Source organism: Micropterus salmoides, unplaced genomic scaffold, assembly GCF_014851395.1.
Source record: "Micropterus salmoides isolate LMB-PRFRI ecotype aquatic unplaced genomic scaffold, ASM1485139v1 Ms_hic_scaffold_5, whole genome shotgun sequence".
Classification (NCBI taxonomy): Eukaryota; Metazoa; Chordata; class Actinopteri; order Centrarchiformes; family Centrarchidae; genus Micropterus; species Micropterus salmoides.
Window position 1 is genome coordinate 1692142 of NW_024044237.1, and position 144179 is coordinate 1836320.

Here is a 144179-nt window from a genome sequence, read left to right on the forward strand (position 1 = left end):
ATACATCATCTGCATAAAGGCTTATCTTGTGGTGTATATTTTCTGTTTGAATTCCTTTAATATTATTATTTTGTCTGATCGCAGCTGCTAGTGGTTCTATAAAAATAGCAAATAGCGAGGGAGAGAGTGGGCAACCCTGCCTGGTACCCCTCTGGAGACTAAAGCATGGAGAAGTATGATCATTTGTTTTGACAGAAGCTCTTGGGGAACTGTATAAGATTTTAATCCAATCTATGAAAGAGTTTCCAAATCCAAATTTATATAAAGTAGCGAATAGAAATTTCCAATTTACTCTGTCAAATGCTTTCTCTGCATCTAAAGAAACAACTATAGTTTCCAGGTTATGAATAGTGGCATAGTCTATTACGTTAAGTAGCCTGCGTGTATTGTTGGTGGAGTGCCTGCCCTTAATAAATCCTGTTTGGTCAGAGTGTATTATACCAGGAGTGACCTTCTCTAGCCTTCTTGCTAGGGTTTTGCAGATGATTTTAAGATCTGCGTTAATAAGTGATATTGGGCGATAACTGGACGGGAGTGTGGGGTCTTTGTCTGGTTTAAGGAGCAGGCTGATATTAGCAGAATTCATTGTTGGAGGCAACATGCAAGTACCCCTAATTTGCATAACCATCCTATAGAATGTGGGCGCAAGTATTTCCCAGAATTCCTTATAGAGTCAGCGGGAAAACCATCTGGCCCAGGGGCTTTATTATTCGGCATATGTAAGAGAGCTTCCTGGAGTTCAGCCATTGAAACAGGTGAATCCAGAGCCCTGATCTGTTCATCATCTAACCTTGGCAAATCTATATTGTTCAGAAATGCATCGATGTTAGAGCTAGATGGGTCAATTTGTGATGTATATAAGTTTTTATAATAATCTCTGAATGCATTGTTGATTTCTTCTGGGTTATAAGTCAGATTCCCAGCTGAGTCCTTTAAGGAAGAAATAGTTATTTTTTTTTATTCAATTTCAATTGGCTGGCTAAGAATCTGCCGGATTTATTGCCATGTTCAAAGTTCTCCAAGCGTAGTCTTTGCAACTGAAATTGGGTCTTTTTATTAATAATTTCATTTAATTCAAGTTTTGATTTTCAGCATGTGTTCCTGTGGGGAGGCAGCAAGGGTAGTTTCTAATGTTTTTATTTTTTGTTCTAGCTGTAATTCACAAGATCTCTCTTTCTTTTTTTGTATGATGAATAGGAGATTATTTTACCTCTCATGACTGCTTTTGCTGCCTCCCAAAGAAGACATGGCGAGGTTCCTGGCAGGTCATTAGTTTCCATATATATTGCCCACTCCTTTTTGAAGTAATTTATAAAATCTAGGTCTTTAAGCAATGATGCGTTAAATCTGAGTGATAGAAACCGGTGCATGATCACTGATAGTGATAGTATAGTATAGTCATAATTGAGCTGCTAACCAAAAAATAGTCAAGGCGAGAATATGAGTGGTGGACTGGTGAAAAGAAGGTATATTCTGGAGTGGGGTGGTGAGAACGCCAAACATCGCAAAGACCAAAATCGCTCATGTATTGTTTAAGGATGTCTGTTGATTTCCAAATACGGTGACCACCTGCCGTACTGAGCCTGTCAACTGCTGGATTACATACCATGTTGAAGTCCCCTTAATATAAGAGCTGTGTCTGAGTGAGCAGAGAGTGAGTTGAAGAAAGCATGAAAAAAGGAGGGGTCGTCAACATTTGGGCCATAGATGTTAGCAATGCATAAAGGAGAATTTTGAATCGAAATGTTAACAATAATGAATCGACCCTCTGGATCAATAGTAGTGGTATTATGATTGAAGTGTGTTTTTCTATTTATCATAATGGTGACACCCCTTTGTTTTGAGTTATAACAGGCTGAGTACGAGTGAGGAAACTGTGGTGAGGTTAGTTTATCTGCTGTCTTGGGTAAATGAGTCTCCTGTAGTAGGACAATGTCTGCTTGCAGATTATTTAGATGGTTAAACATTTTTAATCTCTTTTCCCTTGAACCAACTCCGCGTACATTCCAAGAGGTGATTATAAGTGAGGTCATCATTCAACTAAGGGATGTGGTGAAGGCTAGTGTGTGCAGTGTGCGTGTTGTATCATTGTGTGTGTCTATGTGTTCATGTTGTATGTGCCTGCGTGTGTGTGCTAGCGGTGTGCCCGACTGTTTGTAAATTAAACAGTATGAAAATTGCGCAGCTGATGGGGAAGAGCAACATTAACAAAAGAAAGAAACAGTGAAACAAAAACAGAGGAAAATACACAAAACATTATCGGACAGTCTAGTCAGATAACCACAGTATAGGCTGTTGAGACGTGCACTGTATTTTATAACTATTAACTTGCCATATGTCACGGAGTAATTAACTGATAGGGGAAAACATGATCGCATAGTGATACAGTTCACCTGTTGCTGGACTTGGTTCTTAGTAGAGCCAAGGAGTGGTGTCTCGGTCGTGGTACAGCTGGCCATCAACGTAAAGTTTATCCACAGCGATGACAGCCCGTGATCCTTCTCCAATAAGCTGCTTTCTTATCGGGAACAGGACTCGGCGTCGATCCAGGATCTCCCGGGGAAACTGGTCGTTAACGCTGAAGTTGGTCCCTCTCAGCTCCCTGCCGCGGCCTTTAACCAGTTCCTTCTGCTTGAAGTGTTCAAACTTCGCGACGATGGGCCTGGGCCTCTGGTTCTCCTGTCGCCGTCCTCCCAGGCGGTGCACCCGGTGGAAGCTGATGTCCTTCACGGTCTCGGCCGGGAGCTTCAGTTTATTTTGGATGAAGCTTTTAACGGTCTCCTCTGGGGCTTCATCCGCCTGCTCCGGGATACCCGAAATGACCAGATTATCCCGCATACTACGAGCCTGTCGATGATCGCTTCTCTAATGTTTTTATTGTCTGCCGAGAGCCGCGTCATTCCCTCCGTGAGGGATTTAACCGAACCTTTGAGGACCTTGTTTTCCGCCGCGAGCTCAACCACCTGTTTCTGGCTGAACTCCAGGGATTCCCGCAGAGCCTGAAACTCTTTGTGAAGTACTTCCACCAGAGATAATCGGGCATCAAAGCTAGACAATTTCTTGTCTATTGAATCCAGGATCTCTGTGAAATCTGTACCTTGCGAGGAGACTGCTCCAGGTGATGCTCCAGGTGAGTCTTCAGTGCGGTTTCTTTTTGATTTCCCCATGACCACTCGATGAAAACACTGGTCAATATAAACTTCAAGGTCCTCCAAACACTCGTCCTCGAGGTCCTCCAGTGCGATTTGACTGCTCTTATTTGTTAATTCGCTTAAAATTGGCGGATTGTTTGTTTAATGAATTGTTTGTTTAGCTGCGCGCTGCCATGTTTGAATTGCACCAAGTCTCACGAGATTACACAAACGCTCACCGTGTCAACGCTCAAAGTTAATCTGTGTCTTATCAGCGTAATCATGACAAGAAACACCATGTTTCTGGATAATGTGTCCAAGGGAAACAGATACAAGGAAAACAAAATGGGTCCTAAAACAGACCCTTGAGGCAATATTTAACTGGACAGAATGAAGAGACATAGTTGTTCACAGACACACAAAACATCCTATTTGACAGGTAGGATGAAAACCATTCTAAGGCAGTACCAGAGATCCCCCACCCAGTGCCTCAGTCTGTCTAACATGATGTTGTGATCAATGGTGTCAATTGCAGCGCTAAGGTCCAGGAGTAAAGAAAGAAGTAGGCCTAGGCCTTCTGAGTAGATCTGCTAGACATCTGTTATTAGACCTATTTATATGCGTAGCGCTCCACTAAATATTGAACTAAATGCAGCCAATATAACATTAACATAACTGTTCTGTCAATCTTTATGAAAGGTAAAGGTTTTAATGTCCTGTGACAGTGTAACATTTTGCAGGGCCAGTGAAAGTCGGACACAATTTCTAACCAACAAGCATTATGTTAACCCCTTAACGCCTGAATTTTTTTACAATCAAAAAAAAAAAAATGTTAAATTAAGTGAAGATTGTTAATTTGTCTATAGAACATAGAAAAGATATAAATTCAGGTATGTGAAGGTATGATGCAAATTAGCAACAACAGGCATAAACGAGAAACCAGGGCTTGCAAAAGGTTCCTAGGTTCGTATCGAATATGCACCAACAGGCATTGGGGGAATCCATGTGCTATCTTGGCTTGGTCTGCAAGGAAGAGGTGTGATGCGAATTCGCGACAATCGGCGTCAAGGGGTTAAGTCCAGCATGCATCATGTTAAGTGTTGTGTAGCGCCACATAAAGTCAAACGCACCTAATGTATCTCTTCTTGTCCAGTCAGGTGATGAAAGCAACGAGCTACCAGCAAGATAAGTGGAAATGCTCCTTTAAGTGAGGCACAATATAAACTTTTTTATGTGTGAGAAGGTGATGCAGAAACTTGGCTGAAAATATGGCAAGAACCAGTAAAGAACACAAACATAAAACTTTGGTCAGTGTGTATATTACATATGTGTATATAGTGTGAATTATAGCAATGATATGTCGATAATGATTTTCATATTCTGTTTACAGAACAGCTCCAGTGACCCGTGTGAAGAACAGGGAGCTGCGTGTCAAGCCAAGCCTCACAACATGGTGCAGCGCATTGCTGCAATTCGAGAAATATTGGACCACTGACCTCACAATTACATTGTCCACTTCAACAAATTGAAACCGCAGGTAATTGCGATAAATGTAGGTCATACGGGGATGTAGTAAACAAATGTGAATACTGTAGATCAGGAGTGGGAAAATAAGTCTGAAATCGGGCCAATTTTTTTTTTCCAAGCAGTTATGTGGTGGGCCAGAACATTATTATCAAATTATTTCAAACCCTTGGATACTTTCGTGCACGTTTAGCTTAGTCGGTAAAGTGCGGGACTCCTGTTGGAGGAGTTGTAAGATCGATCCCAAAATCCTGCAGACTTTTTTTTTTTCCTGCCTTGTTAAACAAATAGATTAGCCTATACGGACACTTTTCACTTGCTCACAATAAAACGTGCTGCAGTGTGTGTGCGTCCCAGTGTAGCAGACCTCGGCTACGTAAAATTTTAATACAGTTATGAAAATTAATATTTCCGGGAATATTAATTTATACCTCGAAATTAGGAGCACCACCTAAAGATTTGCTTGTCCGCCCAAGGCTTTAGGTCCTTGAGTATAGCCTGAGAATTATACGAAGTTCGGTAATTCATTAGTTGTTATTCTGAAATTGTAAGGTCAGTCAGTCAGTCTCAGATCTGAGCGTAAGTTCTATGTATAGGGACTCTAGATTCTGAATAACACACACACATACATCGCTGTGCTCAAGGTGAATTTATTAACTAACAAAAGAGGGTACAATTGTGGGTAAATGTGGTGATATTACAGGGATAACAGTTAATATGACAACAAAGAGGTACTAAACAGGGTAGCCTATGTAAGGTTCGATTGAATTTCAGTTTATTGTAGAGGGAGAGAATTCTACGAGTATGAGGGAACGAATGACCGAAATTGGGTTGCAGATTTAATTTGTCTAATCTAGGGGTTATTAACTGTGGATGGAGCCCATAGACCACCAACGAGTCACAGAGTGTTGTTTGTTTTGGCCTACCGTTGCCGCAGGTCCCGTGGCGAGGCTCGACTGCCGGTTGGCTCGGGAAGTCGGTTCTGGCCCGACCCCAGTGGCGTTTTCGAGTTGGGTTGAAACCGGTGGATTGGGTCCAGAGTCCTCTTGTGGGAAGCGCTTGCAGCAACGGGCTGTCAGCCAAGGCTTTTGCTCTGATCTCAGTTCGTTTGGTGTCGCTATAGCGGGGCCCACTCAGGGTTCTGTCGTCAGAGCCGTGGTTTCATTTATTCAAGGCCATAAATGAAGGCTTCTGAGTTTCTGGTCCAAAGTTGCTCACAACGGTCGGATGAGGTTGCAACAACAAAATCAAATAAACTCACACATTCACCGTAGGTTCGCGAGGCCTCGGGAATATAGGCTATTTAATGTTGCTGAGGTTAAACAGGCAGCTCCAAACAGAATAAAGAAAATCAAATCTCCCGCTGAGAAATTTGGGGATTCAGGGTCGTAGCTTTCTCAGCTCGTCTGAAGGAGATTTAAGTACGAAACGAAAATCGGAATTTCAAAAGTAAAGGAAGTTAAGAGAACGTATACGTTTAGTTTCAAGAAAGTTAAAAAGTTTTCTTTGAAGAGGAAGAAAGCTGGAACAAAAGACAGCAGGGCCTTTTTATTGATCCCGCTAGGTAGTGTGACGTCAATTTTGGGGATGGTCTCCCAAACGTCGCTAAGGTGTTAACTTTTGGGATAAAGAAATATACGTTGCGTGTATTTCTCTTTGATCTCTCTCTCCACAATACCGACATTTGGAAAAATACTTAGTTCTAAACATTCGGATAAAGACAGTTAACACAAGGCTAAACACTATGGAAAAAGGTTATAATGGTTATATAAAACGTAACAAAGCTTGATTACATGTCCTCAGTATACTTGCTGGTTACTGGTTTTAACTCATGAGACAATTTAGATGTAAGCGTGACAGTAAAATTTCGTTTATGCAATTACATGGTGATAGTTAGGCCTACTTAACGATTCTGTCAGTGCAAGCCGAGTTTTAAACACTTGCGTGTTATATCTTTCTTGTCCCCTTGGTGGCGCTCGGGTCACACAGGAAAAGAGTAGACATTCCACTTTAACTGAGAGGCTGGTGATGCCTATGAGCGTTTCCATGGATAATTTAGTAAGAAATTGTATATGAAACATTTAACTAAACCATTAGTTAGCATTGAATAGACAGTGATTACTAGGGAGTAACAGGAATGACTTAAGACAACACAGAAAGAGGTTAGAAAACTAGTTCAAGATTACTTTCTTATGGGTCTGCTAGTCTTCAAACATCACTAAAGGATAACAACAGGGTTATTACTTACTAAACTCAGAGGCAAACGCCGCTGCTCACTTAGCAAGGTTATTATTCAAACAGAATAAACACAGTTATACTGGAACCTTGCTTGGTTCGAGTAACAGGGGTTTTTATGGTCTTTCTTCTCTGCATTCCTGGCTTATCGCACCGGTTATCAGAGAATGAAATGGTGGTTTATGGCTCAGCCGTTCTGTGGAGAGAAAAGAGTCAGGTTGAGGCTGGAGGTGACCTGCTGGAGGGAGAAGGGGTCAGATCGCCCCTTTTCCTGTCCTGTGGACTGTCTTTAGTGACACCTTTACGGCTAGAAAGCTTCACTAAGGCTCTTTGAATACACAATCCTTAAGCGATTCATTGTCTGATTGAGTCTCTTTCGGTCCTTACCAACACCAGGCGATGTCTCTGGGTTTTACATGTGAAAAAGGTCAACTCTCGGGGAGGGAAACTTCCCTCCCTCTTTTGACACCATCTGACCTTCTTTGAAGTGCGTCTGGTTGAGTTCACAACACCAGTGTTTGATACACATTCATAACTCTATCGACAGTAATTTTCATTTCCCTGAGGAAATTCACACGTTTACGGATGGCTTTTTCAGAGGTGTGTCAAGTAAGCCAGAGACTCTTTTGAATGTCCTTCAGAACTTTTCAAAGTAAAATCTTTTAATGAAGTATTGCTTCAAAAAACGTTCACGCGTTGTTATTTTGGAGGCCCAATCACTTAAGAGGAAGTGATTATGTTAGTAACTGTTGCTGTCATGACTGAGATCTATTTCAGAATCAGTCCCTATCAATTTATTCATTTTAAATTTTTCTGCTATCAAAGCAATCTGCCCGCGGGCCGCCTATTGCCGAGCACTTCTGTAGATGGTGGTAATTGATTTAATGGCCCTCCTGCTGCTGCTATCTGACCTAACCCCAGCCAGGCCAACAGCTGTTGAAAATGTTGCTGTAGGGTGAGACTGATATTACTATACTTATTATTCTTAATAAAACCATTGATTATTTCATTGTAGAGTTCTGGTGATGTTTAATGGATTAAGATTCTTTTCTGACACTATTTACTGAAGTTAAGTCACAGATGGCAGAGGTTATTCATGTGCATTATTTGGCAATTGCTGTTAAAATGATGAATTGAAAATCAGATTTGAGTATAAGGGAGATCCTTAAACGTCCAAGAGAGAGTGATAATGTTTCATTTAACTCCATTAACCTCCACACCCCTCCTCTGGTCAGCCTCAGCCCCCAGCTCTGACAGGACTTGAATCAGCCAGACTTTTTTTGACCATGTCTATGTTTACTTTGTAAATTCTTCAACATCATCAACATGTACATACGCCAATCATATTTTCTTCTTAATAAAGGGGTGTGTGTGTGTGTATTTGTGTGTGTGTATTTCAATTATGTCAAGAACAGTTCATCCTGTCGACCTCACACACGGACACAAGGGAGTACAGTGTTTCATCCGGTGCAATTTGGACCTGTGACACATTCAGAATGAATAAAGATTGGATAAACTACAGTACAGCGCACACCGCTCGTGGTACCTTCGTGGGGGGCATGGCTTATATGCTCCGAGATAAGATTCCCCCGATTAGCCTCTTGCCTCTCATTCTTTTCAGGATTCCAATGCAGTAATGTACTGAGAAGGAGTACTGAGACAAATTGAGCCTTATGCTGTAGGTGAAGTAGCAAATTGTTGAAACGCAGTCATCATGCAGGTTTGACACAAGTTGGAAACTAATGTGTTAAAACGGAGTTGTAAGAGTTTAATGAAGTTCTAACTAAGCACTGAATATATAACAGTATCTCCGCCATTGTCGTGTTGTTTCAGTGTTATCAGTGCTGTAAGTTAAACTAATGTGAGACACACCTTTTTGAAGAAGCATAGGGGAGGCATCACGTCGGCCGCTCATAATGGGCACTGCACTTGTTTGATCAAATGTATTGAATAATAATCCCAATAAATGTCTTGAATTCACCTGTTGTCTGCCTTGATAAGTTGTGTGAATAACTTTCAGTGATTCTGTGATTTCTCTTGTGTTGAGTTTTTGGGAAACGTCTGTTAACTTTTAGCTTCCTAATTTAACCAGACAGCTGCAGCAGGAGGCACATCAACAAAACAAATGATGGGCTAGATCATGGCCTCAAGCCACATGGGGGAGGTGTCATTCAACTATTCCACCTAACCCCTAACCCACGCATGGCAACAGGTATTTAAAAAAGCAGAGCATCCATTTTAATCCAGTGGACGAAGAGATATTAATGCACTTTTATGAGGACTGTGCACATTTAAAGTTTTATTCAGTGTTCATTAATGCATCATTTGCCAGAGTTACATTTCCTTAATGGATGATAAAGTGGTGGAACTGACTGTGTATTAGGCTGTAGCCTACATTACAATTTTAATATATATTCGTTTTTGCTTTAATATGATGGTGACACAAAACAGTTCTCTCAGACCTCTTTATCTGGAAACTAAATCTTAGAGTTTATTGATGTTAGAATTAAAATAGAAGTTTCACTAAACCCGCTTTTTGAAACAGGGCCCAGGGGCCTCATTACAGAAACATTTCAGGTAAAAAGCCTGTCTTCCTATTACAGCACAATTCCTAAACTCATGGCTGTGTCCTATCTTAGCTTCAATTTTAGTGATGAGTTGGAGGCATTAATCATGTTGGTGAAAGGAGAGGAAACACCTTTTTGGGTTCTTCCAAATTATTGGCACAGGATAAAGATTTTAATGGATATAGCACGTTCATCAAATTCAAAATGAATTGTCTTGGCATATATATACCCATTAATACCAGGGTTGGGGAGTAATGGATTGCATGTAACGGCGTTACGTAATCAGGATACAAAAAAAGTAACTATTTAATTACAGTACAGAAAATAAGAATGTAATCTGATTACTGGTACATTTTGAAGAAAAAAAAAAGAAAAAAAAATCGGGGATTACTTATAGGGATTACTTTAAGCAGAAAGTTTCCATGAAACCGAAAATGCAGTGCTATTTGCCTCTGTATATGTTTTGACTCTGTGTGGACTGGTTCCAGCTCTGAGTGAACACGGCAGCTGGTCTGGGACCAAGCATAGCCTCCAAGACAGAGAGACAACAGTTTGACCACTGGGGATACAGTACAGAGATGGTTTTCTTGCCAGGTTTGGCTTTTGGCACCCTGGGGCTAAGTAACGTTAAGCTAATAGAACCGCTAGCCGCACGGCTAACCGACCGAGCTAACCAGCCACAGATAGGCTACTGTTGCCGGTTTAGAAAAAAGTAAAGCTATCCATCAAGAAGCTTTGTTTAAATCATCTCAGTACTGGATTCCCTGTTGGTCTCTGAGGCAGTTTTCGTCCTGTTGCTGCTGTGTTCACTGGGAAGCTGCTGAGCGAGGTTTTGTTGCCTGCTTGCCCGGCTCAGGTTCCCAATCAGGCACCGCACCCTGTGCAACTTAAACACCTTAATACAGTCTGTCTATGGTAAACACTAACACTCCCCTGGTGCTCCAAACTTCCAGTATGGGCAGAGTAAGCGAATTTGACCAGTGATTGCCCAGCTAACTTAACTAATCACAGCATCTAGTTAGCTGTTAACTAACTTCAGCAACAAGTAAAGCTATCTGTCCATCAGGAAACTGTGAATCACAGAGTTGAGGCAGAGCAGCCAGGGGACATCAGAGAGAAAACTGGAAAAATATTTTCTCCATATTTCTAATATCACCATGAAATATGATCCAGTTTCACTAAAGTCAGTGAAAAAGTTGTGTTTTTGTACAGTAATCAGTGGGGCCCGTCCCAAGAAACACTGTACTTCAGCAGCATTATATTGAGAATCTCTTCATTGGACACTAAATTAAGTGCAGAATTAGTAATCAAAATTTTAAAATGCTTTTCCAAATGAAAAACTCTTAAATATCATCAAGAATACCCACAAAACGCATTTTTTTTGTCACTGATGGGCCAGATACTGCCATAGTGGTGACATAGTGCAAAGCAGATCATGTAAAAACATTTAAATATGGATTTTGGGAACGGGAGATTCTGTTATTCTGGGTTTCTCTAAAAATACACTGAGCATACAACGCATCGACACTCCTGTGTCTTCATTTGCCTGTTTGGCATTGAAGTAATCCAAAAGTAATCAGGTTACATTACTTTTAGTTTGTGGTACTTGGATTACATTACTGATTACAATTTTAACAAGTAGTTAGTAATTGTACAGGATTACATTTTTAAAGTAATCCTCCCAACCCTGATTAATACATGGTCGAGGGAATGTGAAGTGTCATTTTACGCATCATTTCAGCCACCTGAACCAGAAAGTTACTTCTGTTTAGTAAGCAAGTAGAACTTTCCACATTCAGGAACACACTGGGGAAAAAGACAAGGAAGCAACAAACAAAATTTCTGTCAGAGCGAGCTTTTGTTCTGATGATGTTTGGCATTGAAGTAATCCAAAAGTAACTAAAAGTAATCAGGTTACATTAAACCAAGTTATTGTACTGGATTACATCATCAATATTGTATAGGTCCCCCTTTTGCCACCCAAACAGCCCTTACCCGTCAAGGCATAGACTCCACTTGACCTCTGAAGGTGTGCTGTGCTGTCTGGCTGCAAGATGTTAGCAGCAGATCATAAAAGTCCTGTAAGTTGCCAGGTGGGAGCTCCATGGATCGGACTTATTTTTCCAGTACATCCCACAGAAGCTCAAAGGATCTCATCGTTGTGTTCCTGAAAGCGTTCCTGAACCACTTTTGCTTTATGTCAGGGCGCTTTATCCTGCTGAAAGAGGTCACTGCCATCAGGGAATACTGTTTACATGAAAGGTCGTCTGTGGTCTACAACAGTGCTTAGGCAGGTGGTACGGGTCGAGGTAACATCCACATGAATGGAAAGACCCAAGGTTTCCCAGCAGAACATTGCCCAAAGCATCACACTGCCTCCGCTGACATGCCTTCTTCCCATAGTGCATCCTGGTGCCATGTGTTCCCCATGTGAGTGATGAACACACACCCGGCCATCCATGTGGTGTTAAAGAAAACATGATTAATCAGACAAGGCCACCTTCTTCCATTGCTCCGTGGTCCAGTTCTGACAGTCACGTCAGCATGGGCACCCTGACTGGTCTGTGGATATGCAGCCCCATACATAACAAACTGCGATGTTTTTCTCCACACCCTTAGGGACACCCCCCCCCCCCCCGCCTACACACACACAATCACTCCCAAAAAGCAATTAAAACACATGCTTAATGAGCTCCCTGTTGAAATGAACATTATAATTCTGCTAACTGCAGCCATAAAATGAAGGCACTCTATAAAAGTGAGCAAAGCATCAGTCCCAGCAGAGTATTTTGTTCTCCACTAGTCTTCATGCCCTTGTTTGTAGAATATTTTTCTCCTTACATAACTTGTTAAATAAATAAATTCCATGTCTACAGTAGAAGCGCTGATGTGACAGTCCCTTGTCAAAGTGTCCTTCAGCGCTGGTGGCAGTTTTCTCGCAGTGCTGTCCCATCGCAGTTAAATTCATATTGGGAAAAGATGACTGTGGTCTTCAGTTTGATGAATGCTGCTTCTGACACTCCATCAGTTTAATTGTGTATTTATTGTACCTCAGGCTCTTTCAGAACTTAGACGCACTCCAAACTTCATTACACTAACTGTTTGTGTTTGTGAGATTGTGTGTGCTGTGCTTGTGTCTTGGTTGTAATTTGTGTGTGTGTGTGTGTGTGTGTGTGTGTGTGTGTCTGAATGGTCACCACTATTCCTAATATTAAAGTCTTTGCTGTCCATTGGGCACATCAACATTATAGCTAGCAGGCTAGCTACCCAAGTGCAAACAGCATCATTTAGCCTGTAATCATCAGAACACACACAAGCCAGCAAGTAAACAGATCTGTTACACTGTGCACACACACAGACACACAAACACACAGCCATACAGTCACATAGGATGTGTTGAGTGATTAGAGACCCAACCAAACATGTACTCAAAACACTTTGCCTAAAACCATTAGTGCAGACTCAAACTGCACACAGAAACACGAACAGCAAAACAGTCTCCTCTTTGATCTAAATGAGAGATGTTCTCTTAAATGGATTCATCATATTTTTCTTAAATTATTTTATTAAGTGGTTGGTTTGAGTTATATAAATGGATGTGATCTGAAGCTGGATTTCTGATGAACTCATGGACCCATGTCAGCGGGTAATATTTTCAAAGAATTTGGCATTGCCATTTCATTGGTCTTTTCATTTCAACAAGGCAATGCAAAATGCTTTATATAAAACCTAAAAGCATTATAGGGAAATAAAAAAAAAACCTGAAATACAGTGCAGTTTACGTTACTAATCTACGGCTTAAATTTGATTGAATTAAAGGCAGTGGTAAAAAGAAATGTCTTTTAGTCTTGTAAGAACTGTGAATTTTAGCAGACCTGCAGTTTTCTGTGAGTTTGTTCCTGATATATGGATTATAAAAAGTGAATGCTGCTTCTCCATGTTTAGTTTGGACAGAAATCATACAGATCAACAAGAGAAGACAAGGGATTTGGACCCAAACGCAGGACAATCAGGCAGAGCAGGTACAGTTTATAAGCAAATAGAGAAAAAAAACTTGCACACATGGTGAGACAGGCAGTCTAAAAAGCAAAATAAAGCCAAGACAATAATTTCAACAACACAGGTAAGGGAGACAGGTGAAATCCAAAAAGTCAAATCCGCAATAAATCCAAGACAGGCTCAGGATACATTGTAAGAGAAGACACTGCACAATATAGACACACCAGAGACAAGGATAACGAGAGACAGGTGGAACTCAGGGCGGAGCAGTCAATCAAACCAGAGACAGGAAGTGAAGTGATCATAACGAGAGGAGAGGGAAAACAAGAAGCACAGAATGAATGAAGAAAAGACACCAGGAAAAACCTCCTCAAATACAGAGAACAAGAAAACACAGACATGGAGTGAAGACACAAGGTTTAACAAAATAAAACAGGAAATAACAACACTTACAACACCATATCAGATGCATTATCTGTAAGGTTTCTTTGTATAATTACATTACATACATGATTATTGATTGGGAGGCCTTGCTTAAATGATCACACAGTAGGATATATGTGATAAAATCATGGCATGCATATGCATTTAAGCTAAAACTAAAACAGTTACAATTTTAACAGGCTTGGACCTTGAATAGAGTAAAAATTTAGGTAGGAATAATCTGCAGTGCCCTCAATGCACAGAGCCTGGTCCATAAATAAATAGTTTTTTGAGTTTGGTGTGGAAAAAATGTACTGGCCTGCACAGAGCCCTGACCTCAACCACATCAACACTTTTGGGATGAACTGGGAGCAAATCCCTGCAGCCAAGTTCCAAAATCTCGTGCAAAGCCTTCAGCAATTCAGGTCGCAGCATATTTTATTTGTGTCCACATACTGTTTCCATCCATAATGTTAAGTTAAATGTTTCTCTCCATGACGTTCAGAAAGAGCTTTGTCATGGCACGATATAGTTATGTGTGCAGTATCTTTGAATGCACTTGCCAACTTCTCTAATGATTCAACTGAAGTTTTGGAAAATTCGCCTTGTCTATATGAGCAGAATAAGAAGACATTCATTTCTTAAATCCTGGATCTGAAATAGAACCCCACCAAGTTGGTCTTGATATTGATAAACAGGTAGAAACTACAGAGCACACACTTTTCAAAACTCACAAGACACTATGATGTTGCAAAACAGCTTAGACCCACCATAGAAGTGTTTTCATCTATGCACCCTTCACTGCACCTCTCAGCTGTCAGTCACTTCACAATCTCTTGCTTAAGAAGCCAGCGTTTCTACATTAGGCTTCTTAGGCTGCAGCTCATTAAACAGCAGGTTCAGTAATGTTCAAAGTAATAGTACATCCCTGTATATTTGTGTTTTTTTAAAGACCACCTCTTTGTCTGTTTGCTTCCTATTTGCACTTTTCATCAATTTATTTCACTGCACAGTGAAACAACACCCTGCATCAAACCTGCCCCTGAGTGAGTGTGTGTGTGTGTGTGTGTGTGTGTGTGTTTGTATAGTTAATAGGATTCCCACTTTATGCAGGTTGTGTGTATCCTGTGATATTCTCACTTCACACAGAGCTCCTAGTCCCCAATTTCAGAAACACTCAAGTAGACACATACTAAATAATTTTCCAACATTTTTAAATGTCACTTTAACAGATTCTCAATAATTTAGATTTCTGAATATTGAATGCCTCATGTGGCCTAGTAAACTAAACTCCTCAACAAATGGTCAGCACTTTGAAAGTGATGGATGTTACTTTACTACGGGAAATATTTGCAGGGGGACTTTATTTACCTCAACTGCAGAGGTATGATATATAGTACTACTGCATTTTGTTGTTAATACAAAGTCAACAATTCATGTGTCTGTTTCATATTAAAACCCTTTCAATCAAGAGAATCTGTTTATATCCTAACAAAGCTTTTATTACGAAACATTTGCAGGACGATGTTGTTTTCATTGACGAACGGCTTTTATTTGAGAAAATACAGTTTAAATCGGTTCTTATTTGCACTTGTCATTTCAAGTGACTAGTATCTGGATAAAATTGAGATTTAAGATATTTTCATTCACACTATATGCATGTCTGTTAGCCAGAACACACATTCGATTGTAAATCTGTCTTTGTTTTCCCGGTCTACCTGTAAGTCCGGGTCGGCCCTCCTTCAGTCCAGGAGGAGGCGGTAATGCATATAAAGCTGTTTGATAACTGCCAAAGACACCAGAACAAGAAGGACTTCTGCACTTTAGCAGTTTAGCTAGTGTTAGCTAACATCCATAATTTTACACAGACACATTAATGATTCTGTGATCTACAAGTGAGACAAAAGTTATATGTCTTCCTGTCTCTAACTCACGCTGCTCTCTCACTCATACAGATCATGAATTGGCTGACCAGGATTCAGAGAAACGCTGTAGCAGCTCAATGCGCCTTGTATTTGATCGTATGTGTTTAAATTGTTGGAGTCGTTTTTCTGCGTTTTAGTTCATTATAAGTTTAGTTTAACATTCGCTGCTATTATCACAAGCATAGAGGAGACAGACCATTGATGTATTAAGAAAATTAGATGGTGAGTGGATATTTCCACAGACTGCTTAGTGACACATTGTTACAATATGGCAGGAGTAAAGATTACCTATGTGTCTTGTATAGATGGGTGCATTTACATCTTTTCGGCTGCAGTGCTTCTTGCATGCCTTTACACTGCACTTTTTAAGAGATCCGATCGCACGGCCACATGAAGTGTAAATTGGGTGACAGCTGGAAGGGAAAGGGAATCATTTCAGGAATAAAATATTTACAGTACTTGCCTCCGTCCTTACACTTTAATTTACATTATAATACCAATTTTCCTCGTAAATTATTTTTATCATCGTTATGAAGTGCAGCTGTGGCATGTTTACAACACCAGTCATTTATATACAATGTCCTCTTAGAAGGCAGACAAGCAGCAACATCTCTGTCACAATAAATGACTTGGACAGCCGAAAGAAACAAATCTCTGGAGGGCTCTCAGTGTACTTTGGAAGCATAGAGATAAGTCAATTTAAATTTCTGGCAAGGCAAAGGGCGGAACTTAAGTTGTCAGGGGTTGATGTAAAGTCACAGCGAGCGTCTCAGGAGTGGGAGGAGAACAGTTGCACTCAATGACATCCACTCACAATGATCTATCATTTCATGTAAGTGTCTGTTACAAGACCAACCCTCTGAACTTGCACAATGAGAAGCACATTGTAGGTGTAGGCAGCACAAATAGGCTGCCCACATGCATGCATTACATAGTCAGTCATCATTTTTATAGTGTCACCTTTAAACTTTTCTTTAAAGTATCATCTACACCTCCTCCGACTCCAAACTGATGATCTGATGATGATTTCTCTGTGTGAACAGGTCCTCTCCTCTTCACTGAGACTGCTGGCTAATTAATCAAACTGCTGCCCTGATTGGAAAACTGTACTCACTAATGGGATCCCCCATCCATGCTGAGAGACAGCCACATGGGGGGGGGGGGGGGGGGGGGACTGTATTGTCAGACATGGAAGAGAAGAAGAGATAAAAACAAAGAATACAAGAAAAATTCTACAATAAAAGACAAGTAAAAGAAAAGGATGGCAAAGGAATAGTGGGGAAGACATCCAGGATGTAAACAGGAAGCTAGACTGTCTAAAAGGGGGATAATGAGATGAGATTAGATTTAATCAGAAATCAACATTGCTCATCAACAGTAGGGTTGCATTAATGTTGGTGCTTTGTAAATCAAATATTCATCTGCACTGATTAACTTGATTGTTGTAAATTCCAATTAAAAATACTTCTCATTTCTTAAGATTTGTGGCTATTATTGTGGCCATAATTATTACTCTTCCCTTACTCCCAAAGACAAGATCTACACAGCTGCACAAGATTTATGGGATTTATTTTACAGTCAGTAACAGTGAAAGAAAGTATCAGTTTCAGAAGGCCTTGCTGAAGTTCTGTTTTTTAAAAGCTTGGCACAGTTTGTAGAAATAATGGATTTAAACTTTGGTTTCGCCCCAGGCAAAGACGTTCTCAGGCAAAGACACCAAACACCCGTGCAATCACAAAAATACCTTGGATGCCTTTATTTTCCCCCATGAAGTTGACCTGAGATGCCTGTAACTGACTCACTGAGTGTAACGAGTGCTGAGGAAGTTCTCCACTAAAGACAGCTTCCCAAATGACCAATATGAGCACTTTTTGATCTGATGCCCTTATTGGAAATATACCAGTTTGTAAGTGCTTCTAAAATGCACATGACTGTCACAACTTAGGCTGTGACGCTGTGTTATTTACCTATGCTCTGAGCAAATCTGAAAAGACATAGATCAAATGGTTAACAGTTGACAGGTTTATTACAATGCATTCAACACCTTTTTACAGTTTACCAAATTTGAAAAAAAGTGAAGAAGATCTCAAGCTACAAATCCAGAGTCATGAAGAAACCAGTCAGTCCAGTAAAAACTATCAGATACGTCATAATAAAGTCTACTTTCAGCACCAGGGACAGCTCCTCATTCTGGGTATGAGTACTGTTCGAAGGCTGTTGAACAAAGACGAGTGGCTTACAAGACGATTGGTTTATCTCAGCTTTTATAAAGTTAATACAAACAGACAATACTGATTTCAAAGAAGGAAAGTTGATGTCAAAGGACACAAATTTTAAGTGTTATGATCAATATTCTGTATGCTGTATTGTGTGGCAACCAGCGGTGCTTGTTGAAGCAGCAGCCGGTAGCTCCTTCAAACTTCGCTACACTTTTGTTTTTATCTGTTTTTTTCCAGCTTCATTGCCAACATGTGTTACCGCTGACATAAATACAGTCATTGGAAGATGAAGACCGGGTTTTTGGATTAAAGAGCAGCAGGCCACGATCCACCCGGCCCACACACCGGACCAGGCGCCACGGCGGGTGCAGTGATCGCTCAGAGGAGAGGAAAGAGAGCCAGGAGAGGAGCCATGCTGGCCCAGCTTGGACTTAATTCTTCTCCTAAAGTGCCGGCCTGGACAAAATGGAACTCATGTTGACCAGACAACGGAATTCAGAGACTGTGGTGCCAACATCGGTGCAGAGACCTGCCCCATCAACATCCCGGATCAAGCACTCAGCAGGTGGTCCATGTTCCGAGCTGTCAGCGCAAGACTCCAGCAAGATGAGAGGAAGTGTGTTTTACATCGATAAAGCTTGGTGCTCAAACGCAGTCAAGATGGACTCCCAAATGTCCGACTGTTTATTTTGAGGATGAAAATTTCATATCATCATCTGGTTGCTGCTGTTTACATTCACCCCGGATGCAAATTGAAAAAATGCACTGTGGAATGTTCAGGGTGTGTATGTATATAGATAACTGTATTGTTTTTGATTTTATATGTTACCATGTTTTAATATAGGCCTACACTTAATTATATGTTGTGTGTGTGTAGCACGAAGGAACAACAAAATTTTGTGTCGTTATGCAGCCTTGTGCTGACTATTGACTAATGACTATTATACAACCTTGTACCTTGTGTGCTGGACCTTTCACTTTTTGTTTGACACTGCAGTGTTTTGTTTGTTATAAAACACAGTGAAATGGATCACTCATTTCTCCTTTTCCCTCCCTGCAACTGTCTTCTTTTCCTCAACGCTCACTTCCCCTCCACCTCCCTCTCTTCCTCCCAACTTCTTGTTTCCTCAGTTACAGTGTAATTCAGTCACAGCTCTTGTTTCCCTGCCACTCCCCTCTCTCCATATCTCCCCATTATGGTTCCATTTAATGTGACAAGCCTTTTCCTAGAGTAATGAAAGTTAAAGCACGCCTCGCTCCCTACTTCTACACTTGTTATACACCATGTTATCTCTCCTCTGTGAGTGTGTGTGTGTGCAGAGGCTGACAAGTGATGTGAAGATCTGTATGCCCCCTCAGCTATTTTAAATGATAGCGTGACTCATAATCCTTGTACACGCCCAGAATATGAATTACAGGCACACACGTTATCTCAAATCCTTTATACAGGGAATTAGCAGTACTCACTTTGAATGAAAAGTGTGCTAATGCCTGAGGATTACAGCAGCCTTCTGCTCAAGGGCATTTTTGTGCAGTTTATGATTGTGTGTGGTTAGCTGGACGTTACAGGAACAAGACAAATTCAAATTATTCAAATTATTAGCACTAAGGGAGAAATGTTTCTGAACCAAAATGTACCTGGCTGGTGTGGTTAAGATATAATGTATGTCTAGGGAATATAAAGTTTATATTTATGAGAAATAAACCTGAAGAAAGTATACAATTGTAAGTGTAGATTTACTTCTAATGAATGTGTACACAAAACCAAGATTTTACAAAATATTACTTGAATTAGTGTAATATCCCATTAAAAAACAACACGTTCAACAGTTGTGAACAGTGTGCATATTTTTTATATGAGAGAGAGAGAGAGAGAGAATCTGCAGGAAGTGTAAACAGGTCACTGTTCCCCAGAAAGTTTACCATATCCACTTTATAATGTGATGATGTTTCAGTGTTTACAGCATGTTTCCGCTGCCCCCAAGTGGCCAAAAACTGTTCAGCCAGGTTCAAGTATTAGCAGATGACTCAACAGTTTATTGGACAAATGGTCAAAACTGCATGAAATCAAAACAGCTTAGATTAGATCAGTGTTTCTCAAACTAGGGGCTGCTCTAAGTGTCTTCAGGTTCAACCAGTGGTGTCTAGGTGTCTGTCTAAAAGGCTATGGACAGACCTATCCATACTGACCATCTCCTGCTTTTCAATGTAGTCATTGTCAAACTCTCTTTTTCTTAGTAGCCATCAGTATTAGATTGCAGAGCTAAAAGCAAACAGCTGCAGGATAGATTGATAATGGGACGGGCCTTCAGAAATTAGCCTTGACATACTTAATGGTATTGGTACAGAGAGGGAAGTAAAAAATTCTCATCCTAGCCCACTATGTAATAATTTCAATGACAGTAATGGTGGAGTAAAATGCCGTGGTAAATGGGATAATGGTTGGGGGAAGAAGTAGATGGCTCACACCTTCCATTATGTATTAGAAACAAATGCAAACAGTGAGGTGATGGTAATTGGAAACCATAACAATTCAGAAACAACCAACATAAAATTTACATTTTTACAGCATGTGTCTTTAAGATTAATGCTACACAATTGATATACGGACATCAAAAAACAACACGAGGTAATAATAACAGTAGAAGGAGGGAAATGCAATACTTGTTGTAATAGTTTTCAAACAACAGCATTATATTTCCTTCTGCCCAACGTTTACAATGCATCAGTCTTGTTTTCTTTTCATTACCATTGGTCACTTGGTGCCTAAACACATTCTGCTTACAGGGGATGATGGGACTCATTACACAGGCAACTGCACATGCAGACACACACGCAGACACGCAGACACACACACACACACAAATTTGGCTCACATTCAAAATACTACTATACTATATATAAAATACTACTAAATCTTGGTGTAGTCATGGACTCAGACCTGAATTTGAGGAGCCATATTAACACAATTACAAAGCCTACTACCACCTGAAGAATATATCAAGGATTAAAGGACTTATGTCTCAGCAGGACCTGGAAAAGCTTATCCATGCATTTATCTTCAGTCGACTTGACTACTGTAACAGTGTCCTTACAGGCTCCCTAAGAAATCCATCAGACAGCTGCAGCTGATTCAGAACGCTGCTGCTTGAGTCCTCACTAAGACCAAAAGGTGGATCACATCACTCCAGTTCTGAGGTCTTTACATTGGCTTCTGTGTGTCAAAGAATTGATTTCAAAATCCTGCTGTTAGTTTATAAAGCACTAAATGGTTTAGGGCCAAAATACATTTCTGATCTTCTGCTTCGTTACGAACCATCCAGACCTCTCAGGTCGTCTGGGGCAGGTTTGCTTTCTGTCCCAGAGTCAAATCTAAACATGGAGAAGCAGCGTTCAGTTATTATGCTCCGTATATCTGGAACAAACTCCTAGATAACTGCAGCTCTGCTGAAACTGTAAGTTCTTTTAAATTAAGACCGAAGACTTTTCTTTTTACCATTGCTTTTAATTAAATATTTAAGATTTTTCTTTTATTGATAACTTACACTGCTCTTTAACTTTTACTGTCCTGTTTTCTTTTTCTTTGTTTTTAGCTTTTTATTATTTTCCATTTAACTCTTTTAACCCTGATTTTAACGCTGTAACTTTTATTATATTTTATGTTGCTTTTAAACTTTTACATATTTCTCTGTTGCTTTTATGTAAAGCACTTTGAATTACCTTGTTGTTAAATTGTGCTATACAAATAAACATGCCTTGCTCATATCAAAGTAGAAATACATTAAAAAACTACGTTTTATGGGTAATTTTTTATGTGGACAATGCATACATCTTTATTATCAATCTAGTGGCTTCTCTTGGAGTTTAATAAACTTCAATGGTCAAGTTACATAATGAATTATTTAAATTTTAAACATGGGAGAAGGACTTCCCAGGACAAACGGGGATCGGATATTACCTATGCACATTCATGGCTCATTCACGCTGAGTCTGGCTGTTGATTGGTCAACTGAACGTGCTGCTGCTCTCCTCCCTTCACTGAACACAGTCAGGCCAGAGACCCAAGTGAGAGCACCTTCCCAGTGAAATATTAGCAACTCTTCAAGAAAGAAGACTTAAGGTCTGCCCTGACTGTTAATGGATTTGTTACTAGGTGCTTTAAAAAGAGTCACAAAAGGAGTCAGCCCTTATTGGTATTCATCTTCTTGAGATTAAAAACATTTTCTAAAACATTTCATGACAATTCCTATAGTTTTTGAGATACTTAAGTCTTGACCAAAGAGCAACAGTGCTCATATTAATAGTAACCATGAAAGTCATTGATGTAGGAGAAAACAACTTATTTTGTTACTACGAGGGCACAGCCCCACCCACCGAATAAAATATTTTTTTCTCTTTATCTGGTAGTACCAAATCCAAATGAAATTAAATGAATTTGTCTTACACAGCATACATATTGGTTTTATGAACCACGCGTCCTTTATTATATATAACTTCAATCAATAACCGACTCCCAAATAGCTACTTCCTTTACTGGCCTGGTGTGGGAACACATTTTCATTTATAAAACTGTGTGTGGAAACCTCACTAAAAGTGTATGTGCGCCCAGAAGCCAAAAATGGTGGTCACCAAAAAATATTCACACTTATAAAACCATGCGTACGCACACTTGTAAGCAAGTTCCCTTTATAAATCACAATCGACTTGAAATGTGGCGCATGTGAGGGAGCTCCATGTCCGACCCTTTAAACGCCCATAGTTGCCTATAAATGGTCAGTGAAACGCCCCTCATTAATATTAATATGTCCTGACTGCAGCGCTTGTGCACCGGAGCTCCACCCCTTTATAACCGATCTGCAGGAAGGGGCATCCCTCCCGAGTATTAACGTCGCTGGCCGGAGGGGGACACAGGACGCAAGACGGGATGACCCATGTACTAATTTGGATTCCCCCGTTTGAAAAGAGAGTAAAGCAAATGCATTCCGCTTGTGTTTAAACATTTATTTAGGCTACACAAACACTTCACTCACTTAACGCTGGCGATGAGTTGAAGTATGACTGTTACTTGTTGTAAATGACAATAAAATAGTCATTTTTCAATAACGCGTCTTTACAAGCAGAGCATCACATCCACACGCCGGCGCACAGCGTTTGGCTCAATAAGGAAACGAACATCTGATATACAACAATATATGAAACTATGCTGTCGTATTTGCTCGACTGACCACTGAAAACAGCATCAATTTAAATGTAATTTGTCCTCCTGTTCACCTTATTTATGAGAATAAATTAATAGTCAATATGATTCCTGGTTAAACTGTCCATCATATTTGAGGCGTTCTTTTGCAGAAACAGATGTCTCTGTTTGTGTTTATCATCCTCAATCATGGATCTTTTTGTGCTCCGCAAATGATCTTAAATTATGTTTCTTTACTGCGCACTTCAGGGAAAATCAATCAAACGAGCGTCTGAATATTTAGGCTTTAGGCCTATACTATTCAGAGGTAATAGTTCAATTTATTTTACACAATAGTAGGCCTATTCATTTCACACAGTTTCATCCTTCTGCCATGTGAGTCGCCACTTCTTATTTCTCCTCTTTATGTGCGTACGCATGGTTTACTTGCGTTTACTTACAGGAAGCGCATTTTCCCGTCAAGTTTGTTTTTTATAGATCACAACCTTTGCTTGGGAAGTGGCGTACGCAGGTTTCCAGCCCTGTTTGTACGTACGCACTGTTTATAAATGAGACCCCTGGTCTGGTTTTTATAAAAGTTCTTTGGATGTATAAAACTTCTTAAACCCCGCGGGGTCGCCCGCTTTAGCTGCTTCTACGTTGCTTAGACCATTAATACAGATATTATTGTATGATCAGTGTGTCGGTATGGACATGCTGCATATCGTTAGGTCGGTTAAATTCATTCAATTCATTTAAAGGAAGCAACGAGCCCCAAAGTCTAATTCTTATAGATTTACCGGTGAAACTTGTATGGTAGAAGAGATGAAAGGAAAAAAAGTGCTGACTGCCTTTTCCTTTGCAGCGCTCGTTAAGAAGAATGTGTCCCTTCCTTGATTATTTATATTCCTTTAGTCTGTGAGGGTCCACCCGGTTTAATAATAAAAATACTATTAACAATGAATACCAAAAGTCATGACTAAATGTGATCTCATTTGGACTTGCCTTTATGGGGTTGCCAGTTCAGTGGACATGTTGAACATGAATGAAACTCCTATAGTCAGGGTCTGGTATTGATTCTGGAGCATTTCTGCTGATGGTTATAATGTTACAGTAACCACCCAGCCACCTCACAGCTGTCTGACAGCAGTGCTCTGCAGTATATTAACGTCTCCCAGTGTACTGTACCTGATGAACTGCCCACAGTGGAACATACTGACTTTTAAGACTTGCAGGTTGAGTTCATTCCAGTTCTCCCACAAGACTGCTGAGGAGAAAACAAGTTGCTGATTATGTTGTAAGCATTGAAGTAATTTCAAAGGAATACTGATAACTTGGAAAGATTTACCAGACTTCACAAAGACCAAAAGTGAAGAAAAGAGCACTTCATTGTCTTTATGCGTGTTTGACAGAGAGAGATGTATGTGTGTGTTTACTGCTTTGTGGCGTCCAAATGGATTGTTGTGCATTCCTACCTACTTTTCTGTTCTCAAGACAAAAAAAGGTGCTGTTCAGGAAGATCAAACGTACGTTCAAAGCTACAGAAAGGAAACTTTTATCTTAACACAGGGGTTTTGAAGTTAGTTAGAGCTGTATATTGCAGTATGTGACAGAGAAGAATCTTCTTTTTTTAATCCATTTTACCTCTTTTGTTAGATCTATAGCTGGAAACATTTCTTTTTCCAGTTTCTCACTAAAACAAAGGCCAGTGATTGCACTCTTTTAAACCCTTTCGGGAGGCATTCATAGCTACTTTTTCAAAGGCACATTCACTTGCAGTCTTGTGTCACCCACCAAGCTTCTCTACTGGAGCAATGGGAGATTAAGTAGCTTGCTCAGGGGCAGTGTGAAAGTTTTTTTTTTTCTTTTTTAGGTACTGCCAGGACTCAAACAAGGTGCGTTCACAAGCCCACTTCTTCAAACCTCGAAAACATCTTGTATGGGAGGTTAGCGGTCATCAGTCACTATGATGTGACTGTTCTCTACTCCATCTTGCTGTGTGAATCATTGTCCAATGTGTCACCCTTAGGAGCAGAGCAATAATTTCAGACTGCCAAGCTGTTTGTGCGTATGCACCTTCATCTTCTCCCCATCTGCTTGCGGTTGCAGTGTTAATGTAGCTATTCTTAGACAAGACAGATCCACACACAGCAGCCATACAGTGTGTCAGTACAGTATGTTCTTTTGCCACAACACGTTGTACATATCAGTAGTAATGATAAGATATAATCTGGCAAGGTTATTGCACTTCCCTCAACCTAATGGCTTCCTGTCTTCCTGTGCCATTTCATTCTCTGCATTCTCCTCCTTTCCAGTTGCTGCTGTGGCAGCACTGTTCTTAAGCCCTCTGTTAGCAATCATTAGTGTTAATCGTTAGTGGTAATTGTCTTAACTGGGATCTCATTTGTCTTAATTATTTTCTTTGCAAAGAGTTTAGATTACTCTGATTGAAAAAGACAGGCTAAATCAATTTGCCACTGCACGACACCTGCATGTTTGTCAATAGATTGTGAAGGCATCATTGGACACGAGTACTTTTGTTTTGAGCTTATCGTCAAGAATGTTAGTCATGATTGTAGTACTTCCATGAAGCAGCCAAAAGGAGCAAGTAAACAATATTACGTGATTGTTGGGACTGATTAGTGCTGATTGTTGCAATGCGACAGAGCTATTAAAAGTTTGCGAATGTCACCTCGAGTGACTGGGGTCTGCATCCACTCTAAATGGAAATGCTAATGGTTACATTACATTTCTTGACTTTCTAAATTGTAGTCTGACAGTACCTCTTGCCATTAACTCTCTGCTCACATTTTAACTCCAGAGGTGTCCTGACCACAAAAAATGACAAGGAAAACATAAAGACAAAGAAAGGCAGAGATATACACTATAACACAACACATTTACATTCCAGTTTTACCAGGATGAGCTACCATAAACAATGTAATTCACTCTTTGTGACTTAAGTGCATGCTTCTATTCAGAAATGCAAATGGTAGGTAGGTAGGATTATTGTCACAATACAACAACTTCAGTAATTTAAGTAGAGTGAAATTGAGTTTTAAAACTCCCTTCTGCTATGTAGCAGACAATGTACATAAATAAAGAATGAATTATGAAAAATGGTAAACAGAAGTAAACTATCATAAACATCCCATGCCAGTTAGTGATGTTTCCAGGCAGGATGCTTTCTATTGCTCCTCTGTAAAAGCTGACAAGAACTTGGCAGCTTTTACAGAGGAACTTTCCTCAAGACTTACAGTTGTTTCTGAGCTTTCTTCACCAGCGTGGAGATGTGAGACGACCATGTCAGGTTCTCTGTGATGCTGATTCCCAGGAACTTGTATTTCCCATGGAAATGTATGATGTGTTTAAAAGAGAGGAATGAGTTTTTGCACCCTGAGTGAAACATGGGTACTCAATATTCAGAAAAAAAATATAGTGTATTACAACCTGGACTTTATTTCTGTAGCTCTGGCCACACCCAATTATTTGCTGAGATCTCTGAATCTGGCAGCATCACTAAAAGTAGGTCCAGTGAGACAACAATAACGATCAGAGAGGCAATCAAATAATCAAGGTTGTAAACAAGCCCCCAGGTTAGCCAAATTTTAAGGAAATTAAGGCAGATGATAAATAGTGCGTTGTTAATATCACACACTGACTTTCTGAATCAATTCTAATCGTACCTGCCATAGTTGTGTTGCATTACAATTGCACTCACTTTCAGTTTTTACTCCAAAGAAAGTAGAAGCCAACCTGGCGAAAACTTTGTCTTGTTCACCAGTGTTTTGCAGTCACATTACTTGGTAACATTTTACAGTAATGCGATTACTTTTTCAGAAACATAGAATAAAGAACTACAATTTGAATTTCAGTGATTATGTTAGTTACAAATCCCAATCACTTTAACAATTTAGAGGTTGACCTGTAACTCTCTGTCGGTTCAAGGGACAGACCACTAATGTGTTAGGTGGACACAGGGGCAGGAAGTGTGAGCATGCAATTAGCTTTTAAAAAAGATGAGGGATGTGCCTCCAGGGAACTCCAAAGTTGTTGTCTTTACATGTTGTTTCTTTGTAGATGGCTTGGTAATGTTAGCCACTGGAAAAGCTACATTCAGTAACCAGCTGGTTTTGTTCAGAGCTGAAGGGTCTGTGAACCCCATAACTTCACTGTGAGTTCCGGACTTCTGATGTGTTGCATAGAGCAGTGGTTCTTAACCTGGGGGTCGGGAATGACAAAGAAGAATCAGGCCCAGATCAGACAGAAAACGCTTTGCAGGTTTGAAAATGCGAGGCGCACAGCAATGCCTTTTTTGCTTGATTTTAGAAAAGAGCAAAGCGCTGCGGTTTTATCATGTTGGTAGGCAACCACCAAAGCAGCCAGTCCTGTCAGTCTTATCAAGGATTATAGCACCAGTGATCTGTAATGTTTCATTTGCTGCTCTTTTGTTGCTAAAAACATCTGCTTTAATAAAAGAGACAAACGGAGAGCGCATGCTCTGGCATTCTTTTGGGCGTGAGAGGTGTACAAACACGCAGGAGACAGGGAAAGGGAGATCTGTGTGGGCACATGAGACCCTCAGAAAGGGGAGACACTGCTGGTAGTAGCCTACCAGTTGGTCCAGGGGCTTCATCTTGATGACGGTCAGTTCAAGTCTTATTTTAGGATGAGTCAGGGACAGACTGTTGCAGTCTCCAGACAATTCAAGCAACTGTAAACTTCCATCAGCGTAATAAAATAATAATAATAAATAATAAAAGCAGGAGGAAAGAGGATAGATCAAAGTGGCAGAGTATCATTAAGACTGGCTGACATCATCTAGTTTACTCTGTACCTCCAGACCGCAAACAACGGCAGACCCAATGTTCGTTGATTTGCTGTAACAGGGATCCACTCAGTCCTGTCCAGCCCAAACATCTACACATGTTGAATTAAAGGATTGTCAATATGTAAAGAGATTATCCCAAACCAGGTGGTGCGTGCCAAAAACAAAACGGGACAATATTAGGCAGCTGACATTAGCTAGCAAACGTTAGTTAGCAAACATGTTTATTTTAGCCTTTTGCTACATGGCCTTTCTTTGCCATCAAATGCTTATAAGTGTACTATTGTTATGTCAAGGCTGTGGCTCAGAGGTAGTGGGGGTCATCCACTAATCAAAAGGTTGGTGTTTCAATCCCCATCTCCTCTAGTCTGTATGTCGAAGTGTTTTTGAGCAAGATACTGAACCCCAAATTAATATATGGCTGCTGTTACTCTTGTGGTACTCCACCACAGGCATTCCACTCCAAGTTGTTGGTTACACACTAGTCCACCAGGGAGGAAAATTCACTCATGTGGACCACTTTATCACTGTCAGAAATTAAACCTACAAATGTGGCATCATCTGCAAACTTAATTACTTAACAGAATGGGAGTGGGATATGCTGTCAAGCTGGGTTATGCAGGGCCGATGGATATAGGAGGTCTGGAGGGCGACTAGAAGGCGTAGCCAAAAGGCAGAGCAGATCGAGGCTGACGGCGTAGGCGGTGCCGTTCCGGAGTCTGCGGGAGCAGGAGACTGCTGCAGCTCATGAACGACAGATTGCTACAGCAGAGTAGTTGGGCCTGTGGTGAAAAGGTCAGAAGGCAATACAGATTGATGACAAAGTGTGGCTAAAGAGAGGGACGGAGGAGCAAGCTGTGACAGATGCAGATATTCATATAAGATAGGTACAATACCTGGTATAAAAAAACACATCTGAAAGACCAAAGATGTGGAGAAGTGTTCTTGACTGTGACAGAGAAGTTTTTCATACAGCCAGGATGGTGGGATGCTGGCCCCATTCAGCACTATGGTTTCCAATGAAAAGCTCAGGAATGCAGCTGTGCTCTGTAACTGAGGTGACTCATTTCTTTTGCAAATTTGCAATTTCGGCCATATTGTTATAGTTGTGGGTACAGTAGGTAATATTAACTCTTATTATTAAAATCAAATAGTTGTAATACAATAATCCAAAAACTAAAACAGTAGGATTTGTGTTTTCTTCCAGGAGCCTTTCTCCCAGCTTTGCTTCTAACTGTGGTGCTGTCAAAGTAAGTGAAACATGTGGCTGACGTTGTTACTAAGAAGAAAAGCTGGCGGGGAAAATTATACAATCAAGTCAGCTCCTGGAGGTCAGCCTTTTTATGTTCATTAGAATGTAATGACATATTGTGGCCTCATGGGACGAAGAAAGCCTATAAATACCACTGCTGCATTAATTACATTAAAACAGCTATTATATAAATGTCATATCAAAACTCAAAACTATTCCCTTAGAATATTATAGAAATGCGGAAATATACTATGAATGAATGTGTAGGAGAAACACTACTTTACTAAACACTTGTCGGGGCATCACCATATTAATAATAGGGAAAATTAAACTGAGTTAAATAATCAGTCTCTCCAGAAGGTATTATTCTTTTGATAAATTGATCTTGTCTTCGCTTCAAAGAAAAAACACAACTACTTCTAATTAGGACATTTATTTAAAGCTAAACACCTATCAACTAGACTAATGAAAGATTAATAAAATAAATAAGCAAACACAAGAGATGAATAGCAGAGATTGTGATGAGGTAAACCTGATCTTATCGGCACAATGTAAATTAAAGGATGTGATCTGATGGGGAAATAAGACACTAATATAAGGCTAGGGTGCCTACTGTTTTGAGAGCAGTTGGTCAATGAGCAGATGAGATATCCAAGCCGGTCCTGTGGTCTTGTTTCAAAAGGTTTGTGCCAAGACATTGCGGGCACAGCTCTCAGGAAGGTGCAGGATTCAGCGTTTCTTCTGTTCTAACCTTCGTTGTGTTAGAACTCAGAGCAGGTTTCTTTCAGTAAGTTACTTTCAAAGCTGTCTGGACTCAGTACAGCTGTGGAATCGCTCGGACAACTAGCTGTTGTCCTGGATATACAAGAGTATCGGACTTCTTCAATAAGGCTTAAAGTTCCGCTGACTAGATCAACTAAGAAAATCAGTTTAATACTGAAGTTAAACTGCCCAACAACCCAAAGAAGGAGGAGTTCTGGGGCGTGGTGAAAACTGTATTCTTCTTGAGGTACTCGTGGTGTTTAACTAACATGGTCTTTAAGCCATTTGGGAAAACACGATTTAACCAACAGCTTTTCAGCAAGTAGTTACCTGACTCTAACTACTTTCACTGTCAAAGACATTTCAACACTGCTCATTGTTAAACAGCACAGTTCTGCTCATACAATACAGTATAATGGCTACAGTTTTACACAGATTCACAATGGCGATGGTTACAGAGATTTCTGTCTGTGGTCAGTAGATGGAAGTGTTGTTGCATTGTAAACAAGAGGTTAATTCTGTGAATTAATAACTTTTCTCATATATATCTCATATTATGCATGATGACAAGATGTGCTGAGAACATAGCAAATAATTCTCGTCATTTCATCTTCCATGATGGGCATGTGGCAAACCTTATCTCAGACCACATCAAGGAGTGAGAAGAGAGTGTGTGTGTGTGTGTGTGTGTGTCCAGTCTCTTGCTAAAGCAATCAAAAGAACCATTTTAGGGTTCATGACATCTGGCTGTGACTCTGTTGTCTGGATTGCAAATATCTTCTCAGGGGTGAGAAGTTCTTGTCTTGTCTGGCAAGTCTCCAAATTGACACCTTTACTATCAGAGAAAGGAAAGAAGTTAGTTTAGTAGATTCCACAGAGTCGTAACTCACAGTGCAGTGAGTTTGTGAATGTGGGAGACTTTCTGTGATCACTACACATTGTAAGGTTACTGCCATTTACTAATCTAAAGTACACTTATTTTAATAATCCAGGTGAATCAGAGAAATTGGCATGCTAATACAGAATTTATCTTTGGCTCCACAGTAGAAGAGCTGAAGCCCCCTCCTATCAAACCCTATCAACCCTTTGATGTTAATGTTTTAAAATCATTCTGGTGATTCATTTTGTGTTTTTCCTTTTCTTCCTCACCACTGGGTGGCACTATAAGTTTGAGAACAAGAGACGGCGTAAGAGGAGTGGGAGGAGAACATTGATGCAACACGGCACACGCTATCACTGCAACAATGCAGATTAAACTAGAGGAATGAAAAGAGGAAACAACACAAAAGAAAGTGACAGCTCAAAAGTGGAGGAAACAAGAAAACAAGATGCTTTGTCAGGAGCTATATCTGTATGCTGCCTAGATCCCCTGCAAATTAGAGAAGACAAAAGTGTGAGGGTGAAGGGGGGCGGTGGGATGGGTTGGGGGATTTGGAGAAGACGGAACGGACAGAAACCCATAATTCAGTGCTTCCTTTTTTTAACTTAAGTGCTCAGAGTGAAGAAAATGCCTTCACACACACAGAGGTTGGCAGACTGATTGTTGACAGTGAGAACACTTCTACAGGATACCCCTGATTCCGCTTGAAGTACTGCTGTCGTCTCTCCACTGTCGCTGTGTAATCCCAGCAGTCTACTGAAAGCCTCGTCAACTGAAACCTAAAGGGAGAAATGAAGCTACTCCTGCACACCAGATGAACTTCACACATCCCTCACTTCACTCAGTGCTCCTCTGGGACAGCATACACAGAAAAGCTTTGCCATTAATTTCAATGCATCCTGCTCTGTCCTAAGCAACATGTTACAGTATAGGTTCACATGTTATGTAGCCTCAGAAGAAATGGTTTGATAAAAAAAGTTATGTGAAATTCTGTGTGCCCAGCTGAGGTGTGGTATCTTACCCTATATCTGGAACCCAAACTTAAGTTGGTATTGATGAACAGTGCAGGCTTTGTCAGTTAAGTGAGTTAAATTAAATAAAAAATGAAATGTATTGTGTTTTACATCATCCTTAATATTCTACTCATATTTATATTATCCTTTTCAGATCCTTATCTTGTCATGACCTAAGAAAAAAGTTACTTAAGCCCGATTTGCTGCTTGGCAACCGTTAGGCTGTGATCGGGAGTAAATCAGTGATCAATTGGCGGTTGCCAGTTGTTATGTGTGAACTACTCAACGATGCATCAAAACGGCTCCCCAACACACTTCTGACACATCGCCGGCCAGATATCTAGCATGCCAAATATCTGGAGGAGTCGGCAGACTCGACATCCACATCCAGCCAATGAGAGCAGGCAGCTACTTTTTCACTGCAAAACACTTTTTACTCCCCTCCAGCTGTTAGCTCTCTCTGTAGCTCAGACAATCCCTGCTACCTGCTACCACCCGGAGTCTTTGTCTTTATAATTGCTATCTTTATAATAACAAACAGCTGTTGACAAAACGTGGTTTGGAGACCAGCGTCGGGTGACAGAGCCGCTGTCAGCTCATGTAGTGTGTGACCCCCTGTCACTGATCAGTCACGTAGTGTGAACGCCACAACGACTTCAAGCAAGTTGTGTAGTTTGAACAGCACGGCGAAATGCCAACGCTGAAAGTCATGTTGTCTGCACGAGCCTTTATTAGAACAAATAAAACGGGTCACCTGATTTTCTCTGCTAGGGGGCTTTGTCACTTGAATGTAAACCTATGTCGTTCTTGGGTACTGGCACTCTGGAACTGAAAATGTCTCAACATCATTTCTCAGTATTTGATACAAATTTGAGAGGGGAGAGATCAATGACCAACAATCATTTTCACCTGACAAGGAATCTTAATCTGAGGACAGGGAGCTGACCTCCCAAAGTTTGCGGTCTGTTGCTGTTGCAATAACAAGTGAGAATGGACTGTGTGTGTGTGTGTGTGTGTGTGTAAGACAGAGAGAGAGAGAACCTGGAACACCTAAATGGAATGCAGCTAATATTACTGATGATGATGATTATTAGTGCCTGTGCTTTTCCTGAAATGATAGATCTAAATGTCTGCCATTGAAAAGGTCTTGTTTGCAAATGTAGAGCTGAAACTTATGTTGCGGGTTCAAACTAGGTTAAAACTCTGCATGTTACTACTAACTGCCTCATGCTTAAAATATGTGTAATGTAATGTTTTTAAATGTTACAGAACTTTCCTTTCAGAATTTCCCTTTAGCACTACCCTTGTGGAGATTCAGTACACCCCCTGCTAAGATTCTGATCCGAGCTTTGTAGCGTCACATGCTAGGATATCTGGCTGTGTTGTAATTGAGTGTAAAAAAAATAAAAAAGAACCTCTGAGAGGAACAGCTCAAAGCAAGCAAAAGCAGCCTGGTTCAGAAACTAGCAGTGTTTAAACAAGTTGTTTATGCTGCCAAGTCAACTAACACATAAGCCAAGCTATCAAGTTGATAGCACTGACTTGTTTTGCTTACTCTGACCTAAGTGAGCAGCACAACTGTCCTTTCATTTTTTGGGGTTAGAAAGTGGATTTGGAACAGAGGCCTCGTAAATTTTACGATACCAGTACCAAAACCAGTACCCTTAAAGCAATATTGATATCAATTGAGTCATTCATTCGATACCTTGCATAAAATGTCACCTGTTGAAGCCATAGTAGTTGATTGATAACTTATTATTATTGTTGTTGTTTTGGACAAGCAAGGTTATCTATTTTATTTTTCTAGTTTCAAATAACTGTTACATAAAAAGCATTGGGAAATTGTATCAGATCACTCATCCTAATTAGGCCATCATTAAACAAGTCACTAAACTACACTAAAGACACACAGAGGAAAAGAGAATCTGCACGGTCAGCCGATCAAACCAACTACAACTGAAGCAGCTGCAGCTGTAGGCTCTGTGAGTAAAATCACGAAATCACAAAATGGGTGCTGCGCCACGAAAGCCTTTTAATTGATGTGGTGGAACGCAGCGATCGATCAGTGACAAGTGATGTGAGTAGCAAATAAAAATGTACAGAGAAGTGTTAAATGATACATTACATTATTAGAAACCAATTTCAGTTGAATGCAGTCCCGTACAACACCACCACTAACTACAACCTCAATAATCAGGTACAATTTGATTGTGTGGCATACCTGGGAGAGTGACCAGGGAGTGTAAACATGTAGCAAATACATCTGAAGGGTTAATCAGCAACTTAGTTTCAAAGTTGGAAGTTTCAGAGGCAAACTTCAGCATTTAAGTTCCCAAAGAAACAGTAGCTGAAGGGAACACAATTTGAGAAGCAAGCAAGGTTTGACCAAGAAGTAGAAGAGAAAAGGTGCATTGTGTTGTCAGTGATTTGATCTCTCATACTCCACCTTGAATCAGCGCTAACCACTGAGCCATCGTGCTACTTCAAGTGTTACACCTGAAAACTCATTTACCACTTAGGATTACTTACAACTGTAATTACTTACAATTACTTACAACTTACCTCATCCTCACATTTATTTCAAATGATTTTTCAGTTAGTATACCCACAGCGACAACAAAATCCTAATTATCATTGGCAATCCAATAATTCATTTTCTCACTGTTGTTGTAAAACTGCTCTAAGCATAACAGGGAGACATAAATCAAAGCAACATTATTCCTCATTGTCTATTGTGGATGATTTTGTAAGCTCACTGAGTACCAACACAGTCCCAAAGTGTCAAAATACAACAAACGTCATAGGAGCCAAGTGAGGAACCGTTCAAAACTTGGCCTTTCACTGAGAGAGCTTCATGATGGCAGTAATAGACGAAGGACTGGTTGAGGCTGGATACTAATGGTGGACAAGAGCTGACCTAGCTGGACAATGGCAGATAATCTCAACTAACTGCAATGGATCAGTTAGGTACACATTCAAAGTCTAATGGAATCCATGATCCTACCTCTATGATGGTTGTAAGATGTTTGTTTAAACAGTTTAATGTGTAACTAATGATGTAACACATTGTAATGAATTTCTGTTGCATCAAGGGCATCTTTTCCACTGAGGACAGGGGATATGCAAGTCCTATTATTGTCCCCCACTTTTGACCATTTCAGTTAAATTTACTCAATAAATCTCTCTAAAGAGTTTTCTTTTACTACCCAGATGTCATAATCCAAATAAGTGAAGGTCTGAGTTGGTAAAAATGATGATTTGCTCATCCAGGGGCAAAACTCATCACTGAGGGCACGGTAACAATTGCAGCCTCATAAGCTTTATGAGCAGCAGCAAATGCTTTATTTATATTTATTGCCCTGGGTTTCACTTCTGAGGCCTCATACAGGCTGTACTATCATCTGGTTAGTAAAGCTTCTCTGCACTTTACACCCTTGGATTGCCTTTAGTTCACTGAAAAAAAATTATATATTCATAAAAAGACACTAGAATTGAACATCAATCAATGATAAGGCCCAAATGAAAATGCTTTTTTATCATACAGGTATTGGATCAGGTATGATACAGTGAATTACACAATATTTGTGATTTTGTTGTTTTACTGCTATTATTATGGATAGCACAATAATACATTTAATCATAATATGGTATTGGGGGGGGGGGGGGGGTGTCACATAGCATGTTATGACTAGGTTTCCCCTATCCCTGGGACATACCACTAAAGCTGCCAGATAAATGTAGCAGAGTTAAAAGCTAAATATTTCTCTCTGAAATGCAGAAGTAAAGTACCTCATAGTTGTACAATTCTTCAGTACTTGTACATGTGCATTTTTGTGTTGCATGGAATTGTGTGGACAGCCCTCAGTGCTTTGGAGCAGCACGACAATGATGTGAGCTTTTTGTCTGTATGCTTCTGACAACATACCTATTTGATTTGGAATTCTTTTGTAAATGTTTTCCCTTGTGTACTTCAACAGATAAATGACTGGTGATGTTTAATAATGGCGGCGTTATTACAAAAAACCCCATCTCAAATTCATATTTCATGACATTCTCTATTGAAACCAATATAGCAGAAATGCCATTTAAAAATAATAATCATGGTGGGTCATGGACAAATAATAAACCTCAAATGTTAGGGCTTCAGCTCCGGATCTTCCATCTTTCTTGTCACTCTGCATTGCATATGGTGTTTTTCAGCCTGAAATGTTCAACGAATAAACTATCGAGCGGGAAAAGAGAATATTCATATACAGTGAGTGCAAACTGCTACACTCATACTCTTATTTTGCCATGGCTGCACTCTAATTGGACTGAAGGCTATCCCTGCAGTCATTTTACAAGCTTGCTGTTGGAAAGGAGTCAATATTTGGATTGAAAAGCATCCCTTTAATACATTTTAGATTACATGGGGGTAATCAATATTTAGAAATTGTTCCCTGCATGTATCCTATGAACCACTTGACTGAGTGTGTTCCCCCTAAATCCAACATGACAGCCCGACAACATACCTAGCAACAAGTAATTTGTGTGTGTGTGTGTGTGTGTGTGAGATGTAAAGTATATCACAGTGTGATATGCAGTGTTGGGCAGTAGCATCGCTACAAGTAGCGCCGTTACTAGTTTAACTACATTTCTCAGTAGCGAGTACTCGGGCAATAAAAGAGCTACATTTTCCCAAGCATTTCTGAAGGATCAGTGAGTGACGCCACCACCACACACGGACATGTATATGCAGCCGGCAGAAGCGTGACCGTGTGACGGTGACATCACGTACCGATGGGCTGATGTCTGCGACTCTGCTGCAGGGGAGTAAAGACACGCTCGATTGAGTTTACTTTCTATTGTGATAGTTACTGTAGCACCTCATGTGAGAAGGACCAGGGTCCAGCCTGGACAGCTCTTCCTCTAGTGAGGAGGAAACTTTGATATGTAGTGGCAGAAACTTGTTTCCATGAGATGAGACATCTCTCTCTCTCTTTCTTTCTTTCTTTCTTTCTTTCTTTCAGAGCTATTGCCATGAATGTTTAGGTTGCAATGTTGCCAGAGCACAAATTCACATATAAACAATGAAAAAAATATAAATAATAAATGATGAAATGACATTATAAAAACTAAAGAAAGAGGAATAAAAACAACAAAAAAACAATATAGGCCTTTGTTACATTAAAAATATGTCTTGCTTTTTGACAAGCAGTAGAATTTTTCAAAGGAACTATTGTTAAAATAAGAAACAGTATTACATGGCATACACATATACACGTATACACATGACAATGTGATAATTAAGTTGCTTTAACAACAATGGTTCTCCATTTGTTGCATGAGGAATACATTTAGCTGTAATGATATGGCACTAAGTAGGGGAGTTTCAGTGTGTCTGATTTAGCTCTGTCTCTCGCACGCACACACACACACACACACACACACATGCACTCTGTTTGGAGCAGGTTTTTAGTCTTTCTTCTATTACTACTGTGGAATGAAGTTGGTTCAACATAAATTAGGCCTATACTGTGTGTGTGTGTGTGTGTGTGTGTGTGTGTATGTGTGGGTATCTATATATATATGCTACTTTTGCCACATTGCTGTAGCTTAGCTTGCTAAATTTCACTGGGGGGTAGCTTTTGTGTACTGATCTAAATCTGTGATTATATGATCTATATGGTACCACCATCTGATATATGCATGTAAAAAGGCTATTTTGTATAACATATTTTTCACTCTCCGAGACATGCATTTTGTACCTTCAGGTATGATTGGACATGGTTATTGGTTATTTTAAACCTTTTGCCAGCTGATCGAGAAAAAAAATTTCAATGGTGGCATCTGTGCGTTACCAGGAGCTACTTTGTGTCTGCGTCTGCTGTGGAATCCTTCAAGTTTCTGGGATCCACTATATCCCAGGACCTAAAGTGGGAGCCCAACACGGACACCATCATCAAGAAGGCCCAGCTGAGTATGTACTTCCTGCACCAGTTCAGGAAGCTCAACCTGCCTAAGCAGCCACTTCTACACAGCCATCATCCAGTCTGTCCTCTGCACGTCCATCACTGTCTGGTTTGGATCTGCCACCAAAAAGGACAGGAGCAGACTACAACGGACAGTCAGGACTGCAGAAAAATAATCGGTGCCAACCTGCCCTCCATTCAGGACTTATACATTTCCAGAGTCAGAAAATGGGCAGGAAACATCACTGCAGATCCATCTCACCCCGGACACAACCTGTTCCAGCTTCTCCCCTCTGGTAGGCGCTACAGAGCACTGTACGCCAAAACCAACAGACTCAGGAACAGTTTCTTCCCACAAGCCATCACTCTGATGAACAGCTGACTCTGACTCACAGTGTCAGGAACAATTCCTGTGCAATAATCCAGTAACTCTGTCTCTAATCAGCAACCTCTTTTCTGGTTATCCCTTATTATATTTTCATCATTTTCTCTTTCAGAGCTGTTCATACTGTTCTTATTGTCATTTTTTATATTGTATATACTGTATACCAAATCCACCTACCGCATGTACACAACACTTGCACATAATACTTATTTATTCCAGCATCCTTTGCACTATGCTCCATCGCACAACATGTACATAATAATGATAATAATTTTACTCCTGCATCCTTTTGTTGCACTTTGTCTCAATATGTGTGTTTACTTTACTGTAGCCTGTGTGTGATTTTATTATTGTATTATTATTGTATTGTAAGTAAACAATGTACAATCCTGAGTCAAATTCCTTGTATGTATACACATACCTAGCAAATAAAGCTGATTCTGAAGATAGGCATCACGAGAACAAGACTAGCTGATATATCACAACTATTTAGAAGAAATATTCATTTATGAAATATTCGATTGGTGGGGGCATGTGGGTCCTCCCCCAGAAGATTTTGAGCATTAAACACTTAGTTCCTTGCATTTTGAAGACATTTTCTGCACTTATTTATAGTGGAAATGTCTTTATTTATATTAAGGGAAACAAAGTTCAGGTGGCAGGTGACAAATATAAAAATATACTAGAATAAAATGCAGAAATCAGTTGCTTGTTTTTTGTAGCCTAAGTTACTTTTTTGGAAAAACTTTTTTGGTAAAGCAAAGGGGATATTTTAGTTGGCTATGGAAAACTATAGTGTTGGTAGTTTGAACGCCATTAATATCTCTTAAACAATATCAGTCTCCATAGAATGTTTTTGTCAGTGAAAACTAAATGTTATAGTGTCCCTGTTAATGCTGTTGTACCAGCATATCCTTCCATTCATTGACTAGATGGTTATTGAAGATATTTTAGCAGAGAGAGAGAAGCAGGAGAATGGCAGGGCAGCTGATTCTGAGGTCAGTAGTGGTCTACAGGTCTGTAGTGGTCTACAGGTCTAAGGAAATGTGGGGTGTTTTGTTTTCTCAGATACAGGCAGATAGGCACAGTTAGCCGTTTAGCAAAAAGTAAAGCTATCCATCAAGAAGCTGAGTGTGAATCATCTCAGGATTGCCTGTTGGTCTTTGAGGCTGTGTTCGGTCCTATTCATGCTGTGTTCACTGGGAAGCTGCTGAGCGAGGTTTCGTTGCTCGCTCACCCGGCTCCGGTTCCCAATCAGACGCTGCTCCCATCCATCCTGTCATCAACATTTTAAAATGCTTTTCCAAATGACAAACTCCTAAATATCATCAAGAATACCTACAAAATAATGTTTTTTTTGTCATTGATGGGCCAGATACTGTCATAGTGGTGACATAGTGCAAAGCATAGCAATATAAAAACATTTAAACATGGATTTTGGGAATAGGAGAATTTGTTATTGTATGTTTCTCTAAAAATACCCTGAGGAGACAACGCATCGATAGGCATGTGAAGACAAGGTAAGTAACTAAAAGATTACATCAGATTACATTACTTTTATTTTGTTGTACTTGTACTTATGTTGCTGATTAGATGCACTCAATAACAAAAAACAGGAGATCAGACAAGTAAAAAAAAAAAAAAAAAGAACAGCCAGCACTTACTGATTATATAGAAAAGAAAAAGTATGGTTATAAGTGTCGATACAGTGAAGGAAGTCCACTCTCACAGGTTAAGTCCAGGAGGCCTAAGAAGGAGGGGAATGGAGTCTCAGTATGGATAACTAGCAAAATTATAGAAAAACAGAGTTGTGCATTTAGGTCCCAGTTTGTGATCTATCCTTTCTGATGTATTCTATGAAAGGGCCCCTGGTACGACCCTATGGGTCGTGTGTTTGGGTTGGGTTGTATGGGTCGCATCTAGGCGAGAAAGATTGCTTGACAAAATTCCTAATTTGTAAATAACGAAAAAATTTATTATTAGAGAGTTTGAACTTAGCCTGGAGCTGGGTAAAAGATGCAAAATGATCAATGTAGAGATCCCTGATAGTAGTTAAACCTTTTATCTGACCAGTGCTTCAAGACAGCATCCATCAAACCAGGCTTAAAACAGGGGTTCTGACATATGGGAGCATGTATTGACATCTCTGGAAGGTTCAGAATTCCCTTGATCTGGTTTGAATTTTTAATTGAGTTACAGAGAAAGATGGGCACATTCTGAAATAAGTAAATTTGGGGAGCACGACCATTTTGACAATATTGACACGGCCAATGAAAGGGGGAGAACTGTCTATTTATCTGTCATACACTTGAGCCTGTCAATCAGATCCATATAATTAAGTTTAAAAGAAGCTTTGGGTTTCTGGGGATTTTAATTCCCAGATAAGAAGGTCGTGGGTAATTCTGAAGGGTAAATTAAGAAGAAAACTGGAGTCAAGACTATTAGACAGAGACATAAAAACTCCCAGTTTATAGTAAACCCAGAGAGTCGCCCAAAGCCACCCAGCAGATTAAGAAGATGTGAAAGGGATGTTTTTACTTCTGAAAGAGTCAGAATTACATCATCTGCATACAGACCGATGGTGCACTCAGATGTGCCACACCTTATGCCAGAGATTTGGGGGTTTGCTCTGATGGCTATGGCCAGCTGCTCAAGAGCTAATGCAAAAAGCATTGCAGAGAGGCAGCAGCCCTGCCTGGTGCTGCGGTGCAATGAAAAAGGCGGGGATTTTTCATGGTTGGCCAGCATAAAGTGTTTTTAATATATTCATAAATTTTGACCCAAAGCCAAATTTGTCAAGAGCAGCAAACATGTATCTCCACTCTACCTGGTCAAAAGCCTGTTGGGCATCTAGTGAGATCACAGCAGAGAGGGGCAATTTAGATTAATACATTAAATTTAGCAAACGCCTTGTGTTTGAGAAGGAAAATCGATGGGGGATGAAACCTGATTGATCAGGATGAATTAAAGTTCCAATATATTTGTTTAACCGATTGGTCAGGACCTTTGCAACTTTTTGGTCAGAGTTAAGCAGACTTATGGGACGGTAAGATGAAACATCTGTTTCCTCTTTGTCCTTTTTTAAGAGGACACAGATATAGGCATCGTAGAGGGTATGAGGGAAGGTACCATTTTTCATTGAGCAATTGATCATCCGAAGCAAAAGGGGGGCAATAACATCAAAGTGTGTCTTGTAAAATTCTATTCCAATTCCAGTCTTGTAGGCTCAGAAAGGACTGGAATTTCTAAAGTATGGAGAAAATTGGCAATGTCTGTTTCTGTGGCAGTAGATCTGGAAGTATATAGCTGGCTGTAGAAACTATAAAATCTGTCATTGATCTGCATGTGATCAGTTAATAGCTGACCAGTGGATGAGGAACTTTTGTGTATTGCCGTGTCAGATAAGATGCCCTTCAGTTGCCTAGCGATCAATTTATCTGCCTTCTCACCCAGCTCAAAGTGCTTCTGCTTTAGCAAAGCTAGGGTCTTGGAGCGCTTTTGGTCGATCCGATGGAAAATTGCAACACTGGATATCACAATGTTACTGATGATGAGACAACTCTAGTGAGACAAACTATTACATCATCAGAGGAATTTCATGATGAAGTTGATGTAATTAAAGCCTCCCATGAACGCTCCAGATTCTTCATCAGTGTTTGTGCGAGTAGTATGTAGTTGCAGAGGCTGCAGTTTCAGGACCGCACTCCTAGGACCGGAACTGCATTTCTAGGATCCTTGTTTACTTTGACTTTCTTTTTTCATGTAATTTTTAAAAAGAGAAAATGCAACACAACTTATTTAGCTATTGTAATGTTTAAAATCATTGAGCTGAGCGTTGTTTTGATGCTTGGACTACATGTTTAATGCGGTTTGTCTAGCGTCTGCGTCGGACAACTCTCCTACGTTTGTGGACAGCAGACGACCTGCGAGGTCTCCTGCGTCTGCGAAGAGTGCGAGAGGCATGTCTGCGTCTGCGTGGCATTGTGAACAAACAGCTTGCTGGATGTAACAGCTTCTATTTAAAAGCTCACATTGGCAACGTCTATTATGCCACTGATGATGTCACAATTTCTTTTTTCAACGCTGACACACCCATTCATGACATCACTGTATTCCATGATGTCACTGATGATGTGACAACTCCAGTGAGACAAACTATTACATCATCAAAGGAACTTCATGATGAAGCTGATGTAATTAAGCCTCCCATGAACACTCAAGATTCTTCATTAGTGTTTGTGCGAGTAGTATGTAGTTGCAGTACCGGAGGCTGCAGTTTCAGGACCGCACTCCTAGGACGGGAACTGCATTTCAAGGACCCTTGTTTACTTTGATACTGCCAGCTAGCTGGCTGGCTAGCTAGCTAGCTATGTTACTCTTCACAGCCCCCCAAAGCCTATTACCCTTACTACAACCATCACCGAGTGTGTGCCTAAACTGAAGTTATTGATTATATGCATGTCAACCAGTTTACCCTACAGCTGCACACTTGCTAGCAGACAGGGTTAACCTCCTTTGTGTTGCTGTGCATTACCACCACCACTCCACTAGATGCCGTTGTCAGAAAAGAATTACGGTCCTAGACCTGCGGTCCCAGGATTGCAGGGGTCCTGAAACTGGAGCCTCCGGTACTGCAGCTACATAATATTGGTTTATGCGGCTTCATGTTTATTTATTTTTTCATGTAATGTTTTAAAAAGAGAAAATGCAACACAACTTATTTAGCTATTGTAATGTTTAAAATCATTGAGCTTAGCATTGTTTTGATGCTTGGGCTCCATGATTTATTTATTTATTTAGTAGCACAAAGACACATAAGATATATAAAAGAAGTGACTGAATGAATTATGCAGGAGAGGTAAGAGGGCCAAGGGCTTATAGTGAAACATCCACTCTGGATTTTCAATTGATATTATAAACAATTATTATAAATAATAATAAAATAATAATAATAATAATACTGACAAACAATTAAGCAAAATATACACAACATACATACTGAAATTTTAACCATGACATAAGTATTTTCTCATGCTTGACTTAAATGCTGACAATTCAATTCAATTTTATTATATAGCGCCAAATCACAACAACAGTTATCTCACAGCGCTTTTCATAAAAGAGCAGGTCTAGACCGTACTCTGTGATGTTATTTACAGAAACCCAACAGTTCCCACCAAGAGCAAGCACTAGGCGACAGAGTCAAGGAAAAACTTCCTTTTAAGAGGCAGAAACCTCGAGCAGAACCATGGCTCAGGGTGGACGGCCATCTCCTGCGTCTGCGAACAGGGCGAGAGGCGTGTCTGCGTCTGCGTGACAGTGTGAACAAACAGCTTGCTGGATGTAACAGCTTCTATTTACAAGCTCACAGTGGCAACGTCTATTTATGTCACTGATGATGCAGAACTTCTATTGCAGAACTTGTGACATCATCCGTGACATCATGGTATATAGTGATGTAACTAATAATTAAGCCAACATTTCTCATGGAGACACTGTGACATCATTAGTGACACATTAGAAGTTGCCATGGGGAGCTTATAAATAGACCCCGAGACATCCTGAAACCTGTGTTTTGACCATGCCATGCTCACACAGACACGCCGCTCGCCCTGTTCGCAGACGTCGGAGACCCCACAAATCTTCGGCTGTCCGCAGACGTAGGCGAGTTGTCCGACGCAGACGCTAGACAAACTGCATTAAACATGTAGCCCAAGCATCAAAACAAAACTCAGCTCAGTGATTTTAAACATAATAATAGCTAAATAAGTTGTGTTGCATTTTCTCTTTTTAAAACATTACATGAAAAAAGATATAAACCTGAAGACGCATAAACACTTACACACAGAATCTGGAGCGTTCATGGGAGACTTAATTACATCAGCTTCATCATGAAGTTCCTTTGCTGACATCATCAGTGACATCATGGAATCCAAAGATGTCACTAATGATTAAGCCATCAATTCTAATGCAGAAACTGTGACATCATGGAATCCAAGGATGTCACTAATGATTAAGCCATCAATTCTAATGCAGAAACTGTGACATCATCAGTGACATAATAGACGTTGCCACTGTGAGCTTATAAATAGAAGCTGTTACATCCAGCAAGCTGTTTTGACAATGCCACGCAGACGCAGACATGCCTCTCGCCCTGTTCGCAGACGCAGGAGACCTCGCAAGTCCTACCGGTACGTTCAATGAACATTAACACATGTAAAAATCAAAACACAAAGCTAGCACAAAGCATTAATTATTAGTCATTATTACATTTATATATATATATATATATAGTTATATTTACATTGGGTAAATCATGATTTTGTACCAAATTTTTCTTTTCATCAGTGAGGTGTCACACCTGTCTGCACAATGCGCATGTTGGATGTTGGGTTTCTGTAAATAATATCGTATAGTCTCGAGCAGCACTTTTATTAGCGCTACTCTTTTTTTTTTTTTTTTTTTTTTTAAAACCTGTCCTGCCCAGCAGCCTGGTATAGAGTATAATGACCTGGATACCATATTGTGCCAGACAGATTTTACTTTAACAAGAGAGTATTAAAATACTCCTTTGTCTGTTTTATTATTTGTTTAATTATGTATTGATTTGTCACCGGGCCGGACAGGGGGGCAGACACGGGGATGGGGGGGCACAAACAGACAGCACAGAGAAAGGACAACACCTGCAAGAGAAGGGGGAAAGGGGGATGGAGGGTGGGGACAACAGGGAAAAGCTGTGGGAAACACCAATTGCAGAAAGCAACGAAACCTGCAAGAGAACAGAGAGGGGGGCTTGGGGAGGAGAAAAACAACAACAAACAAACACAAACAAAAAAAACAATAAAAATAATAATAATAGTAAAAGAAAACCAGCCGAACAGCAGCAATAAACAGCTGACATATTAATGACATATTAAGACAACTAAGAGAACAATGAAAACAAGAAACAGTCACACACACTAAATAAGCAACACAACACAGCCACGAGAGCTGGAATAATAATTAATTTAAATAAGTAACTGAAAGAAAGGCATCAGGAATAATTCTACCAGGGACAACCTAAGTTTGTTTGTGTCTGTGTGTGTCTGTGTGCGTGTGGGTGAATGTGTCTGTATGTGTGTGTATGTACATGTGTGTGCGCATAAGCCTGTTAAAGAATGTAGTTGTTAGAGAGAGTGGGACGCCACGACTGTAACAGGCAGGCAAGAACCCCAGTAGCCAATAGGGGTGGAAGAAAGAAAAAGAATAAATCAAATCAAAAAAAAACAAAGACTCCCAGATGCACCGCGATGCAAACGCAGAAGACCCCGACCCAAATGCCAGTTGACAACGTAATGCCGACGGAACGCAAAAGAGGAAGAGCAGCGCCCGGACCGACCGCGGCGCAGACACAACATAGACCAGTGGCCTCCCCCATCCAGCACCCCACCGCCGCGCAGCAAACAACCACAGTGCCCAAATGCCACGCAATCATCAACACCAATGCACAAGTGACGAGCCCAACGCGCACACTGCGCGAGCACGGCGACACCCATGCCCAGCAGCCCCCCGCGAATCCCGCGTGCGAGGTCGGGCAAATGAGAGAGAGCAAACGGAACAACACGACAGCGAAAGCCAGCGGAGAGAGACACCAGCAGCAAGTCCCAGCCCGGCAGCAAACGCGCCGCACAGGTCACCGTGCACCCGCCAATAAAAGTCCACCGTCCCCCCAACCGCCGGAAAAAACTAAGGCCGCCGGCGCCAGCCGACATCCCCCATGCCCAGCGCGCCCCCCGGCCGGCATGCAACACCAGCCAAACCAGCAACGAGGCAAAATCAACTAGCTCAGCTGCATGCCACCAACAACCCACCCATCCATCAAGGGCCGAGAACTCCAGGCACAAACCCAGAACAAACCGGAGCACAGCCCTGCCCCGCACCCACACTGCACATCCCGAAAACTAACTATATACCTCAGTATCCAGAGGGGTCCAACAACTGGCCGACAGAGAAATGGGCAAGCACGGATCCGAGGCCAACGAAGCAAAACAGGAACGCAAACAGGTCCCTCCAAGCCAACGAGGAGATGCCTCCCCCGGACTCCAACGCACAAACTAAACGCCCAGCAGCCATCCAGAGACCCTGCCCCGGGAAAAAGTATAATACATCAAGATGCATCGATAATCGCCCCACAATCCCACCGCAGACCCCCACCCCCAGAAGCCAGAACACCCTGCGACCCCCCAAAGCGCAAAGGACCCCAGACCGCATGTCCAGGGGGAAGCTGTACCCCGCCCCAAGGAAGAACAGCAGAAAGCCGTGCCGGGAAGCTCGCTACCGCCAGGGAGCGATAACGCGGGAGAACCAGGCCAACGGTCCCCCAGCCCAGCCAGAGGCATCCCTCCCTACAGTGCAGCCAGTGACAGCAGCCCCCGAGGCCGATCTCATCCCCGGACAGGGGCCCAGCCCCCCCAGTCAAGCACCCCCAAGGAGGAGCACCAAAACCTACCCCGATAGCACCGGTCATGCGCCCCAGAGACTCCCGAATGCCCCCACCGTGAGAGAGCTGGCAGGGGGAAGCAGCGGGATCCTCACCTCTGCCGAAGAGGGCCCAGGCGAGGAGAGGAGACAACGGGCCCCCAGGCCCAGGGACACACCACCCGCCCAGAAATGAGCAAAGGCCACAAGCCCGAGTCCGCAGAACCCTAGGCCAAGGGCGGGCCCCCACGCCAGGGGAGCCCCGACCCCCCCCAGCCCACCCCAGATCAGGCAAGGCCGCCACCAACCCCACAGCACCCCCAACGCCCGGGGCTCCAGGGGTAGGACACGAGGCCAATGAGAATCTCTCCCACTCCTTCAACCCCTCTGCCTGCCTCTGTAAATGTATTGTTTTGTGTTGGATGCATGTCATGGATTGTGAAGTGTTGTATGGTGGAGTGAAGATAAGGTGTGTGGTAACTAAGGTGCAACTAAAATTGGAGGGTAGTTGTGACACAGGCACCCCACAACTGTCAGGTAGTGGAGCCTCCCATCGTGCCCCTCCCACCCCCCAAGCCCTCTGTGTCTAATGTGTAATTAAAATTGAGGGGCAGGCAGTGAGGGAGGAAGAAGTGCGAGGCCGCAATAAAGCAGCCCCACCCCCCAAACGCCCTGCAGGCTGCCCGTCCCCCAGGATCCTAAGGGTGTATGTTGTGAGACATGACCAAAGGGGGAAAGGTGAAGGAGGTCATAGGGAGGCTAGAAGACCAGATTCCTGACTGGCCCCATCATTTATTCAGTCCCGTGCCCCACCCCCCTTATTAGCGCTACTCTAACTAACTGTTGTCGTGATTTGGCGGTATATAAATACAATTTAATTGAATTGAAGATCTCTCCGCTGTGGCTGCCTGAAGCTACACTTTCCCTGTACTCCTTTTGAGGTGGACTTCACTTTGCAAACCTATTACATGCTCAAAAAAATATATAACATAATAAATGGGAGGGGAAAAAGTCAAAAAGGATAATATGACCTCTTAAAGACCCTGCAATCTGTGAATTTTCCTCAGAATTAATATGTTCATTTTCCATGTGATTGCCATTGTAATAAATAACAAAAGAAAATGTGAAAGAGAGAAACAATAACTGAGAAGAGAAGCAGGGAGTGAAAGATGGAGGGGTGACAATGAAACACAGAGACCAGAGGGTGAAAGCAGGTTATGAAATGCCAACAGATACAGCAATTAAGACAAACGGCAGTAAACAGGCAGGACGAGACGGACCCTGACACAGCTTACACCACTGATCAAAACTGATTTGTCTCACATTCTGAATATCACATTACATTAATCACACATGCAGCCAATCAAGAAAGATAAAACAAACCCTCGATCAACATAATAGGTGTTTTGAAATGAACAAGATTGATTATGCTATTTATTTACAGGTAATTTCTAATCTAAATGACGTCATCCTTCATGTCGTATCTTAATAGGTCACCAGGCCAAAATGTGCCACTGGAACAGCTTAAATGTCCATTTATGGATGGAATTTTTATACATACTTACTTCTATACTTCTATACTTCTACGACTGGGCTATCCACAAAACTTTAGTTCAATCACTTGAACTCTACATTTGACCTGTTGAGGGCAGCACTGCACCATTCTTACAGAAAGCCAAGCAAATTTTAGCAGGATTATTTGTGCTTTCTGGCGTTACTCAAGCAACCACATCATGATGCCAATTTGTTAAACAAAGTACAACAAGGTTGTTTATTAGTCATTATACAGCACAAGGCTGCATAACGAAATGGAATTTGGAGTTCCTTCATGCTACACACACAACATATAATCAAGTAGGTCTATATTGAAATATGGTAACATAAAAAAAATAAAACAATATATACAGTTATTTATATACATATATACATACATGTATACACCCCAGGTGAATGTAAACAACAGCAACCAGATGTGAAATGAAAGTTTCATCTTCACAATAAACAGTCTGACATTTGGGAGTCCATCCTGACTGTGTTTGAGCACCAAGCATCATCAATGTAAAACACTTCATCACAAAATCTGAGGATAAACCAATACTAAAAGCAATCAGGAAATCATAATGTTGTACATACGCCCTAGAGTTGATAAAAGGGATGCAAATATAGTCCAGGCATTGGTGGGGAAGAAGTAAATTAAGTCCAGTAACCCTGTTATCCTGCTATAAACTATTAATCACAATGTGAGTCTCAACATTTACATATTGTCATATTCTATTATGATTTTTTTATGATCAGCCAGTATTTACTGATGTCATGTACAAAGGGATGAACCTGGTCAGAAATACAACAAGTAGTGATGACAGAACGTCGAATCAGCAGTCTGTGCAAATCCATGAAAGTGTGTGTGTCTGAATGTGTGTGACCGTTTGGGCACCACACATACTGTACATACTGTAGCCACATTGTCAAACAGAATCCCTAATGGAACAGAGGATTGACACTAAGCTCATAATACAACACAGAGGTACACAGACACGCTGCAGATGCAAACTTTGCAGTTTCCTGTAGGAGGGTTAAGACTATTTTGTGGACAAGAGCCAGCTGTCAGCCCGCAGGCTCAGCCCTCTGGTTTAGTCCTCTCTCTCTCTCTCTTTCTTTGCCTTTCCCTTCCCATCTCTGTCATAGAAACAGATCCTATCTCATTCTCTCATACAGCGGGGAAAAAAACAACCTCATGTCAAGGTTGAAGTCTTTCTGAGTGAATAACAAAGAACAAAGCATCAGCCAACAACATAGCCGTCTCCTCAGCGCAGATTAAGTGTCTGTGTTATCATAGCAGAGCTCTGCTATTTTAACACCGAAGGCGAAAATGACTCCTCAACAAAGGTGCTGCTGCGTGTCAGGGAGAACTTTACAAGAGGTATTTTTGTAAACCTGGAATCAAAACAGCCACTGAGCTTTATTTTTATAATTCAGCCGACTCATATTGATGTCTGAGACAAGTTGAAGAAATGGATCATCTTTGCCTTTCTCCTCCTATCTTTGTTTTTTCTGTTATGGTGCTCTGATGACAGATCATAGATTTGTCTTCACCCAACTGACAAGCAAATATTAAATTGAGACGTCACAAAAAGTGACATGTGAATAGTTACATGTTTATAATCTAAGTTCAAATGAATATGGCGTATCTGTTTGAGCTGAAAAACAAGGCTGAAGTGTGTCGTGTGGAGACAGCTTCTAAGAGTCTACAGCCAAGCTCCGCGAGGCGTCTACCATCTATATATGTAATCACAGTACTATTCCCTACTGTATCAGTGTTTCCTGAATAATGCATATTAGCATAAGAACATCTCTAAATCTCCTCCCTCTCTTTCATTTTCTTCCTACAATAAAAACAAAAAAAAGATGTTTTAACCCTAACCCCCAGGAACAAATTAAATACTCTTATCATATATTATTTCACAAGTGAGACACTGCAGTCACATGCCAGGCGCACAAGCTAGAATAGTGCCAGATGGGCTCTTGGAGCTCTGTCAGAGCTGGAAATGCAACACAGCTGCATCCAGTGTACATTAGGTGTGGCATGTTTGCATGCTTACAGCTCACCCTGAGGGGGGACATTTCTGTCTGCACCAAATGCCATGGCACTCATTCCAATAGCAACCAAAATGTTGGCTCAGCCGGCTGGTGGTGCTAAGTAGTATCCTGTGGGGATCATAATGACCGCGTGGATGTCATGGTAATTCTTCCTCTAGTTTTTGAGATATATCAGCCTGGACCAAAGTGGCGAACTGACCTACTGACAGACTGACATCCCCAGCTTGCTTGTGCTTTCATTTGGAAGGCTTGCCTCGAAGTGAAAAGGGTTTTGTGGAAAAAAATGATTGTAGCGGTTCCGAAACTCGTGTATTATAGACATAGTAGAGTACCCAGCCAAATGTTACTGATTATTTATGTCGTACCATCATTTTTTTTACTATTATTTTCTTCAGCCAGATTTGTCTATTAGAAATGCTAGAGTATGTTCAGATATACTCAGCTGTTGAGTTTTTAATATCCAGTATGACAAATGATGATAGTAATTCCTATGCACTGCCAGAGGCTCTATTGGCTCTGCATTAGATTTGACATTATATCTATAATATAAACCCTTGCCTGTGTTTGCTCTATCATTTTGAACCCAATACTACCAATGTTAAAGCGTGTGTGTGTGCTGGTTTTAGAGAGATAAAGACTCTCTGATGTGACAATGTGTGCCAAATGTTATGTGTGTCAAAAACATGCCATGTGTGTATGAGCCCAGGCTAACTGTGGGTGTTTTGAGTCTTTTGTCACATCACAGTGTCTGTTTGTATGCTTGTGAAGTGCATGACATTGTGTCCACATCCCAATGTTTATGTAGCTGACGGATTAACAGATTAATATGGATAATATGAATGAGGGACAATATTTACTGTATGATGGAACATCCATCTCAAACACTGCTGGATTATTTGATATTTGGTATTTAGTGAGTAAGCAACTACAGGCACATGCCCCTTGCCTCAAGCAAATACAACTGCTGAAACAACTGTGACAATATTAACAATTATTGCTGTATTATTCTTTGGCTTGGACTAATCGTCTTACATTATCAAAGAAATTCCATATTTTGTTTTTAGATGCTCTCACTTTTCTTTTTATGTGCAAAAGGTTACTTTCTAAAATACAGCTGCTCTACAACAATTACCTTTTGAAGCTGCTGTAATAATTCTCCTCTTCCTTTCCTTTCACTCCCTTTCTTACGTGTACTGATTACAAGAATTGCCAGATGCAACACTGATATTTAAACAGAGTCACTTTTCACTTTCTATAATCTCTAATAAAATTTTGTGTTGATGTTAGAATTAGTTATTTTGGTGTGGTTAACGTTTCTGACGACGACAACTGTGAGGTCACCCTGAGTTTTCCACAGTAGAGATGTAACTAGCCAGGTCCCTGATGACTATGGTAGCATCAGGGGGATGTTGGAGGGATATAAATGACTATAATAATCAGAGTGACTTTCTGGGAAGGTAGAATGGCCTGCATTTGACAGAGAAAGAGATGCTTATCAGTGTACTGTTGGTGCACCAGAGCTGATTAATCACAGAGCAAATACCCTTGCTGCTCGATTGAGCTTGGATGACCTCAGTCAGGCAGATAACTGAGCAGGTCCTTTTTAGTTTGAATTTGGTCATTCCTGGGAGATCTAATGCTGGACAGCAGTTGTGCCTGTTGTTGGAACAATTAGTTGATTAACCGAAGAGTCAATGTACAGAAAATAAATTTTTGTAGTAACTATTTTCACAATCATTTGTGTGTTTTGGTTAACATCTCAAATGTGAAGATTTGCAGCTTTTCTTTCTCTTACATGTCAGTAAACTAAATATCTTTGGTTCATGGGCTGTTGGTTGGAAAGAACAGGGAACTTGAAGATGCGACCTTGGGCTCTGGGACATCATAATGGGCATTGAGATTTTATTGACAAATTGATTGAGAACACAAACTGACACGTCGATCGATAACGAAAACACTAGAAAGCTGCAGGCCCCGTCAGTACAAACACAATCTGCTTCATCACCCTCTCCTCGTTAAGGCTAGATTTTCATTGTGAACCCAGGTGCAGAACACAGAACTCAGAGACACAGATATTCAAAGTAGAATAATTTCAGAGTTTGGGAGGAGTCAAGGTCAGAACTAGGCCAGGCAGAGGAGTTAGCAAGGGAAATCCAGCGAGTTCCAGAGATCCAGGGAGATTGTCCTTCAGTCCAGTGGAGGTGGATATAATAACTGAAAAGATGAATTAATGTATGATTGATATGTTTCAAGGTTTAAAGCTGTCCAATTTGTTTTCAAATGCTTCAAATACTACATAATACATAATTAGATAATAGTTTGCCAGCAGAATCATATTGTTTACCACATATTCAAGTATTCAACCTTAATTTCATTAGAATACATTCTTTACTCAAATACTTTACTTCTTTCTTTACAGGGATTATATAAAGGCTCTATTCATAGTTTTCACGTGACGTCACACTCCAATGAAAACGCTCCCTTGGAGGGCAAAAAGACGTTATTTTCCGCTTCCTGCCAACCAACAAGCAAGAGATACACTGTAACTTTGAGTATGTTACTTTTTCCCTTGCCAAAATACTGGATGGTTGTTTCGGATTTACTAATTGAGGAGGAGACAAGCCTGGGCTGTGTTAGTGGAGGGATTCCCCAGAAGGTAAAAGTAAACATTACCGCAGTCGAGCGCTGACAGGGACCTGGCGTTTTTTAACGGTAGAAATAGAACACTTGCAGTTTGTGTTCATATCTTTTTTCTTAAGTTGAAAGGTTATCCAAATAAAATGTGACTGCTTTTGCGGCGTCTCTATGGGTGAGCGGTGTTGGTCTGTTGTTTTGCTCTCCAGGTCACCACGCATGTCATGTGACTGAAAACTATGAATAGTATGTCCATGAATAGAGTTATTTAAATTAAATTAAAGTACATTTAAATTACATATAATTCTGCCTTCGCATTGAGGAGCTTTATAGGCAGTGTGCAGCCATGTTTGTTTTGTTTTTTATAGAAAGAAAATGTATTTATGTATAAATGAGAATACTGTTCTTTGTACTCTTTTTACAATTTCTTCAACTTGCTGTCCTTAAAATTAAACAAAGAGCATAAATAAGTTCCACTGATGCACATCAAGGGACAGTGAGCATGGTATGGTTTTATTATATAGCTAAGCCAAATATACTGTCTCTGCCTCTCCTCATCCTCCTCATTTTTTTCCCAGTTCACTTCCATGAGATTCTGTGTTTCTGCATTGCATTGCCAAATCATGGCTGGGTTTCCTGGCTCCTTGTGGCATTTTGCTTCCTGGCTCTAATTTAAATGACGGGGTCTGCGTCCCTGACCCAGTGTGAAGTGGCATACCACCCCACAACCACCTGCTCTCACATGGCACGAGGCCACAAAACTTTATTATACACTTCATTAGAATGTAGAAGTGGCTGGGGAGAGAGAGGGGAGCTCTTAGTTCTACGAAGGCTTCACAGTATTCATGTATACAGTATGGATACCTTCATTTTCTGGCCAATAACAGAACGTTACATTGATCTTATGAGCAAAGTGTGACACTGAGCATTTAGATACCACTGTGCCATTATGTCTATTTTATGTAACTAAATGTGTGGGGGTGACCCCACAAAAACACATGCACATAAATGGACAGAAAGAATAAATGGTTTTAGATCCACTGTTTTTTCTATTGTATATTAATGATATGAAATCCGCTTGCTCATGTGACCTTTTTTTATATGCAGATGATTCTGCATGAATGGTATCCCACGAGGATAAATCTGAAAAAGTCCTGAGCTTAGCTTATTTCATGGTTGTCTGAAAACAAGCGGTCACTCCATCTTGGTAAAACAGAGGCCATACTCTGTGGATCAAAGTTAAAGCTAAAGAAGGCCACAGACTTTGAGATAGTGGTGGGAGAAACTGAGATCCAAGCCAAGGAGAGTGCATGGCTCAGATTGTGCTCACTAAAATCAACCAAAGAATCGTATTTCTGGCTAGAATCTCAAATTTTTTGAATAGAACAGCATTAGAGACCTTGGCAGGGGCTCTAATCCAGTGTCATTTTGATTATGCACGCCTCTCCTGGTATATAAGAGCACCTATGATGCTAATTTACAGGATTGTACACAATGAAGCTCCAAAGTACCTGTGCGACTACTTAGGGAATACCATAATTATACCACAAGAGGGAGTACCACTGATTTGGTTCCCATTAGGTTTAAGAGTGATATGAGGACGGACACTTTCCTGTATTCAGCTGCCATTATGTGGAATGGGCTACCAATGAGCATTAAGATGATCGAATCTTTAGCTAGGTTTAAGTCCTCACTAACAAATTGGCTGAGTGGCCGATTTCCCTCACAATATAAAATAAATATCAGGAAATGTCGTCAATATGCTGTTGTTTTAAATCTCAGTGTTAATTTTACATTGTACGGGCCTATTCAATTTTAGTAAAATTTAGTGAACTTCCTTTTATAATGTATAGTAATGTTGTGACAGAAATAGTATTGTTTGGTATATAGGACGGTATAAGGATTAGTATTATTGTATATTGTATTGTTTCTGTATTTTAGTTTAGTTTAGTTTAAGAGAAACAATGTATACTTGAAAGCTGCTAATAACTAACTGGTTGCCTTTTCATGATGCTCCTACCCATTTACCTTCCAAAAAAGTACCACCAGGAGCAAGAGTTTCAGATGGTGAGTTATTAATCTGTGTCTTTCATCCATAAAGTTCCTCTACATCACTGTAACAACTTTCTGTCCACTGACTGCCTGGAGGGTAGCTAGTGTTTGGAAGGGAGAGGAGAGGCAGGCCAACCCGGTCTCACTCCCAAGTCGTCACATATGGACGCTTGGTCAAGAGCCATAATCGTCAGTTTGTGACGCACTAGGGATCCCTCTGACGTCATAGTTCGACGTATTGAGGGAAGCCCTGTTGTGTCAGTTTTTGATGGTAAAGGCAAGTATGATATTTAAGAGAAAAGACGAAGTAAGGAGGTGATTGGGGTGGATAGAGGGCCAGAACCCGGACCTTGAAGCAGGAGAACAGGGTTTGTGTCCCGTGCGAAACAAAACATTAAATGTTTTTATTTAGGCGAGTGAGGTAAATTGACATTAACGTTAGTTAACTTAAGTCTTAATTGACATACATAGCTATTTTAACCCAAACCATGATCTTTTCCTAACCTTAACCAAGTAGTTTTGTTGCCTAAACCCAACCAAGTACTTTCTGTGCCTAAACCTAACAAAACTGCAACATTTCACGACTTTAATTATGCGCGTTTCAACATGGCAATGTATCGAAGTGTAACCGGATATTGCATATTTATTGTTGCTAAGCGTTGCTAACTTGACTGTGGATCCCTAAACGTCAATAATTGATGCAAAAGGGCTACCCAAGTCTTTAAAAAGCGACGACAAAGAGCCTTGACCAAGCATCAGACATTTGACGAGTAGGGAGTGAGACTGTGTTGAGCAGGCGGACATCTTGTCACTGGGTGCTGCAGCTCACGGTGTTTTTCCACCGGTGTTTTTGAGGGCGTTTGACTAGTTGCTAGGTGAGCATATGATGCGCATTTTGCTGTGTCGTCAAAGGGATGAAAGGGAAAAGGCTGGACTACAAACAAGCTGTTTTCAGGCAGTTTAGAGCAGTGTTTTCTGTGGGAGATGGGAACTCCCTTTGGGCTGGACTTTTTCACTTTGCAAACCTACTACATGCACAAAAAAGTTATATAACTCAGTAAAGGAGAGGGGAAAAGACAAAAAGCATAATATGACCTCTTTAATGTGGAAACCATACAGTGCAGCCAAAAGCAGCTGATCAAAGAAAAAACCTGATTTAGCATTCCAAACAGGTATTTATTTTCCTGCTAAAATTCACTTCACGATTTATAATTTTTTTAGCTTTGGTCAGTGGCCTAATCAGAACTGCAGGTCTTACTGATACCCTGGGACTTCTTTGCACACTTCCATTACAAACCAATAACAGAAAAGCCCACACATTCAAACATGACTATTATAAATGATATACAGTATATGATTAGAATTTGATTTGACCATTAGATTTAGTGTCGTACAAGCCACAGTAAACCTGGCCTAGGGGCAGAGACTGTGATGTCCATGCCTTATACACCTGAGTAGAAAGCAGAATAAGACTTCATTGGAATAAAAGGACAATACCTGCATACAGTAAAATGATGTGATTTATATTTAACTATCCCTTGGAACAAGAGCAGTGTTCAGAATTCGTCGTGAGTGCTGGGAGTTGGTGAGAGGAGAAGCATCATGAGAGAAACTCACTGTCACTCAAGTGTTTAATAGTTGGAGGTAGATAGGGAAATGGAGGAAGAGTTGAAAAAGAGAGAGACCAAAGAAGGTAATCATTTCCATAAAGACTTGCAGTGGAGAGCAAGTAAAGCCTGAGATACTGTGTGTGTGTGTGTGTGTGTGTGTGTGTGTGTGTGTGTGTGTGTGTTTCTATACCCTCTTGAATCAACTGAGGTTTGAGGACCTTGAGAGATGGAATTTGCTCTTCAGGCTAATTCAGAATTAATACCTGGGTGTAGGATAAAGATTACATTTAGAATTACATTTGGATTGGGTTAAAGTTCAGGTCAGTACCTAGGAAAACGTGGGAATCCTGAATATTCTTATTAATATATTTTTCCACAGCTTACGTGATGGTCCAGCAGTTGCTGAACCTAATCATGTTTTGTTGTTTTGAAGGACAGATTCTGTATGTATATGTTGGTTTCTAAAAAGTTATACAAGTCTGATCAAAATGAAATCCGATACACTGCTGCTCTCATGTCAGTGTTTGTTCAAATGATTTTCCTGTGGATGTTTACACCATGCACATTATAACACTTCTTATTGTGTGCTTAAATGTATTTTGAACAATACTTTTGGGTACAGCTTCTCTACTTCACCCTCTTGGACTAACCTGCCTTTATTGCAGTGGCATCCACCCAAGCAATTACACTGCAACATATGTAAAGGTTTTCACTTTTTAACCACTTGGACCACTTTCGTGAAGAATTATGTCCAAGAAAACCTGCAGCACCAGCTACATGTTATGTCATCATTGAAAATTGAAAATTGAAACAATCATTGTGACCTGTAAATGACCATAACCGGGCTAAGCATTTGCTCCATACAGAATGTCCTCCCCAGAACAACCGAAAGCATTGGTGGTTTCTTTAAACACTTGAAAGGTTTATGCTTCTTAAAAAGCGACATCTTGTGATGGTGCAAATAATGACTGTTGTCTGTGAGGAGGAAAGGCGGTAGTAACATGACATATAGTGAATGAATGTGTGAATGCAGATGTAGTGTAAAAGCGCTCTGAGTGGTCAAAAAAGACTAGAAAGGCGCTATACAAATACGGAGCATTTACATATATAGACAAACATGAAACTTAGCAAATCCTTCATAATATAAATCAGAGACACGATTTGAATATCATACCAACAAGCTTGTCCAGTCCTGTTTATATCATCAAAAAAATATATCCAACATTCAACAAATTTTACCTTTCAAATATGCAGAAGTTGCTTTACATGTCTTTGTCTCCTCACGACTGCAATGGTCTTGAAACGGGAGTAAACCACAAATAACTCATCAGACTCCAACTAGCAAAGACAGTGGCTGCTAGACTTCTGACTAAAACCAGAAGAAGAGGACATACTACTCCATGTGTAGCATTAACACCATGGCTACCCATTTTGTTTTAGGGACTGATTTTAAGATTTTATACCAACCTGTGTGCAGCCTGAGGTCCTCAGACAAGAACATGCTGGCTGTTTCTGTCCCTCAATTTAAGATTAGAAGGGATCATGCCTTTGCTTTTACCTCAGCTCTGGAATGATCTGCCTGAGGAATTCAGGCTAACCAAATATTCTTTTCTTTTAAATCACTTCTTAAAAAAATGAGTCACAGACTACCCAATGAAACTTCATTTTGTCTTCTATGCTTTAGATTTAGTTTTATATGCTGAATATTTATGTTTATATATTTATTGTGTCCTAACATTCAACCTTGGTTTCTGTTAACCAAGAACACAACTTTTCCGATGTTTTGGAAGGTAATGACAAATATATCCCACTAGGGCAACAGATCAGAAAATATTTTCAAAGGAAATTTAAGGTTAAGGTTGGATGATTTCATTTCAATGACTTCACTTTCATCTCCATGAAATTGTCATACTCCATCTCAAACCGCTGTCCTCTGCCAAAGCCTCTGTCACAACCAATGTCACACTGAACCACATTAAGACTTAATAACTTTCATGACGGATACAATCATCTGTTGGTGGTGGTGATTGCCGACTGGTCAATCCAACTATTTCTGCTGTCACTGTCATTTCATTTCTGTACAACTGTTCTAATGCTGCCATCCCTATAATCAGCCTGCAGATTGCTCTATAGCTGCTAGCTTTTTGTGCACTTTGGCCATTTGGAACAATCAATTCACCCCTCTTGATTGCCTATCAGCACCCTCAACAAGCTCCCCCTCAAAATCCCTCACATTGTTTAGTATTCTCATCTCTGTCCTCTCTCCTTCAGTCGTTTTCTGCAGGTATTTCTGTCTACAGAGCTGTCGAGTCTGGATCTATGATTGCAAGCCACCTACTGCCCCCATGTTTCTGCTCGACATCCACAATTATAATTATTACTAGTCTACATTTTATCCAATAGAGGTTGAAATCAAGGGCAACTGGACTCGGCTGAAGATTCCTTAAGAGTTTTGTCTCCCATCCAAGATATTCTTCTTATTATTGCTATGTTATTACTATTATTTTTATTATTATTGTTGCTATTAATATTAATACCACTACCGTTACCATTATTTTAAATCTCTATACAAAACTCGCATTGTGCTACTGTATGTTTCACTTTCCTCCTGCTCTCTCCTTTCTCTCTCCCCCTCTCTCAACCCAACCAGTCAAGGCAGATGGCCGCCCACTCTGGGTCTAGGTTCTGCTCTAGGTTTCTAGAGTGACAGCAGAAATAGTTGGATTGATCAGGGAATTTTTTCTTACCCCTTGTTGACACAAGAAAATAGGCAATTTGGGCACAGGCGCAGACACCAGGCAGAGCAGATACAGGTTAAAGATAAAGGTTTATTAATGAGATGTGAAACTTACAACAGAAGTGAGGCAGGCAGTCCAAAACAAAGCAAGAAGAAATCCAGAGCAGCACAAGCATGAAATCCACAAATAAATAATCCACAAGACATGGGGGGAACACCAGAGCTGAAGGCTCCAACATAAACTTGGTGGTATGCGACTACCAACAGGAAGACAAAGACTTAAATACACAAGAGGGGTGAAGATAACAAGACACAGGTGGAAACACCTTGACAATCAAACCTGAAAGGAAGCAAAGCAAGACAGGAAACACAAACAACCAACCGCAAAACCCCTTGAAGAACAGCTCTAGATGTTTCCATGCAAAAACATGACATCCAAAAACGTACACAAAAATGAACCAGAGTGGGTGGAGGAGATCTGAAGGAGGGATTTTAAAGGCAAATGTTCTGGATGCTGGAGAATGGGGCATGTGAAAAACATCGAATCAGGCAGGTGGAGAGAGATCCGGTGATTCCAGGGACCTGGGAACTGAAGTATATGGGTGGTGTAGAAGACCTCAGGCAGACAGCCTTACGGGTTGGGTGATGCAGGAGATCTCAGGTGGATGGTCTGGATGCTGGGTGAAGCAGGAGACCTCTGGAGGACGGCCTGGAGGCACAACTAAAGTGGAGCTGGTGACCTCAGGCAGAAGGCCTGGAGGCAGGACTGAAGCGGAGCTGGTGACTTCAAGTGGAAATCTTCTCGAAGCCGGGGATGAAGGTGAATCCCCTCCGGAGGACCACCTAATGGGCACTGGAAGCAGGAGTTGGCATGACCGCCAATATAGAACCAGGTGGGTCTGGTGGTATCGCTGTGATATTGAATATCAAAGTCTCTGGGTTGCAAGCCAGTGTTTTCAGCAAGGATCCCTGACCTTTATTCAATTTTTGTTGTAATCAATGCTTTGTTCACAACACTTTCTGACACTTCCTTTAGAAATGATGATAAAGAAATGTCATACTATACTCTATTAATTATCCAGCTTGAATTTAAGGCTGAATTCCCCAGTTCCTAAGGAAATATTGTTTCGGGTTAGTCTAAGCTTTCCTCATGTAACCTGAGCTCCCCCAAGTGGAAGAAATAAGTATTACATACCATCGTCGGAAATGCCGTTAATGTATAAATGTCACCCACTTATCCTGACCAAATTGTTTTCCTGTTACCAAATGCTTAACTTAGAACGGTACCAACCGTTTGACCATTGAGGTTTGATTGTGGAAAATATTTGATTATAATATGCGCAAATAGATTTTCTTTTCTTTTAGACATTAAAGTTTAGAAAGGCAGTCCCTCGGGAAACCTGAAACACCCCTGGGGGAACCACGCCCAAGACAACAAAAGACCGACACACGACATCGCTCTTGCTCTTCTCGGCTCTTCTCTTCTCCTCGTGCCCTGGTCTTCCGCTCTGCTCTCTGGACGCTTCGGCACGTGTCCGGTGTGCCTCTCCAGGCAACGCCTTAAGAGTTCGACCAGCGCAACGAGGCCTTTGTTCGCTTGAAGCTACATACGCGAAGTGCCGCGACATCGATCTGCCCCTCAATTTGTTTTATTTTCTTTCTTTCTTTTGTTTTGTTAAAGTTATCAGTCCGTTAAGTTACACTGGACTAATTCAGGAACGACCAAGTTCCCCTTTTAAGCTTTTTCGTCAAGCTAAGCCCACGGAGGTCGGGCGACGCCACGTGGCCCGCCAGCAACCACAAAGGACGACTCAAACCTGATCCGAGACAGGGTCAGGAAGGCCCCACTGCAAGTTTCTTCCATAAGCCTTCCAGAGACAGACCCCCGGAGCAATTCCCTGGCAGAGAAAGCAAATGGCTGACAGCTTTAAGTTGTCCTAACCGAGAACGCACAGACTCTGCCAGTGTGAGGCCGTTCACCATCAACCCGGCGGGAAGAGAGGCAAGCAGTAAGAACCAACAAAACATAATGTGGTCAGGGATGTCCCATAATGTTAATATTATCTTGTAACTCCTAAACTCATAGCTTACTTTCATTAGTTCTCCTCTGCCGTATGAGTCAAGTGCTTCCCACAATCGAACCTCCATTGCTCATTGTTCAGCCATTGTTTATTTTCCCTGTATTTAACCACCTTTTTATATCGCTTTAGTTAGTTAATAAATTCACTGTATTCAAGGAACTGTGTGTGTTGACTATCTCCACGTCCCTGCCAAGAGAATTAACCCTTTAGATATGAGACTGACTGATTGATTTAAGATAATTTAGCGATTATTAACTAGCTGATCACTAGTATTAATTGTATAATTATTAAAAGCTAGGATAATAACAACTCCGGTGGTGCCCTTTTTAATGAGAGCTTTTATGGATTGATATTTTCTGAATATTAAAATTCATAATTGGGTATTAATTCTCATACATTTATTAAAATTCATAGCTAAGTTTTAGCCATGCTACACATCTGTGTCCTAACCGAGAACGCACGGAACTCCGCCAGCGTGAGGCCACCTAACGTTACCAGCAACCCCGCTGGGAGAAGCAACAAGCAGTAAGACCAAAACCCTGCATTCTGTGGTCAGTGATGTCCAATAGTCTGTTAATCCATAATCTTTAGTCCTTAAACTCCTAGACAAATTTAATAGTTAGTATCATCTACAACTACTTTCATTAGTTCTCTTCCGCCGTATGAGTCAAATCCTCCCCACAATAGAACCCACATTCTCATTGTTTAGCCATTGTTATTTCTTTGATGTATATGTAACCGCATTTATATTCACCTTAGTTAGTTAATAAATCTCACCGTAATAAAAGGAATTGTGTGTGTATTGCCTATCTCCAAGTCCCTGCCATGAGAATTTACCCCTTCGATATGAGACTGACTGACTTAAGATAATTGAGCGATTGTTAACTAACTGATCACTAGTGAACAATTGTCTAATTATTAACCATACTCAGGGAATCCCGAGACCCTGGGCGAACGGAATCTCGGGTGGTGCCCCGTGAGAGATTTATGAATATTAAAATTCATAATTTGGTATTAATTCTCATAAATTTATTAGATCAAATGTAGTCATGCTACACAGCTCAGCGCTGACACAGGAAAATGGGATTTGGACCCAGGAGCAGACACCAGGCAGAGCAGATACAGTTTAAAAGGTTTATTGATCACATGTGGCACTTACAACAGAGGTGAATCAGGCATCCAAAACAAAGCACAAACAAATGCAGAGTGGCACGTGCAATAAATCCACAAGGTAAATAATCCACAAGACATCGGGGAACATAAGAAACATGGCTAAAGGCTCCGACATGGTGTATGAACTTGACAACTAACAACAGGAAGATAAAGACTTAAATACACAGCGGAATGAAGATAACAAGACACAGGAAACACAGACCATCAATTCGGAAAGGAAGCTACGCAATACATAGACACCAAAGGCAGAATTAATTCAAAATGAAACAGGAAACACAAACACCAACCCCAAAACTGTGACACCACTCTCTCAAAGTGGTTGCTCATGTTGGGTATTCTTGGGTTTCTGTAACCATTATAACATCTAAAATGATTTTGTGCTCACTCGTGAGTGAACATCATCCTGGGCATCAGCCAAACAGTGAAAGAATGAACGCTGAAATGAACACAAAATGCCGGAAAATAAATTACAATCATATTTAGAATGATGTTACTATCTGTAATGTTGTTATATTTTATTTGGACCATTGGCTTCATCACACTGACTAGCTTGCCATTTGCAAATCACACCATCAGGGTGTTTTTGTCTGAGATTACACATTAATCAAGCTGTGTGTCCACTATCATAATGTCTTCGTCTATTCATTTCAAAGTGTGAACTGCATCATTTTATGTGTAGCCAGACAAGTGTGTGTGTGTGTGTGTATGAGAGGGGAGATCGACACAACCGTGCTCATCCTGCAGAGATGGCATTTCTATTCAATGAGTGTTATGCTGTCTCTCCTCCACTCACTGTTTATTATGCTGCAGAAAATGATGCTTTCCCTTCAGGAGGGTTGGGAAATAGTGTATAAATTGCACTTTCCTTTGGGACGGGTTAGAGCAGTGTGTGTTTGAGACAGCTGTCAGCTTTCTCTTACAAACTCTCTCTCTTTCAGCCTCTCCCTCTTCTCTCTCCCCTTCATATTTCTATTATTTTTTCCCCCTCAGTCTAACCCACTGTCTTTTTGTATTTATGTGTGTGTGTGTGTGTGTGTGTGTGTGTGTGTGTGTGTGTGTGTGTGTGTGTGTGTGTATGTGAGCAAATGTGTCAAAGGAGTTGGGATGTGCTTGTCAATTCTTACATGAGCATCTGGCTGCACAACAGTAACTCCCACCCAACGAGCACACACACACACCGACGCACACAAAGTTAGACCATCAGAGCGAGACAAAACAGTTGTGTGTTGAGAAGTGTGTGTGTGTGTGTATATATATTTACACTGTATATCGATGCCCTAGTACAGTATCCGTTTTCATTCCTTTGTGGTTGCTGATGTGATGCACACACTTTTTTGTCGCCTAAAAAATGTTCTTGTGTGTGTTTCCTTTGACAAAATCCAGACAGACTAGCAGAGTGTTGTTGGTGAACATTATTGCTTTGTTGTGTCTGGTATAAAAGACTTTCTCAAACGGCAGCATCAGCAGCAACAGCTCCTGCAGCTTCTTTATGGCTGCAATTATCTGAGACTTTTTAAAAATAAGACAAACGTGAATACTATTTTGTGTGTGCGTGGAGGGTAATACAATGCAAATGACTATCAACCAATAAACATGGTTACTTGGAAGATATACGTAACGTGTCATTTCTCCAGAGTAAACATAAGGTTAACATTTATGCTGTTTCATAACTTACTCTCCTTAAGAGACAGCACTGAAACCATTTCTGCAAGCTGATGTTCTGCTAGCCTGTGCTGCAAGTGTCCACCATTCTATTACAAGGGTTATAGCCTGCAGACAAGACTTTGTTTGAATAAATTTATTGTTTGAATCACAAGCAGTTCCTTTTGAAGGATTGATTTCTCTTGCCGAGACCCAAAATAATTAACTGGATGCTTCCGAAAGATTGCTTTGTGTATGAGGTGAGCTACACTGCTCAGGAAACAATTGTTTACCATGTGTTGATGTGTTCTTCACAAGCATGAATGAGCAGGTTCTATTTATTAAGTTTTTTTTCACAAAATGTTATGTCATGTTATGTCAACAGTCATGATTTTAAAATGTTGCTTTATGCTTATTCATTGAATTAAAATATTCACTTTATGAAATGTCAGATCTTAAATTATGCAGATTATTTAAATTTGAAAAAAGACTTTTACATAAGATGTTGGTCATGAATCATTGAACTCTACAAAGTCAGGCGTTCGTCGTCAGTATGCATTGGGTAGCCAGTCACCAGAGGCAAACAAAACCAAAAGGTCAGGCAGTGGCGTAAAAGTTGAAAACTTAGCTGAGGTCAAAGTCACTTGAGCAGGCACACACAAGAAACAAGGCGCAGACTATACTGCTAGGAGGCATAGGAGGTGATTTTGCAAATGACTAACGCTATGGGTCGGTCAACCCATCATTTAAAGCAGTCAAATTTTAGAGATCCTCCGGCAGGGAATTCCACAGCTGAGGGGCCCGGACACCTTTAGTGACATGTTGAGATTTTAGAACCATTAGTGAGGTCCTGCCAGAGGATCTCATGCAGCGAACTGTCTCATGCAGGTACCAGCCTGACCATTCAAGGCTGTAAAAACGAGCTGTATATCTTAAACTACATTCTAAAATTATCAGGTAATCTTTGAAGGGCAGCAAGGATTTGTGTGGCGTGGTTGCTTCTCTTGTAAACATGTTAATACCCTGACTGCAGCATTTTGTGTAAGTTGCAGTCTTGGGATGTTTCGCCTGCTGATACCAGAATAAAGTGTCTTGCAAAGAGTCTGGTAGAGATTAAAGCATGGGTGACTATTTATACATGAAAGGGCTGGCCTGATCTTGCTTAATGTCTCAATTGGACAAAGCAGGACTGCACCAATTTAGCGTCAAAAGACAACTCAACTGATTAAAAAAAAGAATAACACCTAGTTTGGAGGCCTCTTTTTTAATGTTATTAGATAAGCACCAGACTAGATGCTAGTGCAGCAAGTGATGGGGCCAGAAGTAGAATTATTTCTAACTACGGGTCGACCAGTAATCGCTCTGGCCGATTATCGTAGCTGATATTCAGCATTTTTCCAATAGTCTGCATCGGTCATTTTAAAAACAGATAGCCGATATAATTAAAAAATGTGCTCCTTTGGCTCTGATGCAGCCACCTCTCTCTGTCTGCTCGATTGTACCTGATTACATTTTTAAAGTAACCCTCCCAACCCTGATCCCAGCGTGGGAAAGTCATAAAATGTAGCAGTGCCCTATTTAAAACAATAATACAAACTGCCAGAAGACTTTTTTATAAGAGTGAAAGCTATCTGCTGTTGTGTTTATTTATACATCCATCCATCAGTTAAGCTAAGCAGTCAAATGTCAATCAGTGAGTCCCCCTAGTCAATCTTTCAGACAGTCAATCAGGCTGCCAGCTGCTGCTTCAGTCAGACAGAAACAAGGTCAATCTAAAACTCAGTCAAGCCAGTCAGTCAGGAAGGAGGCCAGTCACCCCAGCACACCATTTAACCTGGTGCATGGTCAACAGCTTAGATACATTTCAGCTTCTAATAGTATCATACTAATTCAGACGAAGCTGGAAAAAAAAAAGTAAATTTAAAATGAAAAAACGTATTAATTTGTCCCAAGAGGAAGGTCTATTTTCATGCTGTGTGGTGTTCCCCTCTGCAATTTGTTCAGTGCATGCATTCAGTCAGCCAGTAATTCAGTCATCTGGCCAATTTATTTAACCTGTCATCCATTTAAGCAGTCAGCCAGTCATTGGGCTTGTGAGTCAGTCAGCCATCTCAGCCACTCATCCATAAATACAGCTAGTCATTCACTCATATTAGGACACTAAAATACTTGGCTTTTTTGGGAAGGTCTACTTTATGTTATTTTGCTCTATCCTTTTATCAGTTTACATTAAATCAAGTAGACGAACAGGCAGCTAGGTCAGACAGACAACATTCCAGGGCAATATTGTGAAATACTTTATATGACTTGACAAAAGTTGATTTTGTTTGAACAGTAAAATTGTGCAAGGATTTGCAAGGGTTCGCAAAGTTCATTATTATGATTATTATGTATATTGCAACACACATTGCTAACTTATCTTTGTGTGACACTCGCATCAGAATGTAGTGAGTAGTGAGTCCCTAAACCTATAAAACTTTAACTATTACCATGAGCTGACACACTGTAGTTTATTTTGAGTTGATTTCGCACACACTGTCCCAGTGCTAAAAGATACACCAAAATTTGAAGCTGAAAATAGTACCCAATATATGCACTATTGCAGATCTGCAGATAAAGTCATTGTTTTATGTAGAATAAAGTTAAGAACACAGCCACAAAGCATCTGTTAACATCTAAATAATCTGCAAACATATTTATTGGTGGTGTACCAGATCGTATTTGACCCGTGATCCGTACAGAAGGAATATCCAATTATCCAGCAAAGTATCGCAACACAGAGACAACCAGAGACACTCGACATACGATGCGACACGGACTGAACAGAACAGGGCAATATATACACATACAAATGGGCACACATTAGGGCAAATCAGGATAAAACAGGAAACCGAGCTGGACACTAACACATACAATTTCAAATTAAAACAGGAACTAGCAGGCACACGGACCAAACAGACCAAAACTGAGACATTACAGTGGCGTAAATGGGACAATGGGCATGCTTCCCATCGTAGAAATACTTAATTATACCTCATGTTTATTGCAGCTTTGCACAGCTCTGCTCGGTTACTGGTTTCATTGCCCATCTTTGGCTCAGCACTTACTCACGTGTAACCAGTCAGATAGTGCTGAGGGCGGGACATTAAGCTAGACTACAGAGTAGTGACTACAGACAGAGGCAGCCTCATCAATATCAATATCAATTTTATTTATATAGCACACTTAAAACAACCAAGGTTGACCAAGGTGCTTCACAGGTTAAAATACAACAACAAGACACTACTTACACAGTAAAAGTACAGCAATAAAACATTATAATATACAGTATATGATATATAGTGATATTAAAATTGCAAAACTACATCTGCATTCACCAGTCACACACATTCATACATTGAGCCTAAGTTGTTCACACTCATTCATACACTGGCGGAATAGCCGCCAGGGGCAATTCGGGGTTCAGTATCTTGCCCAAGGACACTTTGACACGTAACTAGGGGGAGCCAGGGATTGAACCGCCGACCTTCCGATTAACGGCCAACCCGCTCTACCTCCTGAGCCACAGCCATTAAGTACAATGGAGCCAATCCATTAAGGCATTTAAAAGTTAAAAGTAAGATTTTAAATTCAATCCTGTAATGTACAGGAAGCCAGTGGAGGGAGCGCAACACAGGTGTGATGTGGTCCCTCTTCTTCTTTCCTGTCAAGCGGCGGGCAGCAGCATTTTGGACTAACTGCAATAGATGACTTGTCTAAGCCCACATATAAGGAGTTGCAATAGTCAAGGCGGGAAGTTATAAAGGCATTAATCACCCTCTCCAAATCTTTAGGAGGGAGATAGGCCTTTACCTTGGCTATAGTTCTCAACTGTAAAAAGCAGGATCTAACAGTGGCGGATATCTGTTTATCAAATTTAAATGCACTATCCAATACAACACCAAGACTCCTCACATTTGAGCAGTTGTTTGAAGTTAAAAGGCCGAGAGAATCTACATCAAGCAGTTCAGGGTGTCCAAACACTATGATCTCTGACTTGTCTCCGTAATAGTTGAGGAAGTTTAGGTTCTTCCACGTTTTGATGTCGTTCAAACAGTCAAGCAGCCCTTTGTTTTTACATTCAGGGGCAAATAAATTTGAATATCGTCTGCAAAACAGTAGAAAGATACCTCATACCTCTCAAAAATGGAGGCCAGGGGCAGCATATACAATGAAAATAAGATGGGGCCTAAGACAGGTAAAGGGGGCCGTCTCAGAGGAATAATCTAAGCTCCTATCTGTTAGGTAGGACAGAAACCACCAGTACCTTTGATTCCCAAAATATTTTCCACCGTGACAAGAGGATTGAGGGGTCAACAGTGTCAAAGTCAGCAGTGAGGTCTAAGAGCACTAGGACGGCATAGACTCCTGAGTCAACAGTTAAAATCAAGTCATTAAAAACTCTTTAAAGTGCCCTTTCAGTGCTGTGACAGGGTTTGAAGCCGGACAGGAACTTTTCATGAACATTATTATTAATTAAAAATGTTTGCAGCTGGGTAAAAACTACTTTCTCCAGGACTTTAGATAAGAAAGACAGTTTAGAGATGGGCCTGAGGTTAGAGCAGAGGGGTCGAGACTTTCCTTTTTTAGCAGGGGCTGTACAACAGCGTGTTTGAAGGCGGACGGAACATAACCAGAAACAAGACAAGTATTTCTCAATGACAAAATACATGGTCCAAAGGTATCAAAGACTTCTCTAATCAGGCGAGAGGGAACGCTGTCTGAGGGACAATTTGTGGGCCGCAGATGATGGACCACCTCAGATAGGGAGGAGATTGATATGGGCTCAAACTGATCTAGGACCGCAAGGCACATAGGAGGAACAGAGGGATCATGGTCAGAGGATGCAGTTACAGAAGATCGAAGAGCAAAAATCTTCTCAAAGAATTTTAGGAAAGAGTCACAGAGGTCCAATATAGGTGTAATAGGAGCAGAGCTGCAGGGATTTGTAATGGTGTTAAACATACTAAAAAGAACCTGTGGCCTGTGACAGTTGTTGGCGACCAGCTTAGAAATAAAATCAGATTTAGCAGATTTTACAGCTCTCTGATAGTCAGAGATTGCTGTAGGATTTCATATGACACTCTGAGCATATCTTTCTTCCAGCTTCTCTCAGCTTGCCGACATGCACGTCTGATCGCATGGGTGGTGTCATTTAACCAGGGCTCTGAAAGTGCCTTGGTGCGTTTCATCCTCAAAGGAGCTACAGACTCCAAGATGTTTGTGCAGGTTGAATTAAAAAGAGTAATAATTCATCAGCACCAGTAGCATCACCTCCATCCAAGTTATAGAGCACAGAGTCTTTGAAAGCAGCAGAGAACTGTGAGCCAATGTACAGTGGGGGAAATAAGTATTTGACCCCTTGCTGATTTTGCAGGTTTGCCCACTTACAAAGAATGCAACGATCTATAATTTTAATCATATGTACATTCTAACAGTGAAAGACAGAATCCCAAAGAAAATTCCAGAAAATCACATCATATGAATTTATAAAAATTGATAACCATCTGATGAGGAAAAACAAGTATTTGACCCCCTGGACAAACAGCATGTTAATATTTTGTAGAAAAGCCATTATTGGCCAGCACATATGTCAAACGGTTTTTATAGTTGGTGACAAGGTTTGTGCACATTGTGGACACTCCAAATCATTCAGGTTCCGAGGTTGTCGCCTGGCAACTCGAATTTTAAGCTCCCTCCAAAGATTTTCAATTGGATTCAGGTCTGGAGACTGGCTAGGCCACTCCAGAACCTTGATGTGCTTCTTCTTCAGCCACTCTTTTGTTGCTTTGGCGGTGTGCTTAGGGTCGTTGTCGTGCTGAAACACCCATCCTCGACCCATCTTCAGCTCTCTCACTGAGGGAAGGAGGAGATGTTGGTCCAGAATTCCACGATACATGGCCCCATCCATCCTCCCCTCAATACGATTGAGTTGTCCCGTCCCCTTGGCTGAAAAGCACCCCCAAAGCATGATGTTGCCACCACCATGCTTGACGGTGGGGATGGTGTTCTTTGGGTTGTACTCAGTGTTCTTTGCCCTCCAAACACGACGAGTTGAGGCCAAAAAGTTCTATTTTGGTCTCATCTGACCACATCACCTTCTTCCAGGCCTCTTCTGAATCGTCCAGGTGGTGAATGGCGAACTTCATGCGGGCCTGTACATGTTTCTTCTTGAGCAGGGGGACCTTGCGTGCGCTGCAGGATTTCAATCCATGACGGCGTAGTGTGTTACCAACCGTTTCTTTTGTAACTGTGGTCCCAGCTGCCTTCAGTTGATTCATCAGTTCCCCCCTTGTGTTTTTGGGATGATTCCTCACCGTTTGCATGATCAGGGACACCCCACGAGGCGAGATCTTGTGTGGAGGCCCAGACCGAGGGAGGTTGGCGGTGGTGTGGTGCTTCTTCCATTTCCTGATAACTGCACCGACAGTTGATCTTTTCTCTCCAAGTTGCTTTCCGATTCTCTTGTAGCCCATCCCAGCCTTGTGCAGATCAACAATCTTGTCCCTGATGTCCGTAGAAAGCTCTTTGGTCTTGCCCATGGTGGTGATGTTGGATGCTGGTTGTTTGGGTGTTGACAGGTGTCTTTTATACAGGTAACGAGGTGAGGCAGGTGTATTTGATGTAGATAATTGGTTGGGATTGGGGCTGTGTCTTAAAGAAAGACTAACTGGCTTGTAGGAGCTAGAATACTTGCTGTTTGGTAGGGGGTCATATACTTGTTTTTCCTCATCAGATGGTTATCAATTTTTATAAATTCATATGATGTGATTTTCTGGAATTTTCTTTGGGATTCTGTCTTTCACTGTTAGAATGTACATATGATTAAAATTGTAGATTGTTGCATTCTTTGTAAGTGGGCAAACCTGCAAAATCAGCAAGGGGTCAAATACTTTTTTCCCCCACTGTAACACATTTTAAAATCTAACCATCTAACTTTTTTTTTTTTTTTTTTTTGCTGATCCAAACAAATGATCCGTGATGGGATCCAAACCATGGGTTTTGTGATCCGTTGCACAACTAATATTTATGCTTGTAAAACACGAATATTGTCAGCCAACAACTACAGTATACACAAGGTGGCTAAAGAACAGACATGCTGCTTCTCAAATGTTTCCAGAAACGTTTGGACATTGAAACAGTGACAGAGCTGAAACATGGTGCTGCCGGATAATGTACACATTCAGTGATGTTATTTCTTCAATTTAATGTTCCATCCTCAGTTTCCAATAGTACGTTTGCATTTTATCTTATAAACATGTTAACAGTGTTACCTTCTGTTGTGTTCTAAAAGATTTTTTTTTCAATTAAACTATACAATGCAAATAATTCTACAGTAAAATATAAAATCATTAAAAAGCACTGTCTACAAAATATTCCCTGTATTGAATAATAATTTATATTTTGGTTTTGTGATATATTATCTTTCATGCTGTTGCACATTTCCACTGGTGTATTTGATTAACTTTCTGTTTCTGCCTTGCAGTTGGAAATGCAGAATCACTATGAAGCTGCACTGAATGCCTTTAGAAAGCGTTGCACGTACCCAGGAGCTGTGAAAAATTATTGACTGGATCACCGTGGTTCTAACAGCAATTATTGTGTACGCTCTCCTTTGCTGCAACCCTTGACATACCAATCCCATTGCCAGTTTGCCAGCTGTTTACATTAACATGCAGCGAGTTTGTCCCAGTCAGGATGACAAGAGAATTCAAATCCAAAAGCAGTTTATGTAAGCCTAAATGGGATCATGCGTTTGGTTGTGTGTGTGTGTATGTGTGTGTGTGTCTGTCCGTAGCAAATCTTGCATACAACTGGACCAGCATAACATCTTTGGTGCGTATTATGACTGCTCATGGACCTCTCGCAGCTGCTGTGAGACTGCTCTGGTTTATACCTGCTGACTCCTCACTCCTCTTAGCTCCTCTTCTGCTAGGGAAAATGTACATGGTAGTCACTTTAGTGTTGGCGGACTCTTTTGTTGGCATTATTCACTTTGAAATTTACATTTAATATCACTGCTCGATATAGGTTTTCTACTCGAGTTACACCGTGATAATGGAACTTTGCTTCCCTTTATTTCACTACGCTTATGCACACACTGACCGAAGCTACAGCAGGCTTTCATGGCTTTCAAACAGCACTAGCAGCTAATATTTACACACAAATTAACAGCACACAGTGCAGCAGACTCCGGTTGTGAATGCTGGCAGTATTCACATCAGTCAGTCAGTACGTCAGTGAACTGTGCTGACACTGAGCCGTTTTAATAGATGTGGGTGTCTCAAACCTGATCTGTAGCTCTCTATGATGGGAACTTAAACTTGGGACATGTATACTGGAATAATCAGAGCCACTCTATATTTACTTAATTATCACCCCGGTTAAAATGACCGTTAACGTTAATTACAGATGCACCTAGCTAAGCAAGCTAGCTAGCTCCACACAGAGCTGTTGGCTCCACAGTCTCTTCCAAATATGGTTGCGTCCGGTCTGCAACTGTTGGACTACTACAGTTAGTACTTACACACCTCTTATTTTTAAGAGGTTATCCTATCTATCCTATCCCCTCTCTAAACATAACAATAAACTTCCTTATTATTACAGTATTATTCTGTGCTCAAAAAGCATGACCTGTCAGCACACTTTGCATCACTTTGGTATTGTCCCAGCAGCAGCAGGATGAAACATTGTCTAATGACTGAGGAGTAAAGTTAGAAAAAGACAAAGATCCAAAAAACACTGAATTAAGTACTTTTGTATCATAACATATTGTTGCCTGTCCTCCAGACTGAGCCGCAACAAATGCTGTCACGTCTGTTCGATTGTTCCTATCATGGTTTGGTTTCCTGTTTCTGCAAACACTTGCAAACGTAATAGTCCCTACAAGAGGTTAACGATTTGTTTTTCTTTGGCACACTCGCTCCTGGCACCCTGTCATGTGAACGTTTGCCAGACCCATCGAGTTTCAATATTAAATTAGAGTATTGTGGCTCCTTTGGTTTGCTTTCAGCAACAGGCTCTCAGTAACAATTTAAATTCCACCACTGTCAGTTCCAGCAAGAGCTTTACAAAATGTTGAGAGAAAACATTTATTGTTTGTGATGAGCCACTAGCCAGATGGCTGTGATCCGGATAAAGGGTCCCACATGCTGTCATTGTAGAAGATAGGATACAAGTCTGGCACATAAACAACACAAACACACTCTCACACACACACACACACACACACACACACACACACACACACACACACACGCACAATTTGATGACCTGACCACCTGAAATACTAATGAGACACAACTGAGAGGTCTTGTCTATTATTTGGACTCCGAGCTGTGATGAAAAGGGAAAACACGACACACCATACTGAACAGGTTAATTTCTTTTGGTTGTGTGTGCAGTGCATTTGTAAAACTGTTTATTTATTTAGAGGATTATATGATGAAAAGGCGAGTCCTTAAAAGGAAACATGATGAAAGTCAGGTATTTTGGCGTGCCTTGTGGTCACTGCTGACATGACTTCTAATATTATATATTGTTGCAGCATTGCCTGCAGTTGCAGTCCACAGTTTAAGTTTACAGTTTACAGTACAGTACTGGGAATATAATTCTAAAAACATACATCCTTTATCACAAAAAACAGCGGGGGTGTTGGAGAGAAAGGTGTGAGGAAGAGATGCAAGGATGGACAAATTTATTGGACATATTTACCAAACGGGATATCATCATTCCCTCTAGTGTTATTTGAGGAGATGACAACTACTCATGAGTAGTAGTAGTGAACGAGTCGGCTTTATGAGCCAGGTCTTTTAAGTGAGCAATGGCAGCCAGCTCCCATCTGTGAGCCGATCCGTATCAATATCCGACTAATTATAATAACCTCGGCTTAATAGCTGTATGGAACAGAAAATAGGAAATGACTATGAATAACAAACAACAACAAAGAGTTGCTGAAGGTGGTGTCCTTCCTGTTTCCACAGGTAGTTTTTCTAGTCTACAGTATTACATATCATGCAATAATAATATTACAGTAAGGCGGTCTTCACAGCAGCCCAGCTGTTCCTTTTAATCCCTCGTCAGATCAGCTGACCAATCTATAAACACCCCGATCAAAGGGGTGGTTCTTTGATTCGAGTTCCTGTGGGAGCCTCCTCGCTCCTTTTCTCCTCTGAGGAGCATTTAAGGAATTGGAACATTTTTGATCACGATGAACCTCGATCGATTTCTGGGTCACGGGCTGGAGGAGTGAGGAAGCATAATAAACAGAATGAAAACCACCCTATTCTGCACTTTCTCTGGTCTGGAATGAGCTCTTTGGACTTTCCCTTGTGAGGTTTCTAACTCAGTCAAATGCATGCAGTCAAACAAACAAACCCTACTGACCAACTTTAGTCACACTGTCAATATGTGATTAGGGAATATCATAAAGTTAACTGACATTTTAGAACTTTATATGCCACCAATATTTGATATACAGAACTGTATGTTGCTTAACATCAAGAAACCAAACTTTTTGTTGTTGTTTTCAGAAATCATTTCCCAAGTGCTGTGGCATACTTGCATCTTACATACAAGTGTATGTAAACTTTTGTAGTTCTGCTGCGGCGCATACTACGTAATCAAACAATAAAAAAAAACCCTAAGACAGCATTAGACTCTTAGTCTTGTTTCCCAGTACATCAACAGCAACTTTGTGGTCATAAGACTTCTGAAGAGTGTTGCGTCATTCAAAGAGCATTTCGTTCATTTGACCTAATCTTGTATATGACTCAGTAGGAACAAGTAGTCTGAGGGAGTAATTTGTTCATTTTCACGCATGCATGATTAGTCTTGGACTCTTACGTTCACTTGTCACACAGCAGCTGCAGAGGCTCCGTCAGCACAGGAAACAGAATTGCTTAACTGTGGGTTTGAGTCGTTCATTTGTCACGTGACATCTCTGCTACTGTGGAGCAGGAATGGAGAATGAGAGGCAGGTCTGTTTTCAGGTAACAGTCACTGGACTGACATGATATATCTATTTTGTTAATTATGTGACATTTAATAAAGCATAACGTTATTACAGCGCAGTGATCCTGTGCTATAGTTTTAACACAGCCGTACTGTAACTTTAGTCCTGCTAATGTTTATAGCTAACAGCTGATGAGAGTTGTTCTGGGTCCGCTCCACTTCAGCGCCCTGACAGGGTTCTACCGGAAGCCGAATTACCTCCGAGGTCGTCTCCTCTCCAAAACAAACGGACCCGGTCATTAAAACATTAAAACACAGCCACATAGCAACGTTAGCGTTAGCCCTGTGGTGTGTTTACAGCTAACAGCTGATCTGGTCCGCCAGAGAATGCAACTTAACTTTTCATTTTTATTAGAGCCGTGCTGTTGTTTCACAGCTCTTGACTGGTGAACAACCTGACAGTGTCTGAGAGCGACATGCTCATGTTTGTTTCTCTCTGTCTGCAGAATCCGGACCTGATGCGGCCCATTCTGTGTCCAGACCTGCCAAACTGCTGCGTTTATAATGTGTTTATTTCTTTGTTCCTTTCTCTGTGCTGGAGTTCTTTAAGAACTTGGTGGTTTTATCCCAATTATTGGTTGAATTTCAAATGAACGAAATGACTCAAAAAAATAAAAGTTCATTTTAATGAATGAGATTTGAATATTCCAGTCTATAAAAAGAGTCACTTTTAAAATCACTACTTCTGAATTAAAAGTATTGTTCGGAATTGTTTAATTTGAAGACACTATCAGACCTGCAATGGACTGGCAAACTGGCCAGGGTGTACCCTGCTTTTCGCCCGATGTCAGCTGGGATTGGCACCAGCCCTCCCACAACTCAGTACACAGGATAAGCGGTTGACGCTTGATGGATGGATGGACACTATCAGAGAGTCGAAATATGATAATAGGTAGTTCTGGACATGACCTTAAAATACCTAATATATTAATCCAAACTCGTTTTTTACTGTCTCATCTGTCTATTTCTGCTAATGATTTGCATTCACAGCACTGATTTTGAGGATGTTATAAATCCTATGCGGAGGAAACTTAAACCTAAAATAAGATCCAAAATGAGTGCTGGTAGGGAGAAGCCTAAAGCAGTAACATATTAAAATTAGGCACTCAATATGGCAGGCTTAGTCTATCAATCATAATTGAACCTATTCATCATTAATTTGAAATTATCAGAACATTTCGTCACATTGTGCCCAAAGCAGCAGCCTTTCTAACAGACTATGCTTCACACATGCTGCATGATAGATGACAAGAGACCGTGAAACACACAAACCAATCACCTCTGAGAAAGGTTTATGGGATTATTATATGTTATTTATTTTATGCATCAGCAATTGTGTTTTTGTTGTTGCTGGTGATTTTAATCAAACTTAGAATCTTAGATCTTAGAAAGGTTTTACCTGAATTCCACCAGCATGTCCACTTCCCCACCAGAGAAAGCAATACCCTGGACCGTGTCTACACGAATATTCCTGGCAGCTACAAAGCCTTCCTCCTTCCCCATTTTGGTCTATCAGACCATTCATTCCTCCTTCCTCCTGCCTAATTACACCCAGCTGATTTAAAGGGCCAGACCAACAGTAAAAACAGTCAAAGTGTGAACAGATGAGGCTAAAGCATGAAACTGATTGGCAAACTTAACACTCGCTTCAGTACCAATTTTGCAACTGGAATTTGGACCTCACAAACAGTTCGGATTGGCGGACACACCGCCTCCACTCTAGTGCTCATCATGGGAGATAAAGACACACACTCCTGTCTACATCAGTGAAGCTGAGCTCCACGTTGGTGAAGAAAACTCAAAAACACCTGAATTAAGAAAATTTAAGAAGCCCTAACCCTTCTGAGCATCAGTATAGTGGGTGGGGACTGCACAAAGCCCAAAGGCAAATGACAGTACCCATCGCCAGCCACAGCCTGTTCACCCAGTGCCATCCTGCAAGAGATACAAAAGTATCTGCTTCCACACCACCAGACTTTCCCCCCACCTATAAGACTCAAAAAAAAAAAACTTAAATTCAAATTCAGCACTGTATCATTCATCCACCCATCGTCAACTGCTTATAGGGTCGCGGGAGCCAATCCCAGCTGGCATCGGGCGAAAGGCGGGGTACACCCTGGACAGGTCGCCAGTCTATCGCAGGGCCACACATAGACGAACAACCACTCACACCTAAGGGCAATTTAGGGTTACCAATTAACCTAGTCCACATGTCTTTGGACGTTGGGAGGAAGCCGGAGCACCCGTAGAGAACCCACGCAGACACGGGGAGAACATGTAAACTCCACAGAAAGGCCAGGGCAACCGGGGTTTCAACCCACAACCTTCTTGATGTGAGGTGACAGTGCTAGCCACTGGACCACCGTACCGCCCCTGTTTCATTCAATATAGTTAATTTATGTCGACCATTATATGATTGCTTTTGTAGTACTGTACTGTTCTGCTATGTAGCAGAAGGGAGTTCCAAACTTAATTTCACTTTCCAACCAGTTGCAATCACTAATTCGTCCAGACTCCCAGGGCTAAGGCAAGCAATGTGGCAAATTATGTCATGAAAGCAGCTCTGGGTGATGCCGTGTAATGTGAGCCCGGCATTTTTTAAATTTATTTGTTAATAATTTTGAGGTTGGACTGTTGGATGAAGTTGGCATTTTTCTGCATTGAGTACTTTACATTTCCAATGCAGGACTTCTGCTACTAACAGAATATCTTTACAGTGTGATCTTTGTGATCAGTGTGTACTTTTAAGTAAAGGATCTGAGTACTTCCTCCACCACTACTCCTCTCTGTCTATCAAGGTAAACAAATATTAATAACTATATATGAGCTAACAATGCCTTCTTACAAGTTAAGTTGGCAAACCCACAGCCAAACTCCGTGGTGTTACATTTGTGTTTTTTTACACACAGGTGCTAATTTTAGATCCTGTTGGTTAGCAGTGACTGACTAGCTAGAAGCCAGCCATTTACAGAAACTCGCTGTAACTGATTTTTTTCTTAAGAAGCCTGAAAGGAAAAAAAGGGGATTTTTGGAAGTTGTGAATCGATTCAGAATCTTAGAAGATAAGAATCATGACTGAACTGATCTTTTCCCCTACTTCCACTATCTGTCTATCTGAGTGCATACTCAAAGTAGGCCATTCTCTTACGTCCATGCTGGGTTAGTTTAGCTCTTATTCCGGCTGGTCTGGCTGGATGGTCGGTAGATGCTGTGGACAGTCATCATCTCAATTTCTGCTGCACTTAATCCAATCCGTGCCCTCCCTTCCTGTGTTTGACTAATGATTGCTTTCTACCAGGGGCTGCGAGCAACAGGATGCTAACTGCAGTTCAGTTAACGGCTACTGGTCTTACCACATTTGAACAATAATGTTGCTTGTAATTTAACCCAAATGTCAAATACCTCTTAACTGCTGTGTAGATAGGTCGAAATCACAAGTCACTAGACTGGCTGATCATTATGAGTTCTTACTGTAAAGTATAAAAACTGGCTGTAGTCAGGAGTTGTAGTCAGAAGTTGTAGCAAGGGAAAACACAGTCCTTGCACCATAGTACTATGGTACTGGATATTACAAATAACCACAACACAAAGAGTTATACACACTTTTTTCTGTGAAACTGTTTGGAAAATCAGGAATCACAGGGAGCCAAAAAATAATAATGCTTGTACTCTATCACGCCAGTTCATCTTTTCTAATTACAGTCATATATCCAGTTCTACGTGGAGTGACTTGTGAGCAGGTGGTGTCTATTGCAGGATTAAAACCTGGAGCTCTTTGGTTATAAAACAACATCTATAACCCTTGATTTTGCTTCTGCTGTTGCTTATTGTAAATAAAATTATTTACATAGTTTGCATGTCTCATAGCTACACTTCCCTCTAATTGTTCTTCTAAGCTTACAAAACATCTTTCGTAGCCACCATATGGCTGCCAATATGTTACAGTTTAACCTCTGTCAACATAGTTGTTTCTCCATCAAATGCAGAACAACAAAGGTGTCTTGACATAACAGGTACCTTCACATTCTAAGATGCACACATGAATCTAGTTAAAGTGCAAGCCAAAGGAGAGTTTGTTGAATTAGGTTCTTTCTGTTAAAAAGTAGGTTTTGTTTTTTCAAAACCTTAATTTGGTATGCTTGGGTTGTGAATGTAAATGCTATTTAGTATCAGCGAAATCTAAACATTGCTAAATATGCATAGTTAATCCTGAGGGAATCCTGGGGGGATTCTGAGAGCACTAGCTCTGATCTTGGGGTTTTGGCGATCCAAGATGGCAACACAAGATGAACTAACTACCTCTCTTTTGTTTGCCAGACCACACCATTGTTTTTACTTCCTTTAGGTATGGAGTGGATTGGACTGCCACTGCGCAGAAACATTTTTGCAGAAAATGCACAAATAAAACTGGCTGAGGTGTGCAAGTTGATATGAGCCTTGTGGTGGTAAAAAAATTTGAATGGGGATCTGGCACAAATAAGCTGATCACTACACAGAATGAATATTTTCCCACTAACTAACCAACTGATACTGACTTTAAATAATATTAGTTAACCATAACTAATTGTTCCATTTCCGGGGCGCTCAAGCGTTCTTGAGCAGCGTAAATGCTGAACTCTTGATTGTGTTTTTATGTGTGCTTTTACACTTGTTTTTTATGTCGGCGTGCACTTTTTAAACCTTCTTAATCTGTCAATCTGAAGCCATGAGTTGTGTCTATCTGGCACTCTTGATTAGGTTTCTTAATCTGTTTAACTGGGGAAGTGATGGCGGCAGCGGGGCTGGTCACAGGATTATCTACTCTTGAGTGCTACTGTTCGAACTCCGTCCACTTGCATTTTGCTGCTAGTGGCAATAGCCCATATCTGGTTTGCAGCAAAGATAATGCTGCAACAAGGGATCTACCCAAAGTTCCCAAAAGTCACCGGAGGAAGATAGGACGGAGAGGCGGTGTCCAGCGCCGACTAAGGAGATCTGGGGTGGCTGATAGACACCAGCTCCCTCCGCTTCCCACCATTCTTCTCTCCAATGTACAGTCATTCGCAATAAAGTTGATGAACTGAAGGTTTACGCTAGGTCTAAGCGTGACTTTAGAGACACATGCCTGCTGGCTTTCACTTAGACATGGCTGGGAGATACGGACAGAAATGAGGATCTACAAAACAAATCCACTGGGAGAGGAGTCTGCTTCTACATCAATGAGAGGTACTGTAACATTGTCACTGTTCGGGAGGAAATCTATCCCCCTGACCTCAAACTGCTATCTCTGTTTGCCCTTTCGATCTTCCAAGGGAGTTTCCACTTCTCTTCTTCACCCTCGTGTACATACATCCGCGTGCAAACGCCTCCTCGACTGCTGAGCTGATCGCGGAGATGACCATCAGGCTCGCTGCTCTCTCACTTGATGCTCCAAAATTCATTATGGGAGATTTTAACCACAAAACATAATTAGTGATGTTAAAGCCTGTTGCTTTAACATCACTAATTATAAAGGTATTCAAGAAAACCGTTAAAAACCTGGTGCTGTCATCTGTAGAGGGAAGACTTGATACCTGCAATTTGCCTATCAAGCGGGGAGGGGAGTAGAGGAATAGCTTATATAAGCATTTAGATAAACCAAAATCCCATGCCAGGCTTCTGTTTGCAGACTTTTCTTCAGCATTTAATACAATGCAACCACATCTTTTAGTAGACAAGCTGCTGTGTGATTTTTAACTTGCCTCACAACTTGTCACTCCTCCAAGGTCCAGTATCTGACCACGGGAATGCTCTGACTGACTTTATCTGATGGTGTGATAACAATTTCCTTGACTTAAATGTATCTCAAACCAAATAATTAATTATTGACTGGGCGAAATAGAGATGCTGCTTCATAGAGCATCATACATAATGAAAAGGTGGAAATTGTCTTATCATGTAAATACTCGGGTACTGTTTTTGCTGACCATCTTAAGTTCGATATAAACAGCGCCCTCCAATCTGACAGTTAAAGACAGGAACAGCCTGAACAACATTGTAAATATCTGTCTCTGAAACATAGAGACCTTAATGTCTTCTGCAACCAACAAATAGTCCGGAAGGCAGCAAGTATCCTAGCCTCTCTGGGACATGCTCTGGCATGTGAATTTTCTCTGTTGCCTTCTGGGCAACGTTATGCACTACCTGTGTGTAAGACGAACCGCCACTCCAAATCTTTCATCCCTTCGGTGATCAAACTTTTAAACTCCCTGTAGGGTTCTTGGGGTTTTTTAAATGTGCACATACTGGCTGCTGTTTATTATGAATAATGTGTGTGATTTGTGTTATGTACTGTTGCAAACATGCTGCTCTTAACTAATTGCCCCTAGTGGGATTAATAAAGTTGATTGAATTGAAATGAATTAAATCTAATTGAATCACCAAATTGTCAACATATGATCTACAGCTATTAATACACAGAAATATGCCAGAAGTAGGGTGAGAATTCCTATGGAAGCCCAGTAGGCTAATGTGAGATGATGTTTTGGCCCTGCACCATCATTAATCTGCTGAGCCTCTAGCTCTGACCTACTTTCACCCAAGCAGAGAGTAGAAACTTGGCTGCGTAATTATCTATGTTTTATCTGGTCAGGCTAAACTGCCTAAAATTGGCTGGCCCATCTGGATTAATAGGAAACTTCACGTGAATTCCATGGCCCAGTCACTTGTCCAACCACCATCACTCCATATGAAGTTCCACTATCTTACCAATAGCCGGTAGTTAGTAACCCTTCTGGTATGAGAACCCTTTCATGAATCATGTCCCTTGACCTGTCTTACCAAATAATGACGACCCCACGACACAGAGAAGGCTGAACAGTGGGATCCAGCAACAACCCCCTTTAGCACCCAAAACAGCCCTCTGTAGCAGGTTATATTCACTTCTATAACATCACCAGCTACCATCAAAGACAGGAAGCATGCTAGCAAACAACAACCAGCTAACATTATGTTCTAGCAAGCTGCTCAATCTGTTACCTCTCCTTAGCAAGCAGCAAAGTAACCCTCTCCACAATGTCACCAGCACCATTAGTTAACAACATGCTAGTCTACATGCTCACCAGTATACTAACTACAACAACAATTCAATTTTATTTATATAGCGCCAAATCACAACAGTTATCTCAGAGAGCTTTTCATAACAGAGCAGGTCTAGACCGTACCCTGTGATGTTATTTACAGAAACCCAACAATTCCCACAAGAGCAAGCAGAGGCAAGGAAAAACTTCCTTTTAAGAGGCAGAAACCTCAAACAGAATCATGGCTCAGGGTGGGCGGCCATCTGCCTCGACCGGTTGGGGTGAGAGAGAGCAAGAGAACACAGCATATTAGGCAATTCATCTATATAATAAGTAGACTAATACAACACGTTCTCACTCCCATGTCGACACATATGGAAGCTTGGTCAAGACCTCTTGGCTTCATTCACTTGTGCATTTACTTATTTAGCCCACCCATCCACCCCACAACCTCGCTGTGTGGACTTCGTCTCCTGACATATAACGCTTGTAGTGTTAAAAAATTACGCTAAAGGGTCTTGACCAAGCGTCCATAAGCGATGACTTGGCTAATAGCAATGGCAGATGTTTGCATGTGTGGCGCAATGACCCACGCAAACAGCATCAAACAGGATCATTTCTGTGATGTTCTATAAGTTAAAAGAGTGTTTAATATGTTTCCTTATGTCTTGTATGCGTTCATGTGAAGGAAGTGGTATTTTAGTGAGGAATTACAGTACTGTGTTATTCATTGCCAGTGTCCCGGTTAGGCAATAGTATCAGTTAATGACCAATAGGTGTCAGTGTGGCTACACGAGCAGAAAATGTGCAAAATGTGCAACATTGGGTTACCCTGATGTATCCAAGTATGACTTGGAAATGGCAAGGTAAATCCTTTGAACCAATACCTCATTAGAATATTCACTAGTGCTGAAACACATCTCTCGTTGGTTGTCTCATATTTAGTCTTTGTTTGACTGTAAACACATCCTCTATTGACTGGCTGAGGGCACCTCTTTAGTTTCTCAGATATTTGTGAGTTAAAATGCTCCTTAATTTTGTTTTTTACCTCCCTTAATTCTCTCTACTCTAACTCTTACTACATTTCTCAGTCTAACCCCTCTGTCTTCTCGCCTGCACTGGTATAGAGAATAATGTAAGGTAATGGAGGTAGATCAAGTGAATGATAAAAAGGAAGTTCAGATCATACACCCCTATATTTTCTCCACGTCATTCCATACATGTCAATGGCGCAGCAGGTTACACCGTAATTGATAGACTCACTCTTTCTCCTCTCACACACACATACAACACTAATTGCCATTCGCTCACATCACATGAAAGCATCAAGTGGTTCCGCACTCACTGTCTTTAGATAAAAGAGGAGGGTGGAAGGATGGCAAAGAGTGAGAGAGGAGGATCAGAGGTGTTCAGTGTGTATCTCTACATAGGTATGGAGGTATATAACCTTTTTAACCTCTTTCTTCCTTTCTCTCACTCTGTTATTTAAAACTTTTCATGGCAGCAATATGATTAAAGAAAATGTCAGAGGTGTCAAATCCATGGCTGTACAGGGAAGTCTGTAGAACTATAACCACAACTTTAATCCAGAAGAAGATATACAACTGCAGTGAATCACTTCAGAATCACTGGAGATAACTGCAGTAGTGTACAGTATCTGGTCTCTCGTAGAGTTTTTGCACACCTAGTTGAGCTGTAAAATGTTTTAAATGAAATGTGACAGGATTTCTGCTGAAGATCTACACAAAATCTAACAAAAAGCTATCAATGGGCTTTTTCTGCTTGCCTCCTAACAAGACATTCATCTCTCTTCACAATGTCTTTTCTACAAAGACAATGTGAAGAGACACAACGCTGTTTTAAAGTTGGATTTATTGGATGCAGTTAAAGTTTTCTACAGTAATGAAACACAGCTAAGGTTTTGTTTTGCTGGAAAAACCGACGGAAAAAGTGGGTTGGGGTATTTGAACAAGTTGTGATGACAGTTCTGCTTAAGCTGAGGATGTTCCAAGGCAACTACTTTTCTTAGTTCTTTTGTCCAACATCATCTATCCCATCTTGGATAACATGCTTATCTTTAACAACTGCCTCTTAAAATCAGTTCTTTCTATAACATTTGGGCATGACAGATATGGGATGGTTAACACTTGGTTAAGGTTGAAGGTATACTGTAGAGATCTTGAGGACTGCAAGCAAGCAAACTTGACGAAGAAGAATCTGAAATATTTTTACTTAAAAACACAGTGCATTTTCAGTTAATATAAACACATTTTTTGTACAGAAAATGATTTTCTTGAAGTCATAATATTTATGGCTTGTATGAAAATTATTCTTTCAGCTCAGCTGTGTTTGGGTTTCCATTAAAAGCCTCGGGCACTGAATAAGTGGTCGTTCCAACACTTAAGAACTTCTCCTCACTTCAAAAATCAGATTTGTTTTATTTAACGCATAAGTTACCATGGAGTTCTACCCCGGTAAGAAGTGAACCACCGTTGTGGTGCTGAAAACTCAGGGTTAACCCCGAAGTTGTCAAGGATTTTGTGGCTCAGAACCCAGATGCAGACAGTTAAGTGCGAGGCCAGGCCAGGCAGGTAACAGGGCTGACAGAGAAGTGAGTCTGCAGTGGGGAAATCTCCAGCCAGGAGTTCTCCGTGACAGAGCGGCACGAGAGCAGAGCAGGGTCTCCAAAAACACTAAGGGCACAGGGAAACAGAGTCAAAAACAGGTACAGAGTAACAGGAGGCAGGTTAAGCTGATCGTAGTGTACCTACAAACTAGACTTAATAATCCGGCAGGGAACTGAGGAGGTGGCAGGGTATAACAGGTCTGTGAGGAGCAGATTGCCTGCAGCTGGAGAGAACCGCCCTAGTGGTGCAGCCCACAACTCCGCCCTGAGGGAGATGGAGGAAAGGACAAGCAAGAGAGAGAGAGAGAGAGACCACACACAGACAGACAAAACCAAAACCCACCAAGCACCTCTTACACACAAAAGAAGGACAACATAAACTCAAACACAAGCACACAACACACCAACTGTCACCTCCCTGCTTGCGGCAGTGTGACAGAAGTTCCCTCGCTAAGCTCACATCCTGTTTTCTTTTATAGGCCACTGGTGCCCAGAGTGACACCAAACACCCACACCCCCACACACAGACAAACAAAGAGGGAGGGGAAACAAGAGAGCTACACAGGGACAGTGGGTTAGTTGCTTTCTGTGCATATGAGGACACCGACATTATTGTCAACAAAATAAGAAAACACTGGATTTAGGCTGCAGACAAAAAGCCCCCTGGCAGTGTAGAAACCAGTGTACATTTTTAACAAATGCACCTGTGGATGTACCTCGTTCTCACTGTTGGATACCTTTCCGTATGGCCTATTTTGAGTTTTGGGCTGTTGAAAAATGTGATTATATTATTGAACGAAGAATGCATCCAAAAGCACTTGACAGGAAACTGTAGGTAAAATTATGTTTCCATAATGTTTCAGTCTGGCCATAGCTCCCCCTAGTGCTAATGTATACAGACCGTAAATGTTAAAATATTTATATTAAATAGACAGTTGGTTTAAAGGAACACACTGAGTTAAGCTGGATGACGTTCTAGTAAATATTTGTTTGTTAAGTTAGAAAGATCGAGACGTCTTAAACAAAGTTACCATCAATAGTTTGATTTTTTTTCTAAATAACTGCACACGATATATTAAACTCTAAGCATTATATTTATGATCTTATTCTTTTACAACACAACTGAAGTTATTATTCAGTTTTGGCCAGCCCGCATAAGTGCAAGCATTTGCTCTCTAACTGATCAGCTAATGTTGCAATTCTGCTCCAGTCCAAGTAATAATTTCATCAAAAGAAATTTTTGTTAATCTTAATTGACATTCTTTGTAATAGAAGGTGAAAAGGTTTTCTGTCAAAAACAACAACAAAAAAAAAACAATACAAAATTATTGGAGGCACATGTTATGTAATTGTGGGCAGCTGCATCACACAAAGTCCATTTCCAAAGACTTTAACAGCCAAGCCGCCCACGAAAGGAAGTTGGACAGCTCCCCAGCGGCGCAGTGGAAATCAGCTGATTGAAGGAGCGAATAGGCTAATCAATCAGAAAATATATATGTATGTATGTATACACACACACACACACACACACACACACACACACACACACACACATTTGTTTAGCGTATGGGCCTCTATGTACAAGCTGTCCCTTTTCACAAATCTGCATTATATGTGTAGATAGTATGTGTATATATATAAATATTTTATTTATGCCATTTTGGAGCTGTTGGCTGACCTTTGGAGCCAATTACAAGAAGGAGTCACGCAATACCTGCAATGCCCAAACTTCTTGCAGCTCTGCATTTCCTCGCGTCAGAAGGGCATAGGCACAATGTGGCAAATATTCGAGGAGGAGGATGACCACTGTCCCCATGAGGGGCAGCAACCCAAGGCTATGTATTCATTTTTATTTTCATTCTATCTTTAACACTGACTTTTTTCTTTTACACAGGTTGCGCGTCTCTCCCCCAGTGCTCCCCTCTCCACCCCCCAGCTGCTCCGCTTGGGGAGGAATAGGACTCAGTGACCTCACCACCGCCTGTAGCCCCTCTTCGTCACCTCTAGCCAGGGCATTTATGGACATGGTCAGAGCAGATACAGCGCTGACGAGTTGCCTAGTGTGAGCGGCAATGGCTTGAGTGTCCTGCCTCAGCCCTCGAGCCTGAGAGGAGACTGCTCGCATCTCCTGTACAATACGCAATGTGCTATTCTCAAGGACTGCAGACTGCGTCCTCTGTTCCCGCAGCAACTCCTTATCAATGTCGTCATAATTGCTTTGCAGGCTGTTGATGGGTGCTAGTTGAGGGCTGATTTGAGGATTGGGGTGGGGATGGCTGAACTTCGGAGGAAGACTCTACATAAAGTAAATGTTAGATGGAATTGCACAACTAAACAATGATTATTAAATTACACATTCTCTGAAATACGTGTGTTTTTCTTATTTCTTATTTATATTTCATTCATCAAAAGCAATTTATTGATATTCCCAAAGTTATGGTCTTGACTGGACTGTTGCATTCATGTTATTTTCTACACATGTATGTATAAGAGACAACAGAAAACATGTTCAAATCCCACCAAATATCCCTACCTGGGTCTCCCTCACTAAGTTAGCCTACTCTCCTTGTAATAGCGGTCGCCACCTGCTACGCTGTGGCCAGACGTTGCCCTGACCCCGGGCTCTTTTGATGGATAAAACAATTGTGGCAGGACAACGCACACACAATGTGTCAGCTCTTCATGTGGAGGACAAAAGCATAACACACCCACGGCTCACCAACAGGGCAACGTCAGTTCCACCAGTCAAAACATAGACTTCTTTAGGTCCTATGAAATAAATAAATAAACAAAAACTAAGGACATTTACTCTTTCATTTTTGTTCATGTTAGTTAGTTTTGCAGTTTGTTAGTTAGTTTTGCAGTAGTTAGTTTTACGTTTTTAGTTTATAATTTTTTTGTAAAGCCTCATTTTTATTTTTAACTTTGTTAATGTTTTTATCTAGTTTTCGTTATTTGTTCGATGACAATAATAACGTTGGCCGCCACTCCAGCCTCCCACATGTTGTTCCCGATCACATGATACAGGTCATGGGCCGCTGGTGCTCCCTAGCTTACACGAATGCTACATTCGCTCAGATCTCAAAAATCTTAGATCAGCCCGATCTCTTCTAAAATAACTGGAAGCTTAGCTTCCCCACAGTGCCTTGAACACAGCGACCAGCATTGCAAGGCTTGCGTCTTGTTGTCCATCAATAAAAGAACACAAACGTTTCCATCAGTAGTGTGGTCCTTGCTAGTGAAAAACCAGGATGTAGCGCCACAAGACACATGAATGAAACCGAATGCAACAGAGAAACATCTAACCAGAACACAGAGGCAGGGAGTAAAACAGGGACAGGTATAAACAAGAATACAACAGGAAAATAACGCACCAAAACCATTACACACATGGGCAAATGGAAATCTAGTAGCTTAAACATTTTACACTCTGTTGCACTGGGGAAGTGAAGAGCCAGTGTCCCACATAGTTACTAAGTGACACACACAAGTTGGCTTGTAGAGGAAATGTGGTAACCCAGCCATCACAGATGTCTACTGACGGCACTGTTAAAGTCCCGCTAATTATAAGCATTTCTTTACTGGCAGTTACAGTTTATGTGGTTATGCTTTTCTAAATCATTTGTATTAATTAATTTCTCCTCTGTAGAAACCACACCAAACCAACACTGTTAATGAAAAGGGGACTGTAACTTTGCCTACCCCTTGTGAAGGACAATGTTTCATCATGTTATTATTGACATGCTGTAGTGATGTTCATTCAGCATCTGGGACAATGTATACTCTAGAAGTCACACTTAAAAACAGTCACCTCTGCTGCTTGACAATGCTACTGTCAAATGTCCTGTATTTTCTAACTGTATAAAGGGATTCAGTGCTGCACACAATACAATACCAACAGTGTGTACCTCCTTGTTAATGACCAAATAAACTGACTGCACAGAGACCTTGCATTATTAATAATAATAGGAAGGCCTCCAGATATTGAGCAGCAGAAAGGGGATGAGTTTCAAACTTTAAATGACTTTAATTAATTGCTAGCATTTAGGGCTTCCCCATTTTTCAATATCCTGCTGTTTACTGTTTGTTATCACAATTAATTAGCTGCGTGATTGAGACTATTAATCTCTAATAGGGAAATTATAAGCACAATTTGCCCTGCATCCTCTGTCTGACATAATGTACAGACACGCATTGAAAAACTAATTCTCATGCATTTCTGTATTCAACACCCCTAATGAATGTGAGAGCTGGGGCCCATTTCTCACATTGAATTTAAGATAAATATTATTTTCGTTGCCATCATTTACATCCCCATATTACTTACTTTGTTGTACCACTACCATTTACTCTATCATTGTACAACACGCATCAGTTTCAGTCTATTATCCATCCTTTTTCCTTTACTTTACCCTAGCTAGCTCCTTAAAAGGGAGACGAGATGTCAGGAGGGGCAAGAAACACAACCATCCAGACAATGAAATAAGTTTTCAACAAATTTCCAGGTTGGCCAAATTTTTTTGATAGAGAAGGGAAACATGAAAAGATTACCTAAACAATCTGTAAATATCCATCACAGTTCACTGACATCCTGGTTCACCTTTGACATACAGTAAGCTACTTACCCTGATGGTTTGTGCACAGTTTTCCTCAGTAATGAGGGATTATTACTGTTATAGACACATCAGGTGTCACTCAAACGTGTGGCTTAATTCATTTTGCTAACTTTTGGCTTGTTTACAACCTGTCCAATTGTATTAATGATTAAGGGCCAGATTTTCTAAAGGTTTGCGGGAGTAAAAACGTGTGCAAAATTGATATCACCAGCAAATTAACACGTAAGCTGATCTACGGATCTATCTAACGGTGTGCACGCAGAATGACGTTGTTCAAAAGTGCAAGATAGTACCTGTTGTTCATTTACTACCCTAATGAATATGCAATTTAAGGCGTTTCAATTTTATTATGCAAAGTAAAAGGAGGATAACATGCAAATACATTGATTTACTACATGCAATGTGATCTACCAAAGGCTACAAGCAATTCATGTGAGTGCAACAGCATCTGTATTTAATACATTTGAAAGGAAGGTGCAAACCGCCAAGGGTTGCACAGAGATGGCTGCTGGTATCGTTGCGAGAAGACACAGGCGTAATGAAAGAAATTAAAGAAAGAAATAAAAATCTTAGATAATTTTATTCTATATCCAATATATAGAAATAAAATTATTTTGTTTTATTTATTCGATAAACTATATAAATTCAATTGTGTTTTTGAATTTTCGTTGAAGCTTTGGCATACTGTTGTATTAAAATTCAAGCCAATAAAGCAAATTTGGTTTCGAACTGACTTCTTCTTGAGATATTTAGAAAGTTGCATTGCGCTGCGGAGAGCCCCAAGCTGCAGTAGTGCATGGATCACATGTAAAATTCATCCAGCCAGAGGGAACGACGACCAACTGTTCACAGCGTTCAGGTCGTAATAGCGACACAACCCATTGTAGGTGTCGGAGAGGGAATGGGGCGGACGGTCGGTGACTGTTCACTCTGGCTGGATGACGCACGACCTGCTGGCCATTCCAGCATACTGTATCTGTTTCTGCAGTGGTTTCCCAGTTTTTCAGGTGTGCTGTCCCAAGTACTTTACCATTAAAACACGCAAAACCCTCATTTAAATACTGCCACCTCCATTGTGTTTGCACCTCTTGTCATCTACGCAATAATTCTTAGTTTATCACCCATGACAGGTAGTACAATTGCACGTGCACCATTTTAGAATGCACACGCAATTTAGTACTCTTTATTCAGGATGTAAGGGTGCTTTCACACCTGGATCGATTGGAGATGTTGTTCCAAACCCCTTTGGCTCGGTTCGTTGGGTAATATGTAAACACAACAATCGTACTCTGAATCGGAACAAATCAACCAACAACATATGGAATCGAGCCGAGACCACCTCTTCTAGGCGATCTCGGCTCGATTCCATACGAGCCCTGCAGCGGTTCGTTTGCAGTGAGAACACAGCCGGCCCATGAACCGGAACAGATTAATGTGTTGCCTACCAATCGACGCCAAAAGATCACTTGTCAACAGCTTCGGCCGCGTATTTTGCTAATTTGTTTGTATGTTGTTGTGGTTGTATTATGTTAGGCCTGCTGCTGTTGGAGGTTTTTTTTGTACTTCGTGCGGCACTGCTCGACAGACCATTCACAACCCCTCTCTTTCCTTTTATCACTGACCCTCTTGTAGACTTCAGTGTTCTTGTGTGTGGTGTGCAACATCCGCGGGGATGTGTTGTTCCGACCAAACATCTATTTCACCTCTTTGCAGCACCAAGTCCACCTGCGATTCATTTTGTGTTACTGTTGTCATGGACATGTCCCACAATGGAATGCGCGACCTGCACGCATGAGGTAGTGACGTAATGGCGTAAGGAAAGCCCTGGAAGTGTGTGTGATTTGGACTGCTTTAAACAGTGCAGTTTTAAATTGATTCGGAACAAACTATCTGTTCCGGAACAAAACAAAACGATCCACGTGTAAAAGCACCCTTAGTAAATCTGGCCCTAAGTTTCTTGCCATTTCAGATTTCGCAATTACTTATATGTGAGGTGGTATCAGACTGGTAGAAACAATACGAAAAACTATACCAGAATTTTTCTTTCAACCTGCTGGCCCCAAGTTTTAGGCCACTTGAAAAAAGCTGTCAACACAACATTGACATATCATCACCTTAAAGAGTTGATATCATAAACTTGCTAGCAAACAGTTACTTGCTGTATTTACACATCCAGCAGGCACAGAGCAACATAAACATTCACTTGGAGTCATGTTTCTATCCACTTGAGGCTGTTAAGCCCAATAGTGATTCTTCTTTAAGCTATGTTTTGGTCTCCACCAACTCCTGAGAGAAATATCTGGCTTTTTAGCTGCTAAATGACCCACTGTGTTAATCAGACAGTCACTAACAGTGTCTGCAGTTTTGTGCTGAGCAGGTATTGTGCAGTGGGTTATCAGAACTTTTTCACTGTACAGCTGTCTGTCTCTGATCTCTGCACTGACTGAAAACAACGCTGATGGGAGCAATGCGAACCAAAAACGTAACGTAGAGTTTTGCAATAGAAACATTTTAAAATCAAGTGTTGCCAACAACAGCAAGTTTGATGAATTTTCTCTCTCTGTCATTTATGTATTTTACATGTTAAAAGTATGGCTACATGAAGGAAGATGAAAGATGGATTATGTCCCTAACCATTCAATTTAGGACAATTTTAGATATTGCCTTTTTCGATGCCTGTTTTCTGTTTTCATTTTTTTAAGGGAGTAAAAAGGGCACACATTTTAAATTACAGGTTAAAGGTATAATCATAATGTACTCCTCATAAGTAAGTGTACTAAATACTGAATTTAACTTAAGTAACATATAGGTAGGTAGGTAGGTTTATTTTGCTATATAGTTTGTTTATAGTTATATTGCTATATAACAGAATATATCGTGAAATTGAATAATATTAATTTACAGTTATCTTGAAAAAACTACAGTGGGTAGCTTAAACAAAATATAGCTTATATCCCTAATCAAATAACACAGCATGTGCAGTGTTCTATGTTAAACACGCAGAGAGTAAGACAGCTTTTTCTGATTTCACTTATCTGGCAGAATGATTAAAATTAACATGATAGCTATCTTTATCATAATATGCTGCTGTTAAATAGCTGGCAAAACCAAAAACCTGATAGAAATGCTCTGCTGGCGGAGGACCCCCAGACTCCCGCTTTATTGTGTCCCACCGTCCTTTCAAACCAATGTTATGCCCTCGTGTTCATAGCTGAGGGGAAGTGCAATCAGATCATAATAACCATATTAATTAGTACAGCTCTAACTGTCCTTGTCCTTTGTTTTAGTAGCTGATGTGACATCTACAGTTACATGTATTTCACATTTTTCAAAAAAAGTTCATATTGAAACTGCCTGTATTTGCAGAGGAATGTGTGATTGGTTGGCATTCACCTAGACACAATCCATCGTGATAAACTGCTCTGTATGCTGCAGACCTTGTTGTGTTTTAATGAAATGTCCCTGGTAATGAATACCTTTCTGCTTTAAAAAAAATAAATGGTGGTGTTGTAGAATTTCGGAATTTAACTGTCATTTCAAGTACTGTCTCAGGGTTACTGTTGCAAACTTACAAATGTGAGGTGAGGGGGCCACATGTTCAGCTTTTGTTTAGAGGGCCAACACCGTCTCACTAGACGAGATATTTCAGCTTTCCTGAAAGTTTGTAGTTTTTGCATGACAGCAGTAATGCAGAGTTTGTGCAAGTGTACTTATTCAAGCAAATTGTTGCAATGATCCCTCCCCATAGATGGTTTGGATTTTCTCCTCTCCAGTATGATGGAATTTAAAATGTTGAGGCCTACATTTTGTGTGTATCACTCTTTCATTGCTTTCTATTTCAGAATTTTATAGTCCTATGTCTCATTAATGCCCAGCTCAAATAGGCATCAGTCATGTCTAGTACCCAGTTTCCAGCATGGCCACTACAGATTTGAAACTATAAGTGGTTATAAAACACCCACTTCTGACATCAGCAGTCATGAATCATTTTAATTGTCTTGGCTACCTCTCTTTCTCTCTGACCCGCTTCCTTTCAGACATATTTAACTGTCAAGACGTCTCATTTCACTCTCACAACGAAAGCCTTTTTTCCCCAAATATATAGATGTTTTTTCATCTTGTTTATGAAAAGGTTGCACTAAAATGAATATTTAAAGAGCAGAAAACCATCTTAAAATCCTTATTATACTTCTGGGATTTAGAAATATGTATCACTTGTCAAAAACAATTTGCCAATCTTTCTCCTGTTGTAGCTGTTCCTTTCGCTTCAGCCTAAAATACCTAGTTTTCTTACTCTTTTTCCCAACCCACCCTTCCTCCAGTCCCTAATTAGAGTTTACATTCACATAATTTGAGCTCAACAAGCAAGTGCGCACACACACACACACACACACACACACACACACACACACACACACACATTATTTTGTATTTCAAAGAACATCCCTTAGTTGCACATAGCTTTAGCATAGCAAAACAGCTTCTAAATCAAGGTCATTTGCCTTTTAAAGCACTGGAAAGCACTGAAAGTATAGAGAATAAAGAACATCAAAAAAGCTCAGTGACGGTCACCATATTAGTGTCTAGCTCAAGACATTAGCTAAGGTGCAATTTCATCTAAAATGTCAGTTTGATTGATATGTTTGCTTTTTTGTATGCATTAATTAAATGAAAAAAACATTTATCAAATGAAAATTATTCCGGCTTTCGTTTATAATAACTGAATGAATTGTTTTTCATTGTGACATGAATTTTCCATGCCACATTTAAATCAAATCACAGAACACAGAAAGCTAAGTGAGGTGACTAACAAATGCCATTTAACATGTGTTTTTTTCATTTAATTATGACACGTAACATAATTTATTCCTTATTATAGCTTCATAACATGTAGCAATTAAATGCTACATGTTATTTCATGTAACATTAATAAATGCGCTATGTATGTATTTACATGGCAAAAGTAAATACAAATAATGGCGTGTATTTACTTTATATTTGTGTTTGAATTGTTTTCATTTAGGAATTTAAAATCTGCACTTGCTGACCTGATCCCTGATAAGCGGATGAAGATGGATGGATGGATGGATGGATGGATGGACTTGCTGTTACCACCAGTAACCATGGGCGTCACCAAATCACCCAGGACTGAAATCTAAACAATGATAACTTTAATGCAATTCTTATTTTCCAAAGCACCGTCAAATCATACATTACAGAATCCAAGCAGCAGGTTATTACTGTAGGTTATGTGCTTGAATGCATCAAAGACAGTTCATGAAGCTGCAGTTCAAACAATCTTTAATAGTTATTTCCTCCATGTGCATTTGAATATATAAGCTCAAAGATAATTAAAAAGCACACAACAGTGTTTCCTTGAGGATAAAAATGCACCAATGGACACTTTTAACCATGACACAGATACTAAATCAAATGAGGAGAAGCGGGACTTCATCTCAGTTTGGTTTGCACATTGTAACACATGATGAGTCAGGGAACTGCAGTAGAATAAGTTGAAGCAAGTCCAGACCAAGCAATTTGTCACAGATGACTGAGTAGATGGGTTAAACTTAATTAATATTTTAATGGGAAATGTACCTTTTATATGCTCGACTTTCAAGATGGATGAGTTCTGTAGCCTCATAGTTCAGCTGAGGTGGAAGTCTGAACTGGGAAAACACTTGTGCTTTGAGCTTTTATAACTTTCACTTAACTTTTTAGTTAAAAAAAACTGAGCTACCTCAAAACCCCCCACCTCCCATTATGCTTTTCATTAGAATTCAAATTTACAAGTAAGAGTTTTTTATGATAGTTTTGTCGTTGTTTTTATTTAGTAATAAACAGCAGGGATACTGAAAAATAAATAAATTACATTTCATCAAATTAAAAGCCTTAACTAAGCTGTTTTAGCATCTGTATCTTTAAGGCCCCCTTCCTAAAAGCCCACTTTCTTCTGATTGGCCAACTTCTCAGAAGCCTGGCAAGGGGCTAGTGAGCGACTGTAAAAAGTTCTCTTTATACACCCAGAGTGCTTGATGGCGTATGACAGCTTTAACTTATCTTGGAAAACAGCTATGTGGAGCACTAAATGTGATGAATTTACTGTTTATCAGACCACAAGCAAGACAAGAATGAGGCTGAAAAAACGGTGGAGTTGATTGTATCGGGGCCAATGTTGGTAACAGGTATGCTACACAAAAAGACACAATATTTATGTCATTGCTGCAGCACCTATTTTCACCCTGTGTGTGTTGAGTGCTCCCTTTTATCTATGGAGTGAAGCATCTCATATCTATAAAATCTTTGTTGGGAGTTGCCCCTGTGCAGAACCTAGTGAAGGCCTCTAGCCTATCAGAAAACAGATTAGGTCTTGAAAAGTTATGTGATCTTTTTTATTATGTGAGGGGAGGTGGAGAGACTTCTTGTCACTGTGTGTGCTGCAGTTCAGTATGTTTCTCTACAATTGTTGTTGAAGGTGTGCCACACTAGCCCTACACCCCGACCATTCCACAGTGCATTTTTTCAATTTGCATCCGGGGTGAATGTAAACAGCCGCAACCAGATGATAACATGAAAGTTTCATTCTCAAAATAAACAGTGACATTTGGGAAACAGAGTCCATCTTGACTGCGTTTGAGCACCAAGCATTATCGATGTAAAACACACTTCCTCTCATCTTGCTGGAGTCTTGCGCTGACAGCTCAGAACATGGACCACCTGCTGAGTGCTTGATCCGGGATGTTGATGGGGCAGGTCTCTGCACCGATGTTGGCACTACAGTCTCTGAATTCCGTTGTCTGGTCAACATGAGTTCCATTTCATCACTATATTCACGGGCAGACTCCGGTACATGTTACCGTGGTAACTAAATTATCATGCATAAGTATACCTATACATTTATTAGCAGATGGCTTAGGAAGATGTGTTTGTGCAGATCAATATGATATTTTAACAAAAATGTGCTTAATTTCTGCCACAGCCCATGCACTATTTAGATGGATTTAGTCTTGTGGTGTCCCAGGGAGCTGAACGTGTAGTATTGAAGCTTCCCAGCATGCACCGGGGCAACAGATCTATGGACAACTTACTGTTGATGCCTGTTTCTGTAACATTACTAGTATTTTTCTTATTTCAGTCAATATTAGGTGGAAATATGGTTAGATGAAGAATATCATATTTTATGATCACCATATTGAAAACAAAATATATCCTTCAGTCAAATTCTCCTTCCAATGAGAAATACATACATGACACTTGTTTTTCCCTGCAGGGAGCACACAAAGATTATTGCTCTGCATGTGAACAATTTCTGTTTCTAGCCTTATTTCTTTTGCGTGGCTATAAATGTAGTTTTTGAGGAGCATTGTTAAAAACTGCCTTGTGTAGACATCCTATTATAAAGTCCATACACTCCTTAGAACCTCATTTCGGAGGTCAGCAACTTTGTGAAAAGCAAACAGAGAAATGGTCATTGGTGTTTGGGCGCACTGGAGAGCATACAAACTACTTTTGCTCCAACAAATGACAGTAATAAAGTACGTAATAAAACACAGAGGATGTGTGTAGCTGTGACAACTGTATCAAGCAATTTATTCACCCACACAGGACAGTTTACAATCTGACACATGCACTTTAGATGCACATTGGAGCCTTCCCGATTTCAGGCGCATATCTCTTTTTTGACAGATTGCGCTGTCAAAAAAGGCAGATTTGCTTTTATCCTGAGTCATAGTGACTCAGGTAGTGTGTGTGTTGGAACAAATTGAAGTCGGACCAGCAGCAGCAAGTCATTTGTCATGGATGACCGAGTAAACAGGGTAGTCTTAATGAATATTTTAATGAAGCATTACCTTTTTGAACTTTTGGCTTCTGACTTTTCTCCCGACTGTCTCCATTGGTTTAGGCATCATTTCTAATTAATAGGATGGTCATTTGTGATGCGGAAGCATTCTTTAGTTACACACATATATGCATGCATACTGTAAGTAGATGCACACACACACACTGAGCCACTGACGCACATGTGGTGTGCACACACACATCTACTGCAGTCATCCTCATCTGAATATCACCGTCAGAACCCCATTCATTTTTCATACTTAAGCAAAGAGAGTAAGTGAGTTCATTGCATGTCTAATAGCAAGTCTTTTTAAAAATGTTGGTGCCCACATACAGACATGGAGGCAGGGATGCATACACACACACCGTATACAATACAATACAATCATAAACAAAGGGGATATTGCCATGTGTGGAGACAAGCACGCACACACACTATCATGCAGACAAAACAGATCAGCAGCTCAAAAAATCTGTGGTGACTTTGAATAGATGAACAACAAAGTTGCAGTGTCATCAATCATGCTATCATAGGATATTCTTTTTATGAGTAGCACACACACCAGCAGCTAAATAACGCTCCCAATTTTGCTAAGGGAAAATTTGCCATGGCCATTATCAAAGGGGTCCCTTGACCTCTCACCCTAAGATATTTGAATGAAAGTGGCTTCTATGGGTACCCACAAGTCTACACTTTACAGACCTTAATAGTGCCCGAGCACGAACTGTGCGAGGTCTTTATTGAAACTGAAGGGATTATTTTTCTTTTTTCTGCAAAGTAACCTCAATTTTGGGGGCCTAAACATACTTAACTCACCTGAACATACTTAACTCACCAAACATTACACAAACATTTGCGAAAGATTTGGGTGGGTTTCGCGCGTGGGCGTTGCAAAATGGCTTACTAGTGCCCCATACAGAGCAGCCCCAGTTATTGTAACTTCAGTCTGCATGCTCACATCTGCACCAAATTTGGAATACATTATAAGAGTCCCGCCCTGAACACACCCATATGCCAATATTCATTCAAAGTCATAGCGCCACCTGCTGGCAACAGGAAATGACACGTTTTTTTCGTTGTAATGTACTACTCCTAGCAGGTTAGACATATCAACTTCAGAACTGTCCTAGAAAGCCCTTAACACATTGATAAAGCCATGTTGTAAAACTTGTGAGATTGCAGTTAATAGTGTGAGGGTGGCATGGCGGCAAAGTTCCACATTTCGCCACAACACAGGAAGTTGTTGTAACTCGACTGTGCATGCTCAGATCTCTACCAAATTTTACACGTTTATTAAGAGTCCCGCCCTGAACACATGTACACTGCTCAAAAAAATAAGGGGAACACTTAAACAACACAATGTAACTCCAAGTCACTCACACTCCTGTGAAATCAAACTGTCCACTTAGGAAGCAACACTGGTTGACAATCAATTTCACATGCTGTTGTACAAATGGAATAGACAACAGGTGGAAATTATAGGCAATTAGCAAGACAGCCCCAATAAAGGAGTGGTTCTGCAGGTGGTGACCACAGACCACTTCTCAGTTCCTATGCTTCCTGGCTGATGTTTTGGTCACTTTTGAACGCTGGCGGTGCTTTCACTCTAGTGGTAGCATGAGACGGAGTCTACAACCCACACAAGTGGCTCAGGTAGTGCAGCTCATCCAGGATGGCACATCAATGCGAGCTGTGGCAAGAAGGTTTGCTGTGTCTGTCAGCGTAGTGTCCAGAGCTCAAACGGTCAGAAACAGACTCCATGAGGGTGGTATGAGGGCCTGACATCCACAGGTGGGGGTTGTGCTTACAGCCCAACACCGTGCAGGACGTTTGGCATTTGCCAGAGAACACCAAGATTGGCAAATTCGCCACTGGCGCACACTGAGCACCTGTGACAGACGTGTGACTCCAAATCCAGACCTCCATGGGTTGATAAATTTGATTTCCATTGATAATTTTTGTGTGATTTTGTTGTCAGCACATTCAACTATGTAAAGAAAGGAGTATTTAATGCGATTATTTCATCCATTCAGATCTAGGATGTGTTATTTTAGTGTTCCCTTTATTTTTTTGAGCAGTGTACATGTCGACATTCACCCACAGTCATAGCGCCACCTGCTGGCAACAGGAAGTGACCTTTAACGAAGCAGCCCCCGCCTCACATTTCACCTACATGTATGAAATTTCTGTGCCCATGCCCAGACGTACCAAAAAGCCTCTTGGAGCGATGCGCTAAACCCAACAGTAAGTCAGCCATTTTGAATTTTATGGTGTTCGCCATCCAAACGTGGGAAAATGGAATTTGTATACCACTGTTATTAATATTTTGACCTGCTCGCTTGGACTATTTCTAATCTTTTACATAACCCTCCATAACAGCACAACTTGTCATTTTTACACTGATTCAAGTCATAACATGTTAATTAGTGTGCTTCAAATGTGCTGGTATGTGGACTTGTTTAAATTTTGAGAGCCAGGCTGGCTAAGCTAACTGTTTCCTGAGCTAACCACCGGAGTCCAAGAGCTGATCTTATGTTTTATCTTTAAATATGTACAAAAGTATAAAAACATAGCAGAGCAGAAGCATAAAGTTAACCGTTAATAGAAATATCTGAAAATTAAGTACTTACGAAGCTACAGTACTTGAGTACATGTCCTTGTCCTACATATTAATTGTCACATATAAATTAGAATGCATCTAGCAAAACTTAAACATTATAAAGACGCAGTTTTTTTTAGTTTTTAAAAAAAACATTTTCTTTTTTTAGTCTCTTGATAGCGACAAAAGAGCTGGACAGTGACATTGCAGTCACTGAATACTCAGCAATGGTAACATTAACAATACAACAATAATACATAAACAAGTTACAGGGCTAGACAGCAGGTGCATTTACTGTGGTGCTAAATGAAGCAACATTGCACAGGTGTGGCTAAATGAAAGAATGAGGCAAAGGGTTTGCTGGGAGCAGTGGGGTCAGGTGACTGGCAAAGGGTGGGAAACTCTAATAAGCATCTAAGTAATGATGGTCCACAAAGGGGTGAGCTTCACCCCTCCAAATTGGATGAATAGATAGTACTCTGATACGACAAACACAGGTAAAATGTAAGTGTTTTGATTCAAGAGTGCTCTCCCTAGACAAACCTGGGCTAATTTCGCCACGTGCCCCTTGAAAAGAATATTTAGGTATGAGGGGCATGTCTCCTACAGTTATCATTTAGAGTTCTGGACTAATGAACCTTTTTAAAATGTTCAAATGTTATCTTCAGCAGCCACTTGGAGCTGCCAGAGCGCAAAGTATTTGACATTATTGTGTCAGTAGTTGCTCCCATCATCAATAGATGGGTGTGGCTTTCCACTGGCAGTAAAGCCCACAAAAAGTGGGACCAAATTAACTCTCTTTCTTCCTCTTTCTGTCTCTCCATCCTCTCTTGAAAGTTTGATTGGCAGAGCATCACTGAGTATGAACACACACAAACACACACTGTGCCTTCTGTCTATCCCACCCCACCCCCTGTTATCTCTGAGGTACCGGCTGTATTTCCATATTTGGACTAGTGAATAATAATATGACTGGGGGCCTTCGGGAGGAGGATGGGCTTATTATTGTGTCAAGGCTCCTGAGTCTAAACTGACAGGGTTATGGCAACACACACACACATGCACAGACACTCACTCACACACATACGCCCCCATGTTCCTCTGTTTTTATCCTCTGGCTATAGCACAGATCAACACCAATGGGATTCAGTGTTTCATTATTATATTTTTCTTATTTATTACGAACAGTCATAGAAGCTAGCACTCATAAACAACATTTATTTCAGAGTGTGGGTCTGTGTGTGAGTACAGCCAGATAGGGGTTTTAGTGTGTGCTTTCCTCATATGTGTATGTTTGTGTGTGTGCTCATTTTCAGATTGTGTATTTTATGAGTTCACAAATGCAAAGTTTTATGTGTGCTGTCGGGATTTGCATACATTTTCTGTTTTGTGTAGATCTCTGTATATAGATTGTGTTCATTTATCTGTGTTTTACAGGTGCCTGTGTGTGTGTGTGTGTGTGTGTGTGTGCGCGTGTGTGTCTGTTTGCCTTCTAAAATTACTGAGAACTTAATCTAAAGATATCACAGCAATCAGAGATGACCTGGATAAAAGTGATTAGAAAATCCATGATAAAAGTCAAAGATAATGGCAAAGTGTTTGAGAGAAACATTTGTAGATGGAAGGGAAAAGATACTTTATACTCATATAGTCAATGTACACCTCCTTACCAACAGAATATATGTGAACAGGGTTATAATAGGTGACCAGAGGCCTGGCAGTGAATGTAGAATGCAATAACAGCGAATTTGGTATTTGATAATAATAAAACACTGGTAATATTTGAGTCAAAAACAATACACTGTAAATACAAACTTCCTATATTATACACAAAACCCACTTTTTCATGTATTTTTAACCTGACTATGTTTCCCCAGTGTGTCTAAGGACCCCCAAACTATGAGAAAAAAAACATCCTCTCTCGCAGTCTTTCAGTAAATGTGTGTGCAAGCAAGCAATTTGAATTTGGCTCCCTTTATGACATCATGGACGGATTTGTATAGCACAGGACATAGCCCCGGCCCTTCAAGCAGTAGATTGCACCTGCCTACTGAACACATACTGAATACATCGCTCTCAGCCCCACCGTCCAACACAACACCAAGTTGTCATTCAGTTGCTGAGCTAGAGCTGGAGGTTGTTCAGTATGTCTCACAGAAAGTGCAAGATTAAAACAATAGATATCTAACTAAGACCTGACTTAAGGGACTGTAAGGTGCTAGCCAGTCTCAGGTTTTTTGGGAGTTTATTCCAGACTTGAGGAGCATAAAAACAGACAGCTGCTTCTCCATGTTTTGTTCTTGTGAAGGGAACTACAAGCAGCCCAGTATCTGAAGACTTGATGCAGTTTTATGCCTTTAAAGGAGGTCATTGATGTTAATTGGTCCTAGCCCATTAAGTGCCTTTTGATAGTAATTTAAATTTCGAGCAGCACACCACAAAGCTCGTTCAATCATGTTTTTATCAACTTAGAAATATAGCAAAAGTTCAATCTATGGTTATTTTTAAGGACACCGAGACCATTTTACACGCCTTCATCTCATCACGCCTGGATTATTGCAACAGCCTTTTCACTTGTTTTACCCAAAAATCTACTGATCGACTCCAGACTGTCCAGAACTCAGCTGCCAGGCTTTTAACCAGAACAAAGAAATATGACCAAATCACCACATCATACATGTAGGTGTTTTAGAATTGACTTTAAAATTCTATTGATCACTTTTAAAGCTCTTCATGGCCTCTCGCCTTGTTATATTTCTGACCTTTTAGTCCCATACGCACCAGCACGTACCTTGAGATCCTCGGGCAGAGGTCTGTTGTCTGTTCCAGAGTCTCGACTGAAAACTAAGGGGGACAGAGCGTTTGCTGTCAGGGCCCCGAGGCTCTGGAACAGCCTGCCTGAGGAAATCAGGTCGGCTGAGTCAGTGAACTCCTTTAAGTCCCTTCTTAAAACAGGAGAGCCTTTCCCGATTTTATTTGACTTTATTTTATCCCTTTTATTTTATTCTATTTTACTTATTTTATATTTATCTTAAACGTGTATTTTGGTCTTTTCAATGTTTTCTTGCTTTTATTGTTGTCTTTGAACTTGTTGAAGCACTTTGTAACTTGTTTTTGAAAAGTACTCCACAAATAAAGATTATTATTATTATTATTATAAATGAGCAACAAAACCTTAAACTTGATTCTTTCATTCACTGGAAGCCAGTGAAGTAATCTCTGATCTGGAGTTCTGAATGTGCTGAAGCTGTTTAATCAGTCTTTTAGAGAGGCCTGTGAAAACACTTTTACAATATTCCAGTCTACTAACAATGAATGCATCTATGATTTTCTCAAGGTCCTCCATGGACATGAGATTCTTGATTTTTGAGTTTATTTTGAGGTGATAGTAAACTTATTTTGTAATGGTTTTGATATATCCGAGATTTTTGACTTGAGTTGTGGCTGTTAATGAAAGGGATTCAAGGTAAGCAATAACTAGGGTGACCAGACGTCCCCGTTTTCCAGGAACAGTCCCTGTTTTGGTGGCCTGTCCCCGTAAATGTCCCTGATTTTAACTGTGTATTAATCATAGACTGTATAAGGTGCTAGCAGACCTGAAATCAGATTTTACTTGGCCAGAAAGACTGGACAACAGAGCACACAGGTGTTATGCCAAAAAGTGATCGTCCGCGGGAGCACACGCAGCATATTGAAGGTATACCCAGTCTCTTTACAGCTGTTTTTATCTGGATCAAACAGACATAACGTGCAAATAAACATCACTTTATGCCCTTGGTAGCAAGGTATGTCTTTGTGATACTTTTAACATTTCTTTAAATGGAATAAACACAAATAAGGCCAAATAAGTATTTGCAGTTTAAAGCGTAACCAGGCCTGACATTTACGTAATTATTGGCAATAATAGAAGCCTGTTGTTAAGATGGAAAATGTGTTGGGTAGGCCTATGACTATTATCCTTGTTTATATTTGGAAAACGGAATTTAGCCTATAATTAAAATGACTCACTGCTGAGTTATATATAAAATAAGGACATTATCCCTATTGCAATTATCCTTATGACTACATTATTTAAGTCACTGTGCACCAACCAATCCAGTCTTTTTTACCTGTTAAAATACCTTTAAATGGCCAATACAATACATAAAATGCACTATTCTACTTGCCAGAAAGTGATTGCAGCCTATACTTATTGACTTATTGAAAGCTAGATTCTGCCTCAAAATGACCTGATTTAATTCAGAAGTTATAACTATAAATCGTCCCCTTTTTTATTTCATGTATAATAACATTATATTTTTTAATGAAATACCGACTACCACACCAAAAATGTCCAGGGTTTCATTTCAGAAATCTGGTCACCTTAGCAATAACTTTTAAGTCTCTCCTCTTTGGCACCGAAGACAGTAAGTTCTGTTTTATTGGTATTGAGTTGCAGGAAATGGCAGTGCATCCAGTTGTTTATTTCTTCAATGCATTTAGTTAGTGAATCAATTGGACCATATTTGTCAGCTGCTATTGCTATGTAGATTTGAGTGTCATCTGCATAATTATTGTAGGAGATGTTGTTCTTTTGGGTAATTTGGACAATTTTCAGAATGTACAAATTAAACAGGGGAGGCCCGAGGATCGACACCTGGGGAACTCCATGTGTCATTTTTATTCTCTTAGATGTACAGTTGCCAATGGATACAAAGTAGTCTCTGTATTTTACGTTGGACTTAAACCACTTTAAAACTGTACCAGACAGACCTACATATTTTTCCATTCTATCCACAAGTATGTCATGGTCTATGGTATCGTAAGGTCCAAGTAGAACAAGAATTGTTTTTCATTTAAAACCTTTATTAAAACAGTCTCTGTGCTGTGATGGGAACTAAATCCAGATTGGAAGATATCTAAAATATTATTACAGGCTAAAAAATTATTTAGTTGAAATGAATGTTTGAAATGGGCCTGTAATTACCGATTGTGTCAAGATTGTTGTTTTTAGCCGAGGCTTAATAACTGCAGTTTTCATGGCCTCAGGGAAATTACCTGAAAGGAGGGACATGTTAACAATTTGCAGTAAATCTGGGGCAATACAATCAAGGACACTTTTGAAAAAGTTTGTCGGAAGGATATCAAGGCAACATGTGGTGGGGTTTTAGATGGATCACCACTTCTACTAGTGTTTTGTAGGTGACTGGATTAAACTTTGACTTGCTTGCTAGGTTTCTTTTGTGTAAATGTACCGGTGTCATTGACTAGACTTGGAGTGGAGGAGCTCATTTCTTTCCTGATCTTCATTATCTTTTCTAAATAAAAGCAGGCTATTGCATGACTGAGTGGAGAGCAATTCAGCGGCTATACTCACTTTGGGGTTAGTTAGTTTATCAGTAGAAATTTAAGACACGTGCATTATTAATATTTTTGTTGTTAAGTTCAGAAAAAAAAGAGTGGATATTTTCCCCTTGTAAGTTTCTAGATGGACCATGGACCAGATGGACCATGAGTTTTGTTTTCCCCCACCTGCGTTCAGCTTTCCGGCATTTTGTTTTTGGAAGTTTTCTAAAGGAGAGCCTCTCCATGGTGCTTTCCTCTTACCAGACATTGTCTTTTTCAGGTGCAATGGTGTCGATAATATTGGACAATTATGAATTAAACTGATCCACAAGATCAATAGCAGAAGCTGGTGTGAGAGCAGGTGTGGTAGAGAAGGCCTGAATAAATAAGGGAGCTGTGTTCTCTTTGATATACCTTTTTGAAGTGACCTCTGATTTAGTGTGTGAATGTTATGCATTGACATGTCATGACATTTCAAATAAAATACAGTAATCGTCAGGGAGTGCAACATCGGTGACTGAATGACCTTTGGATATAATTAAGTCAAACACTGCAGACCTTACAGTGCGTTGGCTCTGACATATGCTGAAAAAGAGAGAAGTATGGAGTAGTTCTATAGCACTGCTGTCTCTGATGTTGGACTCATGGATGTTGAAGTCACCGACAATAACTAACGAGTCGAAGTCGATGTATTTGATAGACAGGAGCTGGATGAATTCATCTTGAAGGTTTGCTGAAAATCATGATAATCTTAATACAATTGCAAGATATTCAAAGGTGGCAAACTTTTCAAATTACATCTGCTTGCATTGTAGAGTATCATTATACAGGGCAGCCACTCCACCGCCTTTTTTGTTGGTTCTGACTTCACTCATAAGCAGAAATTGGGGGGCACTGATTCAATACCACTATTATTTTCAGGTAAAAACACAATGTCTAATTGATGTTCTATTAGAAAATCTTTGTCGTTGCCTGCAAAACAAGGGACACTGACGGGGCAGTGTCTCCAGACATGGCGAAAGACAGTGGTCCCATTTACAATGACAGGGATAGGGAATTGAATGGAGTTTGTTTGGACAGGTGAAGGGGTCAGAATGGTATTTATTGGGTGGAGAGGGGGAAACAGTAGCGTCTAGGATGTCATGTTTGTATAGGTGATTTTTGTTCCAGAATGAGTCAAAATGACTAATGTAATCATAACCACATGTCAAGCAGAAATTAGATAGCCACTGAACAGCTCTGTAGATGTGGCTGAACATTTCAGAGTTCCGTCGCAGGGTGGGGATTAGACCTGACATTACACAAATTTTGCCAAGAAGCTCAATAGTTTCCCCAAGAAGCTCGTAATCACTCTGGAGTTTAATTGATTGTTTGTATCCAATATAGTTAAAACCAAAGTGATTAACAGTCGCCCCTAGCAAATGCAGGTGCACAGACAGGTGACGTTCAATGATGGCTGGAATATTTTCATGTAAATTGAGCAATTTTGCACCCGAAAATGACTACGTAATGCAGTTTGGTATAGCCACTGATCTAACCATGGAATCGCCAAGAAGGATATTTGTGAGATGGGAAGAAAAGACACTTTGCATTAGTGGACTTTGCTGTGTTAGCTGTAGCCACATTAACGCTTGTTGTAGCAGGAGGGGGGAGAGGGAGGCCAGCTAAGGAGGATGAAACCAGCAGTAGGTCCACCCTGGGCCGTTTTATAGAGGAAGAGGCATCCCAGGAGTTTGAAGAACTGCTGTCGGGAGATGTGCGTTTACTGCGGAAGGCCCGTCCTGCACTAGCATGCCCACCCCGGACAACCGATACCCAGGAGGATGATTCAGCTCAGGACTATAACCCTCCCAGTCCACTAAATGCTGCAGCCCTCTACACCGCCACCGCACATCCAACAGGCACCGGAGAGTATTGGCAGGATTGTGGGCACAGGGGGCTAGACACCACTGGTTTTAACTGGGACACATGGAAGGTGGGGTGAATCTTCATTGACCGGGGCAACTTAGGTCTGAAGGCAGCAGGATTTATGATTTTCTCAATGGCAAAGGGGCCAATGAAATGGAACTTCTGTTCTTAAAGAGGTGGTATTATGCTCATTTTCAGGTTCAACATCTTATTTAGGGGTTGTACCAGAACAGGTGTACATGGCTTAATTTTCAAAAAACACAATTTTTTTGTCAAACTGCACATTGCTGCAGCTCCTCTTTTCACCCTGTGTGTTGAAGGCTTCATTTTAGCTATGGACTGATACATTTTGCCTCTACATGATCTTTGTTAGGAGTTGAACATGCGCGGTTCCTAGTTAAGGACTTCTAGCCAATCAGAAGCAGAGAAGGGCGGGTCAGTGAGAAGCGGTAAATATGTCTTTGGTTCAGCTGTATATCCCCTAACCAGCTTAACAACATGGACTTTGGGCTTTTTCACTTTGCAAACCTATCACATGCACAAAAAAGACATATAACTCAATAAAGGAGAAGGGAAAAGCCAAAAAGCATAATACCACCTCTTTAATGGGATATTTATTGAAGATAACTTACTGACTTTGTTTGTACTCTGGGGAGGGACTCTGTGTCGGTTGGCAGGGCAGCTGTTGTTTTCTGAAGGAGGGCAGCCCTGGTGTCCTTCCACAACCTGTGTCAGTGTCAGAGGTGGTGCTGTACTGACGGCACTGTCAACAGAGTGGCCGGCAGCCTAGGGAGGCTTTGAATAGTGACAGCCCCGTGGCAGCACTGGTGAGGGAATTGTGGGCATACATAAGGCTACCTCCAAGTCTTGGTTGGCCCTTTCAGCATGGCCATTAATGTGCGGATGGAAACCAGACGTGAGACTCACAGTTCTCGGGACAGACAGAACTCTTTCCCTACCTTGGAGATGAACTGAGACTGAGAACTTCTGTCCGAAACAATACCCAGGGGGATTCTGTTTAGGCGGAAGACATGTTGAACGAGGAAGGCTACTTAGAGATAGCAACAAAATGTGCGGATTTGGAGAAGTGGTCTCCTATGATGAGTATTGTGTCATTAACTTGAGATTGTGGTAATCCAGTGACAAAGTCTATGCTAATATGCGACCAAGGCCGACCAGGCACAGGCAGGGGGAGAAGCTCACCAGAGGGGGTCGGTGTGAAGATTTCCCCCAGTAGAAGACCGTGCAGGCAGATACATACACTCGGGTATCAGTCTCTATAGTGGGCCACCAGAAGCTCCTCCTAAGCAGGGACAGGGTTCTCCAATAGCTGGGGTGACAGGTGAAGCGAGAGCAGTGAGCCCACTGCAGGACCTCCAGGCAGACGGAGTCAGGGACAAACAAAAGGTTAGCTGGACTGTTAGAGAGCCGAGAGAAGAATGCACAAGGATATATCTTTTGGACAAGACTGCCCCTACCCTGCTGTCAGATGCATCTACCTATACTATGGAGGGGTCAGGATGAACTAAGATGGGGACAGAGGTGAACTGGGCTTTGAGCTTGGCAAAGGCTGCTTAGGCTTCAGGAGACCAGGTAAACAAAACTTTAATGGAGGTTAGTTGAGTTAATCGAGCGGCTATCTTGCTGTAGTCCTGATAAACCTGCGGTAAAAGTTTGCAAAGCCAAAGCTTGTAGTTGGGACTGGCCACTACTACTACCCCGGTCTTGTCTGGATCTGCTTTCATCTACCCATACCCAGTGATATATCCCAAAAACCTAATCATGACATTCCAGCTGTGATGAAGCCGTGAGCGAACCAGAGTGCAGCCGGAATGCAATTCAGACGCCAGATGCAGTGTATACTGGACAAGCACATGCATGTGTGAAAATGGATTCTGTCCTGTAGTTCACACAAAATACTGGTGCAGGTTAGACCTGACTGTAACTCACACAAAGGCAAAAAGAAACACGCAGTTCATGTTATTTACATTTAAAGAAAAATATTTTTCTTTAGTTTCGATGTACTCACAATGTACTGATATCGGTTTCTGATATTTATAGTGTCAAGTATATCTGTCAGTATCCAGTATATATATTAGCCAGCGTTATTTTGCTTATTAGTGCAAATTATTTCACTTTCCAGCTGCTTCACTGAACTCACAATATGCTGTGTGTGCGAGCGTCTGGATGTCTTTCCCCATCAACAAATCTGTCATAAGCCTTCAGTAGTGTTTTATAAAGATACAGGGAGAGGGAAAAAGAGAAGCAGTGTAAATCAATGAAACACCAAAAAACTCCCGGAAAATGAACACCAAACCTCTGAGGAAACTGTGAACACTGTGTTTAGAGTTTTAGTATGTAAGTATTTTCTGTGAAATGACTCCTGAGACTACAATAAGACAATAATATGAAAAGTTAAGGCTGAGATGAATGTCAATGAACCACTAACTTTGTAATATGTTAGATTGTCTGTCTGAGGACACTCACCAAATTATTCCACACCACACCATCAGAGACTGATGGTAATGTAATTAGTTTTAGCATTGCATTAATCTTGGACACATTTAATTTCCTGGTTCTAGAGGAAAAAGTGATCACTGTAGTTACCACTATTTATTCTAAAGGGGAACAGGAATGTCTGTTCGAAATCCCACATAATCCATCCAACAGTTGTCGGACATTGTACTACAAATCTCACCTCATGCTGGCACAAGAGGAAAAGTCAGTCTCAAATCATTCATCACCAAAGTCATTAGGATACATCTTCTGGGAACCATGGATGTCCATCTATTACTTGTTTGGATATTTTAGTAAGGACCAAAGTGTTGGAAAAACCCACAGGCCGACATTGCCGTCCCAAGAAAAAAACAGAACATGTGCACAGAAAATCCTGAGATGCGGGATCATCCAATACGCAATTACTAGGAACACTGGGCTCTACTAGAATCACTAAGTAGTTCTGCACATTTACATTATTAATTATTATTAATTTAGCTGAAGCTTTTATCCAAAACAATTTCCAAGTATGTCAGAGGTTGCACACTTCTGGACCAATTAGGGCAGGGGTATTCAATAAATTCTAAATTTAAGTAAACTAAAATAAAGTGCCTAATTTTTAGAAAAAAATTAATAAAAAGTGTAGCTTGGAGTGATGAAGTGTAGTCCATCCGAGGAGCTCATGAATGCACCGTGAGCCTCTGGTTGCAATTTGCAACCCTCACCACTAGATGCCACTAAAACTTACACACTGCATCTTTCACCCAAGGCCTCCCTCCATAACCACTCCCCCAAAACACATTGTTATCATGCACTCAACGCATGAAAGAGTGTGCAGGTAGTATCACTATGTTTTACATTCTTAATTTTGACTGTTTAATTCTAGCATCAGTTTTATGGCAATATTAATTGTAAATAAAAATGTAGATTCAATTACTTTTAACCTGAAAAATGTAGTTGCCACCTGCAAAGCAGTGTCTGCAGGTCTTTCTTTCAAGCTGTATAACATAGATGACTGTATCAACATAAACATCAGCTCAGATCTTCTCCCATCCTGAAGGCAAAAATAGGATTTTGAAAAGTGAGGTAGACAAACCCCATCTCCCCTACTGAGTTCCAACAGCCTGTATAGCTGTGTCAATCTCATTAATTTTTATGTCACAATTTTTCAGTTAGCAAGCTGTGTAAGAATCCTTTCTACAAAACTATGATTGGCCAACTGAAATTGGATAGGCAGTTCTAAATTGGGGAGAAGATAAGATTTATTTCAATACTTCTTATATGTAATACAATCAGACACAATCCCAGTTTTCACTTTATAATTAAAGCATTTCTACCATCCTTTGTATTACAGCAAATTTTGCTATGTGACCATTGACCAATTATGGACTGAAAATAAGTCCATGTTTGTGTTTCTGTTAACTGTGTTTCGATAATGCTAATTGTGTATGGCAACTAAATGCATTCATATAGTCAGCCACCGTTGCTCTTCTTCACAGAATCTGGTAAAGCAGACTAGTCAGTCAAACACGGGGCCGTTCGGACTGTCAATCATCATGAGGGAATAAACAGCAGCGAAACATCAAGGTACTGTACTCTACATCTCTGCTCTCATTCTGTGTTAATACCCACTTTTGGTGTTGGTCTGTACAAAGATACTTTATATTGTCACATACACATACATGTTGCGAAATTGGTTCTCTGTACTTTAACCCATCTCTCAATGGAGCAGTGGGCAGCGGCTATGCAGCGATGTTTTGTACGTCTTGCATTATGCATCAAAGTACAATATTTTTCTTTGCCTCCTCATCAGTGTAGCATTGTTTGCTTTCAGTTTCCCCATGAGAATAGAAATGCTTTCTGAATTGCTGGTTTTACTTTAATATCAGCCCCTTTCCAATTATCATTCAGCGTGGCAAATAACCTGTTGAAGGGCACTGTTATAGCTTGTCACATCAATAATCATCCATACATGCTATGAAAGGCAGCAGGCAAATCCCTGCCTGCCATCATTCCTGACTGACAATTTCTGATAACTTAATCACTGCCTGGTTTTGATAAACTGAAACTGTAGGGAAATTAGCATGTTTAGTTACAACATTAGTTGCAAATGTTTAAATATGAAACCATTTTTTAAATGATAATTATTACTCAAAATCAAGGTAGTGTGTCACTGAGACAAGTATTTATGAGGTCAAAAAATACATCACATACTTTGGCTGATTGCATCTTGCAACAATTTTAGCTTGGACATACCGGTGAGTCAGATAGCTGGTTCATTTGAGTGCATGCGTGCACGTACCAATGTGATGCACCCCAGAGACTGTCCTTTATAGACCAACTGTTGGCCTGAACTCTGTTCTCCTCCTCTTCCTCCTTCCCTTCCTCCCCTGCTCCTCTGATCCACAGGCGGATGGAAAATTGGAAGAGGAGGAGGAGGAGGAGGAAGGGGGAGATCAAACACATGGCAATCTAAAAAGAGAGGAAGAAATCCAATTAAGGACAGAAGAAGAAGGAAATGTATGCAATCAGATGATATCCCCACCAAAGGCAACTCTATAACAGGCTCTAAGACTCGTTGTTTATGCATCACAGGAAAGTAATAAAAGTCAGTGGAGAGAGACACCGACTGCAGCAGGAAAGGAGAGGTGGCTCTTTAGATAATTAGGTTATAAAGTACATGAACGTCATTTCCAGTTCTAAATAATAGAGCAGATTGTTTTGTTCATTTTAATTATTGTTCTCCTTCTCTATATCAGGCAGGTTACATTATTTCAGATGGAGATATTTTCATATCGGTGTCATTATGCATTAATTGAAATTAATTTAAAAGATGCTGTAATGCACACTGCGCATTGTGCAGCTGTACAGGTACCAACCATAGAAGTTGGATAACGATGGACAGCTCACCAGAAGTGACACCAAAAAAAATGAATTGCCTACTAGTGCCTTGTTTCAGTGGAGGCCATTAACCCTGCAACCTTTAAGTGTGAGACAAACTAAAAATTCAAACTGCATGTGAAATGCATTTTTCCAAAAATGTTTTCTGGCATGTTAGGTAATTTTGCTTTTTATTAGTTATTTGATCTATTGTGATATATTGTGCATCACTATCACAATTCAATGACAAACCTGCACATAGCTTACAGATATAGAGGTATGTTGGTATGTTTGTTAGCTTGTGAGATAGCTCACTTACTGTAAAACTCATAGGCAGGTACTTATTTATGAATTATTGAGTTGGCCAGATTACAATCCACAAAATTTTATTTTCTGACACACATTGAAATGATCAACCAATGGGGTTGCAAGTTAATACTACTTTGAGGCAAGTTCTGCCTTTCGGTTGTGGCTCCTGGGCTGGCTAGCTTCAGTCAAGTTGTGGGGCAGGTGAGTGGTCGTCTTCAGACGGGGTCTTGTGTAAAGAAGTTAAACTTAGTGTAAATTCAACCAGAGAGAAAATCTTAAAGTGGTGACTTTTTTGGGAGTTGCACATGCGCAGTACCTGGTTAATGACTACTACCCAATCAGAAGCAGAGTAGGTCGGGTCCTGACAAGCTGGTAAATATGGCTTCAGTCCAGCTGTACATTTTACCAAAGTATGTCTCTGCATCACAGTAACAACTTTATGTCCATTGACTGCCTGAAGGGTATCTAATGTTCGGTAGGGAGTTTGGGGGTGAGGGGAAGCGGGGGGCGGATGTTTTGTCACTGTGTGTGCTGTAGCTCCGTGTGTTTCTCCACCAGTGTTTTTGAAGGTGTGCCTGACTAGCCTCTAAGCATGCATTATGACGCGTGTTACATTGTGACACAGATAGGTTACAGAAGTAAAGGCTGGACTCAAATCGAGCTGTGTTCAGGCAGATCAGAGTTTTCTGTGGGAGATGGGAGCTCCCTTTGGGCTGGACTTTTTCATTTTGCATGCACAGAAAATGATATATAACTCAATAGAGAGGGAAAAAGCCAAAAAGCAGCTCCTCATTAATTTACATTTCTCTTTCTTTCCCTCTTGTCCCGTCTTTCTTCGTAATCAGGCAACTATTGGCATTTACTGACATCACTTCTAGCGCCCAGGTCTGAGCTCACCAGAAGCCTACTCCTCTTCACATCCATCCATCGTGTGTCTAGACTCCATTTGCGGGGTATCCTGTACTACTCATGGCTTCACTACCACCTTAAAAATATGATGATGTCATGATGGGGTCTAATCATCAAAGTTTCTCGCACAAGTCAATGAAATGATTTGTTCACTCTTAATGAAGTCTCTCCTGACTGAACTGGCTTAAACTGTTTGAAAGAGATGAGGACGTGTAATTTCATAATCTCCAGCTTGTTTGTTTCATTTCGGGGTGAGAAAATAGCTGAAAGCAAAATTGTGTTAATAGAACAAGGGAATAAAAAGACAAGAAGGAAGGAGGAGTCCCAGGAGACGGGTTGATATATTTTCATTTGGAGTTGCACTGTCTCTCATGCAGTGGCCTTACAGTGCCTCCACCCTGGAGACTTGAACGGATTCTTTGGTGTTGTGTGTGGGTGAGCAATAACGTGAGACCACATGTATATTTCATCAAAATGAATTATATAACTGCTTGTCTGTGTATCACAGTTAGAGCAATTGACAATTCATTGTTACCTTTTATCACATATCAAATAGCTCCTTTCTGTACAGGTAGAATACCGACACTGAGCTGTACCACATCAACCACAATCAGGGCTTGCAATGTGTGCATGGCATGTAATTTCGTACAGCAGAATGCCAGGGTAAAAGGCGTTGATTACCTTCATCATTGGAGGTGTACTAGCCTTTTGTGTAAACCAATTTTTATTGACCAGTGGCCTCTATGGCAGATACTATGGCATTTCCTGTAGCTGTTTCAACATAAAGGAGTCTCTATGGTTTGCCAATATATGGCAGGGCCTCAATCCAGACTGAAATATCTCCACATCTATTGTATGGATTGCCATGGCTTTTGTACACACATTTGTGGTCCACAGAAGATTACTACTGACTTGGTAATCGCCAGAAGATGAATCCTACAGTTATCTTTTCAACTTGCACCACAATCAGGTCAATGTTACAGTTCCAATACTTTGGTTTGTGACAGTATTCCCATTAGGGCTGCCTCCTTATAATCAACTAGACCGTTAGTCGATGAAAAGAGTCTTAGTTGACAAACTTTTCAATTTTGCAGAAAAAAAACCTTAACCATCAAACTCCACTTTGGAGCTGCGCCTAGTCACCAGGACAAAAGTATCGGGATTGTTGCAACACGGACCGTTTCTCTTGTATCCCAGAAGTCACTTACCGGCATGCTGCTGCTAACTCTATCTGCCATTAGTTTGTTAGCTCAGTTAGCCTCCTATTAGCTGACGCTACCCGGACTGGGAGCTCGGATTACTGGGAGGATGCTGGTATTTGTTTACACCACTAGGCCTAGACCATTGGACTGATGGGAGGAAGAGGTTTATAAACCCAGGGCAATAGAATGCTGCCGGGGAGCTATATCAGAACCAGAGGACCCGAACCAGAGCCTTGACAATTGAGCAGGCGATTTTTAATATATTTTGTCATTCCACATCATTTAACAGGGTAGTGTAAGGGTTAGTCAAGTGTTAATATTACAGCTTGGGAAGGAATATAATCACACATGGGCTTCACAAGTTAAGTAAGTCAATTCCATCAGTGTGAATATGCACACACATATTGGCATGGTTACATAAGTGTTAATCTAAAAAGTAGAAAGAGTTTGTGATCAAAATGTGGAGTTAATGAAGGTCGACACAGTAGCTCGACCATCAGAACTACAGAGAGAAAGAGAGCGAGAGAGCTCCACAGAACTACAGTGAATTGTCAGAGTTGCTCCACTGTCAAGAGGTGATGAGAATACATTAAAACACGGTTGTTAAGAACTTTAATGACATCCATCAAATGATGAAATAGACAAAAATAAAGCTTAACACTCACATCTGCAATGTGACTCAAAGTGATGAAAAGTTTTCTCTCCTAATGGATTTAAGTTGGCCTCTCAGAGCAGTGTAATGTCTAGTGGGAATTAAGCGCTCAGGCCTCAATGACAGATGTTCCATGATGAAAAGATTCTAAATACAAAAGCTTTGTTATTTGTGGGAAATAAGAACATGATGAAAACATTCAGAAATGTTTGAAAATGGTGTAACATTCTTTGTCAAAAATAATTATTGCTCTACACAAGAGTTATGATTATAATCAGTGATGGCAGTTGGGCTGTGAGTAGAAATTCCTTCAAAAAAAATAATTTTTGGGAAGAAAATGGGAAATGAACAACATTACTATACCCATATGTTATTGCTGAACATCTATTTCTTTTTTTTTAAATCTAGCTGTCATGTTAATTCTCCAATGTTGCCCACCCCGGCTTCATGTAAAAGAACTAACATTATTTAAAAATACAAAGTATGTAAGTATAATCAGGAGAGCAGTAAATCCTCACATTTGAGAAACTGGAACCATGAAATGTTTTGCATTTTTACAAAACAACTTTTCTGTATTGGCTGCCAGTAAAGTTCAGGTTAAAATTTTTTAATCACTTATAAGGCACTACATGGCTCAGCTCCTACCTATATTTCTGAGCTACTAAGCGCATACACCACCGAGCGGCATCTGAGGTCATCCAACCAAGTTATACTGTGTGCCAACTATAAAAGAAAAGGCTGTCCTGGCACCTAGACTCTGGAACAATCTCTCCCCTCCCACTGGATCAGCTGAGTCTGTGAACTGTTTGAAAAACACATTTACAAACCCACTTCTTTGGGTTAGCTTTTTGATAAATCCAAATGGTGGTGCGGGTGGTGTCTGGTTGCTGAATGCTTTCTGTGGTAGTATGTGGGTGTAGGTGTATGACCTTTTTAAATGTTTTTTTCTCATGAACCATGCATTTTTATGTTTATGCTTGATATTATGTACAGCACTTTGTAACCTGTGTTAAAAAAATATATAAATAAAGTTTTATTTACTGACTTACTCACCAATGTCAAAGCCATTGCCATTAATCTCTTGTCAATCAACTAATCAGTTAATCATTTCAGCTCTACTTGTATTTATTGTCCAGGTATATACTATATGTATATCTTTACATGTTTTGAATGGAAAACTCATATGCACTACACTATTTCCCTGTGAGATGAAGTGAAGTGTAAGGCAGCATAAAAAGAAAACACTCAAGTAGAGTACAAGTACCTTAAATCTGTACTTGAGTAAATGTGCCTAGTTACTTTCCACCATTGATTCTAGATAACACAAGTTTACAGTGACATATGTCAAGAGTGATGAAAAGAGTCACAGTCATAAAGGACATTTCCAATGCATAACTGGAATATGATGAATACGTTTGGTTTTGATTAAACATGCAGACTCGGGGCTGGTAAAATAATAATACAGAGGAAAAAAGATCGGAATGAAGTATGAAATATGTTTGAGGATTGGAGTGCATGTCTTGTCATTATGTCAGATCGCTGTCATTTTCTTCTTCTTTGTGGCTGCTGATACTTTGAATTAGGAAGCACTCAGCATCTATTTGAGAGGTGATGGGGAATTTCTCACTGGGCCCTTTTTTTCAGGCATTTTCAAGGCATGTAAATTGGTCGGGGGTGGGGGTGGGGGGGGAGTGAGAAGGATACACAAGCAGAGAAACACAGATTAGACGAAATACTAAGCTCATGAAATGAGATGATACACGATATTGGTTCCACAAGAACAAGATGATATTTTAACACTATTTTGAAAAAATCTTCAATGCTGAAAAATATAAGCAAAGGGTCCGGGGGTCCTCCCCCAGAATAATTTGAGGATTAAACACTTAATTTCCTTAAATTCTGTTGACTTTTCAGCACTAATTTCTGCCTTATCTGTAGTAATTTATGGTGGAAATATTGTACGTAAAGGGAAATATTACAGAATAGATTGCAGTAAGTTACTGACTGGTGCATGCACGTTTATGGGTCATTTTAAAATCAGTAGCTAGTTTTCTTTAGCTTAAGTTACTTTCTTTTGGACAATGCATGTTTTTTTTTCTATATTTAAAATGGTGCAAATAACCCTTTCTCAAAGCATTTTCATTTGTTATTTAACACTTCTTGTTGCAAGCTATTTCTCAGAACATTTTTTACAAATGCTTTCAAAAAGTGATGGGGACATGTCCTCAGTGGTCTCCATAAATGAAGAATTAACTTTGCTGACATTATTGGTTAACAATAGTGGGCTACGTTATAACATTGGCAACATTACTCTATCTGTACTGTATTACTGTCAGGACAGTCAACAGTAGGAGTGACGACTGGTTGGGCAGAGCCAGTTGTAAAGTTGCAAATCTCATGCTAGAGTTGACCAGTTATATATAACAGGTCAACTTATTAGTGGAGCTAACAGCTTTTCAATTATCCTTTATTTTATTTTGTGTGCCACCAAATGGATTAGTGTTTTATACATAGCGCAGGTCACAGACTACGTCACATTCTCTGCTACTCACACACACACGCGCACACTCGTAAGCTTGTATACACAGCTTAGCACCTACACACTCACACACACATACACACACAAGCATAAGCCAAGGTGCAAATACACTTTTTACACTAAAATGAGCACATATATGGAGTCTTTCACATTGCCAGTAGATGAGTTTGCCTTTCTTGTTTATTCTGTCATGTTCGACGTCAAAATCCTGACGGAAAAGAGGGTTAGTAAACAGCATTTAGGCCAGCGACAATGTTACGCTAGTTGCTGTGTGTAGCAGAGGTGTGGACTCGAGTCACATGAGTCACAAAAATGATGACTTGCGACTCGACTTTGACTTTAACACCAATGACTCGCGACTTCATTCGGACTTGAGCCTTTTGACTCGAGCTGACTTGACACTCCCCATGCCCGAATATAAATTATGATATAAAAAACTGTGCAGCGCATCAACATAGCGCTGTGCTCAATTAAACTGGAGCGTGCGGTTTCCTCCAGCAAGATGGAACAATCACCAACCGTCCGAAGCGCACCCGGCCGTTCCGCGATCTCCTGTTCCTGGCCCTGTACGCCCCAGCGACCCACTCCCTCTCCGGTACCTTCAGTGGGTTGTGTAGTAGGCCTACTACCAGCGTGCTGTGAAATGTTTGTGATCGTTCCCTCTGGCTGGATGAATTTTACCATAAATCATGCACAACAGCTGGGGCCCTGACGCAGCGCCACACAATTTTCTAAATTCCTCCATTTCACAGAAAAAGGTCAGGTCGAAACACTGTAGAGAGACTGCTGCAGCTGACTGTGTGAAGCTGCTTCCACCAATTATAAAAGAAGTTAATCAAAATAAAACGATAAAAGCGCACCTCTTTCCTTTACAGCTGAGCCCCTCCCTAAAAGGTGTGTTCAGTGTTGCTTTACCTGATCGCTTGCTTGTAAAATACCCACGGTGTCTGCATCTTCTAACGTCATAGCGATTTATAGTTTTCTCACCGCTGGTTTCTGTCACTGCACATCCCAACAAAACACCACGGCACACAAACATACACACACACACATACCTACACACACAAACACACAGAGCCCCCTCAGTGATCCATCTGTCACCCAAAGCTGAAACTGTGCTGCTACCTCTTGTACTGTAGCAAGGTTAATAATGTTGGGTTATTGTTTCTTATTTCATGGGTTATTTGAGATTTTGGAGTAATGCATATAATAGTTTTTAAAAGGAAAGTATTACATTTTAGTTCAAGTTCAATAGTTTAATGTTTCCTTAGGCAATGAGTAATCCTGTTAAATAATTGTGGTCTCAATATTCACCAAAATAATTAGCAGCCCTACATGAACATTTAATTTAATTCATGAAATTATAGAACATCTGTTGTGTGAAACTGCACCTCTGCCTTCTTTCTGTACAGGCTAATGCTTCATTCAATAAATTTTTTTTTTATTTTTAACTTTTTTAAATTTGGTGAAGAGCGCATTATGACTTGTTTAGGACTCGAAACTCAAAGTTTAAGACCTGGACTTGACTTGGACTTTTTGGTCCTTGACTTGACTCGGACTTGCCAGTCATGATCGGTCTGGACTTGGGACTCGACTTGGGACTTGATTGCTAAGACTTGAGACTTGACTCGGACTTGTAAAACGATGACTTGGTCCCACCTCTGGTGTGTTGCCCATAGACTGGAAAAACATGTAGCTAACAGCACCGCGCGCGGATATGAAGTCACAGCTGACGGACTGTTAGCATAGCATGCTAATACTGCATAAACATATGGATGAGACGCAGACATCTGCAAATAGAAAGAGATAATTGAGTCAGGCTGGAAGGGGGGAAAATTAGCGTGTCAACCCAGGTGTCAAGTTTCCATCACTGCAGATCAGAGGTGGAGCCGATAAATCCCTAGTGACTACTGTAGTCATTTGACCCATGAGTTAGTGCTGATTGTAACCTTTCACACTGCAGACAAAAGCCAGATGTAAGAGGCTGAAGTCACTCTTTTCCTACTCTAAAATAGACACATGCACATTTGCAAACACACACATTCTGACACCATCCATTAGAGGCAGACAGGTGACAGCAGGTAGTGGTGGCATACTGTGACAAGAACGACACCTTCTTTAATCACAGAGGACACACGTACACGCACTCACGCACCTATACTCAGTGATAAAAACGACAAAACCAAAATGAATGCGTTGGAGGAGGGAGGGAAGAGGAGGAAAGCAGTAGATGAAGAGAGAAGACGACATATTACAGTGACTTAGAGGAGATAAAAACGGCTCAGCAGAGTGAGAGGCAACAAATGAGAAGACAAGGTACCAAACAAAAGAAGACGAGGGAATTTCCTGCTGGAGAAGGCAAAGGGGAGACAAGTGGAAGCAGGGTGGGGAAGAAGACAGTCGTATGATTCCCCTCTTCCCCAATGAAATGTACCAGATGTTCAGCTGTCAGGGGTTGAACCTGTCTGCTCCTACTGTGTCTTCTGTCATCTACATGTGAGAAAGACAGCAGTCTGCTCTCAAGTTATCTTCTGTCTATTTTTCTTTCCCTTTCTCTCCTCTTTTTATGTTTTTATCATCTTTACATTTGCCCCTTCTTTATCTTCTCTTTTCATCTCTTCTGTGAACGTGAAAGGACCTTGTTTTTTGGTGGACTTCCTAAAAACTGTTCCCTTCAGGCAGTGGTTCTCAAAGTGGGGCCCGGGGACCCCCAGGTGTCCTTGATGGGGTTCCAGCGGGTCCCCAGCAAATTGGATTTCATACAATTTTTGGAATAAAAAATCTACCATCCTATCAGATGGCTGATCCTGGGACAAAATCTTATCAAATGGGGGTCCGTGGTCTAATTTGTGTCAGTTAAGAGGTCCTTGACGTGAAAATGTTTGAGAACCACTGCCTTAACGAATAACTTAACACTGAATTCACTTTTTTGTATTAGTAAATCTCTACAATCTACAATCACATGATTTCAATTGATCGTGGCCCCATTATAAAAGTATATATATGTGTTGTAAAACCCCAGAACTTTAAGATAGTGTAAGCTAGTGCTGATCAGTGATATTCTGAGGCGAGACACCACCCAAACCACACTTAAACAAGATTACTGAAGAAAATTTCTAATAACAGCAATAATAAAATAGAAATTATACATTTAATTATTTTTTTATTATAATTTAACATGATAATATGTTATATACCACTTGCATACTATAATTATAGTATACTATATACCACTAGTATAATATTAATTCCATTTGAACAACTTCAGCTACACCTTTACGTTTATTCTGTGGGTCTGTGGGTCCTCCCCCCCAAAATCTTGAGCATTAAACATAAAGCATTAAGCATAAAGCATTTAATTTCCTGCATTCTGGTGAAATTTCCTTTCCTGCAATAATTATTATTATGGTGGAAATGTTTTATTCATGGAAAAGGAAGACACAGAATTCAGATGGCAGGTGACACTTGAAAATCTAAAAATATAAGAGAACAGATAATCTGGCCAAAAAGAAACTGTGTCATCAAGTTGTTAAAGTTACTGACTGGTGCTGCATGTTTTAGGGTCATTTTATAATTAGTAGCTTGTTTTTTTTTGCTTGTGTTAAATAAATAAATGCAAAATAACTTTTCTCAAAGCATTTTCATTTATTATTTAACATTTCTGGCTGCAAGCTGTTCAGAACATTTTTAACAAACGCTTTCAGAAAGTGGTGGGGACAAAACCAGCCTTTTCAAATGGTGGTAGGGACATGACCCCAATGTCCCCAGTGTAAACAACACCAAACTGACTATGTTGACTTTAGCCTACCTTACATGTTGTTATGAGTTAAGGATTCTGGTCCTGTTTTGGTTCCATTTTGTGTGTGCTACTGTTTTGCCCATGTTTGTTCTGTGTTCTATTGATGCTGTTTAAGTCTGTTTTTGCTTCTGTGTTTCTCTGTGTAACCCTGTTTATTCATTCACATGTCCTAGTTTACTCTGTATCTGGTTTCATGGTTTGGGGTTCTTTGTTTCTATAAGCTTTATTTGATCTTGTCATGTTTAGGGTAGGGTTTGTAGCAAAGTTAGTTCTTATGTTTATCTGCATGTTTTTTTACCTGCTGAGTCCTTAGTCCTAGGTTTCCATGTTTTAGTGTAGTCCTGTCTCCTGTTTGGGTCCAGTCCATGCCCTGATTTTGCATTCTTTCCATGTTTTGTGTTTTACTTTGGTAGATCTGTCCTAGTGTGTTCTAGTGAGCTTTACTTCCTGTTTTACTTTGTAGTGTTCAGTACTCATGTGTCCTTGTCTAGCTTTGCTTCCTATTTGATTACCCGATGTGTTTCAGCTGTGCTTCCCTCCCTGCTCGTTTGCGCACAGTGTTCTGCTGTGCCTTGTTCGTTGTGTTCTGAGTTCCTGGCTTGGATGTTACTTTTTGGATTTCAGCCTCGTTTGGAATTTGCCTGCATCTGCGAGTCAGCCTGAGTATTTCTGTTTGAGAATAAATCTTTTGTTTAACTACATCCTCTGTCTCTGCGTTTGGGTCCACACCTAAGTCTGCACTCAGCGTACCCCATGACACAAGTAGCCTACCGTGCTGCCTCTGGTCTCCATAAATGAACAATTAGCTTAGCTGATATTATTGGTTAATAACAGTAGGCAAAGCTATAAAATTGGCAACATTACTGTATCTGATAGGGCAGGTAATATTGTAAGCTAGCTTACTTCTGTCTTACATCAGGCTTGCTTTCCGATGGATAGTTTATTCAGCAGTTCAGCAGCTGTCAGACTCCAGTGTAGCGGACTTGAAAAAAGATCCGCCCTACTCTGCCTCTGATTGGCTGTCAGGTTTAGCCATTAGGAGTGATGATTGGTAAGGCATAGGTGTAAATTTGCAAAGCTCATGCCAGAGTGGACTCGGTAGATATAACCGACCGACGACTATTTTCTCATCGAATCTGCACAAATCACGTAGATGACCCATTTTGGTCTCAAAACGGCGTTAGCATGCCTTATATATTTTAAAATAATTTTGTTTGGCTGGTAAATGCTACATTTAGATAAATTTTATACATAGTATAAAAATATAGAAATATTTGATCACATAGTGGCTAATGGAAAACATAGCTTATCATCCTCAATATAATCGGTATGAAGTTTTTCCATAACTTTTGGATGTTTGTCTTGGATTGATTGTCATAGTGATTCTACTGATAATAATACAGTACAGGTATTTATTGGTGGTGGCTGAGATGAGGCTCCATCCCCTGATGCACTTTGCGTATCTTAAGATGAAGCGCTATATAAATGTAATGCATTATTATTATTTATTGTGTTGGTAGGACTTCAGTGTCACCCTTGACATTTTGATCGTTGTGTGTGTGATTTAATGACCTTCTTCTCCTAATGTCTGATCAGAAGCTTTCTGCTGTTCTGTGTTCAGCGAGTCTGTGCATGTAGGCCCACAGATCCAGCCAAATCAGAACCATATCAGGAAAATGATGTCCTTTTCCATTTTACCTGAAAGCTGCGTGAGTGCAGGTACTAGTGAAAAAGATGGTCAGCATTAAGTTTTGCAAGCACAGAAAACTATCTGTCCATAGCGTTGCTGATGCATTGCAGAAAATGCCACAGGCATGGCCACTGTCGGCAGCGATTGGCAAGACCTGCGTAGGTGAGAAAGTTTGTATTAATTCCTCATGTGACACTTTGTGTACCACCAAATAAGTGTGCACCACCACACCAGTTTGTACGATTCATCAAGTCTCACCCTCATCTCTAACCGCAGGCTTTTTACCCTGCCTTTAAGTGAAGCCTTTTGAAACAGGTTGAAACTCTTGTCTTTAAATATGGGCAGACAACACTTTGTCTGAGCTAGTTATTTTTAAATAGACCTTTAGCACCTTTATTTCACTTGCAGACTGGTTCAAAAGGGCCCTTTGGAGGCACACCGCAGCAATCACAAACCCACCGTATTCCCTGTAAGAGTCATTTTGTTTTAGATTCTACTGTATTGGCTGCCTTTTTCTCTGCCAGATTAGGAAGTCTCACCTTTTCTTGTCTTCCACTCCTCCTTTGGTAATGAATAAGATAACACGCTCTCAGATTTTCTTCCTTTCTTCTCCCCTCTTGTGCTCTTCTCTTTTTCCTTTCTCTTATTTTCTGTCTCCAAAACAAAGCAGGAAAAGAGAAATCCGTCCTCAGATCCTGCTTTGGTTGCCCTCTCACTTCCTCAACTTTATTCTTCCTGACATCCTTTTCTGGTTTCTCTTTCCTGTATCCCTCTTATCTTCATTTCATCTCACCTCCATCAGTCAGTTCTTTTTTTTTGCCCTGTCTCTCCCTGTTTTGATCCTGCTCCAAAGCAGTTTTTTTTTTGTAAACTTTGGAGACACTGCAAAAACAAGACGATGCCTCCACAATAACATGAAAAGTGCTAGAAAAGGTTTAAGTTGTTATTGTTTCGATGGTGCTGTCTAATGGTGACTACAATACATGCACAGAGCAGTCACAGAAACAAAGCTTACCCGAAAAACAGAATGTGTGACATATCTTGCAGGATATGGTGGGCATATTTTTTTACAAATTAGATTGAAGTCCAATCTTTGACACTTCTTTTGCGGTTCATATTTGTGTCGAAGCGGTGGAAACCCATCTTCTGTCAAAAAAAGAGAGCAGGATGTTGTCGCCTTTGCTTCTCTTCAGCCCTGTCATCCTGTGTAAATGCGAAACACAGAAACCTGTTCTCACCTCCTCTGCTCTTTTCTCATCGCCTTTCCTCCACCCCTGCCCCCCACCCACCACCTCCCACTTCCTGTCTCACTTGGTGGTCACTTTGCCATGCTCCAACACCTATCCCGACCTTGCCTTAACGTTTCATTTCCTGTCCTCTCTCCCGGCTTCTTTTCTCACCTCCTTCTCTGTTCGCCGTCCTTGCCCCTCACTCTCTTATTAGTCTTCTCCATTACACATACACATATTACAGTCTTTACGCACATTCCACTCACTGTTCTTGTTCACTTTGGGGCACAAGAAACGAGTTGTGAAAAGACCATTGACATATCGGGTGCCACAACACACACAATGTGGTGCCCGGCAGCGCCAAAGCAGTTGTCATTTTCACGCCAAGTGCTCATGTTGTGTAAGAAGCAAATGTGTCCATCTTTGCGCCAATGGTCTTAAAATGAGGTTTTGGTCAGGCCACATTTTTGGCGTGTTGCTATCTTGAGCAAGCAAAAAGCGATTGCACCATTGACCAACAAAAATCTGGTGTAAAGTCAATAGTCCAGTATTGTCCCTGCTATTATTTGGATTGTAAGATGTGCCAACATAGGTGGGTTCACAAGACATGAACGCAGTGCTCATCCTCCTCACCAGGGCATTTGATCATATCCAGTCAAATGGAGTTGTGGATGGGACAGAGGATTGGGAGACGGCAGCAGGTGTGGAACAGTTTAGTTTCTTCTTTTGCATTAGCCGAAGCATCCAGCACATGAGAGGTGGGTTATTGAAAAAAACATGTAACTGTTAGTTGTGGCAAGGCTGCTCTGAGCAGATTGAAAAAAAGTGACCAAGTGGACAAAAATGTGATTGCAGGTGCAGGATATACTCCCTCAGCAAGACGTTCCCCACTGTGGGAAATAGAGGCACTGTTAAAAATCAGATTAAAATAAATGAAAAACAATTCATCCAGGATGTTCAAGTTTAAAATGGCCTTAAAAACTAACAGCAATCAAACAACAACCAGCCACACAGTGTTTTGGTGTCATTACAACAAACCAAACCAGCAAACCAAAAAGTTAGATAGAGATATAAAGAGGATATAAAATAATAATAATACTACACAGAAATACCCCCCAGTGTATACCACCAGTTTTTCTAGTAGTCAGAGGCTTGAGGAAAGTAAAACTCTCTACTTTTAAACGACATATAACCATCCTAAATACTTAAATGTTAATAACACTGGTAAAAATGTGTAAAACCCACAGGTAACCCACACAGAGTGAGTATTCAAAATGCCAATATCACTAAAAGGAAATCACAATCAAAGTGCACATAACGCCAGCGGGTCCACTCTTTTCCCAAACAAAAGCATAAATATTTTAACAACCTGTTGCAGGTCTGGAAGAACCAGCATAGGCCAGCATCATTTCCATGCTGGATTGGTGCTGGTTTAGCTGGTGGACCAACAGTGACTGACTAATCAGAATAAGAGGCACATAGAACAACATTTCAGGGTGCAACAATAATAGGGGCAGTTTGTTTTGAAGTGAGGATGCCACCTAGAGAAAAATGGATTAACGCAGTTTTTTCTATCCCACAGACCTCTGTCTTTTGTAGCAGCTACAGGTGATATTTTAATTATTCCTAGACAATGTGCTTTCTTGTTGGCTGATGTATTTGCAAAATATGCTTCCCCCTACTTCACCCATGACATGGTGCACACAGATTGTGGCCAACATTCTGTTGTCCATTTACAAAGATTCCAAGGGACACTGGCCTCTCTATTGACCATACACACAGTTAAGGAAATCAAACGTTAATCACATCTACTAATCATCCTCACAAACAGCTGATGTATGGCCCTTCTCTACATAAAAAAACAACTGTCATATCTAACCTGTCTTACTTGCAGCTTCAACTTGCTTTTGTTTGCCCAGCTAGTATTTTTTCACTCCCCTCTAGCAGGTGGGTTTGACAGTGTTGGAGTGTGAGGAGTTCCTGCATGACTGTTACGGGGTAATGAAACACTCCTCAAGGCCCTCACAATACAAGGCTGCGTACCCACACACACACACACACACACACACACGCAAGTCTGAGAGTTAGAGGAGCAAGAAGAAGAGTGGACAGACTTTTCTCTCCAGGTTAACAGTCACCCCCCCCACATCACTTTGGTAACAGCAAGGAGGACAGAAAAAAGTTGTCAAGACAAACTTTGCAATCAGGGAACCATATGCTCTCGGAAATTTTGTCCTCAAAGTTATGTGCAATGACAAAGTTTGCCAGATGTTCTGCATCTTGCTCCATTAAAACAAAATAACTTGATCTATTTTTTGTTTTTAAATGAATTCTTTCACAGTTGAAGAAAAAGGGGGGGAAACACATTTTCCTTTTGTAAAACATGAGCTGAATGAAATCTGTGTGTGCTCATGTGAGTAGAGTGAGAATAGTCAAAGCACACTTCATATTCATACCCACATGTAACTGCTTGATCGCGTCCAGATGGGACTTGAACCGGCAATCCTTTGATTACAAGGTGCCTTGTTTAGCACAGTGCCTTCTGCGTTCCTTATTGTCGCCCAACTACATTTAATTGAGCATTGATTACCATGCCTTCTCTGAAAATCAGGGGAAAAATATGCTTTATCAGAGGATAGTTTCAATCCATCAACCTCCGGGTTATGGGCTTAGCACGCTTGTGCTATGCCACTCTGCAGTCCATCATAGAACCAGAACCATTAGACCAGAGGAACTACACTGCACGGTTATGCGTCATCCCCCAAGCTATGTTTGTCAGAGCGATGATTAATAAGATTCTGTAAATCAGAGAAAAACATCTGCTTCACCAGAGGGTGGTTTTTGATTGGCATTATGGGCCCAGCATGCTTTGCTCTTGGGAAGCCATTGCGTGATGTATACGGCCAATAAAGTGCTAGGTGTAGTGTCAGGTGTGTTGATAGTACACCACACCTGCTCCTTATTTTGTCATGTCAGCTTGGTCACATTGGTGTGTGCTTACCAGGAGTGGAATTTCCTCATTTTATGGGCAAGGCCACTTGGCCTTTGGTGTTGTCGATTCTTTGAGAGCACGAAGGCCACATGCCAAATAAAACAATGATTTTTCCCCCAATTTTTCTTTTCTAATTAGTCAGTGCTTGTCAATAATCCTAGCCATCCATCATGGATGTTGGTAATCAGTCACAGTTGGGGGTGCTGAGAGAAGGTCAGTCTATGTAATGATGTTATGCTATATGGCGTGTGATGTTCATGTTGTTGTTTTCATTTGAATGGCAGGGAGAAATTATAATAACCACAATTTGAGAATATTTCACACTACAGCAAACAGCAAACTTGAACACCAGCATACTGCGTGTCAAAGCAGCCACAGCAACTCCACAGTCAACAAGAGGAACTAATGCGAGAGAACTGAGGGAGATGAAGAGGGAGAGACAGCGCTCAGATGAGAGAGAGATGTGACCCACGAGCAGTTCATCACAGTTTAATAATGCAGCACAGTGAGGATACAGACGTTTCATGGTAGAGACGATAAAGCCGATCTGTCTGTCTGTCACTGTTAACAGAGACTCCTGTCTGCAGTGCAGCTCATGCACCTCACTGATAAACCACAGAACTATACAGTACCATCAGGCTTCATGATCAAGGACAGTTTTTAGCCAAGACGTCCACACTTCTTTCCATATTCACGCTCGCTCCACATCAGCTCTCTCACATTGACGAGCGCATCGATTTTATGAAAAATTGAACATGTTGCCAAATAGGCAGCCAGCCATCCAAAGTATGCTTATCTTATCTCTATTGCATTCTGTTGTATGGCTTCAGCTGCAAAAACCTGAGCTAGGTGCATAATCAAAGTGGGCTGACGACCCATCTCTCTCGCTCTTGTTTTTGTATAAGAGGCAACCCGATGCTCCCGATGGCCATAGACTATACACTACAGACTCTTGTCATATTTGTTTAATAATTTATCAAACCTTCTGACCTCGGCACAGCCTGATATGAATTCAGAATTTCAGCAAAAGGCAGTGCTGTCTGTAAACCTGTATTTACAGAAAAGAGGTGGAGAAGAAAATGGTAAAATCAGCGGGGGAAAAATCAGTTGACAGAAAGCGTAGCATAAGTGTGGCACAGGCGATCACATCAACATGTTTCATCTAAAAGGTGTACGCCACATGTGCATAACCACTGTAATATCTATGGAAATGGAAATTGTAGGTATAAAGCCAGAGGTTGCGCAGATCACACAGGTTTTGTCAGGCACTAGTGAGGTGTTTGAGGTACCGGCGTGCATGAATATTGATATGTTCCACCCCTCATGTATAGCACCACACCCTTCATACCAGCGTAGAGCCATGTGCATACACACATCTGTTCACAGCAAGATACCACTTTTATACTCCACTGGATGCTGAGTTTGAAATATTCCACACATCATCATACGCACAAACACCACTGCACACTCTCTGTACACATACTACACCAGCACACAGTTCTCCCAGCGGTTTGCCACTTTATTTCCCTTCCCCTGCACTCATTCATTCTATGTAATCACCCGCACACACACACACTTCCACTCGATGCATGCATTTGAAAGATAGGCTGGCTTGATTTATAAATGCATTTCCAAGATAAATAATGTACATTTGGAATCCATATGGGGTTGGATAAAACTCATTGCATTCCTGTTACGACTGCATTACCTAAATGGAAAAATTCCATCTGTGTCAGAAATCGGAAATAACACTAACTGCATGAAGGAGCTCAGAAACTGCATAATCAGCTACACTGCTATCTTCTGTATTTATTTTCTTTTCAATCATATGGAAAGAATCTTTACGTTTAACAGAAAACATACACAATGTAGTGAAAAGTGCATTCTGTATGTGTCTTTCAATCAATAATTTCAAATGAGATAATATTGATTGAGTTACTATTGATTTCCTGTTTAGGCCAGACACACAATACATTTGGTGGATTTGTGTTATGTAACATTCATGCGTCATACTGGCATCACTGTGTGCGAGTGCATAATGTCTAAAATTAACTTTTGGCTGTAAGGCCTTGGTGAACTCGAGGAACCGAGTTGCCAAAATTACCACTATAAATATCTCACACATGTTTTTCTTCCTTGCAGATTCCAGGGCTTTTTTGTGTATTCAGTCAGGTCTTGTGTGTTCCTGTAATGTTGGGCTAGTTAACTATCTTCCAGATGGCAGAGAAAAGAATTTAATTTAGATCAGAAGCAATATTCTGTGACAGATTAGCTTTTATTTGACAGGCTAGTGGCCAGAGAGACTGCACAGCAGACTGCAGCGACAACATTTGAGAATGGGCACGGACCAAAGACTTCAGAAAATAACTTGAAACCGTACGTGTGTGTGTAAGAAAGGGTTCCTATTCACACATTTAGCACCATAATTGTTAGATAACACTTAACTTTTTCTCTCCCCTTTCATCCTGCACTCTCTGTCTAGATTTATGTCTCCCCTTGCTCCTCATTTAAAGTTGCTGTCACTTTCCTTTGAGCTCTGCCGTCACCCCTTTTCCTCCCTACCGGCTGAGGCCAATTGTGGCTTCACACAGGTCAGGGCTAAACTTCAGCGAGATAGAGAGGAAGTAAGTTTTACTTTTAACTCCCGCCCTTCTTTCTCTGCATGTGTGTTTTATTTGTGTCTTCGTGGGAGGTACTGGCTGGTGAAGCATCACAGTTAAATCTATTGCCAGTTGGCTCAGCTGGAAAATAAAAACATTCTATACCTGCTAAGTAACAACTCAACAAGCTGGCATTACCAATAACAGGCAGTTAGTTGAGGTTTAATGGACCTTTTACAGAAATGAAGAATACATTACATTGCAAGAATAAACCTTTATTCCTAATAATTCCATTATTCTGTTGCTCATATTTGTGCATTATGGGGCTACAGTGTAGCCTTGAAGCCTACAGCTGACAAAACAGACACACTTAAGTCCAGCAGGATACATACAGTGTTATCTTCATGCCATCAGGTGTACTCTGACCTTCTAAGTGTCAGTTCTGTGGTGATACCGGGCAGAATATTGGACCAGTACACTTTGTTCAACATTGTTACAGCCAACAACAGACACTGTGGAGTGAAGATCTGATTGTCTTTCTGCAAACAAGAGCCCATTTCACCGCTCTACGGGTTTTTTCCCCCTAAAACATTGTGTTTTGGCCCTCCCATCGTGTGAAGCTTAGAAAAGTGATTATTTGAAGGTTCACATGCTGCTCTTGAATATAAAAACTCTTTTTTAATGAAAGCTCTCAAAGCCTTTTATAAGGACTGGATCTCACACACTATTCCATTCACTCTATGTGTCAAAGATCAGATGCGGGTGGTACCGCTTCTGTGACAAACTGGATAGGCGGACTAAATCAGGGATTGCAGAAGGTGTAATGGAAGCACGCTGCATAAGTTGATAGGATAAAGTCATGCTCTGCTAATCATGGGCACGGGCACTATGCTGGAAACTAGCATTGCATATTAGCAAAGCACATTTTGGGAAAACAGCCAGATTATGTTTGACAGATTGTTCATGTTCAAAAGTGTAACTGCACGAATAATGCGTAATGTACTGCCACCCAGTGCCACAGTTCTCTTCAACACAGCAGACAGAATGGTCACACTGAACAAAATGTTCACCACCAACTATCATTTCTTCAGTTTTATATATGGCAACAAAGTTATAGTTAAGGTTAGGCCCAGAGTGCTTACAAATTAGCTAAATAACAAAAATGTCAGTTGAAGACCACATTACGTCTCCATGTTGTTCAGTGATGATGTTGACAGCTCTTTCCCCCGGCTGCAGAAATCAGTCTATGTGGGACCGATACACTAATCCCTACTGATTAGTCGGGACTGAGTCGGGATGAATGAATTTGGTTAAAGAGGTGGTATAATGCTCATTTTCAAAATCTTATTTAGGGGTTGTACCAGAACAGGTTTACATGGTTTCATTTTCAAAAAACCATATTTAATTTTTTAATACTGCACATTTCTGCAGCGGGCGGCACGGTGATGCAGTGGAAGACCTCAAGAAGGTTGTGGGTTCAAACCCCGGTTGCCCCGGCCTTTCTGTGTGGAGTTTGCATGTTTTCTGCGTGGGTTCTCTCCGGTTGTTCGTCTATGTGTGGCCCTGCGATGGACTGGCGACCTGTCCAGGGTGTACCCCGCCTTTCGCCCGATGCCAGCTGGGATTGGCTCCAACCCCCCGCGACCCTGTGCGCAGGATAAGTGGCTGACGATAGATGGATGGACATTTCTGCAGCTCCTCTTTTCACCCTGTGTTGAAGGCTTCGTTTTAGCTATGGAGTGATACATCTTGCCTCTACATGATCTTTGTTGGGAGTGGCACATGAGCAGTTAAGGACTACTAGCCAATCAGAAGCAGAGAAGCAAACACAGCTTTGTTTCAGCTGTGCATTAGTGATGTGCGATACCACTTAATTCCTATACGATCCAATACTAAGTAATACCCAGGTTGGTATTGCTGATACCGATACCAATACATTTTACATATTTTATTTCTAGTTTTATGTGACCTTCCCTCTCCTGTTTCTATATTTATGAGAGAAATAAGGAGTTGGCTGTAGCCTTACCAATTCATAATAATAGATGCTTAATGACAAGACATCAAACTATTCATATTCTTTAATTATAATAAAAATATCCTGCTCAGAACTTCATAACATAATCATTATTATTGTGACAGACTTAATCTCAGATGTTTAGGGAAGTTTGCGGTTTTGCCAAAGTATTTTACTGTCTTACACATCACACAGAGCAACATTATTGCCTTCACAGCTAAAATACAGCCAGACCTGGCTGTTTTTACAGTCAGCCAGAGTCAGTATTCAATCGCGGGAAATGTAAAGGGCTGCAGCGGCTCACTTCAAAGAAGCTCCGTCACAGAGCCGTAGCGCAAGCATGACTTTGACAGGCGGACAGGCGGAGTATACTTGGAGCATCCTGGTGACAGTAAGATAATTATGATAAAACACACACTCCAAATAACTGAGTTTAGATATCGATTCTTTTATGAGTTTATAAGTATCGATCCTAGAGCTGGAAACGTTGGTATCAGAAATATCGATACTTTAGGATCGATCAGCACATCACTATCGTACATGTTGCCACCAGCTTGGCTGGAGCAAGGGTTTCAGAGTGGTGAGTTATTAATTTGTAACAAATCTTTCATCCAAGTTTTAACTGAGCTCTGTCTCTACATCACAGTAACAGTTTTATGTCTGTTGATTGCCTGGAGGGTAGCAAGTGTTTGGAAGGGAGAGGAGAGGTTTGTGCTGCAGCTCAGTGTTTCTCCACCGCTGTTTTTGAGGGAGTGTTGGAGTAGCCGCTTGGCGAGATTTAGCTTTCTTCCCTGTGTCGTCACAGGGATGAAAGGGAAGCGGCTGGACTACAAACGAGTTGTTTTCAGGCAGTTCAGAGCAGAGTTTTCTGTGGGAGATGGGAACTTCCTTTGGACTGGACTTTGGGCTTTTTCACTTTGCAAGCCTATTACATGCACAAAAAAGATATACAACTCAATAAAGGAGAGGGAAAAAGCCAAAAAGCACAATATCACCTCTTTAAATTGAAGGGCATGTTGTGCAAGTGCTACTTGGCTATGACATTCAATGTTTGTAATTTAAAATGCTCCATAACAAGTAAAAGTCCTGCATTCAAATTGCATTTACAAAATGGATTAAAAGACTGGAAAATCAAGGGGACCATTCAAAGGCTGTGTGGAGATACTGTGTGAAATACATGCACATCTGATCTTGTTCAACATTTCTGCACTGATAAACATAAAAGAGACACCAGTCAAAGGCCCAGTATGTGTTCTTTTCTTTTTCAATGATTGTTTAAAAGGCTAACAAGATATCTTTGTTTTGCCTTCAGTGATATAATTACCGTACTTGGCCTGTTAATTATGTGCAAATTCTTTAGAGTTTAAAATTACGAGTTACAGTATTTTTGTTTGGCACTCTGCTCCTGTGTAGTACAGTTTGCTCCATATGTCTCTCCCTCCCCCTTCCTTTGTGTATATGCGTTCATTCATCCACCCAGTGCCAGATTGTGAACTAACTTAACCAGTCAGTTAAGCTTAGAGTTGGGTATTGAGAACTGGTTCCAAGTAGGAACCGTTACCAAATTTCCATGAACATTGGAATGAGCAATTCAAACTTCAAAACTTTTTACATATTTCAGTGGCGCTCCTGATTGCAGTGCCGGAGTGAGCATTTTACTGTCCATAAAGGTTACACTTATCTGCCAGAACCTGCTACGTCGACAAAGCATGCAAGAAGAGAGGTCTTCTGTTTACATTTCTGGACCATGGCAGAATGTAGCAAACGCTCCAAAGTTTGGCTTAGCTTCACTAAAAAACAGAACGATGCAGTAAGGAGATTTGGTGCAAGAGAGAAAGCAGGTTTAACATGATGAAGCATTTTCTTCAACACAGCATTAATCTGAAGGAACGCACTGTGTTCAATGTGTTGCGCTCTTCCAGGTACAATGACGCCCCAGATCCAGCTAACGCTAACAGTGGCAACATCTCATGCTCAGGTACAAAACACAGGTCGGCTGACATTCACCTTTTATATTAAGGGGAAATGAATGTTGTCTACAAACGATTCCAATATATCTTGATATTTTGTGACTTGATCTGAAAACCTGCTAATCCTGCTATTCCTGTGCCCTGGTTCTCTGCCTGGTCTGACTCCTGCCTCCACTTCACACCTGCACCCACACGGCTCTGGAGATTGGATCACCTTTGGATCGAAAGGCAAACTATCTGGAACTCCAGACCCACTGGATTTCCCTGCAATCTCCTGTCTGACCTGGTTGCTTGTTTCTCTTGCAAGATCTGGCAACACTGTGACCAACTTTGAGTCTATATTTACAAACCAACAAATCCTACTCATTATGCCTTTACATAACTAAAATTATATTTAAAGGGGCCCTGTGTAGTTTTCAGTAGCTTCTAGCGGTGAGGTTTCAGATTGCAACCACTACCTTACCAAGCGTGTGCTCGTGTGCATGCTCTGTGAACTCATGAGCGAGCACTTGGCTAATGGCTAAAACGGAAATAACAAGAGACGCCATAACACGCAGTGCTGGAAACTCAGGTAAACTCCCACTGCAACGTTACCCTAATATTTTTGTCAGCTTGACGTTGAACCAATCCATGCTTGTTGCATGATAACGTCACAGCTGGCTAGCTGGCTGCCCCTGCCTTGCATCACTTTTGGTTTAAGAAGCAAATAGCTCCACATTTTTTACACAGATTAGTGGCTAGAGAAGTAATGCGGCAAGCCTTACAACTATAGCATTTAACCTGACGTTATCTAACTTGAGCCAACTGCTTTGCAGTAATGTTAGTTTACCTGTCCAATAGGACGAAAGTCAACTCTGGGTTGGTTTTTATGTCCAACACAAGCGCAGATCTTTCCAATGTTGGACCTAATGGATCTAATGGACCGAGAAAGCAGCCATGTTCATTTTTATGTGAGGTTACAACCTGTTCACAAATAGGCAATAAAAAAAGTGATTTTACTAAAAACTACGCTACTAATCTGATGGGGTGGTGATGGCGCATAGATAAAATGCTTGCCTTTGGTTTGGAAGACCTGGGTTCGATTCCCACTGTGAGTCATCTACCATTGTGTGTATTGCAATTGTAAGTCGCTTTGGATTAAAGCATCAGCTAAATGTAATCTGATAAGATTTTTTTGGGGGGGTTTGGTTGACAGTGTCATAAAATATGATGAGAGACATTTCAAAACCTCAATGGAAGCTTTGAATGTAAAAAGTTAGCAGTGATGGATGAGGGTGATATGTCCAGAGATTTCATGTTAAAACTAATCACCACGGTGTGATTCAACCTTACAGACCCTGCTTCAACTCTCACCTTCTGCTTTCTACTGCTTCATTGCTGATCTCTGTTTTCCCATCTTTAATGCCTTCTGTATGTTAGGCACGTATCTACTAATTGACCTCATCCCTCTTTTCTTTCCTTGTCTTGATATGACTCTTTGATAGCTTGGATGCCCCTATCCATCTCACAGTGCCCCTCGATCTCTTTATCTCTCCCATTCATTTAACATATCTCATGCAAGCTAATTTTTCTTCTGTTTAGCAGTAAATAACCTGTAATTTCCTGCTTTTGCTGCAGTCTAATTGTCATTTCTGCTGAACTCTTTCTGTCCTTTCTCTGACTGATTAACCCTCTTTTAGCTGCACTTTCTTTAAGTCTGTCTCTGCCTTTAGATTTGGCTGATGAATCCCGTTTGCCGGCTCATGTTTTTGTCCATCTCTCTCTGATTAGCTCCCATTTTTTCCTGAAATAACGCACGCTAAGAAATGTAATGTCTCAAAGGTATATTTTGCTTATTATTTGAAAAAGTGGGCAGCTCAAAGCAGACGACATGTCTGCTAAGATGTCAAATGCTTTTAAGCAGTGTTGTTAGTCATTAGGTGAGCTATTTTTGGCTAAAGAAGCACTCTGCCGGAAAAAAAAGACAACTTAGCCATGGCAGTTAAAGAACCATTTTCTCATAGCGTGTTCTATAAGTTGCAATCAATTGCCTGGTTGCAAGGAAACCACACCTCAGGAAAACAGTATGTTTCCAGCTTTTTACAGTAGATGAAATATTTAGAAAAGAAAAATCTATTGTGCAAGCTATTTATACTATATGATGCTGGTGTATCGGAATTTTGAATTCTGCAGTTTTAGTGTGAAAACTGTGTTTTCAGTAGGCTGAATGATCCAAAATAATCATTACTCCTGTTAAACACAGATTGGACTAGATGAACTAGACTGTAGTCAATTTAAATATGAAATGTAGCTTAATAAAAATAAAATATAAAAAATGAATTATCAACCCTATTTCCTCTTTAGATTATATCAATACCAAATTATGATGAATTTGGTCATCATGCTTTCCACAATAATGGTTGTATAACAAGAACAATATTGCTATGTACAGTAACTTTTTGTCCGTGAACATTCACAGTCATCCAGGTGCATCTATAAGACTTTGAATATCATGGAAAACTTCATTTTCTTCTGTAATTTAATTCAAAAGTGAAACTTTTGTATATGCTAGATTTGTTACACATAAAGCGAAACATTTCAAGCCGTTATTTATTTTTTTTTTTAAATCTTACAGCTCATGGAAATCAAAACTCCAGTATCTCAAAATGTGTTAGAATAAGAACAAAATGTTTGAGTAGAACTCAGCTAATTAACTAAAACAGCTGCAAAGCTTTCCTAAGTCTTAAATCTGGTTCTGGTTCTCACAATAAACTTTTCCACGGTATTCATTTTTTTGAAATGCACCTGTAGTAATCCAAGGAAGGTTGAATTGAGTGCAACATGGTGAAACTTCTTCAAGTACATTCATTTGAGTTTTCCCTGTTGGAGGCCTGATACTTTATGATAGATCATTTTATGATTCCATCTTTACAACAGTACACAGAGCACTGTTAATGATTTTTTACATATGTTATTGTTTTTATGTATATTTTATAAAAAAAAAAAAAATGGAAGTATGTTGCAACTTCAAATAGTGTCTCCAAGATAGGGCATCCTGCATGGCAAAACCCAGGGCAAAAAGAGCCTGCAAAGCAGTCGCTGCTATTAGTTAAACTTTTTAGTTTTTATTTTTCTGTAAACATGTACTCTCATTAATTGTATACTTATCTGTAAGCTGTTAGAAACAGGAGTAAACAAGCATGAAATGACACTCCTCAGTTTAAATTTGAACTGATTACATGTAGTGTGGGTCTGATTGATCCTAGAATCCAACGTCAGTGGACCTGCACAGTAGCCTCCATGAGCACAGTAAAATACATATTTTAGGACTATACAAGATGTAATGAAACACTGCTTACTATAGTGGTGAAGGAATAACAAAAAAGGCCACTTGAGGGAATATGAAACCATCTAAAGTTGGTGAAAAAAAAATGGTATGCTTTTAACACTTTATTTTTATGTGGAGTAGAAACGACCTACAAAAACAGTTGCATTGAATGAATTTACGAGCTTAAAACAAGCTTGTACGTATGAAACAAACAAAAAAATATTAACCAAATGAAAAACTATGTGGCTTCCCCAGATCCTAATTCCCTGTAGCCGCTCACCTGTGATTCCGTGGTGCACAGGTGGAGTAACATCACCGGCACACATCAAAATGGGCTACAACACTGTAACCAGTGTAAGCTGGAGTGGTGGTCCTATACATATAAATTACCGTTGCCAAAGGAGTTCACACAATGCTGATTAAGCCGGGTAAATCTTTCTGTATAGCAGTATGCCAGAGTTTTTAAATCTGGTGTCTGTGGCGACATTCATTCACCAGTAGTGATGTTTTTTATGCCAACCAGCAATGATTGGTTTGCCAGAGCTGAAAAGGGGAGCAACTGTGGTGTCCAATATATGTACATTTGACTCATGACGTTCAAAATAGCACTGCAGCAGTAGAGAGCTCCACGATTACCACTGCTGAAAAAAAAAAGGTCTATTGGGAGATTGAGAATGTTGCTAATGGAGAATTGTTTAATTTAATTTGTTTATTTATGTCAATTATGACTGTATAGTTTATGTTAATATGTTTTGGCAGCGTTGCATTGGATGCAGTCATGCCAGTAAAGCCACTTGTACTGAAAATGAACAGAGATGACAGGAATCTCTACATGGCTCTGGAGTAACCGTAGCGACAGAGTAGCTACAGGAAGTAGGAGTATGGCAGAGCCTGGGGTGGAAAAACCAAAGAAGAAGAAAATAAAAGTTACTGAAACTAAAGTTACTTTAGTTACTCTAAAAAAGAACAGTGATTTAAAAAATTATGAATAAATAGAAACACTGCAGTCAGAAGTGAGAAAAGAAGAGAAGGCCTAAGTCAGACACAATGTCAGTAGCAGTTATATTTACTCTACCTAACTCTACCTAGAAATGTCTGTATTTCTGAACACGAGCCTGGGGCGAGCTCACCTGTAGGCATCCATCATGAGCACGTGTCGACAGTGTTTGTTTTGTTAAGGCTCGTGCAGACTAAACGACTTTCAGCGTCGGCCGATGGTCGTTCACACTACACAACTTGCCGTCTTGTGACGGGAGTCTTGAAGTCGCTGTGGCGTTCACACTAAGTGACTGATCAGTGACAGGGGGGTCACACACTACACGAGCTGACAGCAGCTGTATCACCCGACGCTGGTCTCCAAACCACATTTTGTCAAGAAAACACATGTGAAATGTGAAATGGGAAATGACGCAAACCTACAGACAAAACAGGTGTTTGTTATTATAAAGACAGCAATTATAAAGACAAAGAATCTGGGTGAAAGAATGGATTAGCACACGCAGGTAGCAGGGATTGTCTGAGCTACAGAGAGAGCTGGAGGGGAGTAAAAAGTGTTTTGCAGTGAAAAAGTAGCTGCCTGCTCTCATTGGCAGGATGTGGATGTCGAGTCGGCCGACTCCAGATTTTTGGCATGCTAGATATCTGGCAGATGTCGGCGATGTGTCAGAAATGTGTTGGGGAGCCGTTTTCATGCATTGTTGAGTAGTTCACAAACAACGACTGCCGACAGCCCATCAACCGCTGATTTACCCCTGATCACAGCCTGACGGTTGCCGAGCTCGCCGAGCGGCAAATCGGGCTAAAAATTGTGAAGTGTGAACTGGTTTCAACAAAAAGGCATTTCCTGCATATGTTTCTGGCTTCAAGCCCTGCAGTTTGATAAAAGACGCTTACATCAGAGACAACACTGCCCAGGAATATAAATTCATATAGCACTATCCCCTTGATACATTAGGAGGAGATGGAGGGACAAAGAAAAAGGCATGCATGAATGGAGAGAAAGTGGGATTAGAAGAATGGGGAAAGAACAAAAAGAGAGAGAGAGAAACAATGAAACACTTGGAAAAATGAGGGAGAGTGAAATAAGAGACAAGTTCTGCTAAAGTGCTGCTTTAGATTAATGGCTCATCTTCCAGACGTGAGTGAGACACTTTTTGGCTCCTGGTCTGAGCGAGGCTACGTCGTTAATCACCGTGGCAACAGATGAGACAATGGGCATCGATATGACATTGAGCTTCAGACCATTTGCACATATTGGAGCCAGTCCCCATTTCATTGTGTGAGACAGGAGCCAAGTGCCACACAGAATCACTGCCATAGTTTAACAGTATACACGCCCACGAATTGCAGAAGACGGCCCCTGCTGAGAGAGTGCATATGCGTCTGTGTGCTCTGGAGTTTCTATATTTATGAGGACCTAAGATGTAAGTCAAAGACATTTTTTCGCTCCTTCTCTCTACTCTCTACTTCTAGTTTAATATTTTGGCGAAATATGCTTATTTGCTTTCTTTTTTAAAGTTTGTGTGTTAAGTATACAGTTGGAGTAAGGATGTGTTTAGTCTAGCTTAGCATAAAGTAAAGTTATATAGTATATACTGTATGGCACCGTTCACAGAGAAAGGTCACAATGTGCTTCGGAACAGTAAAAATGTTAAAAATACCGCCAGAAAGATTGAAAGCAGGGGGAAACAGCTAACCTGGCTCTGTCCAAAGATTAAAAAAAGACTGATGAAATGAAAAGGGATTTTAGGGGGAGTTAAGAGGCTCATTGACCATAAACAGTGTGCCCACCCACCCACTGTGCAGCTTCCCTTTTTACAAAAGCAAACACTAAGTTAGAACCAGCGAGCACATGTTCTCTTTAAAGGGTTGCTTATATCAAACCTGGCAACCCCATTGTGATGACAATACTTCCGGAAGCACAAAATCACTGTCAAACAGTTTCAAAAAATAACTCCTTGTAAAACCTTGTGGCATTTCTGTATGGATTTAACCTGTGGATGCCAACCTATTTGGCCTGAGACCCTTACAGTAGTACTCCATTGATTAAACCACTGATTGCACACCCTATAACATTGCTGAAATCAAAATCAATGCAGCAGAACTAGAGATGTTTTTCTTTTTCATTGCACGCATTCTTCTTTCAGATGTCAAAATCAGGAGTTTAAATCCCACACTTTGCGCCGACAGTTCGGTCAGAGAATCACTATTATGCTAGAGGTGGCTAACACTGAGTGGAGCCGCAAGCCTCAAGCAGAAATGAGGAGCAGGCTACAGAGTCTGGTTAGCTCACCTTTTCTAACTCGTGCCCCCAGACTTTTAAAAAACATTTTCAAACTTGTAGTCTTCAGTCTCAGTCGATGCTGACTTAAGTGACATCACTTGAGGTAATTTCACACAGCTCTCTGGGAACCACTGAATTTAACAAACTAGGTACAATGTGTAAACAATCTGTCAATTTTAGAGGTGTGTCTTTTTTGCCCTGCTTGCAGTCTTTACACATTTACACATCACATTCCAGCTCGGTACTTACCACACAAACATGAGACTGACATTGATCTCCTTCAGAAAACGACAAACAAACAAATAAGCGTGTTACTCGAAATGCTGAACTATTCATTACGCTGCTTTTGTTTATGTGCTTGGATTAGGAATTAAGAATTAGATTCCCTAATATAGTGTAGTTATGTGGCATTGAGATAATAATTACATATGTAGCAGATATGTAGTAGAGAGGGTTCAATTAAAAACAATGGTAGGAAATTAATGTTATCAAGGTAGGCACTCACAAGCACAGTTATATAAGGTGTTTGATGAGGGTGAAACCATATTTTGAGGGTGACATTTGGGACTCCATGCCAGGCTCTGGGTCCCACTGGAGAAAGATGGCAATGTGACCCATGCATAGTGACTGATTGGGAGCCAGACTTCAGGTGACAAAATGGCCACCTAGGGAAGCTTTGACACCAAATGAATGAATGCAGAGAATACCTGGCTCCACCACCAAAACTGAGAACTCAGGCATTGTAATCACATTTAGCAAAAAAAAAAAAGGGTGAATGACTTTTTAAAATGTATTTAAAGAAGTCAGAAAGCAGATGAAGCATGTCAAAGGTTTGATGCTGTGCTGTACTGTTAGAAGTTAAATACTTTACAGCCACTACATCTTCAAGTTTTTTTTAATGTTATACCCACATCATGTTGTAAAGGAAAGGGGGCTGGTTGCACAGTTGGTGTACATTTATTATTCATTTGCCTGGTTTCCTTAGATATCCAATTACCAGATTTTGGAGTACAGAGCCAGTGATTTGCTCCAGACCTTTACCTGGAGGCAAACCTCAAACACATTCCAACAAATCACTAAGAGAGGTTTGCTCCAGACCTGGTACACAAACACGAACAAGATATTGATTTAACCCTCCCTTATGTATACACGAACTAACACACATACACAAACGAATCCATTAAACATCTGATTCAATGTTATCATAAAAGCAGATGCTGAATACAAATCTGGTCTCTAGCCTCAAAAACTCAACATTTATTGTCATTTAATCCTTTTTAACTTAATTCCCTTGGTCTACATACCAGGGTACCTACAAGTCTGCCAACCCAGTACTTAATCTGATTATACAGAACATACTTGTGGGTATAGTGTGGCTACCCCCTTTTAACATCAGAAACTGTCCCTGAAGCTTGCCATCAAATTAGGTTTTGGGTGACAACTTCAGTGGCATCTGGTTAGAACCACAGAAACATGTTAACCATTTCAGTAATTTATAAATCTGCTCTTGGTGGATTATAAGTTATATAAGATCCCATATTAAGACAAATGCACTTTTCATGTCTTTTCAACATAAATGTGTCGCCACTCTCTTTTTCTCAGCAGCACTATCAACAAGATGATCAATTTGGGAGGGACTGAAATTAGCATAGGAGTCCTCCGTTACTTTGTGACTTGGTAATAAATGCTTTAGAAATCAATTCCTTAAATTTAGTAAAGTTATCAAATAATGGTCAGATAAAAATGGATTCTGTGTGAACACTATTAAATGTTCAATTTCAACACCGTATACCAAAACAAGGTCGAGGGTGTGGTTAAAACACTGAGTCGGTTCATGAACACTCAGAGAGAAACCAGTTGAATCTAATAAAGAGAAAATTCCGTACTAAAGCTGTCATTCTCAACGTCCACATGAATGTTAAAATCCCCTACAATAATAACTTTGTCCGTTTTAAGGACTAAAGTTTACAAAAACTCAATTCAGAGTACAGACCAGGCAGTCTGTGCACTGTAACAAATAGAATTGGCTGCATTGTTTTCCAGGTAGGGTATGAAAGACTAAGAAGAAGGCTTTTGAATGAGTTATAATTTAGTTTAGGTTTAGAGTAGATTAGTAGGCTAGAGTCGTAGATAGCTGCAACTTCACCTCCTTCGGGGCCTGTGCCTCGAGGAATGTGAGTATTAATACGACTGGGAGAAGTGGATTAATTTAGGTTAACATATTCTTCATGACTCAGCCAAGACAAAATAAATTAATTAATTTACAAGAACACCTTTAGATGAGAGAGATCTGATGAGTCCACATTTTCTACCTATTCTTTTGCACTTGTGGATTTAATTTTTATTTGGTTTTTATGCACAGCTCCTCTTCTGTTTACCTTTGATTTAAATAATTTCAATGCTTGGGGAGCAGACACCGTCACTTTGGAGTTTTGGCTAGTTAAACGCTGAAGTGTGTAAGACTACGACTCTGCGTGGGGCTTTGGGTGGGTAACTGCTGAAATCGAAGGGCAGAGAAGTGTGTTAGACTGCGACTCCGCCTGGTCTCAACTCTGGATTGTCATGGTCCACTAATAAACGTGGCCAGACTTCTAGATATGAGAGCTGCTCCTTTCCAAGTGGGATGGATGCCATCTTTTCTAATCAGACAAGGTCTTCCCCAGAAAGAGCCAAGGATCTACAAAGCCCACATCGTTTGGTGGACACCACCTCGACAACCAGCGGTTAAATGATGACATGTCATCACTGGTCACATTTGGCAGAATTAAAAATCACACAGTTTTCGTCACAAACTGACAATAATATCCTATATCTGCAGTTTTGTGATAAAACCTGTTGACTCAGTGATTTTGGTGTGTCTCATAGAGAGATATCAGTCATCCTTGCCTTTATGGTCTCACGGCATTGACTTTAAAGTTTAGAGCATCACTATGGTAACCTATCACACAAATCTGCACAGCTGCTTCTATTTATACTACAGGATCCAAACACATAAAAACCCTGACTACTCACTAATCTTGGAAAACGGTATAACCTCTCCCAGAGGATGCAAA